Below are 144179 nucleotides of genomic sequence, written 5' to 3'. Positions count from 1 at the left end.
TGATCCATCTTGACGTTGGGAGGGTCTGGTTCTCCAGGCTGATCTCCACAGTGTGCCACTCTCCATCACTGATCGGACCCTCGCTTCGTAAAGTCACCTTGTTGGAGTCTTTTGCCCCAGCCTGGAGCTCCATGACCACATGAAAGTCCAGGAGGGAGATGGTGACCTGGTCTGAGTCCTTATGTGCATTCAGTAAGGTGGCAGCGGACTGTCTTGTGCGGAAGCTGATGGAGAAACTGTCGAGGTTGCGCTTAATCTTCCCATTGCTCCGGTATTGCAAAACACTGCTTTCAACCCGGAATGTCACGTTAGACAAACCTGAGGGGGAGAAATGAAAGTAATTTAAATTAACTGATGTTTAGTTTACACTTTCTATGCCATATTGCATCATAAACACACTTATGATGCGTTATAATCTACTTAAAGCTCTGTATGATTATAGTTGTGAGCATTATATTCATAATGCTTTATAACAAAAGTCATACACATTGTATTTCATAATCATAATACTTCATAATTGCTGGTCACTCATTTGTTTCAGAAAGATCATAGTAAATGATATATAATATAGTATAATTCCAATTGTTGTAATACATTGTAATCACCGTTATGATGCATTAATGTGATTATATAAATGACCACATATAACTTCTAATCACATTTTAATGCATTGTTACAGTAATTAACAATGATGTAATAGTATGATACTTGACTCTTTATGTAATTAAAAAATACTTTACATTTGTATTTATTTATTATAAAGCATTATTACCAATCATATTGACATGTTTGAGTGCCCAAAAGATAACAAAGCTGGCTCAGTATACTCTTTATCTGTCCTGAAGAACATTATCAAAACTACAGTATAATTATTTATTTATTTGATTATTTATTTATTTAGTCATATTTTATACATTTATGCAGGAGTTATTTGAATTTATCTTACAAAATAAATATAAAAAAAGCCAAAATAAACCTATTGTCAGTTGTCTTTCAAAGTGCACAACAGACAAAACATTAAACAGCCACCTTATTGTGTCATCTAATGGCACATCAGGCAATCCTCTAACAAACAGAGGAAAAAGACTTCCAAAAGCTGAAAATTGGCCATTATTTGCAGAAAAGGGAGAAAACGTCAAATATGTGTGCAGTAAAAAACACTTAATGGATCGGCTTTGATGGGGTGGCTTTACAGCTGTATACCACCTCCTTTTCTCTTTGTGTTAACATGTGACACCTCCAGGAAGACTTATCATCATGAACCTCCGCAGGTATGTGGCGGCAGACATAATCTGACCGGGGATTACCGGGTTTTAGAGGAATCCTATGCAACATCCCTGTCTCAACTCTGTTCCCTTCTGAACTCAGCCACTGTGTAATTAATCAGCACCAGCGAGACCACACACTGCAGATGCCCAGTACCATTGAAATTGGCAAGAACATTTTTTTGAATGCTTTTTCTTGGCGATGTCCTTATACATTCAGTTGGCTGTATACACTTTACTATCCCTAGCATAGATCTCATTCCTTGGCAAAAGCGAAAGACTCTGAGACCTTATTATCCCATGTATTTTAAGGGCAACGGTATTTATAAGACAGGAATAGCAAGACTTTAGGATCTCAACTCAGGTCACTTACACTCAAAGCCCTGAGAGCGGGGTTGACAAACAGCAGGGAAGGGGCAGGGTAACAGCTCGCACCATTTGACCTCCTCACAGCCCCGCCCCGCAGTGTTAGGCGGACAGTTGCAGATGAAGTCGTCCCACATGGAGTAACACACTCCTCCGTTGAGACAGGGGTTGACCTAATGGAGAGAAAACAACCCAAATAAATCACGTTGTAAAAATCAGTAAAGAATGAGAATTGAGCCTTATCTCACTAAAGACGTAGCAGTATTGGTATCACTCACAGCACAGGCATTGTCACTGCTGCATCCTTGTGCAACGTTGACAAGTTGCTCCAGGATGTAAGATTCCACTGGAGTTTCAATGGGATAGAACTGAAGTCGCTTGTTGTTAATCCTTAGATCCTGGACGCATCCCTTAAAGTAGCCACCAAAGGAAGCTGAGACCCTTGGGTCTGGAAGCCCCCCAACGAAAACCAGATCCCCAGTATGAGCATCGATAGGCCTGATGAACATATGGCCCTGGATCTGGGCCGACTGGAACAACATGGCGGCCATTCCTTTCAGCATCACAGTCACCAGATGAAAATGTCCGTCACTGATCGCAGTCCGACCAACGAGGGTCTCAAAGTTGTTTACCTGAACTTTGATCCTTCCTTCTTCCAACCACAGGCGGAGGTACTGGCTGGTGCTGTTGGCCAGGATGAGGAGCAGGCCGCTGGACTGTCTGGTGCGAAGGAACAGGGATATGTTCACAGAGTCACCTGGCTCGTCATCCAATGAGAAAGAAGCATAATTCTCCACGTCTTGGTTGCCAAACCTTGCTGTGACATACTCTGCATGGGTACAAGGAAGAGAGATGGAAGATGGAAGAGAGAGAAAAGGGCGTGAAAGCCAAACTTAAACCATACCATTTTGGACAATATGCCTATTTGCTTTCTTTAGACAGATCACATAAGAGGATTGATGCCACAAAATGTTATTCCATGTTTTGACCATAGACTGTAAAGAAGTGGGCGTAGTCCCTTCGGCGTCAACTATTGGTTTTTATGGACTATCGTTTACAAGTTTGGCACATTAGCTGTCACCATCTTGTTTTTTTGAGGGAAGAAAACTTAAAACCATAAACTCATAAGTAAAATGTTTACTGAGGTAGGTAATACAACAAGAGAGAGGATATGGTCATTTTCTAAAACCAGTGGAGCTGGTGGTCAGAAATAATACAGATTTAAGGCTTCTAATTCGTTTCCACATCGGTTTTTACTTTTTAGAACTGGACACTTGGTTTTGAAAAATGGGTAACATTTGACTATTCCTAGTTTTGACAAGTGCCCTACGTTCATGGAAAAAGGAAACTGCTGAAGAAACTAACCAATGCAAATGCCTCAGCATGGTACGATTCAATAAGACTCACTGATTTGTCCAAGTTAAGTCCAGTCAGGTGAGCAACTGAAACCCACGTTTCTTTAATCCTCTGCCCAGGTGTGTGGCTGAGCACGGGGCTATTTCTACTGGCACTGTAAGCTCCTTTACAGTCTAATGACTAATTTTAACCTCCTGCTGGGTGGCTCCCCGCACAGTTAACCTTTGAGATGTATTGCACTGACGTTGAACTTGATTTGACCTGTAAAGGTTGTGGATTAAAAACCCTAATCAATAAATAGCAAAATGAACAATTCAAAGTATTTATTGTGCAGAAAAATGTTCCCTGTCAGTGTTTTACGTTTCTATATTATGGCTTTCATTGATTAATTTTACTGTTGTAAATTATGAATTAAAATGTTTATTTCAATATTTTAATTATATTTGATTTATCTTTTGTTGGACATTTAACTTTTACGTCTTCTTTTTAAATACTTTTATTTTATTATAATTTTATTGCACATTCTTACCTTTACCAATCAATTTATATTTCATACTAAAATGACCAACTGTCACAAACAAAGTCTCCCGAGGGATAAATAAAGTATTCTGATTCTGGCTAAGGCTGCGCTCATTGTAACTCCTCCTACAGTCGTGTAGTTGAATATACATCAGCAACATATAATATTCCATAACATCATTATGGTTGTTTCTTTGCATCTATCCTGTGAGAACAACGCATATATACAAAGTGAACATTTCCTACATTTCTCAGAAAACCAGCTACATTTGAGCTGATCCAAGAAGCTTTTAAAAGAGTTTATTTAGCTTAAGGCGTAGAGCTATTTTTCTCAAATGGAACACTACATCCTTCCAGTTATCACCAACATTAAAAATCCACAAACGACAGGAAGTGGGTTAAAAAATTGTAATCCAAAAAACGTAACTAAAGCTGTCAGATAAATGTAGTTTATCCTCTGAGAGAGTAGAAGTATGATACACAAATGGTATCGGATATTTGTATTAAAGGTCCCATGTCATGGCCATTTCTACTGATCAGAATTCCATTGTTGAGGTATACTAGAATAGATTTACATTGTTCAATGTTCCAAAATCACATTGGTTTTCTCATACAGCATCTCTGTATAGTATGTGTATTCACTCTCTGTCCTACACGCCTTGTTGGAGCTCCTGCCCCCCCCCCCCCCCCCCCCCCCCCCTCCCTGTGAGCCCACTGTGCTCTGATGTGTGTTTATGTGTTACAATGGCGTTTGTTAGCAACCAGAAAATGACACCAGTAATGACAAACAGATGAGAATGCTGCGTGGGGTCTGGGTGTCGTGTTGGCGGGACGTTGCGGGGCTCGCTGCTCCGCCCTTTGAGACTCGAGGAGCCGACAGTGTGAGCTGGATTACTGGTGTCGTTTCTTGTTGCTGCGTGGGGTCTGCGAGACAGCGAGACACGGCGAAACTCAGCCTGAACTCAGCCTGAGCACACACATGTGAGTGTGTGTCGAACTGTGAGTGGAGATCCACGCAGCTGCGGCTGAGAAAAGATAAGGCTGAGTGAGTGTGTGTGTGTGTGTGTGTGAGGAGCTCAACGGATTGGTCCATTTGGTCGTCGTTACATCACTTGGTACCAGGAAGAAAAAAGAAAATCTCCAACGAGGCGTTCTGGGGCAGCATAGACAGGTCTTTTCTGTGTTAGAGTTTTACTCGCTACAGGTTGTACTTTGAGGGTTTGTGACTTTGCAGACCGTTTAGATGCAAAAAAAGCTACATACAGTAACACACAAGGGGACGGGTAATAACCGGAAAAGCATGACATGGGACCTTTAAAGTGCAGTCCTTGAGGAAATGTACTCAGTTAGATTCCTCTGTGTGTCTTACCCTCTGCACAGTCGTCCCCCTCATAGGGCCTGAAGCACTCACAGGTGTAGCTCCTCCACCCCTGGCTCACGCAGCGCCCTCTGATCTGACACGGGCTGTCATCGCACCTGTCTTTGTCGCTGCACCCCTCACTGACGTTTACCTGGGCGTCTGAACCATCTGGCACTGCAGACGGCAACACCAGACGTGAGTCCACAAGCACATCTCTGAAGCATCCCAGAAAAGCAGGCGGGTGGTCTTCTTCATCGCCTCCTCCGCCTGAACTCCAGTTCCCTCTGACTGCTCCGATGAAGAGGCTGTGACGGACTGACCCTGGCTCGGGGAGAGCAGGCGCTGGCTCCAGCAGCTGGACCTCAGAGGCCCTGGTGCAGCTTTCTTCAGTGTAGAGCAGCTGGATCATGCTGACCGCACCACCCAATGATGCTTCAACCGTGTACCACTTGTTGTTGGACAAATACTCCGGTAGCTCCTGAACCAGAGTGCTGGAGCCTTGACCCTCGAGACTACGGAGGCCAAGATGTCCATCCGTTAGCTCAATGCTGAGGAGAAGGTCGTCCACTCTGCGCTGCAGCAGGGTGCCGTAGGGTCTCTCCGTCCTGAAGCTGAATGTCACATTTAGGGGAGCTTCTGGGTCAAGAAGCTGAGTCTCTACGTAAATGTAGCCTTTGGTCTCGAATGAGAAGACGCTGGGGGTCTGGCATTTAGGGCCCGTAAAGCCAGCAAGGCAGATGCACGTGTAGGTGTGCTCACCATGGACAAGTAAAGGCGAGCACATTCCTCTGTTCTCACACTGGTTGTCATCACAGCCTGAAAGTGCGGTTGTGCAGTTTTCTCCCCCGTACAGGCGCCCGTTCTGGCTCTGTTGGGAGCAAAGGCACCTGAAAGCGCCATCGTGGCTCTCACACAGACCACCGTTTTGGCATGGCTGATTTTCACAACTGCTGAGGTCGTCTTCGGAGAAAGTGCCTGGAGGGACAGATGAAAATGAGTTCTTAAAAATCATTCAAAGAATACATCTCCCTGAGATTACCATTTGTATCTACATTCCTCACCCAGTGTTTCCAAAAATTATTAAATCAAATACTGTTCCATGCCTCCATATTGAACCAAGGACAATAATGGATAATGGAGAAATGTCTTGATGATTTGAAGTTAATGGGATTTGTGTTTAACACTTTCACATAAACAGTTTAATACTAACGCAGGTACGCTACTTGTGCCAAAGTGATTAAATAGTGCAGTTTTATTGATAATCGATGTGATTGTGAAGTACTGAGCAATGAACTACTGGATAAATGACACTAGGATAACACTGCAAAAGCTGTGTGAGAGTTTGTAAACAACTGTTTTGATATAGTGTTGCTGCCCCCATTTACTTCCATTCATTAAGACCTTGCTCAGTTTTATATTTCTTGGTTCACTGTGGAGGCATGCGAGGGAAACCAAGTTTTCTTCAAGAATTCAAGGTAACAAATGGTGAGGTGATATACACATGGTCAGTTTGGGGCTGAAGTATTCCTTGAAAGAATTGGACTGCATGGTTGTTTTAAACATGAGAGTCAATAAGATTAGCACACATTGACAAATCTGTGTGTAGAAATAAAGCACCTTCAGAATGAAGATTAGAAACCACAAAAACAATGAAATACCCCAAATAACTGTTTAATTTGAAGTTGGAATACATTTAAAATGTAATTAATTGTGTGTGTAGTGTGTTTTCCAACAGACTTAATGGTATTTCCAAACATGATCATGATGAGGTAAGATAAGTGATGAATTTGGCTACATTTGCTTTAAATAAATATCATTATTATTTGTATTATTTGCTTTAATATTTTGTTTTCTTTTTGTTATTACTCTTCATGGTCTGTTTTCTTTTGTCATTTAAAATACCTTTTTTATTGTTTAATTGGATTGTCAATTTACAATAGTTTGAATGTGTTGCATTTGCATTTCAATTATTTTATACATTTTCATGAAGCACTCTGAGCTTTATCTCTTGCTCTGTAAATAAAGGTTGTAATTATAATGAATTTATGTTTTTTTGTTATCACTAACTTCCCTTGCGTAGATGAAAATCAAAAAATACAGGCTAATTACCCTTTTTCAACAACATCCCTTTAGTTTTATCAACCCAAATATATTCAAAACATTCTTCAAATAATTGTAATCTCATTTAGCAAAATACACTTTATCCAAATATTACCTGCAAAAAGCAACCATAATGTCCACACATGCACGCTGAATCTCCACATTGTCCTCAACAAGTGCTCCGATAGACTTGGTCAGGATCTTCCTCTCAGGTCAGAGGCAGTGAGCAGCTCCATCTTCAGCCTGCTCCTCTCGGTGTCTTCTGAAATGCCTCGAGCGTTGTAACACACAGCGGAGGGATTAGGCTAATGCACTTACAATGTCTTATACATTAAATTAGTTTGGAGGGATTCACTCAGGAAGCTAATTTGAGCAACCTCAACAATCCTCCCGAGAAAGAAGTCTGATGTTCACTTATATAAGTGTCTGTTGGTCACAACAATGGGATTAAAGAGGTGGTAAACCTGACCTGAGAAGTAGCTTGACCTTAAATCCAGTTTCCCTTTATTACAGCCTCAGTGATATGGAGGAGGAAATATTCCCACAATTCAGCTAAGAATACACACACTTAACCATGGAGATAATAAACATTAAAAGCAAATGCAAACACGTGTACTACACACTGTGTCCTCTGTTGAGTATTTGGCTGCAGCATGTGGTTGGAGCGAGGCAAAGTCTTTGAAAGAAGTCATGTTCTTATCTGTGATAGTTCTCCGTCATTAAAACGTCATTGAGGTCATTGTCATTTATCTAAATGGACCGAAGAGCGTTCAATTGGCTAATACTGTTCTTTGTAGTGTTACTTGTTTTGCAGTCACTCTTGATTTTACAGTATATTAGGACTTGGACATGGATCCAATATGTAAAATAAAAACTGTGAAATAAAGTGCAAATGTTTCATAATATTAGAACATACGTTTATTAGGAATTGTGTGTGTGTGCCTGAAAAATGTACAATGTATTTGCACACATATTAATAGACTCATATGATAAACCTTAGGTAAAGTAAGTGGTTGAATGATAAATTAAAATGTTTTTCTTAAAGGTAAGTCAAATATAAATACATAAAAAAAAAACACACAATTAATCCTGCAAGACTAAGTTTAGTTAAAGTGTAAAAGTAAAAGTAGCCTTCTCACTAAACAGCAACAATGGCTCTGTCAGTGTTAAAATATATTCCAATATCATTAGTGATGCCTTAACATATCATTCTATGAGTAATATCACAATAAAATACATTTAACATATTCAAATCCATGAGCCTGCAGCACTGAAAAGCGCATAGACTGTAAATTCCTGTCATAGCTAACATAGACTACATTACCCATGATCCCCTCGTCTCATGAACCCTCTCGTGAACCTTATCAACAACACGTCCTCGTCGTTTAATTGTTTGAGTTTTCATACGTTTATATGATAATGAACTTCCAAAAGTTTGTATTTATTTAAGTATTTATTTTAAACGTAACTTGTAAACATATAAACGAGAGCTTTATGGAGCATTTAAGGACAAAAGCCAAAGCAGCCAATGGGAAAACGGTTTGTTACGGAGTCGGACATTTCTAAAGGATGCAAAAGTGGGGCGTCGCAGACCTACATCCACGGTTCAGGAAATTATTATTACTCCGTTTATTTTCCCCATTACGTGTGTCGGCTTGGCTTTGCAGTGTTTTGTAAAGGCGGCTCGTTTCTCTAAGGTAGGACGTCAATCAAACATCCCGATATAGAAAGTGTATTTCCGGGGTAGCAGTAAGTGTCGTTTGTCAACACTCTCCTCGGAGGGGGCCCGTCCGCCAGTCTGATAACATGTTAGGGGTCCTTGAGGTGGAGGAGGTGTATGCAAATGTGTTTATTAGCTACATTTCACATCTCTGTCAGAGTTTTTGAGCTAAATGTTGATAACAAATAGCTTTCCTTTCTGCTTTGTTTGAATAAAATGGAGAAATATACCACACACGTATGTTTTAAATCGTTATTGTGCTTATTTTCATGCACAATTTCCCATTCTTGATAACTTTTCACCATAATGCACCCCTTTGTGTCAGTTACCTACTGTTAATATACCATTAATGTGTGGTCAATGTACATGCTAAGCCATTTTCTATTCTTGTACATCACAATCCTATCAATTTGAACCAACCCCCAGCAGTGGTGTAAAGTAACTCAAGTACTCTGCTTAGGTGCAAATGTGAGAGAATTGTACTTTACTTGAGTAATTGTTTGCTCCTTTGTAATTCGTTAAATCGTTTACTTTTACTTCACGACACTAATTGAATACCTTTAGTTACTTAACTGATTTGGATTTATAATATGAAATATAATCAAGTCTTAAATCAGACTTTAGTTCCACCTGGAGTAAATTCACAAGCTACCCTGCAGTATACAAAGTCATTCAAACTAGCTGCACCTCTACCAGCTTTGATAACACTTTAATGACCAATAATTATAAAACATATCATATATATTATTCTGAAATGGACCGATCTGCACAATGATTACTTTTTACTTTTGGTACTTTAAGTATATTATGATGCTAAAACCTTTGTACTTTTACTTGAGTAACATTTTGATTGCAGGACTTTTACTTGTAACACTCTGGTACTTCTACTTTTACTCAAGTACAGTACTTGAGTACTTCTTCCACCAGTCATTCAGAGCGTTTCATGTTTCATCTGAGCCCTGTTTGTATTTCGCTGTTTTCCAGAAGGGATTCATGGTCCCCCAACAGCCTCACCAATGAAGAAGAAGCCGTCTAATCCAATGCGTCCCAAGCGCAGAAGCCAGGTCAGCACCAGCAATGACTTCTCCTCTGAGCCCGGCCCTGTGCCGCGCTTCACCGCCCAAGAGAACTCTGAAACTGTCCCAGAATCCTCCTCACACATCAGGCACATGGCCATGTCCCAGCACAGCCACAACCTCCTCAAGTTCCTGAATGAAGACCGAACCCGCCAAAGGTTCTGCGACGTGTCTGTGTCTGTGGGTGGGAAGCTTTACAGCGCCCACAAGGTGGTGTTGGCTCACGGGAGCAGTTACTTCCACGCAGAGCTCTCGAAAAACCCTGCCACAGCGCACGTGACTCTGGACCATGTGGAGGACTCAGTTTTCCAACTCCTGCTTGGCTTTTTGTACACCTCTGAGTGCGTTGTTGCAGAGACAGACCTCCCAAATCTAACTGAAGCGGCACGATTCTTAGACATGATGGATATACTCAAGCTGCTGTGTGCGGAAGGGGACCCAGTCTGTGTGGTCCACGCTCAGGATGAGATAGGAGGGTCTCCTGAGGTGGAAATGACCTCCATCGACTCACCTCCGAGTGACACAGACATCCAGAGCCCATGTGATGTTTATTTCATGGAAAACCCCTCACAGGACAGCTTGTCTGAGAGTCACACTGATGCACAGCAGGACATCTCGACTGAAAAAGAGAAGACGGCGGCGACTACGCGCAGATCGGCTCGCAGGAGGAGAACACCCACCAAGTATCAGAGAGACAATGTCATCACCACTTCTGAGGAAAAACAAAGGACTGTAGTGCAGAGAGCTGAAGGAAGAATGAAAGAAGCAGGAAAGCTGGAGTTGGAAAAACAAGCGCCTAAACTGGACGTAGCAGAGATATCTCAACCAGGAGACATAGTGGACGAGGAAGTGGAGGAAGAGGAGAGAGACATGAATGAGGCCGTGGTCACCCAGAGCGAAGACAAGAGCGCAGGCCAGCAGGGTGCAGATGAAGAAAGGGTGGTGCAGCAGGCGGATGGAGAGGTGGAAGTGCATGCACCAGCACCAGCAGCAGCAGGAAGCTCCACCAAGAGTCGAGTTTATCCTGAAGGTCTGGCTCCGGTCATCATCAAAACCTCCACCAAGAAGATCCTCAAGTGCCCCAAATGTGACAAGACCTTCGACCGAGCAGGTGGGAACCATGAAGTAGTTCTACCTCTAGTTTTACACAGTCATATACCACACCAGGTGGAGATGTTGAACACAAGCATCGTCACTATCAGGTTTATTACTAAAATGCTTAATCTTTTCTTACATGGTTTAGGGATATACAGTAGCTGCAATTTTAAATAGGTTGATCCTTTTCAAACACATTTTTTTCTCCTGTTTATAGGGGATGTCACGTATTTTCGCGCCCCAAACACCAATAAGAATATTTTTATACAAAACCTTTTTTTTGTTTAAACATACCATGGCCATTTTATGATTTAAAAAAAAAAAAAGTGCAATCCCTAAAATATTGTGAATCTGATTGCACTCAAGACAATTGTATTTCGTCGTTTTTTTCAAATGGTGCAACCCATGTAAAAACCCATGATTGAATGTATTGGAGGATAAGATTGGCTCCTTCTAGAGTAGACGATACCAATCCGATTTAAACATATTTTCTTTTTGAAAAGGCCTTGATCAGCCCCGATAACGATCTCCCTGAGATCTTATCAAGACATCCCCCACAATGTAATAACTTGTGCACCTTTCCTGCATGTTTTAGGAAAGTATGAGAGTCACACCAGAGTGCACACAGGAGAGAAACCGTTCCAGTGTGACATCTGTCTGCAGCGCTACTCCACCAAGTCCAACCTGACCGTCCACAAGAAGAAGCACGCCAGCGATGCCCCCTTCCAGAAGAAGGAGCACAAATGCCCCTTCTGTAACAAACTCCATGCCAGCAAGAAGACCCTGGCCAAGCACGTGAGGAGGTGAGGCAGAGAGCGCACACACAATGAAATATATCATTTACATAATATGAGATTATTGCTCCACTGTAGAAATGCACTTCTGATTCGGTTAGTGCAACAACTAGAACAAATAATATAAAAAAGTCATAGTATACTGTAGTATGTCGAAAATAAATACAAAATCATAGCATAGTTTTTCAAAAATAAAATAAAAAGTCATAGTATAGCATGTCAAAAAGTTTTAAAAAATGTCATAGTATAGTACAGGGCTGTTCAATTGGCGGTCCGCGGGCTAAATCCGGCCCCGGGGTGATATTTACTGGCCCTTTGAGTATAATGTTAAAAAGTAATCTACTTTCTTTTTTTGGGCCAGTGCCTTTATTCCAGAGAGGGTGTTACATTTCATTTCAAACCTTTATTTAACCAGATTGGTCCCATTGAGATCATAGATCTCTTTTTCAAGGGAGACCTGCAGCATATAGGTTCCACATGAAACATAAAACAATAAAGGACATCATACATTATAAATTGAGAGATAGAGGGGAAGACATTGCCTGAAAACTTCTGTGGGCTCGGGTTTCGAACCCACCTACTAGCTACTGTAGTGACAACTCCTGTCATTTATTGCATCTCTGCGTGAATGATTAGATCATTTCACCTCAATGAAATCAAATGAAATGATGTTGATGGTTAAATCAGCTTCACATGTAGGCCTACTGAGTTCTGAGCCATTTAGATCTATAAAGGCCTTGGGGCTATGTTGTTTGATTTAATTAAACACAATATATGCACTCCACTATGCTGTTGTAGTATTTACTGTATCTGAAGCTCTTAATATGATTGCTCATATTTCAAGCCATCTTTTTCTCGGCCCCTTGCTTTGGATCATTTCATCAACCGGCCCCCATTCCAAACTAATTGAATAGCCCTAGTATAGTATGTCTAAAATTATAAAAATGAAAGTCATAGGATAGTATGTCAAAAATGTTCATACTGGTCAGTCAAATGATACCATGAAGATGATGATGATGTTTTTACTTCCTCCTGCAAGGTTTCATCCAGACCACATCCAAGAGTTTCTCACCAAGAGGAAGAGGAAGAGTGAAGTCTGGAAATGTGCTGTAAGAATGGATTTCTGTCATATTATGAACTTATTATGTAAGATACACTTAAAGGGACTGTTTGGAAAATGTAATTTAGCCTCATAAAAGCTTAAAAAGTCCATATCAGTCTTAAGTGTACACCATAATAATATTTTTACCAACCATTTTCCGACCAGGAATGGATCGATGATGATGAATCAATGCATTTGTGAAATCAATAAATGTATGAATGAGTAAATTATGATTGTATTGATCTTCTTTGTAACTAGATCTGTCTGAAGACCTTCACCCGCAAGCCTCATCTGCAGGAGCACATGATCCTCCACACGCAGGACCGGCCCTTTAAATGCTCCTTCTGCGACGAATACTTCAGGTCCAGGTTTGCCAGGCTGAAGCACCAAGAGAAGTTCCACTTAGGTGAGAAGAATAGTATCCCTACAGTTTCAAATGAAATGCATAATTGAATGTCAAAGATGTCTTCAAAACTTTAAAATGATGTCACAGAGAGTTTGTGTCTTTTCTCGTTTTCAGGTCCTTTTCCCTGTGAGATTTGTGGGCGCCAGTTTAATGACACCGGCAACAGAAAGAGGCACATAGAGTGCACGCATGGAGGAAAGAGGAAGTGGACCTGCTTTGTTTGTGGGAAATCTGTGCGGGAAAGGTGTGCATCTCTTTTTCTTAACTTTCCCTCACATTGTCCTTATTTGCAACTCTTATTTTGAAGAATAGAATCATTGTTAACTGTGTGCATTTATTGAGATGCTTTCTTATCTTCTTTCAGGACAACGTTGAGAGAGCACTTGAGGATCCACAGTGGCGAGAAGCCTCACCTCTGTAGTATCTGTGGCCAGAGTTTCCGTCATAGCAGCTCCTACAGGTGGGTCCGCTCACATTGAAAGATTGTGTGTTGATGACATTTTTAACAGACCAATAAGTGACCATCGCCAGGGCACCCTCGACAAAAAGTCAATGGGATTTCTCCATTGGATTTCGATAGCCAGAAGTAAAAAGCTAACAGTATGCTAAAACCATCCCAGTTGCTGCTGTGCATCACCAATGCTAAGCTAAAGGTGGCTAATGTTCGGTGAGATGACGTTTAGGCCCCATTTACACGGAGACGAAAAAATGAAAATGAACCAAATTCGATATCAAAAAAGTCTTCCGTTCACACGCAATCGGCTCAATAAACGTGTCCGTCCACACGAGACCGCTCGAGCCGCTGGAGACGCTGTAGTACATATGCCGGGCCTGTAAGTGGCGCTGTACTTCCGCCACAAAATACACCAAAAGCAGCGAAGAAGACCTCCCAAGCATGGTTGCCTGGTTGCCCTTCTGTTTTTTTCGCCGGTCAACATGTCCGTTAAAGTTTAAATCTTCCGGACAAAATTAGAAAAGTGCCGGTCGAAAGTCTTCTTTGTTATTTATTGAGCTTTAAAACAAATTGATAACGACTCTATATAACAATATAAAGATAATAAACGAAGTCTCTCTTTTCCTCCCCCTCTCCTGACAGCCCGTCAGTAGGCCTATCCGTGGTCTCATGCAGCTGGCTGATCCAGTAATGAGTGATCCGACAGTAAAAATAAACATATTTTTAACTAGTTTAGGTAGTTTGAGAGGTAATTAAAATAGCTAAGTGTGATGATCTAACTTGAAGTGTGTGTTTTGCTCCTCTCACCGCTCCATCACAGCGGGCGGAGCTGCAGGTGATCATGCAGAGCTGCGTATCTCCGTCAGCAGCAGCTGATCTCTGATCTCTCTCTCCTGTCCGATTAGACTTCACTCGCGTTTATGTCCATATCGATCAAATCTAGCTGGAGGCTCTTGCTGGGTGCACTGTCCTGCGAGATACCGGGACCTGGCTCGAAACACTCGGTTGTTGTTGTTGGCGAAACACATCAGCAATGACGCGGGTGACACGGGGGTGAGCAGGAGAGGTGGGGAGAGGCGGGGCTATGGCGTATAGGGCGTACACACGGAGCCGTTTGACCCCCCAGAGCGTTCCGTCCGCAGATCTACCCACCTTGGGACCCCTTATCGTTTGAGGGGGCCGTTTCCGCGGTTCCGTTACGGCCTCCTGTGAACGAACCGTCTATACGATAGAAAAAAGTAGCAGATACAACCCGAACCGTCTCCATGTAAACGGGGCCTTGGTAGTCTCATTTAGCCACATTTAGCAACCACCATTTTTATGACACATAGAATCTACGGACATTCAAAGTGGGGTATTTACTAATATTTTTTATTTCGTGGAGCAAAATGTGAAAATCTCCTCGGCTTGTGTTAACCACAGACTTTATTTTAGTCACTAACCAAAAACGCATTAAAACATTTTTTTGAATTCGAGATGAGGGAAACTGAAGTTGTAAAATGCTAACTCATTCCCAGGTTTTAGGACTCATTCCTCAATATGTGTACTGTTTCTTTGGCAGGCTCCATCTCAGAGTGCACCACGACGATAAGCGCTATGAGTGTGGCGAATGTGGGAAAACCTTCATACGCCACGATCACCTGACCAAACATCAGAAAATACACTCTGGTACAAAAATGTTTTTCTCTTTGCATTTCAGTACCATGGGATACACTTTTTACTCTTCCCCGTCTCCAGTCAGCAGTGACTTTAATTTGAGCAATGTTCATTACAGGTGAGAAGGCCCACCAATGTGAAGAATGTGGAAAGTGCTTCAGACGCCATGATCACCTGACGGTCCACTACAAAAGTATTCATTTGGGAGAGAAAGTCTGGCAGAAGTATGTCATCTTACAAATCACATTCACACTCGTTCTTTTTTTAGGTGTTGATGTAATATTTCTTATATTTTTCTTCTTGGTTTCTGTCACGCTTAATGTCATCTTTGTGCGCAGATATAAAACGGCTGTGCATCAGTGTGAGGTTTGCAAGAAAGAATTCAAAGGAAAGTCCAGTCTAGAAATGCACTTCAGGACACACTCAGGTAAGGAAACCAAGAGGGTCATGGATATATCAGCTTGAAAACCCAATATGAGAGCAGAACAATGGCATTTGGATGCATTAACCCAGAGGTGGGAGAAGTACTCAGATCTTGTACTTAAGTAAAAGTAGAAGTACCAGAATGTAGGAATACTCTGTTACAGTAAAAGTCCTGCAATCAAAATGTTACTCAAGTGAAAGTACAAAAGTTTTAGCATCAAAATATACTTAAAGTACTAAAAGTAAAAGTATTCATTGTGCAGATTGGTCCATTACAGAATAATATATATGATATGTTTTATAATGATTGATCATTAAAGTGTTCTCAAAGCTGGTAAAGGTGCAGCTAGTTTGAATGACTTTGTATACTGCAGGGTAGCTTGTGAATTCACTCCAGGTGGAACTAAAGTCTGATTTAACACTTGATTATATTTCACATCATTCATCCAGATCTGTGAAGTAACTAAAGGTATTAAATACATGTAGTGGAGTAAAAGTACACCATTTACCTCTGAGTTGTAGTGGGTAAGAAGTATGAAGTAGCATTAAATGGAAATACTCAAGTAAAGTACAAGTATCTCAAAATTGTACTTAAGTACAGTACTTAAGTAAATGTACATAGTTACTTCCCACCTCTGCATTTACCTGCCCCGAATGTGATCCCAAACCCCCCAAAAGAAAGAAACTTAATATTTTATTCACCTCATATATGTCCACTTATTCATTTTATCCCCATTGTGAGAGTCTTAACTGTATTTTGCTTTTATTTACTGTCACACCAGTTTTTTAACTCTCTACTCTCTATATAGACAGTTTTGTGTTCATACTGTATGTAGGCCCTAACAAGATGTGATTTTAAGAGTTTAAAGGTGGGGTAGGTAAGTTTGAGAAACCGGCTCGAGATACACTTTTTGTTATATTCCATGGAATGTTCTTAACATCCCGATAGCAATGAATATCTTAAGTGCTTTGACAAAAAATCCATAACAAAATGTCATCTGTGGAAGCCGTAATACTGTAAAAAGCATGACCAATCATTTTAGCCGGCCCGGCTAAAATAACTGGATGGCCTACCTGCCTGTCAGCCTTCCATCTGTGCACAAACTCATCTCGTGCCCTCATTGGTCATGTGCGCGTTTGTGTGTGTTGGAGGAGGGGCTCTGTAAGGAAGTGGCAGATTTTTTCCGGCTGTGTATTTTCAAATTCTAGCGATCTCGAGCCGGTTTCTCCAAAGTTACCTACCCCACCTTTAAGATAATAAAATTGAGTTTTAAAATATGCTGTTTTAGTGGTGTAATATTAATGCTGGAGCATTAATTGTTGGGGATATCGTTCTTTCAAAAATGTTTACTGACAACACGCTAACGTATTGCTATCGCTAACAATATTAGATGCTCTGTTTCAACAATGTTAGGCTGAAAAAGAAGCATTCCCGCTGAAATTGATTGTGGTGATCTTTGAGGGGATGCAGTGATTCTTACCAAGTTAAACTATAAAAGCTATAAATGTTTGCTAACTGCTAGCTTGATACCTGATGACATTTAAGGCAAAAAGTGTTCTGGTGCAGCACAGCATTAGCCTGATCTCAGGTCATTTACCCCTCATTTTCACCAACACATTCTTTTTGGTTCCTAATGTACACTGATGAAAAATCTATATAGGTATTGTGAGATTACAAAAAAAATGTGCTAGCTGGTAGGCTAACTTATGAAGTGTCAAATGCTATAAGCTAGAAGCGGGGACTACCCCACACTGAGATGCTTAGGAAGACAAATGTGTTTTCTCATTGCACATTCACTAAGCCCTGCACCACTTAGTTACTGTGGCTACACTCTAGTCAAAACATTAACAGTTATCATATTGGTAGAGATACTGATTAAAGTTCATTGCAATTTGAAAAAAAGAAATTGTCTTTGATTTAATACAGGAAAAAAAGAGTGTTTTCATTACTAGCTACATACATGATATTGTGCTAATATACTGAAGCTTAAGGTTGCTTAAAAGTTGTGTTACTAGTTGATTATTTAATTAGTAGTTATGGAAATAAGGAAGAGACATTTTTATGAATTGCAGGATAGAAATGGCTATGAAAATACATTTGTTCAATGTTCTCTTGTGTTCATGTGACAGGAGAGAAACCCCACAGATGTCCCGAGTGCAACCAGACATTTCGTATAAAGAAGACCCTGACGAAGCACATGGTGATCCACTCTGACGCTCGTCCCTTTAACTGCCCCCAATGCAGCGCCACCTTTAAAAGAAAAGACAAGCTCAAGTACCACGTCGACCACGTGCACAGCGTTCGCTTCTCTGAGCAGCCCCTCGGCACGGACAAAATGATCTCCCTTCCTTTTGAAGAGCCCTCTAAGGGATACCACGCCGAACCCAAGCCAGTCCTCCAGAGCCTGTCTCCTCCTGCTAACGTCTGCGTACCCGTCACTTTGGTTCCTGTGCGGATGGCGGGAGGAGCACAGGATCCCACCACTCTCTCCTCCCAAACTCACAGTGTTGTGAGCATGCCGGGGCAGCAGCAGAACTCCAGCTACCAGGCTGCTACAGATCTGGCTTTCTTGGAAAAGTACACCCTCACTCCGCAGCCGGCCAACGTCGTGAGGGCCGATCAGATGCTGGACCCCCGGGAGCAGTCCTACCTCGGCACCCTGCTGGGACTGGACTCTGCTTCCTCTGTGCAGAACATCTCCAACTCTGATCACTCACACTGACAGACTAAAACTGGACCTTTTAACGCACAAACTTTAATTTAATAAGAACTGAAGCTACAGTATTCACCACTGAAATACAGACGGCATTAATTCTTCGTCCATTTAAATTAATTACACTTATAACACAAAGTATGCTGGTGAAGCACAGGATAGCCTGATCTCAGGTCATTTCTGCATCGCAAAATAAATGTATTTGTGTGTGCTGTACAAAAATAATAGAAATTCATAAATTAAAATGGTCTTCGTTGTTGTTTCTATTAAGTGAAATTATGACAAATCTCACCGTAACTCTATAAAACTGAAGAACAGTTGTAGTAAATGTTTTTGTACCAGTTATTATGAGATGACAACACACTTTAAATGTTACAAATACCAAGGCTTGCCCCTTTCTTCAGGGTGTAAAATTACATTTCTGTTTTTAAAGCTGGTTGATTTCTTTGGTCTCACAGAATAACCTGCCTTTTAAGGATTTACCATTTTTTATGGTATTCATGTTTTTTTTAAAGGAATCTGTTGATTGGCGGACCAGTAATTGATGACAATTTCTGATTAACTAATGTGTAGTAAAGTAAAGGTTTCACTCATACAACGTTCATATGATTAGAGGTTGATGAATTTGCGAGATAAAAACTTTAAAGTGAAATCAGTAATGACATCACGAGTGGTCAATCGTGTATTTGAGTGCTTTGACAGTTACATTAATTGTTGGTTAAGTTTCAAACCGTTCAAACTCACATTCTAAAACAGTGGTGGTGCTCCCCTCAAACTTTGTCATGATCAATAAAATCTATTTGAAAATATGAATGTTTGTTTTATGTTATCGGTGCTTTAAACAGGGGTTTAACTGTGCCGGGCACACTTTTAAATCATCAGCCTCGTGCATCATTAGTAATATACATAAATAGCTATCTATATATTTGATCTTATATATGCTGTATTTATAATATCTTTACAAAAATGCATTTAAAAAGCTTGCTCTGCTCATAGAAAGTGTGCTGCTTACAAAATCAAACGCAGCATAAAGCCTATGCTTTGCTATTGTTGGTTGGCTTGGTGAAGGTTGCTCTCAGTATGTTAAAAAATAACGGAAAAAGTCATACTACTATGTCCAATAAATCAAGAAAAAAAGTGAGTATAGTATGTCAGAAGTCATAGTATACTTGGAAGTATACTAGGAAGCAGAGAACCATCCAAGCTGTGTACAGTAAGGATGGGACGTTGTTGACCTCAACTGATGGAGTGTTACGGCGTTGGAAGGAACACTTTGAGGAACTCCTGAACCCGAACTCCGCCCTCTATGGTAGAGGCAGAGCTGGAGTATGACGGGGGATCAACACCAATCTCCCGGGGGAAGGTCACTGAGGTCGTCAAACAACTCCACAGTGGCAAAACCCCGGGGGTGGATGAGATCCGCCCAGAAATGCTGAAGGCTCTGGGTGTTGAGGGACTGTCATGGTTGACACGTCTCATCAACGTTGCGTGGAAGTTGGAAACAGTACCGAAGGAGTGGCAGACCGGGGTGGTGGTTCCCCTTTTCAAAAAGGTGGATCAGAGGGTGTGTGCCAATTACAGAGGCATCACACTACTCAGCCTCCCCGGGAAAGTTTACTCTAAGGTGGGTCAGGCCGATTGTCGAACCTCAGATTGAGGAGGAACAATGCGGATTCTGTCCTGGTCGTGGAACGATGGATCAGCTTTTTACTCTCGCAAGGATCCTGGAGGGGGCCTGGGACTAGCTTATCCGGTCTACATGTGTTTTGTAGACTTAGAGAAGGCGTATGACCGGGTTCCCAGGGAGTTACTGTGGGAGGTACTGCAGGAGTATGGGGTGAGGGGGTCTCTACTCAGGGCCATCCAATCTTTGTACTCCCAAAGCGAGAGCTGTGTCCGGGTCCTCGGCAGTAAGTCAGACCCATTTCCGGTGAGTGTTGGCCTCCGCCAGGGCTGCGCTTTGTCACCAATCCTGTTTGTAATAGGGAGGCGTGTGGCGCAGTGGGTAGAGCCTTGGTATGGGGATCAGATGGTCACAGGTTCGGTGGACTAAGGATTGCACCACTGCTTTTTGCAGATGATGTGGTTCTAAGTGCTTCATCGGTCTGCGACCTTCAGCACTCACTGGATCGGTTCGCAACCGAGTGTGAAGCGGCTGGGATGAGGATCAGCACCTCCAAATCTGAGGCCATGGTTCTCAGCAGGAAACCGATGGACTGTCCACTCCAAGTAGGGAATGAGTTCTTACCCCAAGTGAAGGAGTTCAAGCATCTCGGGGTCTTGTTCTTGAGTGAGGGAACAATGGAGCGTGAGATGGGCCGGAGAATCGGAGCAGCGGGAGCGGTACTGCAGTCGCTTTACCGCACCGTTGTGACGAAAAGAGAGCTGAGCCAGAAGGCAAAGCTCTCTGTCTACCGGGCCATTTTCGTTCCTACCCTCACCTATGGTTATGACTGAAAGAACGAGATCGCGGATACAAGCGGCCGTGGTTTTCTCCACATGGTGGCTGGCGTCTCCCTTCATTTCATTTCAAACCTTAGGGATAAGGTGAGAAGTTCAGTCATCCGGGAGGGATTCGGAGTTGAACCGCTCCTCCTTCGCGTCGAAAGGAGCCAGTTGAGGTGGTTCGGGCACCTAATAAGGATGCCACCTGGGCGCCTCCCCAGGGAGGTGTTCCAGGCACGTTCAGCTGGGAAGAGACCAAGGGGTAGACCTAGGACCAGGTGGAGGGATTATATCTCTTCGCTGGCCTGGGAGCGCCTTGGGATCCCCCAGTCAGAGCTGGTTGATGTGGCCAGGGAAAGGACAGTTTGGGGCTCTCTGCTGGAACTGCTACCTCCGCGACCAACACACTCTCACTCCCTAAACGTCCACGCTTGGTCAGGGTCCCGTGGCGTGCAGTTGGGACGCGCCGAGGCTCCTTCAGCTTCATAAACGGACGCAAAGAGCTTTCAACTGATTGCAATGTATTCCCATCGGCGGCGGTATTTGACGCTCAGGGAAGCACCGCATCAGTTCATGTCGGCGGCCCTTAAAGGCAATGTGAGCGTCCATTCCCATTGGATAACGGAGAATTGTACACCCGGAAGTAAGTATTCTCCTTACTGTTGATTGATTTTACAGTGATATCTGCACTACTCATCAACTCAAAAACACCAGATTATCCTTGTTAATTACACAACATTGATTGGTTTAAATTGTGTGCAATGCTTTTGTATTTTTCCCCTTCGATTCGGAGAAACAAATATTTTTTCGGAGTTTAGGATGGCAGAAGACACTACAATACCCAGAATCCTCAGCTATTGTTTAGGACTACACCATGTGCTCTGTTTGACAAACCCCGTGATTAGTTCTCAAGCTCTGTGATTGGTTGACCTCCAACTGCATTCCATATGAAAAAAAAACGTTTCATAAAAGATCAAATCATACTCTATTCAGCAGTGCTTGCTTTACTCTTTGAAAGTCATCACATGAATGCATTGTAATGAATGGTTTGGCTGCATTAAACATTACACATCTGTCGTAGTTCTTTATTTATCTACAGAGATCGGGCTCAGAATAGACCGGAAACTATTCTTTTACCGTTCTGTTTTAATTTCACAATAAAGTTAGTAATATTTTGTTTTGATATTATTGTTTTTTATTAACTACTAGACCGCTGGGTCATGTTAAGACCATCTTTTCTGTGTTGCTGTGGGTTTTTTACATCGCTTTTGTGTTACAAATATCAAAACAAAAACTAAATATATCCGTCGTAAACTAAACCAGAAACAGCAGTATATTTTATTTTGTTAACACTGTAAACTTGACAGCTTTTTAACCCAAACCACCTACTGGTTAAAGCACGTTATTACACATTTAGAGTAATTGCAATGCAGGTAGATTGTGTTGCTTTTTAATGACTGTTTAAAATGCCTTTTTCTTAATGTCTTTCATTTTTGTAAAGCACTTTTGAATGTGTTATATTTTATGAAAACATTTAAATATTAAGAGTATATACAAAATAGGAGGAAAGTAGAAGGTCAATGATAGAAATATAGAATAGAAAATATCAAGAAGATACTGTAAATGGTATCTAGAATAGTGCCGGATGTACAAATATATTAATAGGAGGATGTGCAAAACAGACAAACTAATTAGGCTTTATTTAATTTTATTTAACTAATTAGGCTTTATTTAAACATTAAATAATACTTTAGGTTAAGGTCTTCTTTTAAATACATGTAAGCAAAAAGCTTTGGGGGTATCTATATTAAGCCTGACAAAGTACTTACAGTAACGTTTAATATGACAATCAACTTTCCTGCAATGTTAACTATGTTGAAGCACTTATTTTAACCGATATTATACATATTTATTATACTCTTATAAGATGTATGTAGATAGAATAAGTAATGTGCAGAATATGACAGTTTAATGGTGGAGGTACACACATATTGATAGATCTCTTGTTGAGGAACCTATGACCCAAGTTTGTCATCATTGCAGTTGTGTATATGATATTTCAATAAATCTTGAAATCTTGAAAGGGATGTGCAAAACAGCCATTATATACAGTTTTTGATGAACAATTAGAGAATAACGAGTAATGAATATGCTTTATAGGGATCTGCAGATACATTTTTTGTCTTCTCAAGCACCAACTATCAAATATCTCGCCTGATTGTTTGCACTTGACAATCACCTTCACTGAATTTTACTCAGGTGTAACTAAAGTCTGATTTAAGGGTTGTTTATATTTCACATCATTAATCCAAATCTGTAAAGTAACTAAAATAAATGTAGTAAAAATACCAGGTTAACCTTAAAGAAAGCCCTCAGGATTATAAAAGACCCCCATCACCCCAGCCACAAACTGTTCTGTCTGCTGCCGTCTGGCAGGCGGTACTGCAGCATCCGGACTAAAACCACCAGACTCAGGGACAGCTTCATCCCACAGGCCAGAAGACTATTAAACACCTGAACTTTGAAACAACATCCATAACATTCATCTGGCTGCTACTTAGAAATGATTTGTCTAATATATCATATTCCAATCACTTGTATATAGACTCTTATTGCACTATTTAACTTTTTACTATTTTACAATTTTTCTTTTTGTATTTACTTGCACTATTTCTTCTGTGTATCTGTTTTATTGTGTTGCACTGTTGGAGGAGCCTGTGACCTAAGGGGGGGGGGGGGTCTTGATTTGGATAGTGTGCCGTCGATGGGTTCTATTTCGTACATGGCTTTGCCCTCTAAGGCTATCGCTATTGGGTAATCCCCCTGCGCACCCGCGCAGCACTGAAACACTTGTAGTCCACGCCCGCCCGCAAGATGGGCCCCACCCTCGGGCTCCCTTCCGGTATAAATAGGAAGGAGGCCCGACAATCTGCTCCCTCTTTTTCTTCAGCACCCCGTTACTGAAGCACAAGAGACACTTTCATTAACAGAGCAATCATGAGCAGCAATTGTGTGAGAGATTGTCCCTCATGTGGCTCTGGATACATTATGAGTTACGACCAGCACACGATGTGCGAATCCTGCCTGGGGCCAGAGCACGCATACGCGGCTCTCAGCCAGCAGGTCGCATGCACACACTGTGCCCGTCTCCCCTCGGACGACAGGAAGCGAAGAGCGGACGCTCTCGCTGCTGCGGCCGAGGAGGACGATTGGCCCGTCCAGGCTTTCGAGCCCGTGGACGGCGGCCTCATGTCCCTGGAGCCGAGTGCCGGGCAGGTGTCGGACGACTCCTACCCCGCCTCCCTCCACGGTTCACCGTACGGTTCTCCCCTCCCTCCTCTCCCCCGGACGGGGGAGACAGAGTCGGAGCAGGGTGCCGGCTTGGCGGACGAGCACGCGGTCCCCTTCTCCGTCACCACGGCGCTGCCGGTGATAGGTGGCATCCTGGGGGAACTACCGAGATCATATGCAAGGCGGCCGCCTGCAGAGGTCTCCCCGTTCCCCCAGCTCAGGAGAGGTGTGCTCCGGACGATATGGCCGGAGTTTTTTCGCGGGTGCAGACGGTCAGGAGTGACCCGGTCTGGCCACGCTTCCCCCGCCATCAGGAGGTACCAGGAGGGGGCGGCGGCGAATCCGAGGACCCCTTTGAGGACAGTTTGTTCCCCTCACCAAGGTGGAGGGGTTCACAGATGCTGGTTTCCCAGCCACCCCTTCTTTGGAGCCGAGCCTGACGGCGTTTTTTGGGGTGAGACAGGCCAACGTGATCGCCGGACGGCGCCCAGGTTGGCCTCCCCCAGGGACCAGTATGTCGCCCGCCAGGCCGACCGGGTGCACCAGTGTGCCTTTCAGCATCGCGCTGCTCTCAAACTCGGTGGTGACGCTGGTGGAGCGGTCCACCACCTTGGCCGCTGATGAAGCGGAGGAGATCGGCAAGGCGGCCAGCACGGCGCTCACACTGTGCGCGTCCGTCACTGTCTCCCAGGCGAGGATCGCCGCGTGGGTGACGCAGATTCAGGGCCACCTCTGGCTGCAGCAGGCGTCACTTACGGAGACGGCCAGGAAGGTGCTTCTGGACGCTCCAATCAGCCCGGACGGGCTGTTCGGACCCCAGTTCCACGCCATGGTGGAGTCCATGAAGTCTGCTGCAGAACAGGCGGACGACATCCGCCAGCACGTCAGCTGGCTCCAGCCTGCTGGGCGGCCACAGCGGCATCAACGCCCGCAGCAGCCGCAGCGTCCGACCCAGCCACAGCGGCAGACGGAGAGACGCCCACAGCCGCGGCGTCAGGGTCCTTCAGCGGCTGCAGGGGCTCCGTCCCACGTCTCCGCTCCCCCGCCACCCCAGAGACAAAGGGGTCTTCCAGCGGTGGGTCAACGGGGAGTGAGGCACTCCCGCTCTTGGTCTGCTCCACCAGAGCCTCCGAGGAAGCAGAGACGTTTTTGACGTGTTGGGGTTGTGTGGAAAATAAAAGGAGAGTTCATTTTCCAAACTTTTTGTCTGAGTCATCAGTATCAAGTGTTTTCTCACCCCCCACTCTGTGTAAGAGCCTGCAGTTTTTAATCTATCGGTTAATAAACTGCAGAGTTCGCTAATTAAGCCAGCTGCCACCAATCTGTTGATTAGTAGACAGCAGGGCTCGCTGCAGAAGCCTGCTGGTTTTAACCTATCGGTTAATGAACCGCAGAGCTTGCGGCATTCCTCTGTCTGAGATACGTCTCCTCCACACATAATAAGCCCATGAGCGCAGTTATGACGCCTCATGTGGACGTCACGGCACACACCTCCACTCATCCCCTGAGCGTGTACACGCCTCATGATGAGAGCCTGAGTGAAACGCAGCGTGTGGAGGCTCCCTCACAGCCCTTTTGCTCCAGGCCCACCTTGGGTTGCCTCACGGGCTGCGGCGGCGAGGGCTCTGACGTGGCTCGTCGCCATGATGACCACAACACATCTCGAGCATGTGCGCCCGATCCCCATGGGTCTCCCCCACAGGAAGAAACTCCAGAGGTGGGTCATTCACTGCAGAAGCCTGCTGTTTTAACCTATTGGTTTATAAACTGCATAGCTCGCGGCATTGGGTTTCATAATGAATTTGGAGAAGAGCTGCCCTCTCCCCTCTCAGACATTCATTTATCTGGGAGTGGAATTAAACTCAGCCAGCAGAGCGCGGCTCTTACGGCAGCGAGTGGAGGAACTGCAGCGAGATCTCCTCCGGCGTGTCTAAACCCGCACAGCCCTCTCCGTGACGCAGCTGCTCGGCATTGGCGTCAGCTGGTCACGCGGTGATCCCCATGGGTCTCCCCCACAGGAGGAGACTCCAGAGGTGGGTCATTCGCTGCAGAAGCCTGCTGTTTTAACCTATTGGTTTATAAACTGCATAGCTCGCGGCATTCCTCTGTCCCAGATATGACTCCTACAGAGCACGGTCATGACGACCATTACAGCATATCACAGAGAAGCCTCTCCAACGGGGGAGTGAGACCCATCCTTGATCTGTCAGTATTCCCATGCTGACGATCAAACAGGTGCTGGAATGTGTTCACCAGGACGACTGGTTCACTTCCACCTGAAGGAGGATGCATACTTCCATACCCATCATCCCGAAACACAGGAAATTCCTGCGTTTCTCTTTTCAGGGAATATCAGACCAGACAATCGTCTGCTGTTTGGATGTTCCCTGGCTCCTCGCATTTGTGTAGAGAAGGCTGGAGCCACTACACAGAGGAGGGATGAGAATGAGGTTTTTTCTCTGGACGACCTGCTATTTGCTGGCCCGATCCAGCATGAGGAAGTCGCTTTACAGACGTTACATCTCGTATCGCATCTGTCAAAGCCTGGGTTTCATAATGAATTTGGAGAAGAACTGCCCTCTCCCCTCTCAGACATTCATTTATCTGGGAGTGGAATTAAACTCAGCCAGCAGAGCGCGGCTCTTGCGGCAGCGAGTGGAGGAACTGCAGCGAGATCTCCTCCGGCGTGTCTAAACCTGCACAGCCCTCTCCGTGACGCAGCTGCTCGGCATTGGCGTCAGCTGGTCACGCGGTGATCCCCATGGGTCTCCCCCACAGGAGGAGACTCCAGAGGTGGGTCATTCGCTGCAGAAGCCTGCTGTTTTGACCTATTGGTTTATAAACTGCATAGCTCGCTCGAGCTGTCCTCTTCCCCCCCAGACATTCATTTATCTGCGAGTGGAATAAAACTCAGCCAGCAGAGTGCGGCTCTTGCTGCAGCGAGTGGAGGAACTGACAGCTCCCTATCCAGCGTGTCACATCCCACAGCGTGGTGACAGCCCTCTCCGTGATACAGCTGCTCAGCATGACGTCAGCTGATCACGTGGGGATTCCCCGGGGTCTCCCCCACAGGAGGGGTCTCCAGAGGTGGTTCATTCGCCCACGCACCGACCCCGTGCGTCAGAGGTAAATGTGCTGGAGCTGTTCTCCGGGTTGGGAAGTATTCCAGCACTTCGCCCCGTTGCTGTACAATCAAACATGTGTTGATTCGCCCAGCCAACAGGCCACGGCAGCCTACCTCAATCGCCAGGGAGGACAGCCGTTTATGCTAACCCGGCTTCATGCCTAAGGCTAAGGTCATCACAAACTTTTTTAGGTCAAGAGTGATCACCCTGGCTGGCTTCTTTCCCCCTCCTCACAGGTCGGAGGAAGAAGCCACGTCTCATCTCAGCTGTCCTGCTATGTGGCGCGCACGGCTGCCTTGCGCCGTTCTCAGCGCCTGTTTGTGCATTATAGAGAGCGCTCGATAGGGCAGTCTCTATCTGCACAACGGCTGTCACACTGGCTGTGTGAAGCTGTGTCACATACTGTATGTCTCCGCTGGGGTGGATCCCCCGGAGAACATCAATGCGCACTCCACCAGAGGAATGTTTCCTCCTCCACGGCTTTGCACGGAGGAATGTCAGTGGAAGACATTTGCACTGCTGCTTCTTGGTCTTCTCCCTGTTCATTTATTCAATTTTATTTGAGGGATGTCTCCCATTCCTCTCTGACACACCCTGTGCTGAGTGTCCTGTCAGAGTGAGTGACGTCAGGGATCCAGCTGTGCGCCTCTCTCCTGCCTCGGCACACGGAGAGTGGCCTGTATTTCCCTTTTATGAGAGGGACGTCCCCCTTTTTCCCCTGACACATTTCGTACGGAATGTCTAGTCAGAGTGAGTGATGTTGGGGACCCAGCTGTGCGCTCTCCTGCCTGTCTGCACGCAGAGAGCTGCTATTCCCCCTCCTTTCTGTCACTGGGCAAAGTGTGACCTTCGTCTCTACTTTCTCACAGCGGCAGGTATGTATTATTCCCAGCCTTCGTCCCCTCATGGTAAATATTCATGTTATGCTATATTCCAGGGACTGTGATGCGCCATTCGCATGGCGCAATAGGCATGGGTTGTTATCTGAGCAGGTGTGTCTGTGCTTCTAGTACCGGGCGGACCCAGTGGGGCGCAGACTACATCTTGCTTCGCCATTAACCCAATAGCGATAGCCTTAGAGGGCGAAGCCATATACGAAATAGAACTGAAGTTACCTACTGTAACTCCAGCTTCTATGAGTATTGGCGTAGCCCTCTAAGTTCTGGGCCCCACTGGCTCCATCAATAGCTGAAGAAAAGTTGTTTTGTGTGGGAGCAGATTGTCGGGCCTCCTTCCTATTTATACCGGAAGGGAGCCCGAGGGTGGGGCCCACCTTGCGGGCGGGCGTGGACTACAAGTGTTTCAGTGCTGCGCGGGTGCGCAGGGGGATTACCCAATAGCGATAGCCTTATGGCGCATTTCCACTACACGGCCTCGCTCGGCCCCGCTCGGTATGGCTGGTCCTCGTTAGGACTGGCTCACTTTATGGCGCATTCCCATTACAGTTTAGGAACTGGGGTAGTATCTATAGTAACGCAGTGTAGGCGGAGCCGTGACGTGATCTTCAGAGAACCCCAGAAAAACAACACAGCCGTTAGCTGTTAGCACTCAGAGCTCACAGCTCCTCATATATGTTCAGAAACTAGACAAAAGTTAAACAAGTACAAACCACAGACTGCCTGTGTCATGGTGAATACAGTCGCTGCTTTATTTATGTCTGTATAGGCCGTTGTTGTGAGTGTGGACGGTCGGAGCATATACTGCGTTAGCTTAGCCAATCTCCATTTAGAACACACGCATTTTAAAAGGTTTTTCGCCTGCCGTCTGTCTGCAGACTTGACAAAGCATTAATTCATGGTTTTTACTAACCGGTATCAGTATGTTGTTACTTCGGCATCATTTTGAAACGTGTATTACAATTAAATCACGGTCAAATATGTCCATCTTGTTGTAGTTGTAGCCCCCTTGCCAGCGATGCTCTCTCTAGTTTAGCATACTCAGCCCGACTCAGCCTCGTTGTCTCTGGCCCTAGACCCACGATTTTATGAGGCCAGAAAAACTGTGAATTAGGACCCGCCGGCCGGTACTAGGCCAAGTGGAAACGCAACCAAAGACGGGCCGCTGACGTCACAGCCCTCTTAAACCGTGCTCCGCGCTGTAGTGGAAACGCGCCATTAGAGGGCTACGCCAATACTCATAGAAGCTGGAGTTACAGTAGGTAACTTCAGTTTCATTCCATGTCAAAGTGCTGTTTGGCGCGGTGTAAACTTTGCGCACTGCCACTCCAACATCCAATCACAGAGCTTGAGAACTAATCACGGGGTTTGTCAAACAAAGCACATGGTGTAGTCCTAAACAATAGCTGAGGATTCTGGGTAGTGTAGTGTCTTCTGCCATCCTAAACTCCGAAAAAATATTTGTTTCTCCGTATCGAAGGGGAAAAATACAAAAGCATTGCACACAATTTAAACCAATCAATGTTGTGTAATTAACAAGGATAATCTGGTGTTTTTGAGTTGATGAGTAGTGCAGATATCACTGTAAAATCAATCGACAGTAAGGAGAATACTTACTTCCGGGTGTACAATTCTCCGTTATCCAATGGGAATGGACGCTCACATTGCCTTTAAGGGCCGCCGACATGGACCGATGCGGTGCTTCCATGAGCGTCAAATACCGCCGCCGATGGGAATTGTGATGCCCCTGTGGGTTCATCAGTAGAGAGGGTGTGGCTGTTCTGTCTGTGCTACATTGGCTGCAGTGATTGCATTGATTGCAGTAACTCAGGGCACCTGGGTCTGGTGTCCTGCAGCTATTTAAAGCCTCTCTGCTCCTCTCTGTGCTCGCTCTGCTTTCCCCTGCAGACACCTGGGTTTTGGTTGAGTATGGTACCGGTTTTCTCAGTTGCTCCACTTTGTTGCACTCTATGAATTTTGCTAATTTGAATTACTTTCTTTAATAAACATATTTTTCTACCCGTTGACATGTTGTGTCTCCACTTTGTTGTGGCCTTTTGAGCCAGGTCGCAACAAATGGGGGCTCGTCCTACGGGTTATTTCTAGAAAGTTTGTGTAGTGCTCAGAGCACATGGTATCATTGAGCAGCTGAGTACTTGATGTGGTCCAGCTGTGTGGTGGCTTGGCGCTGCTATTTGGGGGACACATCATGTTTTTTGGGTTTCAGGAAGCTTTAGTATTTGACATGTCGTCAGGTTTTGTGTGCCAATCAGAAGGTAAGATGTTGCTGTTTGTTACTCTTTTGTAAAGAGATTTCCCCGCTAGGCTTAAGTGGCGTTTCCCCTTGGGTTGCGTCTGTTTGTTTTTTTCATAGTGTTGTGGCGACGTGGTTAGTGTCAGCTGTTTTCGGACAGCTGTCTCAGGGGCACATCCGCGTGATTTCTTGGTGTTACCTGCGTGCAGGTCGCTCCATAACTCCGCCGGGTTTCAGTGCGTGATTACCCGCCGCAAGCCACATGAAGACTAGGTGAGATTAGTAAGATTTTGGTTAGGCAGTTAGGGGGAAAATTCTCTGTTGGGTTTTGTCTTTTGCCTATGCGTGTTGGCAGTTTAATACTTTGCTTTCTGATTGGGTATAGGTCATATATTATGGTTTCTTTGTCGGCGTTTGTGGATGCGCCCTGAGTGTCTTTCTTAGATGATTGCCATAAGGCGCAGTTGGTCGAAATAGCAGAGCATTATAAGATTGCTGTTGTAGGGAGCAAGCGGAAACATGAGATTAAAGCTGTCAGTTGAAAGCTCTTTGCGTCCGTTTATGAAGCTGAAGGAGCCTCGGCGCGTCCCAACTGCACGCCACGGGACCCTGACCAAGCGTCGCTCCTGGACGTTTAGGGAGTGAGAGTGTGTTGCAACATCACTGCTGGTTTAAGTCCGTCATGACAGGGAGTGTGGCTTCATGATTATAAGCTGATTGTCCAGGAAAAAAAAAAAAACGCCATTCAGACTGAGAGCAGGACATGGCTGAGCTGCACTTTGTGCTGAAATATAACGATAAACAGTCAAATACGTTATATATATCCCTGATATATTCAGGCAAATTCAGAAGTTTCTAAGTAACAGAGTAGAATATGCAGCACTTGTGGATTCCAAACCAGGAGAAAAACTCCAAGATATCTCAGGCACATTTCGGCCAAAAAGCAAAGAAGTTAAGAAATAGTAAACATTCAGCTGAGTTACGGTCATCATGCTGTACGCACAAACAGCCTCCGTGGACTTCAGTCAGATCAGTCGCATTTTACAAAAGCACTTTGCTTTGTTGAGATCACCAGTGTGTACAGCTGTTTTTGTCATTATCCTGCTTTGGTTCACACATTCATTTTTTTATACCAAATAATTTTATGCTAAATATCATTGGAATCATACCCCTTACTCATTTTTTCTGAAAAATGATTTGAAGTGAGCACTAGTTCTCCGGTGATTTCATGTTCAAGGACACATTTTATGTTGAGAAACATTCTTTATTGAGCTTCTTCTGCCTGCCATATGCTCCCAACATTTCATTTTTATCTACATCTGAAAGTTAGTATTGCAAATTACGATTGTGTTGTCAAAACCAACTTTAAAATTGCATTCCACTACCGACTGTATCTGAGTGTTGCATGCAGCGCTTGTTAAGTCAATAAAAGCAATTTGGCTTTGTATTATGGTCCAAGAGTTTATCAACTATAACTTTATTATCCGAATATAACATAATAATATACATTTTCCATCATCGGCCGGAGCATTGTCTTTACAGGATAATCCCATTTTATAAACACTAAAGCTGAACATTGTATCATCTAATGTACAGTATGACTAAATTACCTCCATCTGCTCCTGGTGTGACTGGTTATGATTAAATAATAAGTAAAGTTATGATTCTGTCAATAAACCTTCAAGATGTGCGCTTTTATTTAAGTGTTGGTTAGGCAGCTGAAGGCCCATCAACACAAGAACACATAGTTCAGGTGCTAATTTGCCAGAAACACTGTAAATATTTCTTGGAAAGTTGTGTTTTCTGTTTTGAAAATGTGTTTTGTTGTGACACCACCATACTGTAAGTGAGTATTTCTGTCCAAGTATCAGCATACTTTGCAGTGTTGCTAAAGTATATTAAGTAAGGCATAATGTGCAGTGAGGCGGTCATTAATGATAAAAGAACACAGACAGGGTGATCAAGATCCCTATCACATTATCCCACGTATTACATTGCAACATACTAACTATACAAAGGGCTTGACTCACAATGTTGATTTAAAAATGACCGTATTGCTAAAAAATATATATATTCCGCTCCACTGCGTACCAAAGGCAGGAACTGCGGCGACAGCAAGTCTGTTAACATCTTATTTTTCATTAACCAGTCACGCTGCTAGAGTATATCACATTTTATATTATATTGATAATTTGGACTCTTCAATTTCTGATTTGGTAAATATAATTATTATTTTGGGTAAATACCGTTTACATTGTAGTAAATGGAGAGGAGGCAAGCCCTCCTTTCCCTGTTTCATAAATGAGTTCATGTCCTTTTTTCTGTCCCTTAGAAAAATACAATCTTGTAACCTGTCTATAAAGATTTACAATGACATTTCCAAATGGTTATTAAGTAAGCTTAATGCCTCTTAAATGTTTTTGTGACTTTATGCTTTTTCTTTCCCCCTGGCTCTTATTGGATGTATTATTTATGTTTTTCGTCTTATTGTGAATTAATAGGCGCTTTCACACCGGAGTACTTTTCCCGTACTTTTCCCAGAAATAGTTCCTGGGATGTTGAGTTCACACCAAAAATATCTTTTTTTTCGGGAACCTTTTCTCCCCTTTTCAGTCCCTGCTAGAGAGGTGGTACTTTCCTGGGGAGAAAAAGGTTCCCATTTCTGATTGGCTGGGCGAATTGCAAACCTAGCCCCGTAAAACTCTGAAAATGTTGTGAAGCCACCATTGTATTTGCTGGCATTAGCATGATTAGCATTAGCATTAGCCCCGCGCACCGACGGAGAAAGACTAACTTATGGCAGCACAAAAAAAAACATGGGAGCGGTGGAGTGATGAGGAGGGTTCGGCGTTCTGGCGATTTACTCGAAAAAGAAAACCGTGCTAGAGCCCATACTGTGTTCCCTTTAGTGTTTACGTCCTGTCTATCTTCTTCTGTTGATTTCTCTGATGTCTTTTAAAATCTTTCCTTCTCATGCGCTCTTTTTCTTTTTCTTTACTAGAGGCAGTTCAGCCATCATGAATCCAAAGTTTTGTGCTGTACATAAATATAAAAATGATGCATGGTGTATCTGATGGAGAAAAAAGATTGTTGTGCACATCTGGCGTTAAATTGACCGGACTTCTTTCTGTGGATTGATATGACTGCACATAGTCCCCTGATCCTCTTGTAGCTACGGTCTATTCTCACAGCGGTCTCTTAGCAAAACATTAACAACCTCTGGTTGACCAATGAAAATGTAGTATTCAACTAAGCTGTGTGTTAATACAAGTTTATACTTACTAATATAGAAATCAATTTGTAGTGGAAAGACTGTACGCAATTTGTAGAAGATATAAAACTAATATCTATGTCGATTGTTTAAGAACAATTAACATTTATTCAGCCTACTGTAGACCATTTCACTTGTATTTTTAATCAAAGTGTTGATAGACATTAGTGCATCAAGAGTTCCACGCATAAAAAGAAAAAGTTACTCTTAAAGAACAATTTGCTTCAACATTGTGTAAATATGTTCAATCAAAATGAAAGAACAAAAACAAAAACAGCTGATTTAAAAGAAAAATAATTTACAAATATGAAGTTTTTTTGGGTGTTTATCTTCTCTGGTGGAGATATTTCAAATGCTTCCAACTGTGCTTCTGGGTTAGGTTCCCTCCACTGGACATCTTTGCTGGAAAAGCACAGACAAAAGGTATTAATTCAATAATGTAAAACTGATCAAATGTAGTTAAAATAATGAGCTGTCTGAGAATAGCACTTACATTATAATGATGAATTCTCGAACAACCTAGAAATAATCCAATAACAACAGAGCAGCAGTGAATATTTCAGAACGTCATTTCTTTCACACAAACTGCTCTAATTGAATTCTCATCACTAAAATTTGCATGTCTACCCTAGTGTTAAAAAAGTCCAAGAAAATTTGTAAAAGCTGTATTTTTACTAGTTATTAAGGTCGGGCTACAGCTACATACACATTATTTGCCAACTTTAAGACCCAAAAAAAAAAAGTGAAGTGTAACAGTATTGACATTACAATACATATTCTTAAGTTTGAATTCTTGTTCTGTGTGAAAATGACTCCATATACTTACAGTTGGTATAGGCAATTCTTCCATTAATGCATTGAACACGGCGGCTGAAATCATCCCAAGTACACGGAATATACTTCTCCTGTCCTTCCTTTACGTATTCAACTGCAGATATTATAACATTGGCGATAGTCGTTTGAGCAGGATCTATGACACAGAAAGCCGCTGCACAGAAAGGAAAACGTATGTACAATTACTCGGGTAATATATTTGGGTGATATCTTTTTAGGAACAAAAACTTGTCGTTATGACTCGTTTATACCTTTGCAGGATGGTGGTTCTGTCCACTTGCCATTGCTTTGACACGTCACAATGTCTGGACCCTCTAGTGTGTAAAAGCCATTACATTGGTATTTCAAAAATGTTCCGCTCACTTGCACAACATCTCCGTTTGGAACACTGGGGTAGTCTCCACAGTTGGCGTCTAAAATCAAAAAGAGGCTATTTAATATTTCCATTTAACTTTAAAAACAGGCCGGTCAAAGTTAACGTGTTAACGCTTGAGATTTATCTGGAAACCTAAACGTTTTCAAATTATCTACGCAGACTATTCACATACCAATTGACAACTTCCTCCTATGATTACAGCTCATATGTTTACCATGAACTGTATGGCAGTAAAAAGGCAAAGAAAGCAGAGGAACTGGCACAAGCTGCATGTATTTCACTGACTGGAGACCACTGAACATCAGGAAGCAGTAACAGCACCATTTAATAAAAGAAGGAAGGAAAGGCATTTTGCTTTGTAATGTAGGAGCCCGTTTCTTGAAGTTTCTCAGGAGTGGAAGACAAGGTTTTTACTGTAGAAATAGTTACTGCTTGCATTATGATAGCGGCAGAAAACAGGAGCATCTGTGTAGCGCACATTATACAGAGCGTGATCACAAAGGCTTGACAGCGTCTTTTGATGCTTTAGCTAAGTGTCAGAAAGTTGACGGACTTCATGCCAATCATTTTGAAATCATCAAAACTGAGCTGAGATGTTTAACAATAAAATAACAAACCTATGATTTGTCTTACCAGTTTGTCATGCATTTCTTTATTACAACATAGCATGTGTATTTCTTTAATCTCCCAAAGATACACTAAGCAAGGTTAATAATAGTATTTTAAACTTGTGATTAATCATGATTAATGATTTTCATCTATTGGTGGGGCTCTTCTCTAGAACTTTCTTTCAAATCAATAACATTTTGAAAGACCTTGTTGACCTTATCTTCACACAGTTCTGCAACTGGTTCTTCAGGTTTCTTTTGCAGATGGTGACTGCTTAATCCACTCCCCCAAGAACTTAACGTTACATGTTTTCCATGTTGTACTTCTTTCTTTACAGTCTGGTTCAGGTTAGCAGAAGTAATCACCATACTTGTCATTAATGAACCATAAAATCAAACAAGTTGGTTGGTCGTAAAGAATATTCTCAGACAGGCAGACTAAAGATGATCTATAACACAAATTGATGCATTATTTTCTATACAAAATGGGTAGTGGGTGCTGTCTAAAGCCCTATTTAGATTTATTTGAGATAACATCAGATATAAACAACAAATATATTTAGCAACAGGAACATTTGTTAACAATGATGTTTGTGAACGCAAGTTGATGTTAGCTCGAAATGTAAAAACTAACGTCAGCCATACAGTGTAATGTTGTTAACACTCTCTGTAGTCAGATCTAGAGTGTCATTTTCCCCACGGGGATTAATAAAGGTCCATCTTATCTTATCTTAATGTATAAGTTGATTTACTTCGATCTACTGTACTGTGTAAAAACACCACAATAATATTACAAAAAATATACTGCATATTAAAGCAAACTATTGTAAAGGTAAAGTATGAGCATACAAAATAAAGAAGTGTAAACATTTACATTATTATTATGATTATTTAATATATAAAGACTAAATATTATTGAATTACAATTAAGATAATAAGATTAGATATACTTTATTTGAAAACCATAACAAATAAGTGATTAAATGCTCTTCAGCAAACACAACTGCAGAGCTGCAAACATTGTAAACAGACTAAGTTCTACTGTACTGTATTTGAGAATGAAGCGCCATCTCATGGTTAAATCCTGTAATTGAGCAAATGGGGGAAATTTGGCAACGCCCTCTAGCAATTTGGCAACGCCCCCAGCCACTGGGATCCGCTGGGTTTTTGGTTGGAATCCGCTGGGTGGAGTCCTATCTGGAGTGCTACATCTGTTAAGTGTAATGTTGTTAACACTCTCTGTAGTCAGATCTAGTAGAGTGTAATTGTTTCTCTTAATTAGCTGTTGTTTGCTCGCATTCACTTTTCCAATTGGAGTTAACTGACTGACCGCTTTTGAGTGTCATGAGAGCCAATGGCAAAATCAGAATGCTTAATTTGAGCTACCCATTTTTTTAAACTACCTTCTTCTAGCTGAAGTCATCCCACTGCCGTCTAATGTAAGAAATCGGCCTTCAGATAAGTTTATGGAGAGATCAGATCAATGCATTTACCCACTCATATTTAATACTGATCAATAAACTACTGCCAATAGATGTAATGTGTCCTCCACCATGTCCAGTACTGCTGCCTGGGTGGGAATAAGACAACACATTAAATATAATCCTACAAATGTATCTATGGAGAGATTGGAACAAAGGATTTTAATCATTCATACTTTATAAAGGTAAATAAACTACCTCCACCTGCAGGTTGCCCACTGCCAGCAGATGTAGTGTGTCCTCCACCTGTTCCTCCCACTGTGGATCCGCCATGTCCAGTATCAGGTCTTCTGTCTGAGTGGACATATCAAATACATTTCAAGGCCTATATATATGGAGTGGTTAGATAATTGGATTAACTCATATTTCATAGTCGTATTGATTATGAATCAGTAAACTACCTCCACCTGCAGGTTGTATCCCACTGCCAGCAGATGTAGTGTGTCCTCCACCTGTTCCTCCCACTGTGGATCCACCATGTCCAGTATCAGGTCTTCTGTCTGAGTGGACATATAAAATACATTTTAAGGCCTATACATATGGAGTGGTTAGATAATTGGATTAACTCATATTTCATAGTTGTATTGATTATGAATCAGTAAACTACCTCCACCTGCAGGTTGTATCCCACTGCCAGCAGATGTAGTGTGTCCTCCACCTGATCCCACCTCTGCAGCACAAATTATTACATTTAAAGGACGAGAGAACCAAGTCCTTTTAAGCAGTTTTAAATACACACAGAGCTTTATCTTTTACTAGTTTATTTTTTTATTTATATTTGGTAAGATGTCTCCCTGTTTGTAGAACTTGTTGGGGAAATGAACTTTGCCCCATAATCTGTTCATCCAATGGTAGTAGTAAAAAGGTTTTCCACTGATTTTTGGGGACTGTATTTCTGATAAAAGGTAAATAACTTCAGTTGAATGGACACTACACATACTTATCATTAAAGTGTATTCTTCACCAACGTAATTCATGGAACATTATGTGGTCAATTTCTCTGAGAAAAAGATAAGTAGATTCCTCATTCCTAGTTTAAGTGTGAATTTTGACGCTAGCAGACTTTATAAAGTTTAGCTAGCTAGCATGACCTAATGCTAAAAGCCAAGGTGGTTTGAAAACTCTAAATAGCCTTTAAAAAGGTCTTAAATATTGACCTAATGGATAATGATATAACGCTTAAAGATGGAGGCTACAGCTGCATGTTCCTAACAAAAAAACAGAAGCCGTTTCCTCCTCACTCCTAGCTAAAGACTATGTGAATAAAGACAGATTTTATCAGCTGTACAGCTAGCTAGCTAGCTAGCTAGGGCTACTGCTGGGATTCAAAGTTGTTTAAAAACATAACAGTCTTTTAAAATATCTTTTAAAAAGGTACTTAAGAAATACAAACATGATATAATACTAAAAAACGAGTTCAAAGGCAAATGTTCAGGGGTGTAGTGCTATCTTTACAAGTACTGGAGCGCACCCATGACTCGCTCATGCATGCACATGCACAGTTGTGGCATGACCACCAAAAGCGAAAGATATGGACACAAGAAGTGCGCAATTGTATCTAGTATCCTATCCATCTGAACATGATTTAAGTGGGGGAACATCCTCTAGGGGGGTCAACACCCATATGAAACAGAACTGTAAACAGATTTTATTTTTTCTTCATAGATATTTTACAAATCATTCCCCTTTTAAACTGTACTCTTGTTTTATCGTCATATAGTATTTCATACCTGTTTTTCATTTATTCTCTTATTTTTGTATAACTATAATGATCATATAAAGGTGTGCCTTTACATCACTGAGCTGAGCCGGCGTTCCGGTGCGCTCCGGCAGCACTACACCCAGTTCCTACAGCCTGTATCCAACCCAACCTGGTCTCACCAGAATGCGTGACTCCACCACGACTCCTTAACACCGCATTGCGTTGTGGAGTCACGAACTTTGCTACATTTACGTGTCTGCACCACGCAAACAACCCCAATGTAAAGTGAATGAGGCTCCTTTGTCGTGGTGCACACACGCATTTCTACAACGTCGATTGTTCCCTTTAGTTAACGTTATTTAAAAGATAATTATATTCCTATTTGATCAAGTCCCCTTTATTATATTACGGACCCAAAGAGCTGAGCGTCCATTCCCATTGGATAACGGAGGATTTTACACCCGGAAGTAAGTATTCTCCTTACTGTCGATTGATTTTATTTACAGTAATATCTGCACTACTCATCAACTCAAAAACACCCGATTATCCTTGTTAATTACACAACATTGATTGGTTTAAATTGTGTATAATGCTTTTGTAATTTTCCCCTTCGATTCGGAGAAACAAATATTTGTTCAGAGTTTAGGATGGCCGAAGACACTACACTACCCAGAATCCTCAGCTATTGTTCCGCTTTGCCTCAAGCTCTGTGATTGGTTGACCTCCAACTGCTTTCCATATGAAAAAAACGTTTCGTAAAAGATCAAATCATACTTTATTCAGCAGTGCTTGCTTTACTCTTTGAAAGTCATCACATGAATGCATTGTAATGAATGGTTTGGCTGTATTAAACATTACACATCTGTCGTAGTTCTTTATTTATCTACAGAGATCGGGCCTCAGAATAGACCGGAAACTATTCTTTTACCGTTCTGTTTTAATTTCACAATAAAGTTAGTAGTAATAATTTGTTTTGATATTATTGTTTTTTATTAACTACTAGACCGCTGGGTCATGTTAAGACCATCTTTTCTGTGTTGCTGTGGGTTTTTAACATCTTTTTTGTGTTACAAATATCAAAACAATAACAGAATATATCCGTCGTAAACTAAACCAGAAACAGCAGTATATTTTATTTTGTTAACACTGTAAACTTGACAGCTTTTTAACCCGCACCTCCTACTGGTTAAAGCACGTTATTACACGTTTAGAGTAATTGCAATGCAGGTAGATTGTGTTGCTTTTTAATGACTGTTTTAAAATGCCTTTTTCTTAATGTCTTTCATTTTTGTAAAGCACTTTTGAATGTGTTATATTTGATGAAAACATTTAAATATTAAGAGTACATACTCTTAATATAGTGGGAAAGTGGAAGGTCAATGATATAAATAATATAGAATAGAAAATATCAAGAAGATACTGTAAGTGATCTCTACAATAAAACAGTTTAGTGCCTGATACTGTAGGAGGATGTGGAAAAACAGACAAACTAATAAGGCTTTATTTAAACATTAAAGAATACTTTAGGTTAAGGTCTTCTTTTAAATTAGAAAAAAGCTTTGGGGGTATCTACAGATATTAAGCCTGACAAAGTACTTAACGTCTAATATATTGCATGGTTTGTTTTGGAACTTGACAATCAACTTTCCTGCAATGTTAACTATGTTGAAGCACTTATTTTAACTGATATTATACATATTAATTATACTCTTATAAGATGTATGTAGATAGTATGAGAAATGTGCAGAATATGTTTAATGGTGGAGGTACACAGATATCGATAGATGTCTTGTAATGCACTGTTGATGAACCTGTGACCCAAGTTTTTCATTAATTGCATAACCGTAGTTGTGTATATGATATGTCAATAAACCTTAGAAAATCTTGAAATCTCGAAAGGGATGTGCAAAATAGCCATTAGAGATGGGCGAGTCCTGATTCATCCGGATCATTAACCCGGATCCTAGAAATGAGCTGGTCGTGACGAGTCTCCCCTCTCCATTAACCCGAGTCCTTGAGTCCCACACTTGGTGTGACGTACAAATTAAAACTATAAATTGCGTCACTCGCTACTCTCTTTATAACATGTAGAATCACATTACAACGTACCCCAGTCCATCTACCTACCCTTTAGCAAGTATACAGGATAGCTGCCTGCCAGTAGTTATCGTTTGGCTCAGGGCAGGGGACGCGGATCAGTGAAACTTCCTGCAGACTCGTGGGGACTCAGAGGAGCCGACGGCTCCTAACCGTAATAGCATAGCAGATCCAGCGATCCATACTCGTCATGTGCACGAGCATAGCCCCTCCTCCAGCACCCGGCTCCTGCGCCGGAGTCAACAGCAGACTCGCAGATTCGCAGATTCGCAGATTCGCAAATCCTGACTCGCTGCAACACACAGCGGATCAGACTCGTGCGGACTCGGAGCCGTAACCATATAGCAGCAGATCCAGAGATCTAGCAGACTCGTCGTCATGCACGAGTCAACAGCAGACTCAGATTCGCAAATCCTGACTCGCTGCAACACACAGCGGATCAGACTCGTGCGGACTCGGAGCCGTAACCATATAGCAGCAGATCCAGAGATCCAGCAGACTCGTCGTCATGCACGAGTCAACAGCAGACTCAGATTTGCCAAATCGCAAAATAACCCTTTTTTTTGTGATCAACATTTTTTATTAAAGCAAAATACACTGTGTAGCGGAGGTTAATATAACGTCAGTTTAATAGATAGATAGATAGATAGATAGATAGTACTTTATTGATCCCAAATTGGGAAATTGTTGTTACAGCAGCATAAAAGGCATTTTACAATAAAACAAAACTACAAAATATACAAGAATAGAAAGAAAAATAAATAAAATATAAAATATACATGTCGAAATAGAAAATATACATGCAGATATTATATATATATATATACAAATATATATATATATATATTCAAAATATATGGAATAATAATATGCTCGTGAAATGCATCAACTTTTCGGTTTCACCGATAGGATTTCTACGGTCTTGGTGATGCTGACTCATATGACTCAAATGACTCGTATGATCCGGATCTCTTCAATGACTGACTCAGAAGACCCTGAGTCCGTAAAAGGATCCGGATTTGCCATCTCTAATAGCCATTATATACAGTTTTTAATTAACTATTAGTAGAGAATAACGAGTAATGAATATGCTTTATAGGGATCTGCAGATAAATATTTAGTCTTCTCAAGCACCCACTACCAAATATCTCGACTGATTGTTGGCTGAATTCACTGAATTTTACTCAGGTGTAACTAAAGTCTGATTTAAGGGTTGTTTATATTTCACATCATTAATCCAAATCTGTAACTAAAATAAATGTAGTGGAGTAAAAATACCAGGTTAACCTTAAAGAAAGCCCTCAGGATTATAAAAGACCCCATCACCCCAGCCACAAACTGTTCTGTCTGCTGCCGTCTGGCAGGCGGTACCGCAGCATCCGGACTAAAACCACCAGGCTCAGGGACAGCTTCATCCCACAGGCCATAAGACTATTAAACACCTGAACTTAGAAACAACATCCATAACATTCATCTGGCTGCTACTTAGAAATTATGTATCTAATATATCATATTCCAATCACTTGTATATAGACTCTTATTGCACTATTTAACTTTTTACTATTTCACTATTTTTCTTTTTGTATTCACTTGCACTATTTGTTCTGTGTATCTGTTTTATTTATTGTATTGCACTGTTGGAGGAGCCTGTGACCTAGGGGGGGGGGGGGGGGGGTGGTAGGACACGTTCTAAGCAACTATGGTGTAGTCCCATAGCTGAGGATTCTGGGTAGTGTAGTGTCTTCTGCTATCCACACACTCCGAAAAAATATTTGTTTCTCCGAATCGAAAGGGGAAAATACAAAAGCATTGTACACAATTTAAACCAATCAATGTTGTGTAATTAACAAGGATAATCTGGTGTTTTTGAGTAGTGCAGATATCACTGTAAATAAAATCAATCGACAGTAAGGAGAATACTTACTTCCGGGTGTAAAATCCTCCGTTATCCAATGGGAATGGACGCTCAGCTCTTTGGGTCCGTAATACAATAAAGGGGACTTGATCAAATAGGAATATAATTATCTTTTAAATAACGTTAACTAAAGGGAACAATCTATTTGACACAGCTGAAGCTCTGGCCTTCCTTAAAAACTAACTCATTTAATAAAAATCACAGTTGTATTACACACCATGCACTGTTTTTTGAGAACAAAAATTGGTGAATAATGCACCATAATACATTCTGACGAAAAATAAAAATTATTATGAATACAAATAAAATAAAAGAAGCCTCCCGTGAGTTACTACAAGCTATACTGTAAAGTAGATTTTAAAAACGTTTTATAGAATAAAAGCTGAATGCTGGACGTTGTAGAAATGCGTGTGTGCACCACGACAATGGAGCTTCATTCACTTTACATTGGGGTTGTTTGCGTGGTGCAGACACGTAAATGTAGCAAAGTTCGTGACTCCACCACGCACTGCGGTGTTAAGGAGTCGTGGTGGAGTCACGCATTCTGGTGAGACCAGGTTGATCCAACCCATATGGAAATAAAAGAGCAGTATTTTTTCTGTACTGTACTAGTTTGCCCTAGTAAAGCACATTATCCTAACAACAATTGTAAAATAGTTTTTTAGTCATTTGAATATTTCTTAATCTTACCACTCATACTATTCAACGTTTTTTCGCAAGACTTTTGAAGTATGGGCCTAAAAGTATTATATTTTATCTTCAGTATTAGTCTCGTCCTTTTATGCATTTTTTATTTGAATCTGTCTGGTTTTAATAACCATTCTGTTGTCTTACATTTGATATCTATGTCAAATGTTAGCTTAGTTACAGGGTAGCTTTTGTCTATATGGTACATTTGAGGGCAATTGTAATGCTGTGTTACACGGACCCTGACTTGCTTAATACGATTTTTCTTTTCTTCTAACAATTTAAGTGTTTTGAGTTAAATAACATTTCTACATAAAGTGTATTTTTAATCTATTTATATAGTAGTTTCATAGTCTAATAGAGCCATTTTCTAATGCTTTTCGCTATTTGAAATGGCCATGCATCAAGTTTATTTTATTATTATTTCTAATTATTGTTGAATCAGTAGTTGACTTCACCTTAAAGTCTGCCATATTTGCATAATTTAGACCATGGGAGCCATTTAATCTTGGACAAGGGTCATTTGTAACATCTTATAATTCACCAATTCATAATGACACAGAACTAATAAAAAGTATTCTTATTGGCGCATTTCTCAGTAAATTGCCAACTTACTGCACATTGGGCCTTCAGTCCAGTTTCCTGAGATGCAAAAGATTTCTTTGGTCTCTGCTCCCTCTGCACTATATCCATCTTTACAATTATACTGCAGTTTTGAGCTTGCAGCAAACACCTCCTGGTATCCCTTACCAATGATGACTGCATGGGGGATTTTAGGGGGATCACCACATGATTCGGTACTCCCTGAAAATGAGGTTATTTTGTAAAGTGGATTTAAGATTTAGACACTGATTTGATTCTGGTAACTGACATTTAAAAAAAAAAATAAGACAGACTTACTTTCACAGATTGGCACAGAGGACCATGCTCCGTTTATACACTGCGCTGTGGTGTCATAGTCTTTGTGTTTATATCCTTCGTCACATCTTACCCAGATTTTGTCTCTCTCCCCATACCAACCATTTGTGCTTGCATCATAATTTCCATTTGGGATAGTCAGTGGCACACAGGCTTTTTCATCTGAGTTGGAAAATGAATTAATACAATTTGAAATAAAGTGCAGCACACTACAGCTCCTATGCATTGTCCTTTATTCATTGGACGTTAGGGCCCCCAAAGACTTTTTCAAGATCAACAATGAAGAAGAAAACATTATACCATCTTGACAGTCTTTTCATTTTTAAAATGCCATTATTTGAGTGAACAATATCTCTACGGTTTTATTAAACCAAACATTATTGTACAATGTAGCCGGCACAAAATGAACCAGCATCATTCAGAAATGAAATAAAAAGGAATCTTTGACAACTCTTGAAATCTTATGCTAAAATATGTGTGTGCCGCCGGGTTGTGTTGGTGTTTGTATAATTCATATCTGTTTGTTGGTGACATTGGTGAAGATGGATGGAAACATTTTACAAAAAGCTGACTAATGTACAACAAATGTATCATTAAAAACAAGTAAGTGTCATACAGGTACAAAAGCAGGACATTATCCTTTAAATCCCAATCAGAATGAAATGAAAATAAATCTTTGGGCAGTACTGAAAGGTTTTTCCAAAAGGGATAAAAGAAAAAGAAAGGTATAACACTGTACACTGAGAAACACAACGTAGAGTGGCTCATTTAAACAAACCACCAGAAAGATTATAGAAAACGTACCTATACATTGGGGTTTAGGAGACCAATTGCCATTTTGACACCTGCTGGTCCCCCACCAGCCCTTCACTGCTGGTTTAAGTCCGTCATGACAGGCATAACTGAGTGTGGCTTCATGATTATAAGCTGATTGTCCAGGGGAAAATAAACCGCCATTCAGACTGGGAGCAGGACAAGGCTGAGCTGCACTTTGTGCTGAAATATAACGATAAACAGTCAAATACTTTATATATATCCCTGATATATTCAGGCAAATTCAGAAGTTTCTAAGTAACAGAGTAGAATATGCAGCACTTGTGGATTCCAAACCAGGAGAAAAACTCCAAGATATCTCAGGCGCATTTTGGCAGGAATGAAATAATAATGCCAAATAGGTTTCAGTTAAGATCAGGACCAGTTAATAATTGTTGAGAGCAATCAGCCAAAAAGCAAAGAAGTTAAGAAATAGTAAACATTCAGCTGAGTTACGGTCATCATGCTGTACACACAAACAGCCTCCGTGGACTTCAGTCAGATCAGTCGCATTTTACAAAAGGACTTTGCTTTGTTGAGATAAACAGTGTGTACAGCTGTTTTTGTCATTATCCTGCTTTGGTTCATACATTCATTTTTTTATACCAAATGAATCCTAGTCCTCCAATATTTATGCTAAATATCATTGGAATCATACCCCTTACTTATTTTCTGAAAAATGATTTGAAGTGAGCACTAGTTCTCCGGTGATTTCATGTTCAAGGACACATTTTATGCTGAGAAACATTCTTTATTGAGCTTCTTCTGCCTGCCATATGCTCCCAACATTTCATTTTTATCTACATCTGAAAGTTAGTATTGCAAATTACGATTGTGTTGTCAAAACCAACTTTAAAATTGCATTCCACTACCGACTGTATCTGAGTGTTGCATGCAGCGCTTGTAAGTCAATAAAAGCAATTTGGCTTTGTATTATGGTCCAAGAGTTTATCAACTATAACTTCATTATCCGAATATAACATAATAATATACATTTTCCATCATCGGCCGGAGCATTGTCTTTACAGGATAATCCCATTTTATAAACACTAAAGCTGAACATTGTATCATCTAATGTACAGTATGACTAAATTACCTCCATCTGCTCCTGGTGTGACTGGTTATGATTAAATAATAAGTAAAGTTATGATTCTGTCAATAAACCTTCAAGATGTGCGCTTTTATTTAAGTGTTGGTTAGGCAGCTGAAGGCCCATCAACACAAGAACACATAGTTCAGGTGCTAATTTGCCAGAAACACTGTAAATATTTCTTGGAAAGTTGTGTTTTCTGTTTTGAAAATGTGTTTTGTTGTGACACCACCATACTGTAAGTGAGTATTTCTGTCCAAGTATCAGCATACTTTGAAGTGTTGCTAAAGTATATTAAGTAAGGCATAATGTGCAGTGAGGCGGTCATTAATGATAAAAGAACACAGACAGGGTGATCAAGATCCCTATCACATTATTCCACGTATTACATTGCAACATACTAACTATATAAAGGGCTTGACTCACAATGTTGATTTAAAAATGACCGTATTGCTACAGCTAAAAAAAATATATATTCCGCTCCACTGCGTACCAAAGGCAGGAACTGCGGCGACAGCAAGTCTGTTAACATCTTCTTTTTCATTAACCAGTCTTAAACGCTGCTAGAGTATATCACATTTTATATTATATTGATAATTTGGACTCTTCAATTTCTTATTTGGTAAATATAATTATTATTTTGGGTAAATACCGTTTACATTGTAGTAAATGGAGAGGAGGCAAGCCCTCCTTTCCCTGTTTCATAATTGAGGTCAAGTCCTTTTTTCTGTCCCTTAGAAAAATACAATCTTGTAACATGTCTATAAAGATTTACAATGACATTTCCAAATGGTTATTAAGTAAGCTTAATGCCTCTTAAATGTTTTTGTGACTTTATGCTTTCCCCCCCCCCCCTGGCTCTTATTGGATGTATTATTTATGTTTTTCGTCTTATTGTGAATTAATAGGCGCTTTCACACCGGAGTACTTTTCCCGTACTTTTCCCAGAAATAGTTCCGATAGTTCCTGGGATGTTGAGTTCACACCAAAAATATCTTTTTTTTCGGGAACCTTTTCTCCCCTTTTCAGTCCCTGCTAGAGAGGTGGTACTTTCCTGGGGAGAAAAAGGTTCCCATTTCTGATTGGCTGGGCGAATTGCAAACCACGCCCCGTAAAACTCGGAAAAATGTGTGAAGCCACCATTGTATTTGCTGGCATTAGCATTACTAGCATTAGAATTAGCCCCGCGCACCGACGGAGAGAGACTAACTTATGGCAACACAAAAAAAAACATGGGAGTGGTGGAGTGATGAGGAGGGTTCGGCGTTCTGGCGATTCACTCGGAAAAAAAACACTGCTAGAGCCCATACTGTGTTCCCTTTAGTTTTTGCTTCCTGTCCGTCTTCTTCATCTGTTCTCTTTAGTGTTTACTTCCTGTCTATCTTCTTCTGTTGATTTCTCTGATGTCTTTTAAAATCTTTCCTTCTCATGCGCTCTTTTTATTTTCTTTACTAGAGGCAGTTCAGCCATCATGAATCCAAAGTTTTGTGCTGTACACAAATATAAAAATGATGCATGGTGTACAGTGGCGACTGGTCATTAGGGGCAGGTGGGGCACAGCCCCACCTAGTGTCAGCAGAAAGTATTACAGATAATGATTACAAAAAATGCAAAAAAAATATATATATATATATAAAATATATTTTAAGATCATGTTTAATCATCTGATTCGTCTGTACATTGCTGTTTTAGTCTGTGTTCTTCTAATTAGTGTGTCTACAGTCACAGTGTGTGCCTATTGAGCTGCTTAGAGCCATGTGGGACAAAACCTGATCATGCCCCTTCCTCTCGCTGTGAAGTGAACGGTGACTGTAAAAACTACACTGCGCATGCTCAGAGTATTTTCCTATTTAATGTGTGTGGCAAAAAAATAATGACCATAGGGGCACTGAGCTGCCATCCCCACCATACGTCATCTCACATCATTCAGAGCTGATTGGCTGTAAGTACGTGTGCCGCGAAAAGTGTGGTGTGTGAAGAGGAGACGAGAGAGCTGCAGTGATGCGTCCTAAAACCAGGAAGTAAGCTGCTTATGGCTTCCCTCGACAAAAAAGCAATGAGGTTTCTCCATAGAATTTTAGAAAATAGCTCGAAATAAGATCTGTGGGAAACGTACCTGTTAGATAAATGCACGTTTTGTTCAGCCGGATAACATCCACATGTCTACCCTACTTTTATAATTTTTTTTATATAGATTTATGATAGACTTTTTAAACTACGAGAAGATAAGGAGGACTTTTACAAAAAAGTTATAGAATTTTTTGTCCAGAAGGAGAGGCAAATGGACTTCATCTTCATCCAATGGTAGTAGTAAAAAGGTTTTCCACTGATTTTTGGGGACTGTATTTCTGATAAAAGGTAAATAACTTCAGTTGAATGGACACTACACATACTTATCATTAAAGTGTATTCTTCACCAACGTAATTCATGGAACATTATGTGGTCAATTTCTCTGAGAAAAAGATAAGTAGATTCCTCATTCCTAGTTTAAGTGTGAATTTTGACGCTAGCAGACTTTATAAAGTTTAGCTAGCTAGCATGACCTAATGCTAAAAGCCAAGGTGGTTTGAAAACTCTAAATAGCCTTTAAAAAGGTCTTAAATATTGACCTAATGGATAATGATATAACGCTTAAAGATGGAGGCTACAGCTGCATGTTCCTAACAAAAAAACAGAAGCCGTTTCCTCCTCACTCCTAGCTAAAGACTGTGTGAATAAAGACAGATTTGATCCAACCTGGTCTCACCAGAATGCGTGACTCCACCACGACTCCTTAACACCGCAGTGCGTGGTGGTGTCACGAACTTTGCTACATGTACATGTCTGCACCACGCAAACAACTCCAATGTAAAGTGAATGAGGCTCCTTTGTCGTGGTGCACACACGCATTTCTACAACGTCCTGCTGTTATGTCAAGTCTTGGACCTTCTCAATATAACTATAATTTAATTACAGTTTCTAGATATTGGAAGAGGCCCATGAGTCTCTTTGCTAATTATCAATGGTCTTTGCAATTAACAGCAGATGTACCCATGTTAAGTAAATTGGCAAAGGTCAGAGGAACTCCAAGAGAGGTCTTCCTCAGATATAATACAGTTAAAGTCTTGTTAGTTAGTGGTTCATATCCAGCATGCATTAGCTAAGAAACGATAAGGATGTTGGTGTGTGACATCTGGAACTTACATGTTGCTCTGATGTTGGTGCGTCCAAGTTTAGGAGACCTGACAATGTGTGTGCGTTAAACATGATTAGGGAACATGTTCGTGTGTCATTTAGGAAACGTATATTTGGCCTGTGTTTTCTTGTGTTCGTGGGACCATTTCTGCGATTGGTTGCTGTTGAAGCAAGGTAATGTTTCCCCATTGTTGTTTGGTGGTGCACAACTAAATAATAATGATTAATCTCAACTATTTCTGTGTTTGTGTTTCATTGATTCCTCTCTGTTTCATTCTTTCCTGTTGTGTGAGTGCTGGATCGCCACAACATTTTGGAGGTCCCACCGAGATTGCCGATGCTGGAGGTTGCTGTGTTCCTTCTCTGGGGGTCTCAACTCCCTTGGCCAGGCAGCCCTGAGACGGCTGTGGTAAAATCTCGAGGAATTGAGAAACCAGACTTGAGACTTCCACAGAAGAAATACCGACTCACAGTAAGCAAAACGTATTTGGAATTAAATGACTTTTGAAGTTGTATTGGTTAAAAAGAAAAAGCAGAGGAGAGTGGATTTGGGATTTAAGGCATAGTTATGGTTGAGATCTGTTGATTGTCGTTTGTTTGTTGTTTGTTCTGGCTGTTGATTGTTTGTTTTGTTTGTTTGTTTGTTTTATGTTGATACTGGAGAGATCACTGTATTCTGCTCGTAGTCTGCCTGAGAAGCTAAAGGTTTGACTGAGGGAATATGATCTTTGCTAGCCGTAAGGACATGTTATGCTGGAGGAATCACTGTATTTGCTCGTAGTCTTGAATTCTGCCTGAGAAGATCCTGATGATTTGTCTTAAGGTCCAGAGATTTATTGGCTGAGGAATACAAATTTGCTTTGCGAGCCAAGTGCACAAAAACAGGGTGGAGGGTCATGCCTGTTCCGGTCCGTTCGGTAATTAAGAGATTAATAAGCCCGATCTGAGTCGAGGGGGTTAAAAATATAAAAAGCTCTGCTCGCGACTCTGTGAATTCACTGAATACAAAAGTGGAGGAAACCATGTTTTGTCAGGCCGTAATGAGTTAGAGACTCAGTATAAAGCGCTAAATGTTTTGGTATACCATAGTTTGTTGTTTTAATTTCTTATTGGTCAAAGAAGCTGCAGTTTGAAGTATCTCCCCCCCCTTCTCCTGATTCTGCTCTAATTGTCGAGCAGCAGCTCGGAGTGTGTCTGCTTGTTTTTTCTCTAATGCCTGAAAGAAGGCTGCATTGTGTTTCTCTGTTTAAAACAAGGAGTGAAAGATCAACGAGTGATCTGAAGTTGGAGTGAATACATTGAAAATTAATAGATCAACGTGTGATTTGAAGTAGTAGATATATTGAAATAAATAAGAAACAATGATTTGTTGCTATTTAAACATAGTCTTTGAGAACTGATTGTTACCATTGCATTGCATTGTGAATGTCATGGTATTTGTCATTTGACTAAGAATTGTACTTAATTATATGTCAAAGGAACTTAATTACATACAGTAACGTTAAGGCAAAGTAAAAAGAGATTTACTGAGTATATGAAGTACATTAAGGTAAAGGTTTTATTCAAATTAAATATAATAGTAGATTTGTCCACCTAGTACAAGACATAGAAAGAGGAGAATTGTTAAACATGAAATAACAAACACACTGTAAGAAATATATATTGTAATATTATTCAGGAGTTGTATTTATCATACAATAGTGACTCTCATTTGATGGTTGTTTAAAGTAGATAGGAAACTGAAAACGCAAACGATTCACCACAATTGTATTTTTAAAGTTTATGAAGAAAGAGTAGTAAGTAGTAAACAGGAAGTTTTTATAAGTTTGTCAGTCAGAAGGAAGCTGTTAATGTTTAAGTATGACAGAGGTGCTGTACGATGCTTGCTCAAGCCATCTCACACTGTTGGATAACAAAAGAGGTCAAGTGTGATTGATGAGAGAAGCTTGTGGACAGGAGCAGCTGCAGGGCACAGTGAGGAAAGAGAGAGACAGGAGAATTAAGATGTTTTGAAGAGTCTAGAGAGAGTAAATGTTATATAAAGTTAACTACTATTCTGGAAAATGTTCCTATGGTTTACTGTTTTATGAGTAACATAAAATATAAATATATATATTTACTAGATATAAGAAAAACATGCTTATCTAGGTTAACAGAAAATTGCTAGTAACCAGTTTCAGCTGCAACTATCCTATCTTTGTTCTAAAAAGAACATACGTTGAATTTACAATTAATGTTAAGAAAGTTCACAATTTATATCACTAAAGACCGTTTTGGATTAATGGATTGTTCTTTAGGCCCAGAGATATTTATTCTTGGAATATATGGCGTGTCTGTCATAAACATTCGTGCTTAGATGGAATAAAGTGTTGAGATGTTCTCAGAGTGGGAGTTTTCACAATGCTTTTTTGTTTTTATTTAAACAATTAAGTGATAAGGAAAGAAAACTGTTCCGTGATGATTTCTTTAGGTTTTAGCTTTAGTAATGAAGATTACATTTTGTGAGGAAACCACCAATAATTCCTTTAAGTGTTCCAAAAATATATTCATTAACTGTAATCAGATTACTTGGGTTTTTCAAATATAGCGCGGATTGAATACAGTTACTTGATGTTTTGTATTATTACAACCTAACCATGCTTGTAACACAACTTAGATAAATAATTAGAAAATGAATAGAATAAGCAAGTAGATAAAAGATGAATCTATAGTGGTTAAAGGAGGGTTTCCTTGTTTTGCTCATTTGACTTAGAACTGAAGTAAAGGAGAAAGGAGTTTTATGAAAACTGTCATTCCTCATGTTTTTAAAGATAAATCATCAGTTTGTATGAACTTTGATGTAGAAATGGATCATAGTGGAGAAGGAATACCTTTTTGGTTTCGAATTTAAGAAGATTTTAAAGATGATGTTTATGTTCTTTTCCTGACTAGAATTTAAAAGCAGGATGTCAACTAGAAAAGAGATTTTACAATGTAGGTTTACTACTTTTGATGAAGTAAAGAATCTGGGTAAACTACCACCATCAGTTTGTTTTAACATTCACATCTTTCAGCATTCCTGACCATATGGACACCCAGCCATTTTATTTTATAACCCATTGGGGGAGAGATTTAAATTGAGTTTTTCTCTAGTAGCTGATTGGCTGTGATTACAGCAACACTGGATAGTTATGCGCCACCTTTGGGTTGTACTCTGAATCAGTGTGTTGGTGAAATGTTGCTCACTACAGAAACAGAAGAAGTGTGCAAAGAACGCATCTCTGAGGAGGTTTTGACATTTTGCTTGTGATGGACATGAACCCTTGTTGTCAAGGCAACAATGGTGTGAAGAGGAACTGCAGTTTTGGGGGATTTCTACTGTCCAGAGGACAACGTGTGTCTGCTGATTGTAACACATTGATCCAAGAGTTTCCTTGAGCCCACTGACCAGGGCCGTCTCTAGCTTTTTGGGGGCCCTGCCACTGACTACAGCTGCAGAGGACAACGAATCACTGACTGTTCTCATTTTGACAAGATCTTGAGACAGGCTTGTCTCAGACTGTTCAGACTCTGAAGAAATTATGCAATGATTTTACGGCATAACTGTGCAAGAGTTTTCCAGAGGGTGGTGTAGAACATTATGCTTAGTGTTTAAGAAGAGAGGCTGCTTGTTTAACGATGGTCTAGAATACTGAAAAGATTAATACTATTAATATCCTTTATTTTAGCATACTAGACATCTGATTTTTATATCACACAGAATAATCTTGAAATATAAACTAGCTATGGGTAAAACGTGTGGTTGTTATACCATTGTTATAATGAACTAAAAATAAATAGGGAAATAGTGTCTGGTTAAAGATGAACTGATTTGATATCCTAGAAAGGGTTAGTTATATTGTGAATACTTCACAAAGTATTTACTAATGTATTTTGAAAAATAATTAAAAAAAAACACGAGTCCAGTTTTGTTTTTTAGTTTAAATTGTCTATTACAAAAAACTGTTCACCTTAGGTCTAGCTTTAGACTTTGATAGTAAAGGAGTATTTAGGTAATTTTTTAAATATCTGACATTTTTTTTTAAATATGTTGGCTATTCACTAGATAGAGATTTATTGAGAACATTTCTGAAGATTGAATATTTGTTCCATTTCTAATATTCCTATTTAAAACGTAATTTTAGAGTAAAGAAAGCTGATGCTGAACTTGGAAAAATGTGTTAGTGGTTTGCATGTCGTAAACAAAGAGGCTTTGTTTGTTCAATCACCAGTTAAATGTGATACAGTAATACTGATCTACCTGGTACTGTAATATGGTATTATTGGTTGATTTGGTTAAAACTTTGTTTAACATCCTGATGTAACATTATGAGATATGTTCACTTCTAAGGGTAAACAAATTAATAAAAAGGACTATTATTATTATTGTTATTAATTAATTTGAAATATTAATTAAAAAGGCTGATGACTGCAGGTTCACTTAGGAATGCCTTGCAAGAACATTTGTCAGGCTTTGTGTTTCCCAGGGGCAGTACATTAATAAAGTGTATTGATAATTTGTTTGTTTAACATCTGAAACAAATTGTGCTGCGAACACGGGAAAAACTTTGTTGCATTGTTTGACATCAACACAATGATGTCACTGATTAAAAACTCCAGCTGGTAGAATATCAAAGTGCACTACTATAGGACATGAGATCTCGAGACTGACTTAGACTTTGCAAAGACTGAATGAATGTGAATTGATTAGTCAATTCCTGACTGTTACAGTAACACTGACCCACCTGGACAGTGGATTTCTGACTATGCGATATTAGTTGAACCATTGTGAGACATGACGCATGAACTTTGTCTGACTATGCATGATCCCTGCATGACTTGATGACTATGTAACTTGATATTTAACATTGTTGATTCTTTTTGACAGGAGAAAGTTTTCCTGATGATGAGTCATAGGACTTTGAAATAACATTGTATGAGCAGATGGGTACTCTGAGGTATCTTACTTGGGGAAACATGGTCTCTATGGTTTTGAGGACAATGTTTCCAGGAGGGGTATAATGGGTTTATTGTTCTTGTTCAAGTGAATTTGTTAACCCTCACATGATCCAGAGGGCAAATGAAACAACTTTTTGCCTAAACAACTTTTTTCCTACATGGTTAAGCTCCTGATTGGGTTCTGCTAAAGACAGGTATGATTAAATATATTGTTCGAAGTTGAGATCTGATTGGTTTCAGCACCGTGGCTGAACAATTTTGCAGAAGATGTTTGTTGTGTGCTTAGGAAATTGTGGGTAAGTAAAAACACAACACAAACAACATTTCATGGTTTCAAGAAGTTTACAAATGATAGGTAAGACTCTAAGGCCTAGTGGTTGACTGTAGGCTGTTAACCCAGAATGCAAGTGCTATTTTCTACCCAGGTCAAAGCTGTCTTTCCCTTGCAATCTGAAGGAGGGAAGATGGATCATTCTGAGGCAGATGTTTAAGGAGCTGCTCTGGAGGCAAACTGGAGTGTCAATGAAGGCAGCTGGATGACTCCCTTCAGTTCCAGCTATTCTTCCACTGCTATTGTCTTATAGGTTTGGGTCAACACGAAGAACAAAACCCAAGATGTCTGAGATGATTTACAGCCAAGTATATTAGTAATCTCAAACTCCAGAGAAGAAGATCTACCGTAAACTGTTCTTTTAAAGAAGTCTCAGTTTTCTGACTACAGTTCCGTCCAATTCAAATGGTAATGATGTTGCTTCAGATGTCATCAAGGGATTTTGCTATGAGATGGGACATCACAGCATGAAGGCTAAGATAGATATTCCATCTAAAGGCTACGCATGAAGATCGGAACGTGCACACCCTGAAGAAGTGTTCACTGGACAATATAACAGAAGAAGAAAGAGTGTACGCCAGTTACATCTTGCTAAAGTGTTTTGGACCATTTTTTATTATGTATAATCAAGTATTAAATTGAATGTTACTTTGTTATTAGGTTATGTATGTAAGTTTGTTAAACTTGAATGGGACAAATTGATTTTTTCCTCTTAAGCATACTGAGGTTTTTAAATGATTTTCCATTTAAGTAAGAGTAAATTAGCGCAAATTGTCTTTTCTTCCACTTTTTGTGTTATAATCAAAGAGGTGGTTTTTTGGCTATTTGTGAGTAGTACAGGTAACCCTGTGACTTCTGCCTTGAGTAAAATGATTATTCATTGATAAATATTTTTCAGAAAGTAATTTTGGACTTTCAAGGGCGGAACTCAGTAGGTTATCTGTAAGAGTTTTTTTTGTATGATCTGGAAACTTAAATTAATAAAAGGAGGGAATGTTATGTCAAGTCTTGGACCTTCTCAATATAACTATAATTTAATTACAGTTTCCAGATATTGGAAGAGGCCCATGAGTCTCTTTGCTAATTATCAATGGTCTTTGCAATTAACAGCAGATGTACCCATGTTAAGTAAATTGGCAAAGGTCAGAGGAACTCCAAGAGAGGTCTTCCTCAGATATAATACAGTTAAAGTCTTGTTAGTTAGTGGTTCATATCCAGCATGCATTAGCTAAGAAACGATAAGGATGTTGGTGTGTGACATCTGGAACTTACATGTTGCTCTGATGTTGGTGCGTCCAAGTTTAGGAGACCTGACAATGTGTGTGCGTTAAACATGATTAGGGAACATGTTCGTGTGTCATTTAGGAAACGTATATTTGGCCTGTGTTTTCTTGTGTTCGTGGGACCATTTCTGCGATTGGTTGCTGTTGAAGCAAGGTAATGTTTCCCCATTGTTGTTTGGTGGTGCACAACTAAATAATAATGATTAATCTCAACTATTTCTGTGTTTGTGTTTCATTGATTCCTCTCTGTTTCATTCTTTCCTGTTGTGTGAGTGCTGGATCGCCACAATACTGCAGTGAGCTTTTATTCTATAAAACGTTTTTAAAATCTACTTTATAGCTTGTAGTAACTCACGGGAGGCTTCTTTTATTTTATTTGTATTCATAATCATTTTTATTTTTCGTCAGAATGTATTATGGTGCATTAGTTACGAATTTTTGTTCTCAAAAAACAGTGCATTGTGTGTAATACAACTGTGATTTTTATTAAATGAGTTAGTTTTTAAGGAAGGCCAAAGCTTCAGCTGTGTCAAATAGATTGTTCCCTTTAGTTAACGTTATTTAAAAGATAATTATATTCCTATTTGATCATGTCCCCTTTATTGTATTACGGACCCAGAGAGCAATGTGAGTGTCCATTCCCATTCATTTTACACCCGGAAGTAAGTATTCTCCTTACTGTCGATTGATTTTACAGTGATATCTGCACGACTCATCGACTCAAAAACACCAGATTATCCTTGTTAATTACACAACATTGACCTGCACCTCCTACTGGTTAAAGCACGTTATTACACGTTTAGAGTAATTGCAATGCAGGTAGATTGTGTTGCTTTTTAATGACTGTTTTAAAATGCCTTTTTCTTAATGTCTTTCATTTTGGTAAAGCACTTTTGAATGTGTTATATTTGATGAAAACATTTAAATATTAAGAGTACATACTCTTAATATAGTGGGAAAGTGGAAGGTCAATGATATAAATAATATAGAATAGAAAATATCAAGAAGATACTGTAAGTGATCTCTACAATAAAACAGTTTAGTGCCTGATAGGAGGATGTGCAAAACAGACAAAGTAATAATGCTTTATTTAAACATTAAAGAATACTTTAGGTTAAGGTCTTCTTTTAAATAAGAAAAAAGCTTTGGGGGTATCTACAGATATTAAGCCTGACAAAGTACTTAACGTCTAATATATTGCATGGTTTGTTTTGGAACTTGACAATCAACTTTCCTGCAATGATAACTATGTTGAAGCACTTATTTTAACTGATAATATACATATTAATTATACTCTAGGACACGTTCTAAGCACATGGTGTAGTCCCATAGCTGAGGATTCTGGGTAGTGTAGTGTCTTCTGCCATCCACACACTCCAAAAAAATATTTGTTTCTCCGAATCGAAAGGGGAAAATACAAAAGCATTGTACACAATTTAAACCAATCAATGTTGTGTAATTAACAAGGATAATCTGGTGTTTTTGAGTAGTGCAGATATCACTGTAAATAAAATCAATCGACAGTAAGGAGAATACTTACTTCCGGGTGTAAAATCCTCCGTTATCCAATGGGAATGGACGCTCAGCTCTTTGGGTCCGTAATACAATAAAGGGGACATGATCAAATAGGAATATAATTATCTTTTAAATAACGTTAACTAAAGGGAACAATCTATTTGACACAGCTGAAGCTCTGGCCTTCCTTAAAACTAATTTAATAAAAATCACAGTTGTATTACACACCATGCACTGTTTTTTGAGAACAAAAATTGGTGAATAATGCACCATAATACATTCTGACGAAAAATAAAAATTATTATGAATACAAATAAATAAAAGAAGCCTCCCGTGAGTTACTACAAGCTATAAAGTAGATTTTAAAAACGTTTTATAGAATAAAAGCTCAATGCTGGACGTTGTAGAAATGCGTGTGTGCACCACGACAAAGGAGCTTCATTCACTTTACATTGGGGTTGTTTGCGTGGTGCCGACACGTAAATGTAGCAAAGTTCGTGACTCCACCACGCACTGCGGTGTTAAGGAGTCGTGGTGGAGTCACGCATTCTGGTGAGACCAGGTTGATCCAACCCATATGGAAATAAAAGAGCAGTATTTTTTCTGTACTGTACTAGTTTGCCCTAGTAAAGCACATTATCCTAACAACAATTGTAAAATAGTTTTTTAGTCATTTGAATATTTCTTAATCTTACCACTCATACTATTCAACGTTTTTTCGCAAGACTTTTGAAGTATGGGCCTAAAAGTATTATATTTTATCTTCAGTATTAGTCTCGTCCTTTTATGTATTTTTTATTTGAATCTGTCTGGTTTTAATAACCATTCTGTTGTCTTACATTTGATATCTATGTCAAATGTTAGCTTAGTTACAGGGTAGCTTTTGTCATATATGGTACATTTGAGGGCAATTGTAATGCTGTGTTACACGGACCCTGACTTGCTTAATACGATTTTTCTTTTCTTCTAACAATTTAAGTGTTTTGAGTTAAATAACATTTCTACATAAAGTGTATTTTTAATCTATTTATATAGTAGTTTCATAGTCTAATAGAGCCATTTTCTAATGCTTTTCGCTATTTGAAATGGCCATGCATCAAGTTTATTTTATTATTATTTCTAATTATTGTTGAATCTGTAGTTGATTTCACCTTAAAGTCTGCCATATTTGCTTAATTTAGACCATGGGAGCCATTTAATCTTGGACAAGGGTTATTTGTAACATCTTATAATTCACCAATCCATAATGACACAGAACTAATAAAAAGTATTCTTATTGGCGCATTTCTCAGTAAATTGCCAACTTACTGCACGTTGGGCCTTCAGTCCAGTTTCCTGAGATGCAAAAGATTTCTTTGGTCTCTGCTCCCTCTGCACTATATCCATCTTTACAATTATACTGCAGTTTTGAGCTTGCAGAAAACACCTCCTGGTATCCCTTACCAATGATGACTGCATGGGGGATTTTAGGGGGATCACCACATGATTCGGTACTCCCTGAAAATGAGGTTATTTTGTAAAGTGGATTTAAGATTTAGACACTGATTTGATTCTGGTAACTGACATTTAAAAAAAAAATAAGACAGACTTACTTTCACAGATTGGCACAGAGGACCATGCTCCGTTTATACACTGCGCTGTGGTGTCATAGTCTTTGTGTTTATATCCTTCGTCACATCTTACCCAGATTTTGTCTCTCTCCCCATACCAACCATTTGTGCTTACATCGTAGTTTCCATTTGGGATAGTCAGTGGCACACAGGCTTTTTCATCTGAGTTGGAAAATAAATTAATACAATTTGAAATAAAGTGCAGCACACGACAGCTCCTATTCATTGTCCTTTATTCAGTGGACGTTAGGGCCCCCAAAGACTTTTTCAAGATCAACAATGAAGAAGAAAACATTATACCATCTTGACAGTCTTTTCATTTTTAAAATGCCATTATTTGAGTGAACAATATCTCTACGGTTTTATTAAACCAAACATTATTGTAAAATGTAACCAGAACTCATATATTTATTTTATTGTTTTATATTAAAGAAGGTCGGCACAAAATGAACCAGCATCATTCAGAAATGAAATAAAAAGGAATCTTTGACAACTCTTGAAATCTTATGCTAAAATATGTGTGTGCCGCCGGATTGTGTTGATGTTTGTATAATTCATCTCTGTTTGTTGGTGACATTGGTGAAGATGGATGGAAACATTTTACAAAAAGCTGACTAATGTACAACAAATGTATCATTAAAAAGTAAGTGTCATACAGGTACAAAAGCAGGACATTATCCTTTAAATCCCAATCAGAATGAAATGAAAATAAATCTTTGGGCAGTACTGAAAGGTTTTTCCAAAAGGGATAAAAGAAAAAGAAAGGTATAACACTGTACACTGAGAAACACAACGTAGAGTGGCTCATTTAAACAAACCACCAGAAAGATTATAGAAAACGTACCTATACATTGGGGTTTAGGAGACCAATTGCCATTTTGACACCTGCTGGTCCCCCACCAGCCCTTCACTGCTGGTTTAAGTCCGTCATGACAGGCATAACTGAGTGTGGCTTCATGATTATAAGCTGATTGTCCAGGGGAAAAAAACCCGCCATTCAGACTGGGAGCAGGACATGGCTGAGCTGCACTTTGTGCTGAAATATAACGATAAACAGTCAAATACTTTATATATATCCCTGATATATTCAGGCAAATTCAGAAGTTTCTAAGTAACAGAGTAGAATATGCAGCACTTGTGGATTCCAAACCAGGAGAAAAACTCCAAGATATCTCAGGCACATTTTGGCAGGAATGAAATAATAAAGCCAAATAGGTTTCAGTTAAGATCAGGACCAGTTAATAATTGTTGAGAGCAATCAGCCAAAAAGCAAAGAAGTTAAGAAATAGTAAACATTCAGCTGAGTTACGGTCATCATGCTGTACACACAAACAGCCTCCGTAGACTTCAGTCAGATCAGTCGCATTTTACAAAAGGACTTTGCTTCGTTGAGATCAACAGTGTGTACAGCTGTTTTTGTCATTATCCTGCTTTGGTTCATACATTCATTTTTTTATACCAAATGAATCCTAGTCCTCCAATATTTATGCTAAATATCATTGGAATCATACCCCTTACTTATTTTGTGAAAAATGATTTGAAGTGAGCACTAGTTCTCCGGTGATTTCATGTTCAAGGACACATTTTATGCTGAGAAACATTCTGTATTGAGCTTCTTCTGCCTGCCATATGCTCCCAACATTTCATTTTTATCTACATCTGAAAGTTAGTATTGCAAATTACGATTGTGTTGTCAAAACCAACTTTAAAATTGCATTCCACTTCCGACTGTATCTGAGTGTTGCATGCAGCGCTTGTTAAGTCAATAAAAGCAATTTGGCTTTGTATTATGGTCCAAGAGTTTATCAACTATAACTTCATTATCCGAATATAACATAATAATATACATTTTCCATCATCGGCCGGAGCATTGTCTTTACAGGATAATCCCATTTTATAAACACTAAAGCTGAACATTGTATCATCTAATGTACAGTATGACTAAATTACCTCCATCTGCTCCTGGTGTGACTGGTTATGATTAAATAATAAGTAAAGTCATGATTCTGTCAATAAACCTTCAAGATGTGCGCTTTTATTTAAGTGTTGGTTAGGCAGCTGAAGGCCCATCAACACAAGAACACATAGTTCAGGTGCTAATTTGCCAGAAACACTGTAAATATTTCTTGGAAAGTTGTGTTTTCTGTTTTGAAAATGTGTTTTGTTGTGACACCACCATACTGTAAGTGAGTATTTCTGTCCAAGTATCAGCATACTTTGCAGTGTTGCTAAAGTATATTAAGTAAGGCATAATGTGCAGTGAGGCGGTCATTAATGATAAAAGAACACAGACAGGGTGATCAAGATCCCTATCACATTATCCCACGTATTACATTGCAACATACTAACTATACAAAGGGCTTGACTCACAACGTTGATTTAAAATGACCGTATTGCTACAGCTAAAAAATATATATATTCCGCTCCACTGCGTACCAAAGGCAGGAACTGCGGCGACAGCAAGTCTGTTAACATCTTATTTTTCATTAACCAGTCACGCTGCTAGAGTATATCACATTTGATATTATATTGAAAATTTGGACTCTTCAATTTCTGATTTGGTAAATATAATTATTATTTTGGGTAAATACCGTTTACATTGTAGTAAATGGAGAGGAGGCAAGCCCTCCTTTCCCTGTTTCATAAATGAGTTCATGTCCTTTTTTCTGTCCCTTAGAAAAATACAATCTTGTAACATGTCTATAAAGATTTACAATGACATTTCCAAATGGTTATTAAGTAAGCTTAATGCCTCTTAAATGTTTTTGTGACTTTATGCTTTTTCTTTCCCCCTGGCTCTTATTGGATGTATTATTTATGTTTTTCGTCTTATTGTGAATTAATAGGCGATTTCACACCGGAGAACTTTTCCCAGAAATAGTTCCGATAGTTCCTGGGATGTTGAGTTCACACCAAAAATATCTTTTTTTTCGGGAACCTTTTCTCCCCTTTTCAGTCCCTGCTAGAGAGGTGGTACTTTCCTGGGGAGAAAAAGGTTCCCATTTCTGATTGGCTGGGCGAATTGCAAACCACGCCCCGTAAAACTCGGAAAAATGTTGTGAAGCCGCCATTGTGTTTGCTGGCATTAGCATTATTAGCATTAGCATTAGCCCCGCGCACCGACGGAGAGAGACTAAGTTATGGCAGCACAAAAAAAACATGGGAGCGGTGGAGTGATGAGGAGGGTTCGGCGTTCTGGCAATTCACTCGAAGAAAAAACCATGCTAGAGCCCATACTGTGTTCCCTTTAGTGTTTGCTTCCTGTCCGTCTTCTTCATCTGTTCTCTTTAGTGTTTACTTCCTGTCTATCTTCTTCTGTTGATTTCTCTGATGTCTTTTAAAATCTTTCCTTCTCATGCGCTCTTTTTATTTTCTTTACTAGAGGCAGTTCAGCCATCATGAATCCAAAGTTTTGTGCTTTACACAAATATAAAAATGATGCATGATGTATCTGATGGAGAAAAAAGATTGTTGTGCACATCTGGCGTTAAATTGACCGGACTTCTTTCTGTGGATTGATATGACTGCACATAGTCCCCTGATCCTCTTGTAGCTACGGTCTATTCTCATTAGCAGCGGTCTCTTAGCAAAACATTAACAACCTCTGGTTGACCAATGACAATGTAGTATTCAACTAAGCTGTGTGTTAATACAAGTTTATACTTACTAATATAGAAATCAATTTGTAGTGGAAAGACTGTACGCAATTTGTAGAAGATATAAAACTAATATCTGTGTCGATTGTTTAAGAACAATTACCGTTTATTCAGTCTACTGTAGACCATTTCACTTTTATTTGTAATCAAAGTGTTGATAGACATTAGTGCATCAAGAGTTCCAAGCAGAAAAAGAAAAAGTTACTCTTAAAGAACAATTTGCTTCAACATTGTGTAAATATGTTCAATCAAAATGAAAGAACAAAAACAGCTGATTTAAAAGAAAATCCTTTACAAATATGAAGTTTTTTTGGGTGTTTATCTTCTCTGGTGGAGATATTTCAAATGCTTCCAACTGTGCTTCTGTTTTCAATCCAGCCCTCCACTTGGCATCTTTGCTGGAAAAGCACAGACAAAAGGTATTAATTCAATAATGTAAAACTGATCAAATGTAGTTAAAATAATGAGCCGTCTGAGAATAGCACTTACATAATAATGATCAATTCTCGAACAACCTAGAAATAATCCAATAACAACAGAACAGCAGTGAATATTTCAGAACGTCATCTCTTTCACACAAACTGCTCTAATTGAATTCTCATTCACTAAAGTTTGCATGTCTACCCTAGTGTTAAAAAAGTCCAAGAAAATGTGTAAAAGCTGTATTTTTACTAGTTATTAAGGTCGGGCTACAGCTACAGCTACATACACATTATTCGCCAACCTTAAGACCCAAAAAATGTAGATAATTTAAAAATATCTTTTTACCAACTCTGTTTCCTGCTTTCTGGTGAATTTCATTTAACACAAATATCAAAATAAGTGAAGTGTAACAGTATTGACATTACAATACATATTCTTAAGTTTGAATTCTTGTTCTGTGTGAAAATGACTCCATATACTTACAGTAGGTATAGGCAATTCTTCCATTAATGCATTGAACACGGCTGCTCCAATCATCCCAAATACACGGAATATACGTATCCACTCCTTCCTTTACGTATATATCTTGAGATATTATAACATTGGCAATAGTCGTTTGAGCAGGATCTATGACACAGAAAGCCGCTGCACAGAAAGGAAAACGTATGTACAATTACTCGGGTAATATATTTGGGTGATATCTTTTTAGGAACAAAAACTTGTCGTTATGACTCGTTTATACCTTTGCAGGATGGTGGTTCTGTCCACTTGCCATTGCTTTGACACGTCACAATGTCTGGACCCTCTAGTGTGTAAAAGCCATTACATTGGTATTTCAAAAATGTTCCGCTCACTTGCACAACATCTCCGTTTGGAACACTTGGGTAGTCTCTACAGTTGGCGTCTAAAATCAAAAAGAGGCTATTTAATATTTCCATTTAACTTTAAAAACAGGCCGGTCAAAGTTAACGTGTTAACGCTTGAGATTTATCTGGAAACCTAAACGTTTTTAAAATATCTACGCAGACTATTCACATACCAATTGACAACTTCCTCCTATAATTACAGCTCATATGTTTACCATGAATTGTATGGCAGTAAAAAGGCAAAGAAAGCAGAGGAACTGGCACAAGCTGCATGTATTTCCCTGACTGGAGACCACTGGACATCAGGAAGCAGTAACAGCACCATTTAATAAAAGAAGGAAGGAAAGGCATTTTGCTTTGTAATGTAGGAGCCCGTTTCCTGAAGTTTCTCAGGAGTGGAAGACAAGGTTTTTACTGTAGAAATAGTTACTGCTTGCATTATGATAGCGGCAGAAAACAGGAGCATCTGTGTAGCGCACATTATACAGAGCGTGATCACAAAGGCTTGACAGCGTCTTTTGATGCTTTAGCTAAGTGTCGGAAAGTTGACGGACTTCATGCCAATAATTTTGAAATCATCAAAACTGAGCTGAGATGTTTAACAATAAAATAACAAACCTATGATTTGTCTTACCAGTTTGTCATGCATTTCTTTATTACAACATAGCATGTGTATTTCTTTAATCTCCCAAAAATACACTAAGCAAGGTTAATAATAGTATTTTAAACTTGTGATTAATCATGATTAATGATTTTCATCTATTGGTGGGGCTCTTCTCTAGAACTTTCTTTCAAATCAATAACATTTTGAAAGACCTTGTTGACCTTATCTTCACACAGTTCTGCAACTGGTTCTTCAGGTTTCTTTTGCAGATGGTGACTGCTTAATCCACTCCCCCAAGAACTTAACGTTAAATGTTTTCCATGTTGTACTTCTTTCTTTACAGTCTGGTTCATGTTAGCAGAAGTAATCACCATACTGTACTTACATACCATAAAATCAAACAAGTTGGTTGGTCGCAAAGAATATTCTCAGACAGGCAGACTAAAGATGATCTATAACTCAAATTGATGCATTATTTTCTATTCAAAATGGGTAGTGTGTGCTGTCTAATGCCCTATTTAGATTTATTTTAGATAACATCAGATATAAACAACAAATATATTTAGCAACAGGAACATTTGTTAACAATGATGTTTGTGAACGCAAGTTGATGTTAGCTCGAAATGTAAAAACTAACGTCAGCCATACAGTGTAATGTTGTTAACACTCTCTGTAGTCAGATCTAGGAGTGTCATTTTCCCCACGGGGATTAATAAAGGTCCATCTTATCTTATCTTAATGTATAAGTTGATTTACTTCGATCTACTGTACTGTGTAAAAACACCACAATAATATTACAAAAAATATACTGCATATTAAAGCAAACTATTGTAAAGGTAAAGTATGAGCATACAAAATAAAGAAGTGTAAACATTTACATTATTATTTTGATTATTTAATATATAAAGACTAAATATTATTGAATTACAATTAAGATAATAAGATTAGATATACTTTATTTGAAAACCATAACAAATAAGTGATTAAATGCTCTTCAGCAAACACAACTGCAGAGCTGCAAACATTGTAAACAGACTAAGTTCTACTGTACTGTATTTGTGAATGAAGCGCCATCTCATGGTTAAATCCTTTAATTGAACAAATGGGGGAAATTTGGCAACGCCCCCAGCCACTGGGATCCGCTGGGTTTTTGGTTGGAATCCGCTGGGTGGAGTCCTATCTGGAGTGCTACATCTGTACAGTGTAATGTTGTTAACACTCTCTGTAGTCAGATCTAGTAGAGTGTAATTGTTTCTCTTAATTAGCTGTTGTTTGCTCACATTCACTTTTCCAATTGGAGTTAACTGACTGACCGCTTTTGAGTGTCATGAGAGCCAATGGCAAAATCAGAATGCTTAATTTGAGCTACCTGTTTTTTTAAACTACCTTCTTCTAGCTGAAGTCATCCCACTGCCATCTAATGTAAGAAATCGGCCTTCAGATAAGTTTATGGAGAGATCAGATCAATGCATTTACCCACTCATATTTCATACTGATCAATAAACTACTGCCAATAGATGTAATGTGTCCTCCACCATGTCCAGTACTGCTGCCTGGGTGGGAATAAGACAACACATTAAATATAATCCTACAAATGTATCTATGGAGAGATTGGAACAAAGGATTTTAATCATTCATACTTTATAAAGGTAAATAAACTACCTCCACCTGCAGGTTGCCCACTGCCAGGAGATGTAGTGTGTCCTCCACCTGTTCCTCCCACTGTGGATCCACCATGTCCAGTATCAGGTCTTCTGTCTGAGTGGACATATCAAATACATTTCAAGGCCTATATATATGGAGTGGTTAGATAATTGGATTAACTCATATTTCATAGTCGTATTGATTATGAATCAGTAAACTACCTCCACCTGCAGGTTGTATCCCACTGCCAGCAGATGTAGTGTGTCCTCCACCTGATCCTCCCACTGTGGGTCCACCATGTCCAGTATCAGGTCTTCTGTCTGAGTGGACATATAAAATAAATGTCAAGGCCTATACATATGGAGTGGTTAGATAATTGGATTAACTCATATTTCATAGTTGTATTGATTATGAATCAGTAAACTACCTCCACCTGCAGGTTGTATCCCACTGCCAGCAGATGTAGTGTGTCCTCCACCTGATCCCACCTCTGCAGCACAAATTATTACATTTAAAGGACGAGAGAACCAAGTCCTTTAAAGCAGTTTTAAATACACACAGAGCTTTATCTTTTACTAGTTTATTTTTTTATTTATATTTGGTAAGATGTCTCCCTGTTTGTAGAACTTGTTGGGGAAATGAACTTTGCCCCATAATCTGTTCATCCAATGGTAGTAGTAAAAAGGTTTTCCACTGATTTTTGGGGACTGTATTTCTGATAAAAGGTAAATAACTTCAGTTGAATGGACACTACACATACTTATCATTAAAGTGTATTCTTCACCAATGTAATTCATGGAACATTATGTGGTCAATTTCTCTCAGAAAAAGATAAGTAGATTCCTCATTCCTAGTTTAAGTGTGAATTTTGACGCTAGCAGACTTTATAAAGTTTAGCTAGCTAGCATGACCTAATGCTAAAAGCCAAGGTGGTTTGAAAACTCTAAATAGCCTTTAAAAAGGTCTTAAATATTGACCTAATGGATAATGATATAACGCTTAAAGATGGAGGGTACAGCTGCATGTTCCTAACAAAAAAACAGAAGCCGTTTCCTCCTCACTCCTAGCTAAAGACTGTGTGAATAAAGACAGATTTGATCAGCTGTACAGCTAGCTAGCTAGCTAGCTAGGGCTACTGCTGGGATTCAAAGTTGTTTAAAAACATAACAGTCTTTTAAAATATCTTTTAAAAAGGTACTTAAGAAATACAAACATGATATAATACTAAAAAACGAGTTCAAAGGCAAATGTTCAGGGGTGTAGTGCTATCTTTACAAGTACCGGAGCGCACCCATGACTCGCTCATGCATGCACATGCACAGTTGTGGCATGACCACCAAAAGCGAAAGATATGGACACAAGAAGTGTGCAATTGTATCTAGTATCCTATCCATCTGACCATGATTTAAGTGGGGGAACATCCTCTAGGGGGGTCAACACCCATATGAAACAGAACTGTAAACAGATTTTATTTTTCTTCATGGATATTTTACAAATCATTCCCCTTTTAAACTGTACTCTTGTTTTATCGTCATATAGTATTTCATACCTGTTTTTCATTTATTCTCTTATTTTTGTATAACTATAATGATCATATAAAGGTGTGCCTTTACATCACTGAGCTGAGCTGGCGTTCCGGTGCGCTCCGGCAGCACTACACCCAGTTCCTACAGCCTGTATCCAACCCATATGGAAATAAAAGAGCAGTATTTTTTCTGTACTGTACTAGTTTGCCCTAGTAAAGCACATTATCCTAACAACAATTGTAAAATAGTTTTTCAGTCATTTGAATATTTCTTAGTCTTACCATTCATACTATTCAACGTTTTTTCTCAAAACCTTTGAAGTATAGGCCTAAAAGTATTATATTTTATTTTCAGTATTAGTCTCGTCCTTTAATGCATTTTTTATTTGAATCTGTCTGGTTTTAATAACCATTCTGTTGTCTTACATTTGATATCTATGTTAAATGTTAGCTTAGTTACAGGGTAGCTTTTGTCATATATGGTACATTTGAGGGCAATTGTAATGCTGTGTTACACGGACCCTGACTTGCTTAATACGATTTTTCTTTTCTTCTAACAATTTAAATGTTTTGTGTTAAATAACCTTTCTACATAAAGTGTATTTTTAATCTATTTATATAGTAGTTTCATAGTCTAATAGAGCCATTTTCTAATGCTTTTCACTATTTGAAATGGCCATGCATGTCACGATCTGTCTGTGTTGTGTTTTGTCTTGTCTTTTTCTGTCTCTGGTTTCCTGTTTTGTTTTGAAATGTTTTCCTCCTTGTGTCTTCTCTGTTCCTTCTTCCTGTGTTTGCCTTCCTGTCATTAGTTTCCCTGGTGTGTCTGATTGTTTGATTGTGTTCACCTGTTGCCCTTGTGTTTCTGCCTCCCTTACCCCAGCTGTTTCTCGTCTTGTGATTACCCCTCTCTGTATTTAGTCTTGTCTTCCCCTGTGTGCCTTGTCGGTTCATTGTTTGTTTCTCCTGTCTCCCACCATGTTGGTCACGGTCAGTTTTCTGTAGAACCTATGTGTTTCATGCCATGCTATTGTTAAGCTTTAAGAATAAAGCTCGTTTTTGTTTCGAGACCGTTTACCTTTTCTGATAGTCTGCATTTGGGTCCTACCCTTCCACGCATTCCTTACAGAATGAACCGACCAAATATGGACCCAGCGGATTTTGAAGATTTTAAGGTAGATCTGTTCGATCTAGACTTTACCCTTCAATGTTACTATGTCGAGTGGAGTGGAACCTCGTCAAGAAAGGACAAAGAGGCTATCCTCAAGAAGGCACAGATGGCGGTGTCTAACATGCCATGGCTGAGGAGCTCGTTGCCTGAATGGCTCAGAGTTTTTGCACGTAGCCCCGAGTGCCAGTCTCCATTCTCTGACCCTTTTTTGGGATCCCGTCTGGCGTTTGGAGGTCCACGGAGCCTCCAAAGGACCTCAAAGAAACGCAAGGTCAGGAAGCCAGCTCATAATCCAGTACCGGCCCACACAGCCATGGATCCGTGCACCAGTACCGGCCCACACAGCCATGCTTCCGTGTTCGATTACCTGGCTCACACAGTCAGGTTCCAGGCTTCTGTTCCATGCCCAGCAGCCAGGGTGCCTGCTCCAGTACCGGCCCACACAGTCATGGTTCCGTGCACCAGTACAGCCCCACACAGTCATGGTACCGTGCTCCAGTACCATCCCACACAGCCATGGTTCCGTGTTCCGGTTCCGTGCCCAGCAGCCAGGGTGCCTGCTCCAGTACCGGCCCACACAGCCATGGTTCCGGCCCCAGTTCCGGCCCCAGCAGCCATGGTTCCGGCCCCAGTTCCGGCCCCAGCAGCCATGGTTCCGGCCCCAGTTCCGGCCCCAGCAGCCATGGTTCCGGCCCCAGTTCCGGCCCCAGCAGCCATGGTTCCGGCTTCAGTTTCGGCTCCAGTACTGGCTCACCGGCCGCCGCCAGCCCCCCGTGTCCTGTCGGTGGTCCGGCCGACTCCAGCACCTCGTGTCCTGTCGGTGGTCCGGCCGACTCCGGCACCTCGTGTCCTGTCGGTGGTCCGGCCGACTCCGGCCCCCCGTGTTTTGTCAGTGGTTCGGCCCACTCCAGCCCCTCGTGTTCTGTCGGGGGTCCGGCCGACTCCAGCACCCCGTGTCCTGTTGGCTCTATGGCCGACGCCTACCCCATGTCCTGTGATGTTGGAGGTCCCGCCGACTACTCTTCTGCCGGGGGTCCTGCCAACCCTATGTCCTGTGATGTTGGAGGTCCCGCCGACTACTCTCCTGCCGGGGGTCCTGCCAACCCTATGTCCTGTGATGTTGGAGGTCCCGCCGACTACTCTCCTGCCGGGGGTCCTGCCAACCCTATGTCCTGTGATGTTGGAGGTCCCGCCGACTACTCTCCTGCCGGGGGTCCTGCCAACCCTATGTCCTGTGATGTTGGAGGTCCCGCCGACTACTCTCCTGCCGGGGGTCCTGCCAACCCTATGTCCTGTGATGTTGGAGGTCCCGCCGACTACTCTCCTGCCGGGGGTCCTGCCAACCCTATGTCCTGTGATGTTGGGGGTCCTGCCAACCCTATGTCCTGTGATGTTGGAGGTCCCGCCGACTACTCTCCTGCCGGGGGTCTTGCCAACTCCATGTCCTGTCCTGTTGGGGGTCCCGCCGACACCTGTCCTGCCAGGGGTCCTGCCAAATCCATGTCCTGTCCTGTTGGGGGTCCCGCCGACACCTGTCCTGCCAGGGGTCCTGCCAACTCTGTGTCCTGTCCTGTTGGAGGTCCCGCCAACTCTGTGTCCTGTTCCAACGGGGGTCCTGCCAACTCTGTGTCCTGTTCCGTTGGGGGTCCAGTCGACACCAGCCCATGTCATGTTCAGGACCCCGTCTACGCCTGTCCCGTCGGTTCCGGTTCCTGTCCGGCCGATACTGGTTCCTGCTCGTCCTCCGGAGCTGTCCCGTCGGCGCCTTCCTGCCCGGCCTCCGGAGCTGTCCCGTCGGCGCCTTCCTGCCCGGCCTCCGGAGCTGTCCCGTCGGCGCCTTCCTGCCCGGCCTCCGGAGCTGTCCCGTCGGCGCCTTCCTGCCCGTCCTCCGGAGCTGTCCCGTCGGCGCCTTCCTGCCCGTCCTCCGGAGTTGTCCCGTCGGCGCCTTCCTGCCCGTCCTCCGGAGCTGTCTCGTCGCCGCCTTCTTGTTCGCCCTCGAGCCCGGCCTCCTGAGTTCTCCAGCCGCGGTCTTCGCCCTCGGGCTCGGCCTCCTGATTCTTCCGGCCGCTGCCTTCGCCCTCGAGCCCGGTCCCCTGAGAGCCGCTGCCTTTGCTCTCATGCCCGGCCCCCTGAGTTCGCCCGCTGTGGCCGTCGCCCCTTTTTGGACTCTGCCTTGCCCCCGGGCCGTCCGCCCGGGACCCCTTTCGGGCCCGTCCTCCGGACTCCCTCCACCCACCCTTTTGGAAGTGTTAGACTATGTTTTTTGGGACGTCTGGGATCCGTCCCTTGAGGGGGGGGTTATGTCACGATCTGTCTGTGTTGTGTTTTGTCTTGTCTTTTTCTGTCTCTGGTTTCCTGTTTTGTTTTGAAATGTTTTCCTCCTTGTGTCTTCTCTGTTCCTTCTTCCTGTGTTTGCCTTCCTGTCATTAGTTTCCCTGGTGTGTCTGATTGTTTGATTGTGTTCACCTGTTGCCCTTGTGTTTCTGCCTCCCTTACCCCAGCTGTTTCTCGTCTTGTGATTACCCCTCTCTGTATTTAGTCTTGTCTTCCCCTGTGTGCCTTGTCGGTTCATTGTTTGTTTCTCCTGTCTCCCACCATGTTGGTCACGGTCAGTTTTCTGTAGAACCTATGTGTTTCATGCCATGCTATTGTTAAGCTTTAAGAATAAAGCTCGTTTTTGTTTCGAGACCGTTTACCTTTTCTGATAGTCTGCATTTGGGTCCTACCCTTCCACGCATTCCTTACAATGCATCAAGTTTATTTTATTATTATTTCTAATTATTGTTGAATCAGTAGTTGACTTCACCTTAAATTCTGGCATATTTGCTTAATTTAGACCATGGGAGACTTTTAATCTTGGACAAGGGTCATTTGTAACATCTTATAATTCACCAATCCATAATGACACAGAACTAATAAAAAGTATTCTTATTGGCGCATTTCTCAGTAAATTGCCAACTTACTGCACGTTGGGCCTTCAGTCCAGTTTCCTGAGACGCAAAAGATTTCTTTGGTGTCTGCTCCCTCTTTTAGAAAGCCTAAAAATTGTTGCTTTCTCAAATGTAAGGTAATTTGTTGTCTTCACAAGCAGATATATAACTCCGTTTGAAATGTAAAGATATAACAGTCCTATTAAACTTCTCTTCTAAAAATGTTAACAATGCAGTTTTAAACTTTTCACTACGCACGTTCACAGATTCTCATACCTATAAAGTATTGGGGGAATGAGTCCGAAAACATGGAAATGAGCTAGCATTTTACCACTTCACTGGTCTTAAAGTCAACGGTCTTTTGAACATGTTTTTGAGATGGTTAGCACAACCTTAGGAGATTTTCATGTTTTGTTCTACTCCAAACAACGTCATAGCGCCGAACATTAGCCGCCTTTAGCTTAGCAGTGGTGACACGCACCTAGGCAACTATGATGTAGCCTGTAGTTCTAGATGTAGTTTGTTTTTCACCTAGCGTTAGCTTTTTACTTCTGGTGATTGCATTTAGGCGGTTTAAGTGGTGTTAATATGTGGAGATTATCCTGCTGAACAAAACATGTGAAGTATTATCTTTATTTCTGCAAAATTCCTAAAACCAATGGAAAAATCCTATTGCTTTTTGTCGAGGGAGCCCTTGCATTACATTTATTTTATCATTTGTCCGACACATTTAGTCGGTGTCCCGCATTTGATTGACAGTCATCCAAAAAGTGTTATTTATCCAAAAGTGTTTAGAAAACTGTCGGTAAACTAGCTCCGCTCATTTCTCCAGACTCATAGATCGCAAAAGAATACAGGAATATTTACGGATGACAGTTTGTTGTCAGAAATTCAATTTAAAACAAATAATTGTAATTCCTTATATTTATATTTATAAGCAAATACTATCAATATAAATGTTTATCAGTGCTGCCCCTGTCTAAATTGGGACCCTATGCGAAATGTTGTCATGCTTACAACAATACGTCATAACTGCACCTCTCACAATTGATGCAATGTCAATTTAAAGCAACAAGTGAATGTATCAGTACTCCACCATGTCTCCTTTAATGAAAGCATATTGCACTGTTTTCACTTACTGCACGTTGGGCCTTCAGTCCAGTTTCCTGAGATGCAAATGATTGTTTTGGTGTCTGCTCCCTCTGCAGTATATCCATCTTCACACTTACACTGCAGTTGTGAGTTTACAGCAAACACCTCCTGGTATCTCTTACCAATGATGACTGCATGGCGGATTTTAGGGGGATCACCACATGATTCGGTACTCTCTAAAAAATTGAGAAAATAAATCAGGGATAGAAAGGAAAAAGTTTCTCGATGTATAGTTCTATGATTTTTTGAGTTGGTGACATTGATTTTAAGATTTAGACACAGATTTGATTCTGACAACTGTTGTTTATTTTTTTATTTGACTGACTTACTTTCACAGATTGGCACAGAGGACCATGCTCCGTTTATACACTGCGCTGTGGTGTCACGGTCTTTGTGTTCATATCCTTCGTCACATCTTACCCGGATTTTTTCTCTCTCCCCATACCAACCATCTGTGCTTGCATCGTAGTTTCCATTTGGGATAGTCAGTGGCACACAGGCTTTTTCATCTGAGTTGGAAAATAAATGAATACAATTTGAAATAAAGTGCAGCACACTACAGCTCCTATGCATTGTCCTTTATTCAGTGGACGTTAGGGCCCCCAAAGACTTTTTCAAGATCAACAATGAAGAAGAAAACATTATACCATCTTGACAGTCTTTTCATTTTTAAAATGCCATTATTTGAGTGAACAATATCTCTACGGTTTTATTAAACCAAACATTATTGTAAAATGTAACCAGAACTCATATATTTATTTAATTGTTTTATATTAAAGAAGGTCGGCACAAAATGAACCAGCATCATTCAGAAATGAAATAAAAAGGAATCTTTGCCAACTCTTGAAATCTTATGCTAAAATATGTGTGTGCCGCCGGGTTGTGTTGATGTTTGTATAATTCATATCTGTTTGTTGGTGACATTGGTGAAGATGGATGGAAACATTTTACAAAAAGCTGACTAATGTACAACAAATGTATCATTAAAAACAAGTAAGTGTCATACAGGTACAAAAGCAGAACATTATCCTTTAAATCCCAATCAGAATGAAATGAAGATAAATCTTTGGGCAGTACTGAAAGGTTTTTCCAAAAGGGATAAAAGAAAAAGAAAGGTATAACACAACGTAGAGTGGCTCATTTAAACAAACCACCAGAAAGATTATAGAAAACGTACCTATACATTGGGGTTTAGGAGACCAATTGCCATTTTGACACCTGCTGGTCCCCCACCAGCCCTTCACTGCTGGTTTAAGTCCGTCATGACAGGCATAACTGAGTGTGGCTTCATGATTATAAGCTGATTGTCCAGGGGAAAAAAACACGCCATTCAGACTGAGAGCAGGACATGGCTGAGCTGCACTTTGTGCTGAAATATAACGATAAACAGTCAAATACTTTATATATATATCCCTGATATATTCAGGCAAATTCAGAAGTTTCTAAGTAACAGAGTTGAATTCCCTTACCATGCAGCACTTGTGGATTCCAAACCAGGAGAAAAACTCCAAGATATCTCAGGCACATTTCGGCAGGAATGAAATAATAAAGCCAAATAGGTTTCAGTTAAGATCAGGACCAGTTAATAATTGTTGAGAGCAATCAGCCAAAAAGCAAAGAAGTTAAGAAATAGTAAACATTCAGCTGAGTTACGGTCATCATGCTGTACACACAAACAGCCTCCGTAGACTTCAGTCAGATCAGTCGCATTTTACAAAAGGACTTTGCTTCGTTGAGATCAACAGTGTGTACAGCTGTTTTTGTCATTATCCTGCTTTGGTTCATACATTCATTTTTTTATACCAAATGAATCCTAGTCCTCCAATATTTATGCTAAATATCATTGGAATCATACCCCTTACTTATTTTGTGAAAAATGATTTGAAGTGAGCACTAGTTCTCCGGTGATTTCATGTTCAAGGACACATTTTATGCTGAGAAACATTCTGTATTGAGCTTCTTCTGCCTGCCATATGCTCCCAACATTTCATTTTTATCTACATCTGAAAGTTAGTATTGCAAATTACGATTGTGTTGTCAAAACCAACTTTAAAATTGCATTCCACTTCCGACTGTATCTGAGTGTTGCATGCAGCGCTTGTTAAGTCAATAAAAGCAATTTGGCTTTGTATTATGGTCCAAGAGTTTATCAACTATAACTTCATTATCCGAATATAACATAATAATATACATTTTCCATCATCGGCCGGAGCATTGTCTTTACAGGATAATCCCATTTTATAAACACTAAAGCTGAACATTGTATCATCTAATGTACAGTATGACTAAATTACCTCCATCTGCTCCTGGTGTGACTGGTTATGATTAAATAATAAGTAAAGTCATGATTCTGTCAATAAACCTTCAAGATGTGCGCTTTTATTTAAGTGTTGGTTAGGCAGCTGAAGGCCCATCAACACAAGAACACATAGTTCAGGTGCTAATTTGCCAGAAACACTGTAAATATTTCTTGGAAAGTTGTGTTTTCTGTTTTGAAAATGTGTTTTGTTGTGACACCACCATACTGTAAGTGAGTATTTCTGTCCAAGTATCAGCATACTTTGCAGTGTTGCTAAAGTATATTAAGTAAGGCATAATGTGCAGTGAGGCGGTCATTAATGATAAAAGAACACAGACAGGGTGATCAAGATCCCTATCACATTATCCCACGTATTACATTGCAACATACTAACTATACAAAGGGCTTGACTCACAACGTTGATTTAAAAATGACCGTATTGCTACAGCTAAAAAATATATATATTCCGCTCCACTGCGTACCAAAGGCAGGAACTGCGGCGACAGCAAGTCTGTTAACATCTTATTTTTCATTAACCACTCACGCTGCTAGAGTATATCACATTTGATATTATATTGAAAATTTGGACTCTTCAATTTCTGATTTGGTAAATATAATTATTATTTTGGGTAAATACCGTTTACATTGTAGTAAATGGAGAGGAGGCAAGCCCTCCTTTCCCTGTTTCATAAATGAGTTCATGTCCTTTTTTCTGTCCCTTAGAAAAATACAATCTTGTAACATGTCTATAAAGATTTACAATGACATTTCCAAATGGTTATTAAGTAAGCTTAATGCCTCTTAAATGTTTTTGTGACTTTATGCTTTTTCTTTCCCCCTGGCTCTTATTGGATGTATTATTTATGTTTTTCGTCTTATTGTGAATTAATAGGCGATTTCACACCGGAGAACTTTTCCCGTACTTTTCCCAGAAATAGTTCCTGGGATGTTGAGTTCACACCAAAAATATCTTTTTTTTCGGGAACCTTTTCTCCCCTTTTCAGTCCCTGCTAGAGAGGTGGTACTTTCCTGGGGAGAAAAAGGTTCCCATTTCTGATTGGCTGGGCGAATTGCAAACCACGCCCCGTAAAACTCGGAAAAATGTTGTGAAGCCGCCATTGTGTTTGCTGGCATTAGCATTATTAGCATTAGCATTAGCCCCGCGCACCGACGGAGAGAGACTAAGTTATGGCAGCACAAAAAAAACATGGGAGTGGTGGAGTGATGAGGAGGGTTCGGCGTTCTGGCGATTCACTCGAAGAAAAAACACTGCTAGAGCCCATACTGTGTTCCCTTTAGTGTTTGCTTCCTGTCCGTCTTCTTCATCTGTTCTCTTTATTGTTTACTTCCTGTCTATCTTCTTCTGTTGATTTCTCTGATGTCTTTTAAAATCTTTCCTTCTCATGCGCTCTTTTTATTTTCTTTACTAGAGGCAGTTCAGCCATCATGAATCCAAAGTTTTGTGCTTTACACAAATATAAAAATGATGCATGATGTATCTGATGGAGAAAAAAGATTGTTTTGCACATCTGGCGTTAATTTGACCGGACTTCTTTCTGTGGATTGATATGACTGCACATAGTCCCCTGATCCTCTTGTAGCTACGGTCTATTCTCATTAGCAGCGGTCTCTTAGCAAAACATTAACAACCTCTGGTTGACCAATGAAAATGTAGTATTCAACTAAGCTGTGTGTTAATACAAGTATATACTTACTAATATAGAAATCAATTTGTAGTGGAAAGACTGTACGCAATTTGTAGAAGATATAAAACTAATATCTGTGTCGATTGTTTAAGAACAATTACCGTTTATTCAGTCTACTGTAGACCATTTCACTTTTATTTGTAATCAAAGTGTTGATAGACATTAGTGCATCAAGAGTTCCAAGCACAAAAAGAAAAAGTTACTCTTAAAGAACAATTTGCTTCAACATTGTGTAAATATGTTCAATCAAAATGAAAGAACAAAAACAGCTGATTTAAAAGAAAATCATTTACAAATATGAAGTTTTTTTGGGTGTTTATCTTCTCTGGTGGAGATATTTCAAATGCTTCCAACTGTGCTTCTGTTTTCAGGCCAGACCTCCACTTGGCATCTTTGCTGGAAAAGCACAGACAAAAGGTATTAATTCAATAATGTAAAACTGATCAAATGTAGTTAAAATAATGAGCCGTCTGAGAATAGCACTTACATAATAATGATCAATTCTCGAACAACCTAGAAATAATCCAATAACAACAGAACAGCAGTGAATATTTCAGAACGTCATCTCTTTCACACAAACTGCTCTAATTGAATTCTCATTCACTAAAGTTTGCATGTCTACCCTAGTGTTAAAAAAGTCCAAGAAAATGTGTAAAAATGTGTATTTTTACTAGTTATTAAGGTCGGGCTACAGCTACAGCTACATACACATTATTTGCCAACCTTAAGACCCAAAAAATTGAGATAATTTAAAAATATTTTTTTACCAACTCTGTTTCCTGCTTTCTGGTGAATTTCATTTAACACAAATATCAAAATAAGTGAAGTGTAACAGTATTGACATTACAATACATATTCTTAAGTTTGAATTCTTGTTCTGTGTGAAAATGACTCCATATACTTACAGTGGGTATAATACATTCTTCCATTAATGCATTGAACACGGCTGCTCCAATCATCCCAAATACACGGAATATACGTATCCACTCCTTCCTTTACGTATATATCTTGAGATATTATGACATTGGCGATAGTCGTTTGAGCAGGATCTATGACACAGAAAGCCGCTGCACAGAAAGAAAAACGTATGTATAATTACTCGGGTAATATATTTGGGTGATATCTTTTTAGGAACAAAAACTTGTCGTTATGACTTGTTTATACCTTTGCAGGATGGTAGTTGTGTCCACTTGCCATTGCTTTGACACATCACAATGTCTGGACCCTCTAGTGTGTAAAAGCCATTACATTGGTATTTCAAAAATGTTCCGCTCACTTGCACAACATCTCCGTTTGGAACACTTGGGTAGTCTCCACAGTTGGCGTCTAAAATCAAAAAGAGGCTATTTAATATTTCCATTTAACTTTAAAAACAGGCCGGTCAAAGTTAACGTGTTAACGCTTGAGATTTATCTGGAAACCTAAACGTTTTTAAAATATCTAGACTATTCACATACCAATTGACAACTTCCTCCTATAATTACAGCTCATATGTTTACCATGAATTGTATGGCAGTAAAAAGGCAAAGAAAGCAGAGGAACTGGCACAAGCTGCATGTATTTCCCTGACTGGAGACCACTGGACATCAGGAAGCAGTAACAGCACCATTTAATAAAAGAAGGAAGGAAAGGCATTTTGCTTTGTAATGTAGGAGCCCGTTTCCTGAAGTTTCTCAGGAGTGGAAGACAAGGTTTTTACTGTAGAAATAGTTACTGCTTGCATTATGATAGCGGCAGAAAACAGGAGCATCTGTGTAGCGCACATTATACAGAGCGTGATCACAAAGGCTTGACAGCGTCTTTTGATGCTTTAGCTAAGTGTCAGAAAGTTGACGGACTTCATGCCAATCATTTTGAAATCATCAAAACTGAGCTGAGATGTTTAACAATAAAATAACAAACCTATGATTTGTCTTACCAGTTTGTCATGCATTTCTTTATTACAACATAGCATGTGTATTTCTTTAATCTCCCAAAAATACACTAAGCAAGGTTAATAATAGTATTTTAAACTTGTGATTAATCATGATTAATGATTTTCATCTATTGGTGGGGCTCTTCTCTAGAACTTTCTTTCAAATCAATAACATTTTGAAAGACCTTGTTGACCTTATCTTCACACAGTTCTGCAACTGGTTCTTCAGGTTTCTTTTGCAGATGGTGACTGCTTAATCCACTCCCCCAAGAACTTAACGTTAAATGTTTTCCATGTTGTACTTCTTTCTTTACAGTCTGGTTCATGTTAGCAGAAGTAATCACCATACTTGTTGTTAATGAACCATAAAATCAAACAAGTTGGTTGGTCATAAAGAATATTCTCAGACAGGCAGACTAAAGATGATCTATAACTCAAATTGATGCATTATATTCTATTCAAAATGGGTAGTGGGTGCTGTCTAAAGCCCTATTTAGATTTATTTGAGATAACATCAGATATAAACAACAAATATATTTAGCAACAGGAACATTTGTTAATAATGATGTTTGTGAACGGAAGTTGATGTTAGCTCGAAATGTAAAAACTAACGTCAGCCATACAGTGTAATGTTGTTAACACTCTCTGTAGTCAGATCTAGTAGAGTGTAATTGTTTCTCTTAATTAGCTGTTGTTTGCTCACATTCACTTTTCCAATTGGAGTTAACTGACTGACTGCTTTTGAGTGTCATGAGAGGCAGTGCAAAATCAGAATGCTTAATTTGAGCTACCTGTTTTTTTAAGCTACCTTCTTCTACCTGAAGTCATCCCACTGCCGTCTAATGTAAGAAATCGGCCTTCAGATAAGTTTATGGAGAGATCAGATCAATGCATTTACCCACTCATATTTAATACTGATCAATAAACTACTGCCAATAGATGTAATGTGTCCTCCACCTGTTCCTCCCCCTGTGGCTCCACCATGTCCAGTACTGCTGCCTGGGTGGGAATAAGACAACACATTAAATATAATCCTACAAATGTATCTATGGAGAGATTTGAACAAAGGATTTTAATCATTCATACTTTATAAAGGTAAATAAACTACCTCCACCTGCAGGTTGCCCACTGCCAGGAGATGTAGTGTGTCCTCCACCTGTTCCTCCCACTGTGGATCCGCCATGTCCAGTATCAGGTCTTCTGTCTGAGTGGACATATCAAATACATTTCAAGGCCTATATATATGGAGTGGTTAGATAATTGGATTAACTCATATTTCATAGTCGTATTGATTATGAATCAGTAAACTACCTCCACCTGCAGGTTGTATCCCACTGCCAGCCGATGTAATGTGTCCTCCACCTGATCCCACCTCTGCAGCACAAATTATTACATTTAAAGGATGAGAGAACCAAGTCCTTTTAAGCAGTTTTAAATACACACAGAGCTTTATCTTTTACTAGTTTATTTTTTTTATATTTGGTAAGATGTCTCCCTGTTTGTAGAACTTGTTGGGGAAATGAACTTTGCCCCATAATTTGTTCATCCAATGGTAGTAGTAAAAAGGTTTTCCACTGATTTTTGGGGACTGTATTTCTGATAAAAGGTAAATAACTTCAGTTGAATGGACACTACACATACTTATCATTAAAGTGTATTCTTCACCAACGTAATTCATGGAACATTATGTGGTCAATTTCTCTGAGAAAAAGATAAGTAGATTCCTCATTCCTAGTTTAAGTGTGAATTGTGACGCTAGCAGACTTTATAAAGTTTAGCTAGCTAGCATGACCTAATGCTAAAAGCCAAAGTGGTTTGAAAACTCTAAATAGCCTTTAAAAAGGTCTTAAATATTGACCTAATGGATAATGATATAACGCTTAAAGATGGAGGCTACAGCTGCATGTTCCTAACAAAAAACAGAAGCCGTTTCCTCCTCACTCCTAGCTAAAGACTGTGTGAATAAAAACAGATTTTATCAGCTGTACAGCTTTTGAAATCAGCAAAACTGAGCTGAGATGTTTAACAATAAAATAACAAACCTATGATTTGTCTTACCAGTTTGTCATGCATTTCTTTATTACAACATAGCATGTGTATTTCTTTAATCTCCCAAAAATACACTAAGCAAGGTTAATAATAGTATTTTAAACTTGTGATTAATCATGATTAATGATTTTCATCTATTGGTGGGGCTCTTCTCTAGAACTTTCTTTCAAATCAATAACATTTTGAAAGACCTTGTTGACCTTATCTTCACACAGTTCTGCAACTGGTTCTTCAGGTTTCTTTTGCAGATGGTGACTGCTTAATCCACTCCCACAAGAACTTAACGTTAAATGTTTTCCATGTTGTACTTCTTTCTTTACAGTCTGGTTCATGTTAGCAGAAGTAATCACCATACTTGTCGTTAATGAACCATAAAATCAAACAAGTTGGTTGGTCGCAAAGAATATTCTCAGACAGGCAGACTAAAGATGATCTATAACTCAAATTGATGCATTATTTTCTATTCAAAATGGGTAGTGGGTGCTGTCGAATGCCCTATTTAGATTTATTTTAGATAACATCAGATATAAACAACCAATATATTTAGCAACAGGAACATTTGTTAACAATGATGTTTGTGAACGCAAGTTGATGTTAGCTCGAAATGTAAAAACTAACGTCAGCCATACAGTGTAATGTTGTTAACACTCTCTGTAGTCAGATCTAGTAGAGTGTAATTGTTTCTCTTAATTAGCTGTTGTTTGCTCACATTCACTTTTCCAATTGGAGTTAACTGACTGACCGCTTTTGAGTGTCATGAGAACCAGTGGCAAAATCAGAATGCTTAATTTGAGCTACCCATTTTTTTTTAAGCTACCTTCTTCTGAAGTCATCCCACTGCCGTCTGATGTAAGAAATCGGCCTTCAGATAAGTTTATGGAGAGATCAGATCAATGCATTTACCCACTCATATTTAATACTGATCAATAAACTACTGCCAATAGATGTAATGTGTCCTCCACCTGTTCCTCCCCCTGTGGCTCCACCATGTCCAGTACTGCTGCCTGGGTGGGAATAAGACAACACATTAAATATAATCCTACAAATGTATCTATGGAGAGATTTGAACAAAGGATTTTAATCATTCATACTTTATAAAGGTAAATAAACTACCTCCACCTGCAGGTTGTATCCCACTGCCAGCAGAAGTAGTGTGTCCTCCACCTGTTCCTCCCTCTGTGGATCCGCCAGTATCAGGTCTTCTGTCTGAGTGGACATATAAAATACATTTCAAGGCCTATACATATGGAGTGGTTAGATAATTGGATTAACTCATATTTCATAGTTGTATTGATTATGAATCAGTAAACTACCTCCACCTGCAGGTTGTCGCCCCCTGCCAGCAGATGGAATGACCACCAAAAGCGAAAGATATGGACACAAGAAGTGCGCAATTGTATCTAGTATCCTATCCATCTGAACATGATTTAAGTGGGGGAACATCCTCTGTACTGTACTAGTTTGCCCTAGTAAAGCACATTATCCTAACAACAATTGTAAAATAGTTTTTTAGTCATTTGAATATTTCTTAGTCTTACCACTCATACTATTCAACGTTTTTTCGCAAGACTTTTGAAGTATGGGCCTAAAAGTATTATATTTTATCTTCAGTATTAATCTCGTCCTTTAATGCATTTTTTATTTGAATCTGTCTGGTTTTAATAACCATTCTGTTGTCTTACATTTGATATCTATGTTAAATGTTAGCTTAGTTACAGGGTAGCTTTTGTCATATATGGTACATTTGAGGGCAATTGTAATGCTGTGTTACACGGACCCTGACTTGCTTAATACGATTTTTTTTTTCTTCTAACAATTTAAGTGTTTTGAGTTAAATAACATTTCTACATAAAGTGTATTTTTAATCTATTTATATAGTAGTTTCATAGTCTAATAGAGCCATTTTCTAATGCTTTTCGCTATTTGAAATGGCCATGCATCAAGTTTATTTTATTATTATTTCTAATTATTGTTGAATCAGTAGTTGACTTCACCTTAAATTCTGGCATATTTGCATAATTTAGACCATGGGAGACTTTTAATCTTGGACAAGGGTCATTTGTAACATCTTATAATTCACCAATCCATAATGACACAGAACTAATAAAAAGTATTCTTATTGGCGCATTTCTCAGTAAATTGCCAACTTACTGCACATTGGGCCTTCAGTCCAGTTTCCTGAGATACAACAGATTTCTTTGGTCTCTGCTCCCTCTGCACTATATCCATCTTTACAATTATACTGCAGTTTTGAGCTTGCAGCAAACACCTCCTGGTATCCCTGACCAATGATGACTGCATGGGGGATTTTAGGGGGATCACCACATGATTCGGTACTCCCTGAAAATGAGGTTATTTTGTAAAGTGGATTTAAGATTTAGACACTGATTTGATTCTGGTAACTGACATTTAAAAAAAAAAATAAGACAGACTTACTTTCACAGATTGGCACAGAGGACCATGCTCCGTTTATACACTGCGCTGTGGCGTCATTGTCTTTGTGTTCATATCCTTCGTCACATTTTACCCGGATTTTTTCTCTCTCCCCATACCAACCATCTGTGCTTACATCGTAGTTTCCATTTGGGATAGTCAGTGGCACACAGGCTTTTTCATCTGAGTTGGAAAATAAATTAATACAATTTGAAATAAAGTGCAGCACACTACAGCTCCTATTCATTGTCCTTTATTCAGTGGACGTTAGGGCCCCCAAAGACTTTTTCAAGATCAACAATGAAGAAAAAATGATACCTTCTCACCGTCTTTTCATTTTTAAAATGCCATTATTTGCATGAAAAATATCTCGACGGTTTTAATAAAGCAAACATTTTTGTAACATTTAACCAGAACTCATATATTTATTTCATTGTTGGATATTAAGTAAGTTAGGCAAAATCAACTAGCATCATTCAGAAATGTAACAAAAAGGAATCTTTGCCTACTCTTGAAATGTTATGCTAAACTATGTGTGTGCCGCCGGGTTGTGTTGATGTTTGTATAATTCATATCTGTTTGTTGGTGACATTGGTGAGAATGGATGGAAAAATGTATAAAAAAGCTGGTTACAAAACATGTAATAATAATTAAAAAATCTCTAGTGTCATATTCAAGCAGGACATTATCCTTTCAATCAAAATCAGAAATTAAATGAAAATAAAACTATAAAGCAAAGTATTACACATTTACCCTGAAAAACACAACGTAGAGTGGCTTATTTAAACAAACCACCAGAAAAATTATTAAAAACGTACCTATACATTGGGGTTTAGGAGACCATTTGCCATTTTGACATATGCTTGTCGCCCACCAGCCCTCCACTGCTGGTTTAAATCCGTTATCACAGCCGTAAGTGAGCGTTGTTTCATGAAGGTACGTTTCTTGTTCAGGGACAACATAACCTCCACTCGGACTGGAAGCATTACAGTTCTGGGTTTCATTGTGTGCTGAAACAAGTAAGAGAGCACTATAATAAAACACTTGAACTAAAAATGATAGGTGACAGAATGTAATGTTCTTACCATGCAGCACTCCTGGGAACCAAAGCAGAAGAACAAATCCTAGATATCCCACAGACATTTTTTCAGGAATTAAAATACTGCAGGACAAAGCAGAGCGAAGTACACTCCACATCAGATCAGGTTAATTATTGTCGGGGTCAACCCCAAAAAGTTAGGCAATGTGTATCTTTGACTCTGACGTCACGCTGTTGCTCTGAGGCCAACACACCGATGTGAACTGCAGCAAATATCACAAAAACATATTGCGTATTAATCAGACATACATATGGGGTAACTGTACTTCTAAAAAGACTAAATTGGTCCGATTTTATGTCTCATTTTATGACTTATTCAAAATGATGGGGATGTTTCTAAATGAGTGATAGTAAACTGGAGTTATGCAGAGGTAGAATAAGTATTCAGATCCTCTGCTTGAATAAAAGAACATGCTGTATAACACTCTGTTAACATTTTGAAATAAAAAATTCCTGCATTGAAAATGTAAATCAGGTAAATGTATAATCAGTAACATGCTGTTAAAGTGTTAAATGGAAAAGTACTTAATGCAGAAACATCTTTATACCCAAAAACTACAAATGATTCAAAAAAAAATATGTATAGATACAAATACATTTCCCCTCAATCGGCTAGTTGATTTATGGACTTCAATCTGTTCTTCTTGTACAAAGGTTTTGCTTCTTTAATTTATAACAAAATATCACATTTTATAAACTTAGAACAAATCTATTTAGTAAAGTAACTGCATCTAAAACAGTTAAAGAGGCCCTATTGTGCTTTTTGGGGGTTCCCCTCTCCTGTAGTGTGCTCTATCAGTTTTTGTGCATGTAAATGGTCTGCAAAGGCTAAAATCCCTGTGTTCCCTCCTGAGGGAGTTTCTCTCCAACACTCTGGAGCTATGATTCAAACAGAAAGTCATATCAGTGAGTAGGTTTTGTATTATGAGTTCTTCTTAATCGTAAGAATAAAGTGCTTTCTCATAATCAGATTTTCACTCCATGATCATAGCAGTATGTATATAAATTCAGTCAAATTCTTTTTTTCCCTTTGTTTATTGTGCTTCATTTCTTAAGAGTGACACTCAGCTGTTTGTATTGAATTCATGGAAGGGAGAATGGGAAATAAACTAAAATGATTGAATAGGCACAGTTATACTCAAACTATATTATCCAATGTGGGTTTTAAACAATACTTTAAATATCATGGTTATCCTCAACACCAGTAAGTTGAAACACCCCTAAAAGAACATTAACGTTATAATAGTCATAATGATTTCTGGTTAACTCTAATTTTGTGTATTTTGAGTTTGTGATGGTACCTCAAACTGACATCGCATATCCCCCCCCCCCCCCCCCCCCGCCCTTCATTTCTTTAGAGTCAACATTTCAAAATGATTTCCCGGACTGCTGTGATCGGAGGTCAGCATTATGAAACACCAAACACAGGGAGGTCAAAGCTCACACTGCAGAAAAAGAGGTGAAATTAGGAGGAAAAACAACATTTTATATAAAACAACACAAGGAAACTTCCTCCAAATTATATATTCAAATAACTACTACTAATGTTGATGATTTATGATGTGAACATTTAGGTAGTCTGTCGTTGCCCTCTGCTGGATCAAAGTTAGACGTACAAATGAAAACTGTGATGTTTATTCAATTTGGGATGTCGTTATATAACAAATAATTTTATGTCTGTTCAAATTGGTTGGTTTTTGTTTGTGGATTGGACAATTTTCCATGAATTACTAACCCAAATTTATAGACATTTTTAAATATTGTTTTGTTTTTCAGGACATTAAACATGCATTTTGTTTTTTACAATATTGAAAATAGATTTGTCTTCACAAGAAGGCTTCAGAAACCGAAAAATGCAGCTTATCCAAACTTATTAAAAATAAGTACAATTAAAGGTGGGGTAGGTAAGTTTGAGAAACCGGCTCGAGATACACTTTTTGTTATATTCCATGGAATGCTCTTAACATCCCGATAGCAATGAATATCTTAAGTGCTTTGACAAAAAATCCATAAAAAAATGTCATCTGTGGAAGCCGTAATACTGTAAAAAGCACGACCAATCATCTGAGCCGGCCCTGCTAAAATAACTGGATGGCCTACCTGCCTGTCAGCCTTCCATCTGTGCACAAATTTATCTCGTGCCCTCATTGGTCATGTGCGCGTTCGTGTGTGTTGGAGGAGGGGCTCTATAAGGAAGTGGCAGATTTTCTCCGGTTGTGTATTTTCAAATTCTAGCGCACTCGAGCCAGTTTCTCCAAAATTACCTACCCCACCTTTAAGTTGGACTGGAAAAAACAAAAAAAACATTAAAATAAAAGTGCTTCACATAGAAAATTGTAAATATCTTTATTTATGTGACAGCCTCCCCAAAGCCTACCTATTTTGTCTTTTAATTTAATTGTATTTATGTTAATTTTATGCCTTTAGATTCTGCTGTCTCTTCCTGCCTGAAACGCCTCCATTGTACCCCTTTGTTTACTTCAGTAACACAATGACTTCACTATGTAACACTCGCACTCCTAATGGCTAGCGCTCCGACACATTGTACGTTATAGGCTAAGGGGGCGGGACATCACCCAACCACAAGAGCAGACTGGGCTCTGGTTTCAGACAGAGGGTGAAAAGAGGTTCTGCAGCACAGGCAGTATGAGGAAAATAGAGACCTTTTCGAACATTGTATATGTCCTCTTTAATTAACTTATCCATAAGCGACATAAAAATGTAAGTGTTACCAACATCTCCTTAGACTGGGGCAGCCCTATTGCTTCAATATGAAGGCCACAAGGTCTTACTGGACGAAATCATCAACAAGCTGCGCTAAGCAATTACTCTGCTGAGGAAAGTGACTTTGTCCTGTGTGTGTCTGTGTGTGTGAAGCCTCCATAGATCTGTATTGATTTCTCTCTCCACTATCTGCCTGACACAACTCGCCCATTGATGAGAAAGGTTACTTTTTTTTTTCTTGTTATCATCCATCTTGCCACACTACTCCTTCCTTCCTTCCTTTAAGATTAAGATTAAGATTTTCTTCTAACACATACAATTCCAAGGCAGTAGAAGTGAGCTGAATGAGGATATGATAAAGATTACGTTTTGTGCCAGTGTGTGTAAAAAAAGGCCCTGTTAACATAATGGAATTCATTTCTGTGGTTCAGCTCAATAAAACATAAATCATGATATATTATGATATTCCATTAAATGTTTTCCTTTATAAAGTATATAGGACTTATTATGCAAATGTTCAGGTTCATAACAGTATTTTGTGCCTCCCCTGTGACATGTCTCCATCCTTTAATGTTCAAAAAGCTCTTTATTTTTCTCATACTGCCTGTGCTGCAGCACCTCTTTTCACCCTCTGTCTGAAACCAGAGCCCAGTCATTCAATCGGGTCAAAGTTACAAAGCACTTCACATCTTATTAATCGGCCTAGTTTTACCTTACCAGTGCAGTGGTAAGGTTATCTGTAGAAAAGCACCGTATTTAGGTTAGCCTTCACAGTAAGGCTAAATGTTATAATATTCATCGTGTCCTTTCTACTGGTTATGTATAGCCTATTCCTGTTTATTGCTTTTATTTGTATTTAATTGTATTATGTTAATACTTGTTTTCCACACATTTCCCAATTTGCCTACTGCCTGCCTGCCTGCCTGCCTGCCTGCCTGCCTGCCTGCCTGCCTGCCTGCCTGCCTGCCTGCCTGCCTGCCTGCCTGCCTGCCTGCCTGCCTGCCTACCTACCTACCTACCATTGGGAAATGTGTGGGAAAAGGTGGAAAACAAGTATAAATATAATACAAATAAAAGCAATACACAGGAAGTGTATACACAGTATACACAATGAATATTACAACATTTAATGTAGCCTTACTGTGAAGGCTGACCTAAATACGGTGCTTTTCTACAGATAACCTTACCACTGCACTGGTAAGGTAAAACTAGGCCGATTAATAAGATGTGAAGTGCTTTGTAACTTTGACCCGATTGAATGAATACACAAAAAATATGAAGAAAGAGTTATCTCTGGGGCTGCTTCGCTGCCAGCTGTAGCCCCCCGGGACCCGAAAGTGGCGTAGCCTAAGTACTTCAACATCGATATAGGCTGTATTGAACAAATAAACTAACACAAACTAACTGTATCACTATAACATGATGGTGATAAAGAATGCACCGTATTGCTGTTCACTATAGTAATACAAAAACGGCGCAATAACCCTCTTGAGTCTTTTTTAGATGTCTCCTGAAATCACCTTTTAAATGTAGCTTACTTGTTATACATGGCACCCCGTGTGTTACATATCAAAGCGTTCAGGACAGTCTCTGTTCTTGGTATAAAGTAATTCACCTTAGAGCACTGTGTGATGAGATAATTAGCTCTAAAGTCAACACACTCTCACTCCATAAACGTCCAGGAGCGACGCTTGGTCAGGGTCCCGAGGCGTGCAGTTGGGACGCTCCTAGGCTCCTTCAGCTTCATAAACAGACGCAACTAGCTTTCAACTGATTGCAATGTATTCCCATCTGCGGCGGGATTTGACGCTTAGGGAAGCACGGCATTCGTTTGTGTCGGCGTTTGTTAAAGGCAATGTGAGCGTCCATTCCCATTGGATAACGGAGAATTGTACACCCGGAAGTAAGTATTCCCCTTACTGTCGATTGATTTGACAGTGATATCTCCACTACTCATCAACTCAAAAACACCAGATTATCCTTGTTAATTAAACGACATTGATAGGTTTTAGTGTGTGTACAATGCTTTTGTCACATTTTCCCCTTCAATTCTGAGAAACAAGTAGTTTTCTATGAGTTTTGGATGGCCGAAGACATTACATTACCCACAATCCTCTGTAGCAACCATAGACTGTATATTGCAACAGGCAACAGCTTCGGTTCATGTTAATTTACAAACTCTTCAACTACAACCGTTAAAGGCATGTCAATCAAAGGGAAACATGACATGTCTAACCATAACTGTGAAATATGTACGCAGGGAAAATGTACTCAAAGCAGAAACAGGCAGGCAGTTGCAAAAGCTAAGACAGTACTAGAGCTAGTACATACAGACCTATGCGGTCCAATAGAACCAGCAGATAAAGACGGGTACAGATATGCAATAGCATTTACTGATGATTATAGTGGGATGATTTTTCCCTACTTCATCAAAGCCAAGAGTGATACAGAAAAAGCTACTGAAAAATTCATAGCGGATACTGCTCCATATGGACACATTAAGTGCATAAGATCTGACAACGGTACTGAATTCACCGGGCATGAGTTTCAAACTTTACTTAGGACGAAAGGGATAAGGCACGAGACAAGTGCCCCATACTCACCTCACCAGAACGGTACTGCTGAGAGAGGTTGGAGGACCTTATTTGAGATGTCACGATGCATGCTATTAGAGAGTAACCTCCCAAAGCAGTTATGGACATATGCTGTACAAACAGCAGCACAGATACGTAACAGGTGTTACTGTAAGCGTCTAGAGCAGACACCATACCGTGTTTTTACTGGCAAAACACCCAACTTGTCCAACATGAAAATATTTGGCTCTGAATGCTACGGGTATAAGCAGGATAAGAAGAAGCTAGATTCTAGATGTGCAAAGGGTATTTTTGCAGGATACGACAAATATAGCCCAGCATTCCAAGTATTTTATCCTGAGACAGGGAAAGTCCTGAAACATAGGCTGGTAAAATGTATCACCAAGAGTAGGGCAGATAGTCAGACTCAGACAAATCATAATATGGATGATGACACTTATGGAGAAATGATTCCCACAACACCAGCAGGGACAAACATGGTCAACCAGAATCAGAGAGAGCCTAATGTGGGTGTACAGTCCTATAGTGAGGAGAATATTGAGGCTAGTCAGATCCAGACAGATGGTACTCAAAGAGAACAGGGAGAGAGTGCACAACGCTATCCCACTAGACAAAGAAACGCTCCAGAATATTTATTGGAGTATCAGTGTAAGGCTCATTGTAATTATGAAGGTGAAAATGTAGATTATTTCTACAGGATTGCTTGTAACGTACCCAAAACATACATGCAGGCTGTAGGCTCTAAGAAATCAAAGATGTGGGCTGATGCAATGAAAGAGGAGATAAACTCTTTAACAGAGAATGAGACCTTCAGTCTGACCACACTGCCAAAGGGCAAGCAAGCACTTAGTGTGCAAACTCAACAAGTCATTGTATGGTTTAAAGCAATCCGGGCGAAACTGGAACAAGTTACTGCATGATCATCTTACAGAGAATGGGTTTGTGCAAAATGATGCTGATCATTGTGTCTACAGCAAAGAGTCTGAGAACGAAAGAGTTATTCTGTTGATATGGGTAGATGACCTACTTATAGCAGCCAATAACAACGGCTCACTCAGTGATGTCAAAGAGATGTTGAAGAGGAAGTTTAAAATGAAAGATTTGGGTGAACTTTAACACTTCCTAGGTATCGACTTTACACAGAGTGAGGGGGAGATCAAAATGAGCCAAAAGAGACACATAGCAAAGATGCTAGAGAGGTTTGGCATGTCAGAGTGCAAACCAAGGTCAACTCAATGCGAGAAAAAGTTACATTTTGACACTGAGGGTGAAGTTATCGATTCAACAGGATACAGAGAGATAGTAGGTAGCTTGATATACATTATGACATGTACTAGACCTGATCTGAGCTGGATTGTGAGTAAACTATCACAACACTTAGCAGAACCAAAACAACAACATTGGGCTGCAGCAAAACAACTGTTGAGGTATCTAAAGGGTACTATAGACCAAGAGCTACATTACAAGAAAAGTGAGGAAAGCCTAAAGCTTGAGGGATACAGTGATGCTGATTGGGCAGCCGATCAAAATGATAGGAGAAGCACAACTGGATATTGTTTCAGCTTAACTGAAAATGGTCCAGTTATATCCTGGAAAAGTAGGAAGCAGCCAACAGTGGCGCTATCGACCTGTGAGGCCGAGTACATGGCATAGCGGCTACTACTCAAGAGAGCATGTACCTTGTACAGTTATTAAAAGGGGTAGACCATAATAGCCCACATGTACCAGTGAAGATATATGAGGACAACCAGGGAGCAATAGCTCTATCCAAAAACCCTGCATCTAGACAGAGAAGCAAGCATGTAGACATCAAATACCATTTTGTACGATCTGCACATGCTGAGGGGAAGATATCTATTACATATTGTCCTACTGCAGATATGGTAGCTGATGTCCTAATCAAGCCATTGACAAAGGCAACATTTGACAAGTTCAAAGGGTATTTGTTTGGAGAGTAATGTGAATTGCAGGTGTAAAAATTGAACACTGCTAGAGAAGTTTTTTTTTGTTTATTTGGATTCTGTGTACCACTGTAGAGAGTTATCAACATGTCTTTGAGTGGGAGTGTTAAGCATATTTGTATAAAAACAAAGTCATGTTTCAGTTCATGTGTATGACATCATCAGAATGTGCCTGAGTGAAAGAAACGTGGTGATGCTAATGAGCATGCGCAGATGCAATAAACGGTCCGTACTCCAGGCCAAACTCTGAGCGATGTGGTCGTGTGTTTTTTCTGTCCGTTAGCATACTTACAAACTACTTTGGTTGACTGCAAACGTGGAGACTTCTGCTGAATATAATGTCTCACGCAACAGACTTACTCATGTCATCCATTTTTCTGGTGTTTAGATTTGGTTTACCAACGTCTTAGGTTCACAAAAGTAGTGTAATATATGACTAACACTGTATATACATTTGTAATTCATATCTAAAATGAAAATGTTTAAATTCAAATTTTGAGTAAAATAGTTGTTTATCAATCTACTTTCCCCACAGCAGGGACTGAGATACATTAGGACTGAATGACTTCATATGACATACCAAGGTTGTGTGATGTGTACAAATACAAATTCAGCATTAGAACTCTTTTTCAACCAACAATTTATTATAAATATGTTTTCTTCAACCAACTATTTATAAAAATATAAGAAACTTGAAAATCTTACTATTTACAAAATCAGAACTTTTTCAACCAACTACTCATTATAAATATAAAGACAGGGGGAGCAGTGGCAGGATCTTTGTCCATCTTCCAAGACAGTGGGGCTGGCTGCTTTGTAGGTGGGGGTGATGGTGCAGGGCTGCTGGTGGCTGTGTTGGAGGGAGGTACGTTTGATTGTCCCGGGTTGATGCTGTGATGGCAGTGGTGAAGGCCCTTGAGCCACAGTGTATCTTGACCTGGTGGCAGGCACAGCTGGAGGTTCTGGCTCCTGGATATACGCTGCCTGAGGGCCACTAGGCCCAGGCAGATGTGAAACCTCTCTGTAAAACAAATAAAAATGTAGGACAATAATTACTACTAAGTTAATTGAAATAAAGTTCAAGTGGCATGTTGCTTAAGCACAAATAACAATGCACAACTAAAAAGAAAGTTTGGGAGGTGGGGCAGGAGTATCTCTCTCGCACACACACACACACACACACACACACACACACACACACACACACACACACACACACACACACACACACACACACACACACACACACACACACACAAAACGTTTACACAGAGTAAAGGTTTACTATTTGAGAGTCTATTTTGTTCCAAGAAAAAGTTCAATAAACCTATTTTTGCGGTATTCCACACAAAGTGTTAGTACACTATTACTGTAATATTTACACTTACCCATGTCCAAATGGATCCTTGTTGTCCCTGCATTCTTTTTCTTCAGAAGAGTCAAAGCCTTCTGGTTCTGATGCTCCATTTTCACGAGTGCTAGCGAGAATAATCTCTCGCGCGTCCGTAACTGTTTTGTTTTTTTTAGCCATTTTCTCAGCCTCTCTCTTGTTTCCTCACATACGTTAACTGATGGGAGACACGTGGTTTATGTTTTTTTCTTGGTCGGTAGGTCCTCAGTGATTTCTTGAGTGTCCATTTGTCATTTCAGACCAACATAGCTGCAGCTGCCCCGGCCGAGATTTACTTGACCGACATATGATCCAACCAAATCCCACACAGTGTAACGCAAAGTCAAGCTGCTTTGAGCGGCCTTATTGGCTGCTGTGAGTCGTCGGGTAAAGTCTCACAATAGGTACCGCTGGAAAGCTACAGTTCCAGCGATTCGGTGGTTATCTGCATGATATTTGTACTCCTCCTTATAATCGAAAAGATCTGATTAAATACGTAGAATATGCGCACTTCGACATGGCGCTGCGAGCGTCGACTCCAGAGGGAAGCCATCATGCTCTTACTTCGAAACCTTGAAATGCGGAAATGTCGGCAGGCCATCACGTGGTTTCCAAAAATAACCGAGTGACACGAGCAGATTTCGGTCGAGACGTCGAGACCGGCGGAAAGTTTGTTTCAAAACTCTGTGTGTGTAAAAAGACGATCCACAAGCCGAGATTTGAGATCCACAAGCGCATTTTTGGTTGACAAAAAAAAATGGATTCACAAATGCCTGATCGAAAGTTGTCAATGTTAAAGAGATATTCACAAATTCCTTTTGTTTATTTGTAAATTCATTATAGTATTCACAGATCTTTTTTTTATTTGTGAAAATATTTAGCGTATTTGCAGATCCGTTTTACATTTGCAAATGCATTAAGTGAGTTTGCAAATCTTTTAAATGCATTTGTGGATGGTGTTTTACATTTACAAATCACATATTTACACACAAATTATTTTATGTTCACACAAATAATGAGACAAATCTAAGCCCATATCAGCCTCTCAGTCTGTCAGGAGAGAGCTCCCCTCCACCTTTGTTGCAGAAACATCTTCTTCTTATATCCGTTAGCGCAGCTAGCACCAGATGCTAATAACAACAGCGCCGGTACCTCGCTCCCACGCTCACTCGCACTTTGGCTGTGAGCTGCGGGCGCCAGATAAGCCAACATCCCCCACTTTCATCACTTACAGCGCCCATCGTACAGGGCAAATGAAAAGTGTAACCGGGGTGAAAAGGGTGTTACCTTTACTTAATTATGAATGTTGTTACATCAAGACCGAAAATTAGGATGAGCACCAACGGTCAAAAACGTTTTTCCCCCTCCCAGAGCTGCCAGCGCAGCGCCCCCCCCAGATCTGGCGCCCTAGACAACCGCCTATGCCAAAAACCGGCCCTGCATGAAAGGGAGCAAGGTCATTGGACAGACAAATAAATGTAGGTTGCTTGGTTACTTTGAAGACTGCGTGAACCGGTCAATGCCATTGGGGCCCCAAAACATTTAAATACAAAAACAAAAAATGTATTGACAATGTTTATAATGTTGAGCCCTGCATTGTAATTCACCATAGGCAATTGTTGACTGTAACGTCTATGCCAACCAACTGTAATTTGTAATGTATTTTACCATACTTTAACGGTCAAGTTCTGGCAACCACAGCAGCCCAAATGTTAACGTTAATGTCAAGTTTTCTTTTTACAGTGTACTTATATCTGTACATTTCTTTTCAGTTTGCTTCAAGAAGTGGCTTCAACAGACAGAAATGCAGGCCAGATTGGGAAAGGCTGGACGCTACACAACGGGAAACATTATGGACATGATGAACAAGGAAAAACAAAAAACACTTTCTTTGTTGCCTTTTTCTTATAATACATAGTGTTACTGTTTTTATTACCATTTAAATATGGAATTCTATTTATTACTTTTATTTTAAATCAAAATTGGTTGTTATTTGTATAATTATTGTATTATTACTGTGTATTTTATTATATTAACTAGCTATTTATTGCTATTTATTAAATTAAAATACTGTTATGAACACTATACAATGTCTTTATTTTGGTAGATACCAGAATACATGACACAATGAATCTTTGTAATTTAGTGGGAATGCTGATACAGCATTCCAACTATATGTTATTCTACGGATAAAATTATTATTATTATTACGCCGGAATTTTGCACCTCTTCTCCTCCTGCATTCAACATCGCAGAAACTCCGTTCAAACATCAAAACGTTCAGCTCGGTCGGGAATCGATGGCTATTACTTTTATCATTCATAACTTTCATAATTCCAGAGATACATCCCATAATTCATCACATTTTTAACCATTGAAGTCAATGGAGAAAATCTTCAGACTTGAACAATCTTCATGCGACTTCAACTGCTAACTGTTCATTCATACTTTCACTCAGAAACCTCATTCCAACTTTAAAATGTTACACATCTTTCTGACATTATTCGTGTAACACAACTTTTAAATCTGATTCTTACTTTTAGAGATATTAAACATTGTTCAGACCTTGGTAAAGAGGCTTTCTTCAGATTTTAACATTAACTAGAGTGCGTGATATCACAGCTAGAGGGTAAGAAATCTTGAAATTTGCTTCATATTTTCTTTTTAAACTGCCATAATTCCCAAACCCTACATTCCTGAGACATAATTTTTCATGACAAACATATCTCTCTCTCTCTCTCTCTCTCTCTCTCTCTTCTCTTTCTCTCTCTCTCTCTCTCTCTCTCTCTCTCTCTCTCTCTCTCTCTCTCTCTCCTCTCTCTCTCTCTCTCTCTCTCTCTCTCTCTCTCTCTCTCTCTCTCTCTCTCTCTCTCACTTCACAGGTTTGGTAACGATGCAGCCATCAACGCATCTAAGCGTATTATGGGGTGTCATCAAATGCGGTTGCCATGGCGACAGACCACTCGCCATTGTGACGACCCCTGCTTTAAGGTCTCCTGTGGTGTGTGTGTGTAGGGCCCTTTAATGTTCCTCCTTTGCTTGTGTCCGTCTGATTGAGGACACCTGACGCCCTGATTGAGGACACCTGACGGCTGGCGGAGGATTAAGAGGCCTGGGCCAGACTCTCGATCTCTCTCTCCCGCAGAGGACCTGACCGCGGAGCAGCCACGCCGCTTAGCCTTTTTGTTTTCCCTTTGTGCTAGTTTTTTGTGGTTTACGTTAAACTTTTGTTAATAAATATATTTTTCATATATGTTCTTGTCCTTCCCACGCTTTTTGTTATGGCCAAGAGCCAGGCCATGACACCATGAAGCACGATGTCGCTGTAAGTCCAATGGAAACGGTCAGATCGCCCCCCAAACTTCGCTTGTATATCACCGGTCCAGCCCTCAACAGCTCTACGTCAATTAAGGGGTTTCTTCAAATGCCGTTGCCATGGCAACACAATGCTCGCCATGAAACACGGTTTTCTCATAACTTCAGTGAAAATGTTCCAAACGGCCCAAAACTTCACAGGTTTGGTAACGATGCAGCCATCAACGCATCTAAGCGTATTATGGGGTGTCATCAAATGCCGTTGCCATGGCGACAGATCATTCACCATCAAGTTAGTTCAAAAGTTTGCAGTTCAAATATTCTGCTGCTTTTCCAAGCCTTTTTACTTTCTTTTCTTCACTCATCACACATTCAAGCCCCAAGTTAATGTATCATTTCAATCTAAATTCTTCACTTTCTTCTTACACATTACATTTCAGCATAGCAGTTTAGCGTCAGCTTTTCAGCATAAAGCATTCCCACTAGCAATTTCTTCAGGAATTTCATTCTCTAGTTGTAGAATGTAACCAGAACTCATATATTTATTTCATTGTTTTATATTAAAGTGGACCTATCATGCTATATTTTAATAATATAGTGTAGGACCATACCTATATGCAAGGGCTGATTCTGTGAGAACAGCACCACCTACAGGCCTGGCATATGTACTACAGCGTCTCCAGCGCTTTCGAACGGCAATGGCCGTGGTTGTCTCCTCCTGATTGGTGGAGTTGGCCCAATAGCCGTAGCGCCACCGTCCTGACGTCAGGACAGTGTTCAAATCTGGATCAGTTTTTATCAGATCCGTTGCAGCCCCTTTTTTAGAGATTTGGGTATGGAGGAAAATAGAGAGGGTTGTGTTTTCTGACACTTGGTGAGTTCCCTGGAACACCGGGGACACATATTCATGTATAAAAGACGTACAAAAGTGCATTTTGCATGATAGGTCCCCTTTAAATAAGTTTGGCACAAAATGAACCAGCATCATTCAGAAATGAAATAAAAAGGAATCTTTGCCAACTCTTGAAATGTTATAAAATATGTGTGTGCCGCCGGGTTGTGTTGGTGTTTGTATAATTCATATCTGTTTGTTGGTGACATTGGTGAAGATGGATGGAAACATTTTACAAAAAGCTGACTAATGTACAACAAATGTATCATTAAAAAAAAGTAAGTGTCATACAGGTACAAAAGCAGGACATTATCCTTTAAATCCCAATCAGAATGAAATGAAAATAAATCTTTGGGCAGTACTGAAATGTTTTTCCAAAAGGGATAATAATTTAAAAAAAAAAGTATAACACTGTACACGGAAAAACACAACGTAGAGTGGCTCATTTAAACAAACCACCTGAAAGATTATAGAAAACGTACCTATACATTGGGGTTTAGGAGACCAATTGCCATTTTGACACCTGCTGGTCCCCCACCAGCCCTTCACTGCTGGTATAAGTCCGTCATGACAGGCATAACTGAGTGTGGCTTCATGATTATAAGCTGATTGTCCAGGGGGAAAAAACCCGCCATTCAGACTGAGAGCAGGACATGGCTGAGCTGCACTTTGTGCTGAAATATAACGATAAACAGTCAAATACTTTATATACAGTATATCCCTGATATATTCAGGCAAATTCAGAAGTTTCTAAGTAACAGAGTAGAATATGCAGCACTTGTGGATTCCAAACCAGGAGAAAAACTCCAAGATATCTCAGGCACATTTCGTCAGGAATGAAATAATAAAGCCAAATAGGTTTCAGTTAAGATCAGGACCAGTTAATAATTGTTGAGGGCAATCAGCCAAAAAGCAAAGAAGTTAAGAAATAGTAAACATTCAGCTGATTTACGGTCATCATGCTGTACACACAAACAGCCTCCGTGGACTTCAGTCAGATCAGTCGCATTTTACAAAAGCACTTTGCTTCGTTGAGATCAACAGTGTGTCCAGCTGTTTTTGTCATTATCCTGCTTTGGTTCACACATTCATTTTTTTATACCAAATGAATCCTAGTCCTCCAATATTTATGCTAAATATCATTGGAATCATACCCCTTACTTATTTTGTGAAAAATGATTTGAAGTGAGCACTAGTTCTCCGGTGATTTCATACACATTTTATGCTGAGAAACATTCTTTATTGAGCTTCTTCTGCCTGCCATATGCTCCCAACATTTCATTTGTATCTACATCTGAAAGTTAGTATTGCAAATTACAATTGTGTTGTCAAACCAACTTTAAAATTGCATTCCACTACCGACTGTATCTGAGTGTTGCATGCAGCGCTTGTAAGTCAATAAAAGCAATTTGGCTTTGTATTATGGTCCAAGAGTTTATCAACTATAACTTCATTATCCGAATATAACATAATAATATACATTTTCCATCATCGGCCGGAGCGTTGTCTTTACAGGATAATCCCATTTTATAAACACTAAAGCTGAACATTGTATCATCTAATGTACAGTATGACTAAATTACCTCCATCTGCTCCTGGTGTGACTGGTTATGATTAAATAATAAGTAAAGTTATGATTCTGTCAATAAACCTTCAAGATGTGCGCTTTTATTTAAGTGTTGGTTAGGCAGCTGAAGGCCCATCAACACAAGAACACATGGTTCAGGTGCTAATTTGCCAGAAACACTGTAAATATTTCTTGGAAAGTTGTGTTTTCTGTTTTGAAAATGTGTTTTGTTGTGACACCACTATACTGTAAGTGAGTATTTCTGTCCAAGTATCAGCATACTTTGCAGTGTTGCTCAAGTATATTAAGTAAGGCATAATGTGCAGTGAGGCGGTCATTAACCCTTAGATGCATAAGTGGGTCTTTTTTGACCCGGTGAGGTGGTTTTCTTAGAGTATCTATTACATTTTTTTTATCATTTCATATTCCAGCTATTCCTCAAAAACATGTTTTGGATATCATGCCATTCAAATTTAAATTGTATGCATTTTAAGAAATTGTAGTTTTTGTATTACTACCCCAAGCTTCCATAAGTGGGTATTTTTTGACCTGGTGAGGTGGTATTCTTGAAGTATCTTTGAAAATACATTTTTGTATCATTTCATATTCCAGCTATTCCTCAAAAAACATGTTTTGGATATCATGCCATTTAAATTACAAATTTAAATTTGAAGAAATTGTAGTTTTTGTATTATTACCCCAAGCTTCCATAAGTGGGTCAAAAAGGACCCGCATGCATTTTCTATCGAATTTCGTTTTTTTTTTCCAAATGTCAAAAAAATGTCTTAAATTATAAATAGTGAAAGATTAAATATAAAATATTTCTAGTGTGAACCAAAATATAATACTAAATATTATACAAGTGAATTTTCTTAACCAAAATGACATAAATTACATAAAAACACATATTATTCTAATACGGGTCCTTTTTGACCACTTATGGAAGAGTATAGGGTCCAGTCACTCGTGCATCTAAGGGTTAATGATAAAAGAACACAGATAGTGTGATCCCTATCACATTATCCCACGTATTACATTGCAACATACAGTGTTGATTTAAAAATGATCGTATTGCTACCGCTACAAGATATACATATTCTGCTCCACTGCGTACCAATGGCAGGAACTGCGGCGACAGCAAGTCTGTTAACATCTTATTTTCCATTAACCAGTCTTAAACACTGCTAGAGTATATCACATTTGATATTATATTGATAATTTGGACTCTTCAATTTCTGATTTGGTAAATATAATTATTATTTTGGGTAAATACCATTTACATTGTAGTAAATGGAGAGGAGGCAAGCCCTCCTTTCCCTGTTTCATAAATGAGGTCAAGTCCTTTTTTCTGTCCCTTAGAAAAATACAATCTTGTAACCTGTCTATAAAGATTTACAATGACATTTCCAAATGGTTATTAAGTAAGCTTAATGCCTCTTAAATGTTTTTGTGACTTTATGCTTTTTCTTTCCCCCTGGCTCTTATTGGATGTATTATTTATGTTTTTCGTCTTGTTGTGAATTAATAGGCGCTTTCACACCGGAGTACTTTTCCCGTACTTTTCCCAGAAATAGTTCCGATAGTTCCTGGGATGTTGAGTTCACACCAAAAGTATCTTTTTTTTCGGGAACCTTTTCTCCCCTTTTCAGTCCCTGCTAGAGAGATGGTACTTTCCTGGGGAGAAAAAGGTTCCCATTTCTGATTGGCTGGGCGAATTGCAAACCACGCCCCGTAAAACTTGGACAAATGTTGTGAAGCTGCCATTGTATTTGCTGGCATTAGCATTATTAGCATTAGCATTAGCCCCGCGCACCGACGGAGAGAGACTAACTTATGGCAACACAAAAAAAAACATGGGAGCGGTGGAGTGATGAGGAGGTGTCGGCGTTCTGGCGATTTACTCGGAAGGCTTCAGTAGAAGCTGCTGGGACTCCGGGGACTTCCGGCCGGGGACTTCAGGTGGCGGTATACGCCGTGAAGTTGTTTGCGGCCTGCCAGTAAACCCAAAGCAGAAGAAGAAGAAGTGACGTCAGCGGCTTCATTTGCGTAATCCTCCCTCAGGGACTTAGTCCGGTGTGAACGCGATTTACTAGATAGTTCCGGAACTAAAAAAAACGGGAACTATTCCTGGGAAAAGTAATCCCACAGGATTGTTGTTGACATCTTCGTGGATTCATCTTCTTATTATAGACACATGCATCTCCAAACATTTGGTCTACCTATGCTGTAAATGTATTATCTCTTCGATTTACACACGGCATCTATTGCACGTCTGTCTGTCCTGGGAGAGGGATCCCTCCTCTGTTGCTCTCCCTGAGGTTTTCCCATTTTCCCCTTTAAACTGTGGGTTTTTTCTCCGGAAGTTTTTCCTTGTACGATGTGAGGGTCTAAGGACAGAGGGTGTCGTATTGTCATACTGATATTCTGCACAAACTGTGCTGTTGTATTTGCTGTAAAGTGTCTTTACTGTAGGGTATTTTTATTGTATGTACAGCACTTTGGCTCGACCAAAAATCGTTTAAAAATGTGCTATATAAATAAAACTTGATTTGATTTGATATGATGATATCCTCACCGAGCTTTTGTATGTTAAAAATATGTTCAATAAAAAAAAAAAACATATAAAAAAAAACACTGCTAGAGCCCATACTATGGTTGCGGTCGAATAATCCAAAAATCAGCTCCTAAATTCTAACCCTATCCACTATTCCTTGACCTCTGAGTGAAACGTCACGGGGTTAAGGGATAGTGGATAGGAGAATTCAAAAGGACTTAGGAGAAGAGACTGCGGTACTTTAGAGAATCCGACTGCACTTTCACTATCTGACGTGTTTATGATGCGCCAGCGGAGGTCATAAATGTGCGTCTGCTGCTGTGGGGAAACTATGGAAACTACAGTTTTCTATACAGCGGACTACAACATGGATGTTTAATAAGAACGACGGACTACTGTAAACTCATCTAGAGACTCTGCACCGTGCTCTGATGCTGTTGTTTTATGCTTTGTGAACGTGGACAACAGAGAAACATATTCTTCATGACCAAAGTTGGAATTGAAATAAAAAAGGAAAGTGAAACTTATGCTCGTCACCCTCACCTCCGGTCCACATTAATACAAATGATCCCAATACATATGATTGTATGAAAAGATCTTAAAATCAATACAAATGTATTTATTATAAACGTTAGTCCTTAACATCTATCACTGTGTATATCACCATTCAAACATCTTTTAAAAGTTGAACAAACCCCACACAGCTCAGTAAACACTGTGAAATGTTGACTTTATTTGATCATTTCAGTAAAAACTAACGTTCATATTTCTCTTTTTGATTATAATACTGATGAACGTTCAAAACAAAGCACTTTGGCAAGTTACCGTTTTAAAAAGCTTAATAAGCACCGTAACTTTCATGATATCATTTCTCGTTCATAATCGGTTGTTTCCGTGAACGGCCGACTGTTGTGTGACGGTAAATGCTGCGGCCGCAAGGCATTGTGGGGCAGCATTTTCTCCTCTCCTTTAGGTTAGGGAGGTCCAGTGGTTCCTAAGCTAAAGGAGGTTATAAAGGAAGTTTGAAACCGCCTTTCCTTTCATTTAGAGAATTCGAACGGCACTTATCGTGGCTGCCACTGAGGGACTTCCGGGTCATTTCACTCCGTTAGGAAGGTTCCTAAGCAAAATGGACTATTCGACCGCAACCCTTGTTCCCTTTAGTGTTTACTTCCTGTCCGTCTTCTTCATCTGTTCTCTTTAGTGTTTACTTCCTGTCTATCTTCTTCTGTTGATTTCTCTGATGTCTTTTAAAATCTTTCCTTCTCATGCGCTCTTTTTATTTTCTTTACTAGAGGCAGTTCAGCCATCATGAATCCAAAGTTTTGTGCTTTACACAAATATAAAAATGATGCATGGTGTATCTGATGGAGAAAAAAGATTGTTGTGCACATCTGGCGTTAAATTGACCGGACTTCTTTCTGTGGATTGATATGACTGCACATAGTCCCCTGATCCTCTTATCGCTACGGTCTATTCTCATTAGCAGCGGTCTCTTAGCAAAACATTAACAACCTCTGGTTGACCAATGACAATGTAGTATTCAACTAAGCTGTGTGTTAATACAAGTATATACTTACTAATATAGAAATCAATTTGTAGTGGAAAGACTGTACGCAATTTGTAGAAGATATAAAACTAATATCCGAGTCGATTGTTTAAGAACAATTAACATTTATTCAGTCTACTGTAGACCATTTCCCTTTTATTTGTAATCAAAGTGTTGATAGACATTAGTGCATCAAGAGTTCCAAGCATAAAAAGACAAAATGACTCTTAAAGAACAATTTGCTTCAACATTGTGTAAATATGTTCAATCAAAATGAAAGAACAAAAACAGCTGATTTAAAAGAAAATAATTTACAAATATGAAGGTTTTTTGGGTGTTTATCTTCTCTGGTGGAGATATTTCAAATGCTTCCAACTGTGCTTCTGTTTTCAGGCCAGACCTCCACTTGGCATCTTTGCTGGAAAAGCACAGACAAAAGGTATTAATTCAATAATGTAAAACTGATCAAATGTAGTTAAAATAATGAGCCGTCTGAGAATAGCACTTACATAAAAAAGATCATCTCTGGAACAACCTAGAATTAATCCAATAACAACAGAGCAGCAGTGAATATTTCAGAACGTCATCTCTTTCACACAAACTGCTCTAATTGAATTCTCATTCACTAAAGTTTGCATGTCTACCCTAGTGTTAAAAAAGTCCAAGAAAATGTGTAAAAGCTGTATTTTTACTAGTTATTAAGGTCGGGCTACAGCTACAGCTACATACACATTATTTGCCAACTTTAAGACTCAAAAAATTTAGATAATTTAAAAATATTTGTTTACCAACTCTGTTTCCTGCTTTCTGGTGAATTTCATTTAACACAAATATCAAAATAAGTGAAGTGTAACAGTATTGACATTACAATACATATTCTTAAGTTTGAATTCTTGTTCTGTGTGAAAATGACTCCATATACTTACAGTAGGTATAGGCAATTCTTCCATTAATGCATTGAACACGGCGGCTCCAATCATCCCAAGTACACGGAATATACTTCTCCTGTCCTTCCTTTACGTATTCAACTGCAGATATTTTAACATCGGCCATAGTCGTTTGAGCAGGATCTATGACACAGAAAGCCGCTGCACAGAAAGGAAAACTTATGTATAATTACTCGGGTAATATATTTGGGTGATATCTTTTTAGGAAGAGAGTCGTTATGACTCGTTTATACCTTTGCAGGATGGTGGTTCTGTCCACTTGCCATTGCTTTGACACGTCACAATGTCTGGACCCTCTAGTGTGTAAAAGCCATTACATTGGTATTTCAAAGATGTTCCGCTCACTTGCACAACATCTCCGTTTGGAACACTTGGGTAGTCTCCACAGTTGGCGTCTAAAATCAAAAAGAGGCTATTTAATATTTCCATTTAACTTTAAAAACAGGCCGGTCAAAGTTAACGTGTTAACGCTTGAGATTTATCTGGAAACCTAAACGTTTTCAAAATATCTACGCAGACTATTCACATACCAATTGACAACTTCCTCCTATAATTACAGCTCATATGTTTACCATGAATTGTATGGCAGTAAAAAGGCAAAGAAAGCAGAGGAACTGGCACAAGCTGCATGTATTTCCCTGACTGGAGACCACTGGACATCAGGAAGCAGTAACAGCACCATTTAATAAAAGAAGGAAGGAAAGGCATTTTGCTTTGTAATGTAGGAGCCCGTTTCTTGAAGTTTCTCAGGAGTGGAAGACGAGGTTTTTACTGTAGAAATAGTTACTGCTTGCATTATGATAGCGGCAGAAAACAGGAGCATCTGTGTAGGGCACATTATACAGAGCGTGATCACAAAGGCTTGACAGCGTCTTTTGATGCTTTAGCTAAGTGTCGGAAAGTTGACGGACTTCATGCCAATAATTTTGAAATCATCAAAACTGAGCTGAGATGTTTAACAATAAAATAACAAACCTATGATTTGTCTTAACAGTTTGTCATGCATTTCTTTATTACAACATAGCATGTGTACTTCTTTAATCTCCCAAAAATACACTAAGCAAGGTTAATAATAGTATTTTAAACTTGTGATTAATCATGATTAATGATTTTCATCTATGTAGTGGGTGCTGTCTAATGCCCTATTTAGATTTATTTTAGATAACATCAGATATAAACAACAAATATATTTAGCAACAGGAACATTTGTTAACAATGATGTTTGTGAACGCAAGTTGATGTTAGCTTGAAATGTAAAAACTAACGTCAGCCATACAGTGTAATGTTGTTAACACTCTCTGTAGTCAGATCTAGTAGAGTGTAATTGTTTCTCTTAATTAGCTGTTGTTTGCTCACATTCACTTTTCCAATTGGAGTTAACTGACTCACCGCTTTTGAGTGTCATGAGAGACTGTGGCAAAATCAGAATGCTTAATTTGAGCTACCTGTTTTTTTAAGCTACCTTCTTCTACCTGAAGTCATCCCACTGCCGTCTGATGTAAGAAATCGGCCTTCAGATAAGTTTATGGAGAGATCAGATCAATGCATTTACCCACTCATATTTAATACTGATCAATAAACTACTGCCAATAGATGTAATGTGTCCTCCACCTGTTCCTCCCCCTGTGGCTCCACCATGTCCAGTACTGCTGCCTGGGTGGGAATAAGACAAAACATTAAATATAATCCTACAAATGTATCTATGGAGAGATTTGAACAAAGGATTTTAATCATTCATACTTTATAAAGGTAAATAAACTACCTCCACCTGCAGGTTGTATCCCACTGCCAGCAGAAGTAGTGTGTCCTCCACCTGTTCCTCCCACTGTGGATCCACCATGTCCAGTATCAGGTCTTCTGTCTGAGTGGACATATCAAATACATTTCAAGGCCTATATATATGGAGTGGTTAGATAATTGGATTAACTCATATTTCATAGTTGTATTGATTATGAATCAGTAAACTACCTCCACCTGCAGGTTGTCGCCCCCTGCCAGCAGAAGTAGTGTGTCCTCCACCTGATCCCACCTCTGCAGCACAAATTATTCAATTTAAAGGACGAGAGAACCAAGTCCTTTTAAGCAGTTTTAAATACACACAGAGCTTTATCTTTTAGTTGTTTATTTTTTTTTATATTTGTTAAGATGTCTCCCTGTTTGTAGAACTTGTTGGGGAAATGAACTTTGCCCCATAATCTGTTCATCCAATGGTAGTAGTAAAAAGGTTTTCCACTGATTTTTGGGGACTGTATTTCTGATCAAAGGTAAATAACTTCAGTTGAATGGACACTACACATACTTATCATTAGTGCGAATGCTGTTTACAGCATTCCACTATAGTTCTTCAAATCTTTATTCTTCCCCATATTATTTCAGCCAATACTTTGGCTCTCCATAACTTCAGCCTACTTTCAGCTACAGAAACCATTCAAATATTAAACTATTCAGCCTTTTCAGGAATCGATGGGAAACCTTCAACTTTTTAAAAATATTTTATACTTTTTGAAATATTCAGCTTTTTAAACTCTTTTTTTTAACATGGAAGTCAATGGGACGCCAAATGCTTCTCCTTCCACATACTTTCAGCTAGACACTTCATTCCAACTTTAAAATGATCACAAGACCTTCAGCTATTCAATTCTTATTCAGATCTTTGATATCTTCTACACCTTTTGAGATATTTAACTTAGTTTGGAGCTTGGTAGAGAGGCCTTTTTCAGATTTTAACATTAGTGTGTATTGCTCGTTAAGGCGCCGTTTACACGAGGAGAAAACTGCTTGTATCTGCATAGTTTCGCGTGCGTATAGCCCTATTATTTACACGAGGCCGATAGAAACTGACCCCACAAACGATAACGGGTCCCAAGATGGATAGATTTGCAAACGAAACGCTCTGGGGGGTCAACCGAGTCCGTGTAATCACCTCTATACGAATATTTCCTGAAAAAATAACGATAGCCCCACCTTTCCCCACCTCTCCTGCTCACTGCTGTGGCATGGCTGTGTTAATTAAACGCACAAAGGGTTCTTGAATGAAATAATATTATAAAAGGCAAACCAGAATTGTTAACGCCCAATATACTCCTTAAACAAAATAAACAGAGTCAGATTTCATGCATTGATCCATTATATTGACAAAGGAGGATCTCACCCGGTGTTTGTAGAGAATATCTCTCTGAGCGAGTCCTCTCCACGGAGACATGCTCCTCCTCCTGTCAGTAGCTACTGCTACTGCTACTGCTACTGACCATGCTACAGATATTAGTGCAAAAATATACAGCTCCTCTACCACAACCATCAGCAACAAGTGGACATGGAGAATTACATGAACTACATGTTGCTAAATCCACGGCGGGGCGTAAACAGAAGGGTAGCCATGGCAACATTGCTGCGGGGCTGCTGCGGAGTCTTCTTCACTGCTTTTGGTGTATTTTGTGGCGGAAGTTACAGCGCCACTTACAGTCCCGGCATATGTACTACAGCGTTTCCAGCGGTCTCGTTTGAACAGACACGTTAAATGAAACGAATGCATGTGAACGGAAGACTTTTTTGAATACGCATACTGTGCATAAACGCAAACGTTCCCGTGTGAGCGGGGCCTTAGTCTAGACTGCTTTGATCTCAAAACAGAGTGGAGGAGTGCTTGAAATTCTCCCGAAAATTTTTTTTAAACCTGCCATAATTCCCAAACCCTACACTCCTCAGACATCATTTTTCGTGAAAAACGTAGGAAAACCTCTCCTAGGTTGAAAAAATAATAATTAAGAACAAATATTAAACAAAATGCCTCTTGAGGGCATGAAGTGACAAAAAGTCCAGCTAACTCCCATTAGACTCCTATGTAAAAAAAATCTGGATCTTTCTTCAGAACAGAGAGAAGTACACTTTAGACAAACTGCTCTCATCTTCACATTTACCACACAAAACCCCCCAAAAAAACATATCAGTTCATTGGGGTTCCTTGATGCTCACGGTCTGTACATTTTTTGATAGGAGCCATAGTTTTTGAACAGGTGGCAAAATTGTCAGATATGATCCTCAATGCATTCTTAATGGCACTCAGTGCTGCAGCTGGTAACCATGGTGTTGCTGGGCAGATTGAAACCTTTGATCTCTGGGCTCACACAGGTGTTATGATTATTTGTTATGATTAGGTGCTCAGCACAGAAACAAACACTGACAAACACACTGGACTTTAACAGACTGTCTCAGCCTATTATTTTCTGTCTGATGGAGACTTTCTACTGACTTCAACAGGTTCCACATATTTTATACATTATTGGTGACATATGGTTTTAGTCGAAAGGTTTGCAGTCAAAATATTCTGCTGCTTTCCCAAGCCTTTTTACTTTATTTTCTCTTCTTAATACACATTCATTCACTACTACTTACATCTGATATTTAACTCCTTCAGCCTACTTTCAGCTGCAGAAACCATTCAACTATTACATTATTCAGCTATTTCAGGACATTAAGGCTATACGTGTTGTTTATACCTTTTTTTAAACCTTTTCTTTTAAATATTAAGCTTTTTCTGCATTTTTGTAGCTAAAAGCAGCTACCATTCAGCTAATAACATATTCAGCTTTTTCTGCATTTTCCGCTAAATTCAGCCACAAATGTTCACAGTTTACAACATTCACACGCATTTTCTGCAGGAAATGCATTTTCTAGTTAAAGTGTATTCTTCACCAACGTAATTCATGGAACATTATGTGGTCAATTTCTCTCAGAAAAAGAGAAGTAGATTCCTCATTCCTCAAGTAAGTTAGGCCAAAATCAACTATAGCATCATTCAGAAATGTAACAAAAAGGAATCTTTGCCTACTCTTGAAATGTTATGCTAAACTATGTGTGTGCCGCCGGGTTGTGTTGGTGTTTGTAGAATTCATATCTGTTTGTTGGTGACATTGGTGAAGATGGATGGAAAAATGTATTAAAAAGCTGGTTACAAAACATGTAATAATAATAAAAAAAATCTCTAGTGTCATATTCAAGCAGGACATTATCCTTTCAATCAAAATCAGAAATTAAATGAAAATAAAACTATAAAGCAAAGTATTACACATTTACCCTGAAAAACACAACGTAGAGTGGCTTATTTAAACAAACCACCAGAAAAATTATTAAAAACGTACCTATACATTGGGGTTCAGGAGACCATTTGCCATTTTGACATATGCTTGTGGCACTCCAGCCCTCCACTGCTGGTTTAAATCCGTTATCACAGGCGTAAGTGAGCGTTGTTTCATGAAGGTACGTTTCTTGTTCAGGGACAACATAACCTCCACTCGGACTGGAAGCAGTACAGTTCTGGGTTTCATTGTGTGCTGAAACAAGTAAGAGAGCACTATAATAAAACACTTGAACTAAAAATGATAGGTGACAGAATGTAATGTTCTTACCATGCAGCACTCCTGGGAACCAAAGCAGAAGAACAAATCCTAGATATCCCACAGACATTTTTTCAGGAATTAAAATACTGCAGGACAAAGCAGAGCGAAGTACACTCCACATCAGATCAGGTTAATTATTGTCGGGGTCAACCCCAAAAAGTTAGGCAATGTGTGTCTTTGACTCTGAGGCCAACACACCGATGTGAACTGCAGCAAATATCACAAAATCATATTGCGTATTAATCAGAGATACATATGGGGTAACTGTACTTCTAAAAAGACTAAATTGGTCCTATTTTATGTCTCATTTTATGACTTAATCAAAAGGATGGGGATGTTTCTAAATGAGTGATAGGAGCTCCAACAAGCCGTTAAGGACAGAGTGAATACACATGCTATACAGAGATGCTGTATGAGAAACCTATGTGATTTTGGAAAATTGAACAATGTAAATCTATTCTAGTAGACTTCAACAATGGAATTATGATCAGTAGAAATGGCCAAAACATGGGACCTTTAACAAACACAAATCGTCTACAAAAAGCAGCACGCAGACTTAGTTTTTCTGAGGCTTTATTGTCTATTTTCATGTGACGACTTAAAGCAATACTTTCCATCATATTTCTCTTCTAGCACAACACCAACAAAGAAGAAAAAGAAGACTTTAACAAGGCCATTACATGACCCAGAGAAATGCTGATCAGTCAAAAACTGAGCTAGGAACAGACTGACGTGATAATAGTCGTATTAACAAATCACTGGCATCCTTCTCTCCGCTCAGAGCTGTGATCTGACAGCTATCATCATATCATATCATATATGTACATTCAGACCAAAGAAACCCAAAAGAAAAAAGTGTAAAGGAAGTCACTTTCCTCAAACTCAGTGGCTGCTTTGTTTGTACCAAGAGTCATTTTGACCTTAACAGTCCTCTTTACTGTTGACAAAATGAAACCTCCTCTCCCTCCGACCCCATTATGTTGCTAGGTATCGCATCTTAATCATTTCCACAGTATTTTTTTCATATAAAACATATTTTGGTATTTCTCTACATGAAAGCATTAGGAAATAATTACAACCAAAAACAGAAAATTCCCTAAATCTCCCCGCAGGTGTCCAGAGAAAAGTAGTCCTCGAGGAAGTAAAGGAGGAAGTCCACGAGATGAGAATCAAAATGGATAATGGGATGGCAAAGTTGGACCGAGGAGGGTTGGAGGAGGTCATAGTATTTTTTCCGGGGATGGACGCAGTGATCTGGGCTCAGAACCGGAGGTGAGCTTTGTGTTTGACCAGGTATCTGGGGAAAAAGTAGAAAATAAAAAAGGTCAGTTTGTGCAATGTCATTGTTTTCATGACTTTAAATACATCACGATGAGGCCCAAATCATTATAGCATTGCACACCTGTCGACGGTTTCCCAGAAGTGCAGGAACACGGGTCGGTCCAGATGGCGCCGGTGGCGGCTCAGCTCCAGGACGGACACATCCCACTTCTGCACGTTGGGGTCGATCTTCGCCTCGTCGTACTTCAGATGAAAGGCTCGAACTGGAGGGGAAACGTAAAGCATTCGTTTATATAGAGGATTCCGGGTCAAGGGCAGGATAAAACGAGCCACCCTCAGTATATAAACTATATAACCTTCACCTTAATATTTGCATTTTGTATGGTGTGCCAAATACTTTAGGTTACTAGTGTAACCTTGTTTCTCAGAAATTGAGAACCAGAGTGACTTAAGCTCTAAAGATCTGTGTCTGCTGCAGGCGGCCGCTAATATCCTGCTAGCTTGGGTGGACACACACTGCATATATTTCCTGTTTTATGCATTGAAGATTTGTTTAGAGAAAGGACCAGTGTGTAGTATAAAGAGGGAACTATTAGCAGAAATTGAATATTTTATTGTGTTATCACATGACCGTATGAATCGTTGCATTCTCGATAGCTTCAAACTGGCCCTTTTATAGCAGCCACAGTAACCCAGAGTGGACAAACAAAACGCTCACCTAGAGGGCCGTGTCTTTATGTTAGCTGAAGGCCACTGTTTCCACCAATACCCAACTTTAGAACAATTTCTCCTAATTAATATAAGAGTTGTTTGATCTACAAACATTTCACCGTTCTTTTGCGGTACAGGTTTGCTCATCATGCTCCAAGAAGATTTGAGAAAACGTTGCAACTTTTACATAATTTTGGACCGTTGATATTACTTCTGATAACCAAAAAAGCTTACAGACTGAACTTACTAATGTTACTTATTTTAAAATGTTCACATATCACAGCCTTTTGCCTGAACATTTGGACCATTGCTCACCAGAAGAGCAACAACAGAACATTAATCAATAATTAGATAGTCACAAAATATTATTATAAATAGAGAAATATATGCTTTACAGAAATGCGCTGGCTGATGAAAAATAAATCATACTTATATTGATAATAAATATAGCCTACAGTTTAGAAACTGGTTTCCTAACTACAATGTGCACCACAATACATGCATCATAGAAAGCCGCTCATCTGTAATAATGAAGGTAATGAACATCACACTGTCTAGATTTTTTTTATGTACTGGTGCTTCGTAAAATCATCATACTGCTCAAGCCTACCGCCAGTAAAGTGTGGCAACAATGTCTCAAGGACCTTACTCACTTTTGGCAAAAATGTCAACAGGAGATCCATCAGGCAGCAGCCACGGCCAGCCTTTGAACTGCCAGGCAGGACCCTGCACAAACACGGCCACCACTCGATCCCTGCCACACAAACACACACACGCACGTTAATGTTGTAGAGACATAACGTGTTAAAGTTTGCCAAAATATACAGAAGCCGATCTTAATGGTGCTGTAATACTGCTTAATATTATACCACTTTATCATCATCAATGGGACATAATGTATTCATTTGTATTACACAGCGTAGATGAATACTCGATTCTGATTGGTCAATTTGGACATTCAGCGGTCTGCTCTTTCTTGATAGCAGTCCGTTGCTTAGGACACTCTGATCCAGGGACTATCAATCCGTAGAGAGAGGTTTGGTGAATTTAACGTCAGAGATGGATAAAAAAAACACACATTTGTTTTCCCTCATCAGAAAAACACCATGGAATATTTCTTGAATGTTTATATATATATATATATATTTGTTGAGAGCATGACACTTGATTCATGGTGGCTCAACTGTCCCCAGTAAATGAAAAAAAGAGAAGAATAATAATTAAAAAAGTACAAGGGAAGGAAACCGATGAAAAGAGAGATGACATGAATCAGCGAAAGCTACAGGGACAGGAAGTTATCACTAACAGGACTTAAACAGTACAGTGGCAGAAAACCTAAAACAGTGTTGCCGCCATTTAAAGTGACTTTGCTGTAACTGCAGTTCAGCAATTGCCTCGCAGAAGGGCGACTATTTTCAGTCAATAAAATAATGTTAAAATCAGTTTGTTGTGTCCAATTGTTGATTTATTTAGTTTCCGTGTAATAAGCAAGATGGTACACTGCATAATACCTCTTACTTGAACAATGCTGTTAGATTTAATGAATGTTTTGCGGTTTGGTTTGTGTACCAGAAACCGGTGTGAAACCGCCCAGTGAACCCCCCACACCAACTGCCTCCATGATGACAGGATGTGAGGCGTTCCTTTCTTATAAAGAACTTGTGAACCAAATACAAAAATTAAATGAGAACCAAATAAAAACCCAGGACCCTGTGCTCTCTAAAAGGTAAAACATGAGAATAAAAAGAAGTGAGCATTTTGTACCAGATAGATGATACAAATTCTGAAATGATTTGAGAGACTCAATCTCACCCTGATAAATGACAGGTGGCTGTTTCATGCGTAGACTAAAGCTGGGTGTTCATTTTTATAAATATTTTAGCTTTTTGTTGCACAATTTTACAATGAACTTGATGATTATATAACTATTTTAGATATAAATATAAATAACATGCTGTTCCAACTTTAACCTGCCATTCATATTACAAATATAGAAAAACATTTGACATCACTATTAATTATAATCCTTACCAGTCCTGTGGAGCCAATTTGAGCGGCTGGTCGATGATTCGGTACGGCACGGTGACGCTCACAGTCGCCCCCCCCCGGCTGGATCTGGTCTTTGCGTCTCTGCAGGAGAACCTCATTATCACGCTGGATGCCCTGCTTCTTCTTCTCTTCCGGCGTGACAAACCTGAATTGGCACAAACAAAATGAATAGTGTTACTTTATCTCATTTATAATACTTTATAGACGCTAAACACACTTGCTTACAAGGCTCTCAAATACTATATTCCTAAAAATGCTTTGGCATCAACGTAGGCTTTCTTTTCCCACAACTTGAGATGTGACTGTTGGTTATTAAGTAATATATAATTAATGCTAAATAAAAACAAACAAAGATATGAAACCAAATGTTCAGGAGCTTTTATCCGCTTTGTTTGTGTAATATAATGCTCTAGTCTTCCTCTTTTCTGATTGAATGAGAATAATGGATGGGATTGGGATACTGCATTAGCAAGTTAGATAAAACGGACATGTAGTTGCACTGTGGAAATTGACAGTTTCCTGTTTGGTTTTATGACGCTATGTTCAGTGCTGTGGTAAAAATGTGCCCAAAGGCCAAGTTCTGCCAAGTAACATTTCCCCGGGCCTGATCTTGTGGTCCTCAGCAAGGTAAAGTGATTTTGGCAGACTGGAGGAGAAGGAAGTTGTAAATAAAGATCAGGTAGAAAATCAGGAAGTACTCTGTTAAAATGACTAATAGATATTAAGTGGTTAGAAACAAGTTATCACTATTATCCACATGTTATCCCATTAGTCATTCACGAGAGATTGTCATGACTAACGTATGACTTATGGGCAAAAAAATGTTTAAGGTTGAAGAAACCTTTGTCCATGAAAATATAGGGGATGTCTGTGCCCAATTAGAAGACATTTCCTCCAGGTGTTTCTGATAAAATGGGATTGACCAAAAATCCCTTAAACATATTAATCCAGTCGAGGCCATTGACGGCACGGAGCCATAAAAAAATAGGATGGGCGGATAAATTCTGGGCCCAAATATGTTCACCATTTTATTTTTATTTTTTTAAATGTGCATTTTACTCTTCAGTGCAGCAACCTCATAACTTATAAAAACAGCTTTTGGTACCCATTTTCGTAAAAAAAACATCTAGGGCTGCCTTTGACTAAAGATTTTTCTAGTCTAACAATAGTCGTCAATTCAGGCGATTAGTCCACTAATCGTTGGATGTTTATGATAAATTATGATTATTAATATTTAAGGATGGGTATCGAGAACCGGTACTAAGTCAATACCGGTACCTGATTGGACGGTATCGGTATACCGTTAAGCCGCTGGACAAACGGTGCTGCTATCGGTATATGCGTTACATCTACTTCCTTAGTTTAACTTTAAACCATTCTGGTTGGTTGGGAACCCTCATCCCGTGTGATGTATTCGGTTTGAGACCCCTCTGATTGGCCACTGTAAATGCCACTCGTCATCTCTCTCAACAGCGCTCTTATTATTGTTGTGAGACTCCCGCAGGCATGGCGGACAGAGCGAAGCGATCGAAGGTCTGGGTGCACTTTAAAAAATGTAGTGGCGATAGTGCAAGGTGCAATCTATGTACTCAATGAGTTGCTTGTAAAGGGGGTAACACAAGCAACTTAATGAAGCATTTGCAAACGAGACACTCATTGAATCTAAAACGGCGCAGCGTATTTGACAGCCTAAACAATGTGGCTGCTAGCGATACTGCTAGTGCTAATAGTGCTAGCAGTAGCACGCTAACAACGTCCTCCTCAGTGCAACCTGATACGATTTGCGGGACAAATGTAACTGTATTTTAAAAATACTAAACTGTCGGCAACTATAGATGCTGTTTTCGCGGGCTTCAGCCGCGCCGTGTGTAAATGTGACCTGAGCGAAGGCTCGCAGGCAGGTTAGCTGCTGCGCACGGGTAATATGTTTTGTTTACCTGAGTGAAGTCTTGCAGGCACATCGCCTTGTCTTTTTTTAGTTTATTAACACTGACAGTGTATTAATGTGAGCTCCTACCCCTATAATAATTTGGCCTTTCATTGAATGCTTTATAAACCAGTTAAACTTACAGATGTCATTGTGGAAAACTGCATTTAAATGTTGTTAAAGGTCAATGTTTCAATGTATGGTTCAGCAATTGTTGGTCGTTTACTAGGAATTGACATATTTTAAGCTCAAATACTTTGTTCTATGTTTAAACCTTCAGACACATTTTGACGTGTTTCAGTTCAGCACATCATTTATTTTGTGATGATTTAAAAGTACAATCCAGAATAATATACGTACTCGCCTTTATCTTTTTGCCATCTTAGCCTTTTTACCAATTTCTTCATATGACAGTTTTGCATGATGTCACTGTAGGACAATGTTTTAAGGATCTCTTGTCGAGCTAGGTTGTCAGTTTGAAATGTCTGGATGAAGATATAACTGATTTACAATGTTAAAAAATATTTTAAAAAATGCCTCTTTTCATCCTCTGTCTGAGGGAAAACCCCAAAAAGCATGATAGGGAGGGCGAGCCAGGCCCCTTTAAGTTATTTTATTTATTTTTGTCTGCTTCTGAGAAGCTAATGTATAAGTTATACAGTTATTTCTGCAAGAAATTTACAATAAAATGACTGTTTAATCTTCACATCTTGTATTCATGTCTATCATTTTGAGCACCAAATTATTGAAAAGTATCGATAAGAGTATCGAAAAATACCGATACCGATAATCAGTACCGGTATCGGTATCGATAAAATCCTAACGATACCCATCCCTATTAATATTATTTATGTATTTATTTCCCCAAATTATTTTCCGTTCCAAAGGCTCATGAAGAACGTTATAACAGCATGGCACGTTGTGCTTCATATAAAATATACTTTTTTAGCCGACTAATGTTTAGTTGACTGATTGGGGGCAGCAAAAAAGGTCAACAGGTAAATACACTTACTTCAGATCCTGCAGGAGCTCCTTAGCATTGAGCATTGTGATGAGTGAGGTGGTGGCGGCAGGGATGATGACAATGGGGGTCCGGGACCCTGTTGAGAAAATGATGATAAAAAGGTCTTTAAAAATATTGGTAGTGTCAAATATACAGTCAAATAAAATGCAGTTTTATGCAAATAAAGAAAAAAATGGCTGTTATGTTACCTCATATTCAGTATATTGCTTTTTATATGAATACCAAAAACATAGTCCAATTAAGTGAAATGCGTACCTTTCTTTTGATTCGGTGGAGGTCTGGCTTGTGAAACTAGAAGGAAAAAAAAACAATTTTAGATAAACAACTTTTTTTCAACAAACTAAAATAACAAGTACAACAATTCCACTAAGAATATTCATTTTTTAGAAATATAACTAAATGATTCTGTGAAATAATTGACTGGCAATAGCTCACATAAAAAACTAAAATAAATAAAAGATCCTGTGTCAGCAAATACACTATTAAATCTGCAAGAGGTGACTCCTGCATTCCTTCCTTTAACCCTGCATGCATGAAGTTCAATTAAACATTTTGCAAATGTGTCACTTCAGTCCAGTCATCATACAACAAGATGCAGACTGATGTTGCTTTGTTGTGTTCTCACATATCTTCACCTCCAATCTTTGGGCACATATTTGCTGAGGAGTCAAACACACATTTGATTCTTCTCCTCAAACAAAGGTCCCTTTCATGGAGGCAGTTTCACCCAGAATTTTTTTTCCACGGTATGGTTATGTCGAGCAGAAGTAGATATCACAGAAATTTGGACCAAGCAGTTTTTATGCTCAAGGCCGAGAGAAGTTCCGTATCATTTTATTTTATGTGGTAAGCAGGGGAAGGTCAAATGCTAAAATATCAAAGAGTAGGGATGTTCATTTTGATGCCAACATTTCGAAATTGTGATGGAACAGTACAGCATGTACCAGGAGGCTCAAGAATGATGGGACCCTGTCGTCCCAGGGACAACAGAAATATGTGTTTCGGACAAACATAGATCTTCTCCAGGCCTCTAGAGAATGAGGCATATTCTTTTGCCCTTTGTATGGTACGTAGTGAATAACGATTCGTTTTGAAATTGACAAGAGGATAGCTAGTTATGTTAGCTGTTAGCAGCCTACAGCATACATTCAGAAATAATAATGTTATTGGGCAAAGGTAAATTATAAAGTTATGATGATGTGTTGAATATTTTGTTAAAAAGGGAATGTATTCACAGACATTTATTTTTACCGATGCATCAAATTGGTTAATGACAATCCTAGAATTTCACTGGTATTGAATAATTTATTTCTGATAGTGTGACCTTAAAATGAAACCTGGTCACAGACAAAAAAAAAAATATTTTTTACAATTTCAGGTACCATATATGCTCATGAAAGAAAATCTCTGGAGCTACAACAACTCAAACGCAGCAGCTGCTAGTGTTGAGTGTGATTGATTGGTTGGTCGGATAATATGGTGTATTCGCCTCGCAGTGTCCCTGAGGAAACTTTGGTTTAAACTGACTGACACATGAGGACAGCTTCCTGACATTTACTGACAGGCAAGACAGACAGGAAATGTTGGAAATCACAATCAGCCACATGTCATTCAGGTCAAGGCTACAGAGGATAAGGACAGAAAGGGAGACTAAACAGCTGGATATTTGACCTTTTAGAAAAAAAGGAACTTACTGCATAATGGAAGGAAAGCGGTTTTATTTTTTACCGAGTCTTTTCTTAATCTAGTAGAGTTTTTTTCCTGCTCCTCCGGATCGAGAATGACAGCAAGAATAGATAAGATGCTGGAAGTGGACATTTTATTCAATTTTACTTATTATTATCTATCTAAATATATGTAGATTTGATTTGTTACAGTTTATTTTATTTCAACTTAAAACATATTTTATAGATTTCTTTTCTTTATTTATTAATTTAGCAACTATTACTAACCCCAAGGATAAAAAAATATATATTATTCTGAATATAAAAAGTATGCATTTAACAAAGACAGATTTCTGGTCCAAATCTAGTATGTGTCATGGACATCAAGTCTTAAAATATTGGATGTTCCATTAATGTTTAAGTATTTCTGCAGTAATTCAGAGAGAAACACCGACCTGGACGCGGGACCGGCTGAAGCGCTGGAGTCTGGGCCTTCCGGGCAGATGCTCCTTCCTGCAAAACACAACAACACCATAGGGTCACATTATTAAATATACCTTGCCTCAAACCAAGTAAATGTTCATTTGTGTTGCTCTGCACAGAAATAGAGTGGTCTAGGAATCAGTCCTAAACCAGGAAATTAGTTAGCATATTACTGCTTCTTTACTTCTTCGACACAAAGAAATGGTTTTCAGTTAAATTCCAGAAATATGGTCTATGGTTGACACAAGCTTAATAGATTTTCACATTTTGTTCCACGACAAAAATGTCAGTAAATACCCCACTGGAGAACGTCTGAAGCTTTTATGTGGCCTACAAGTGTCGGTTGCTAACAAGTGACTCAAATAGATTACGAAACATCAACTTGCCTAGCATTAGCCGCCTTTAGCTTAGCATATTGACGTGAAGTCATGTGAGTGTAAAGTAGTTTGTTTATTAGTCTCTAATTAGTCTCTCCAGCTACCAGTCCACACTCCCTATTTATTTGGTATGATTGGGACTGAGACAGACTGAGCTACTGTTTAAAACCTTAGCTCAAACGTGAGCAATTTAATCTGGCGATTGCATTTGCAATTCAACTGTTGTAGTGTTTTGATGAAATGTCGAGATTTTCCAGTTGAACAAAACATGTAGGTAGGCATCATAAACATGTGTTGGCCACCGATCTTATTTTCAGCGATATTCCCAAACCCTATGAAAAAAACCCATTGCTTTCTGCCAAGAGAGCCCCGAGTGATGCTATCTTTTGGGTCGGCTTACAGAAATACGTCATCACTGCTCCACTCTATTCAAAGGCCTAACCCCATGAATGTTAATGATTTCTTAAGACTGCTCAACAACACTCATTTAGACTTCCAGACAGGCACTACAAGTAAGAATGTGTTAAATACCGTCATGGACAGTCTCAGCAGAACATTTTGATTAAGAAAAAAAGTTGTGTGAGGGGAAAATAAAGAAGCTCCATTAAGAAACGTTGAGCTTTTTTCCATGTTAATAGAATTATCCTCCGAAAACATGGTTCTTTGCGCATTGCTGGTCTCCTTCCATGTCACTATTGATTCACCATAGAGAAGTAGTTGTGTGTGCGAGTTTGTATGCATGTGCGTGATTGGTTGAATGGGAGGCCAGGGCTCTAAAAGGGGGGGGGGGGGGGGGGGGGGCACACTATAAGGGTCACAGACGAGCAGTAATCCATCATCCAGTGACATTCCTGCAGACCGAAGCTCACACTGACAGAGGAGCCTGAAGAACATGCAGACCTTGTTAAGATGGCGAATACTACCCATCAAAATGTCCCAGGGCTTTGTGAGGCCTCCACATTATTGTTGTTGTCTGATGCACAAGTCTAAAAAGAAGATCAAACATTTAAAAAGCTAGAATACATTTTAGTTTCCTAAATTAGTCACATACGTAATCAACTACAAAATTGGTTGGGGATTCATTTTCAGGCTATTGACAAATTGTTTCGGGACACATTAGCTTTATTCAATCTTTCTCCATGACAGAAGAGACAAAAAAAGCTGGCTATTATGGCGCTTTTCCACTGCAGGACCTAGCACGGCTTAGTACGGTATGGTTAGGCCTTGGTAGGCCAGGCTCACTTTATGCTGCGTTTCCATTACAGTTTAGTAGCTGGGGCAGTAACTATAGTAACGCAGTGTAGGCGGAGCGACGCTGCGTAAAACTGCTGTGACGTCATTTTCAATGCGAACCACAAAACCAACATCAGCCGTTAGCTGTTAGCACTCAAACACACAGCTCCTCATATCTGTTCAGAAACTAGACACAAGTGAAACAAGTACAAACCACAGACTGCCTGTGTCATGGCGAGTACAGTCGCTGGTTTATTTATGTCTGTAGGCCGTTGTGAGTGTGGGCGGTCGGAGCATATACAAAGTTAGCTTAGCCTGATCGATCCGATCTCCATTCAGAAAACACGCATTTTAAAAGGTTTTTCGCCTGCCGACTTGTAAAAGCATTAATTCATGGTTTTTACTAACCGGTATCAGTATGTTGTTACTTAGGCATCATTTTGAAACGTGTATAACAATTAAATCACGGTAAAATATGTTCATTTTGTTCAGAGCTCGAGAGGAGCATTTCAGCTGAAGGGCCACATATTCAAAAGAAGCAAAGTCCCCATAAGATGTCTTCCTGCATTGAAGGGAATCATTGAACAAAATAGCAACTGCACCCCCTTTCTTATGCATTCTTTCCTGGCTCATAAAACTGAAGTTGGGAGGTGTTGATTTGATAAGAACAGCTGCACTGTTATTTTGTTCAATCCAAGTTTCCGTTAAAAACATCAAATCGAGATTGTGCTCAGTGATAAAATCATTGATTAAAAACGTTTTTCCTGCCAATGACCTGACATTTAATAAAGCTAGTTTAAGTTTGTTAAATACAGACTTTTTGTGACAAGCTGTGGCTGACATGGAGTCACTGCTAGATTTGATAAACTCACACAAACGTTTGAGCACTTCCTGTTTCTAAGCCGATTCAACGATCTCAATCTATTACCTATCAACACAGATATCGGCAAAGCTACTGGCAGGCAGGGCCCCGGCTTGTCCTGGAAAGAGTTGAGAGTGCCATATGCCCCTTGAGCCTGGACCCAGCACATATCAGTAAGAGTTTGCTGCGTTTTGTACACACATTCTTATCAGGCTTCGGTGACCGCAGATGGTGTCTTGAAGGGGGGGAGGTGTTTGACATAGGCACGGTGATGGTGCGCGTCTCTGTGGGCGTCGTTGAGGGGCGGGGATAAAGGACATGCTGCCAACCCTGCGTATCGCCTTAATGCGGTCATTGAACTCCAGGAAGGAATTGGTGCCATCCTGTATCTCCTTCATGTGTTCAGCGATCTCCAGGAGGGTGGGCGAGGGTGAGTAGAGAGAGCTGTGGGGTGAAGGAAGAGTATCCTAAAAGGTGATAAGGGGGGGGGTGAAGGGCAGTGGAGACTCCTCCATTTGTATCAGGTTTCCCATAATCAAGACATTCCTCAGGCGGGTGCAGTGATACATCTTCAAGGTTTTCTGAGCGATGTGTTGTGTCTTTCTTTGTGTTTTGAATCCTCTTGTTGCTTGTCCTTGGCAAAGGGAACAGATTGATGACGCAGGCAGTTGAATATGTGTTGCTACAATGCCCCATCCCCATCCTGTCAACTGACACTTCCTGCCTGCCAATCAAAGCAGCTCTGACGTTAAAGTGAGCATTAGGATAACATTTGCGCATTGTCAGCAATACTTTAATAATATCAACAAATTAAAAAAAAAAACTATGAGTAGGCTCCGAGGTCTGTTTGAAATTCAATGCATCTCCCCCTATCAGCATCCCCATAGCTGCAGGGTGAAACCCACTGCAGGATCACTGTCAATTACACCTAAAATGCTCTTCTGAAGCACAGCAGCTTGGGTGCTTGTACTTCCTCTCCATCAGTGATAGTCCAAGAGATGCTCTGCTCTAAATCACAGCTTTATAATACAGTATTAACATTATTAGTACTTTTCCCAGGAATAGTTCCGATAGTTCCTGGGATTTTGCGTTCACACCAAAAAGATCTGGAACTAGAACTTTTTTTTGCGAACCTTTTCACCCCTTTTTAGTCCCTGCTAGAGAGCAGGGACTTTCCTGGGGAGAAAAAGGTTCCAATTTCTGATTGGCTGGGCGAATAACAAACCAAGCCCCGTAAAACTCTGAAAAGGTTTTGTGAAGCCGCCATTTTATTTGCTTTATTAGCATTAGCATTAGCCCAGTGAACCAACGGAGAGAGACTAACTTATGGCAACACAAAATAAAAAGTGGGATCGGTGGAGTGATGAGGAGGTGTCGGCGCTTCCGGCGATTTAAACGGGGCTTCGGGTGGCGATTTACTGCCACCCAAAGTCCCGGACTCCGAGGGACTCCGGGACTTCGGGTGGCAGTATACGCCGTGAAGTTGTTTGCGGCCTGCCAGTAAACCTAAAGCAGAAGAAGTGACATCAGCAGCTTCATTTGCCTAATCCTCCCTCAGGGACTTATTCCGGTGTGAGAGCGATTTACTAGGACAGTTACGGGACTAAAGAGTTCGGCGGGACTAAGTACTGGGAACTAAGTACGGCAAAGTACTTGGTGTGAAAGCGGCTATAGATATGTACCAGGAATGGTCACTTGGTCATTTGATTGACAGCTTGCTGGATAACGCTTCATTGTCCTGTGTCTCTAGCCATTTTCCAATGTATGAGCCATATTGCATTTATTTATTGGCCTCATAAAGATTGTAGCTGCCAGCAAATACCCACAAATATGTCTGCCGAGAGAGATACTTTGAATCTTGTGTGAATTGAAGAAACACTTTATCTCTCAAAAAAGATACAATTTAAGCCTGGTTTGAAAAGGTAGATAGAAACACCTATCAGCACACATGCAAAAAAAAAAAAAACACCCAATTTTTCCTAAGCTTCCTCAGGACAAAAAATTGTGCTGCAAGTCTGGTCAAATTTAAATGACAATGCATTGATATGAACATTCTGGCATTGTGGACCCCCACGGCTGACTGAGCGAAGCGGAAACATTGTTCCAATTCACATCCGATACAATAGACTGGCATTGGAAGCATTTAAGACTGCGAGTAAATGGGCTTTTGAGTTGTGCTTGTCCGTCATTGCTCATGTAAGCAGTAACGTCTTTCAATCAGTTCAGGAAATCCACAAGATATGTGTAAGTCCGGACAGGAAGGGCTCTTTCCTCTGGTCTTACTTCACATCATGCCAAATTGAGATGTGCTTTATTCCTCTTACTGGAGAATGGGCGTGAATACAAATAGGTCAGCAGCCCAACCCCCCCCCCCCTCTTTTACAGAGCAGGCAGCAACAGCAGCAGAGACGGCGTGACGTGGTGGGAGAGCGTACCGCCACCGAGCCTCGAACTGCCTTTCAGAGCACAGCAAAGCACTACCGCCTGCTCGTCTTCCTCCTCCCCCTCCCCCGCTGCTGCTGCTGCTTTCACCCGTCTCGCAGACAACACAGCAGAGAGCGCAGTGAATGAGGTGGGTGAAAAAGAGGAACATGGAAACGGAGAAAATGGAGCAAGAGGTGAACAGGGGGAAGGATGTCAACACCAGAGCATGTGAATCAAAGAAAGAGCGAAAGGAAACGAGCATCAGCACAAAAATAGAAGAAAAGCATAACCAACGGAGAGATATAAGACATGTTAATCATGCAGAGATTATCTAACCACTGCTGGTTTGATATACAAAACAGGACAAGCAGGGGCAGTTAAAGCACCCAGCTAGCTGTCCAACCACTGGCTCTCTACTCGCTGGCCAAAGGCGGCAGCGTGAAGCCTCGGGGGACAATGCGCCAAGGAAGATGGAGAGACTGCAACACTGGAGCTCAGGCACATGTCCTTCTCACGCACGCACACCTAGACACATGCCTGTGGTAGACATCTACGAGTGTCTGTAAGAGGACCACATTCTCCCTTCATTTTGGGCAGCCACATGTGGGTTGGGTTAAAGAAGATTTGACGCACATCGAGGGGAAATAAATGGAGGAGGCACACGCTGCTTATGATTGTGATGTGGCTATAGGCACAGCAGGGAGCAGTGACCAAAAGGGCAATGCATCACATTCAAGAACGATTGCTGCCAGAAAGAGATGAGTTTCTAGATTCTAACGGGTGAGTTTATGCTGTTGAGATGCAAATTACCTCAATGCTAAGCTGACAAATGTTTCAGTTATGTGCCGTAGAGGATGTGATGGGTGTGTCTTTATGAAAAGGAAACACTAGTTCTATTTTGGTTGATTAATGCAAGAGAGCCGACAGAAGTCTTTTCAGGGCTTCTGTGCGATCTCACAAACCACTCTTTGTCTCGTTGGGGTCCTTTAAGAGGGTAGTGTGTAACTAAGTAAAAAACTGTGAGACCACACTCGACTTCTGGGTGCTCACAGCATGCAAACACAGGCTATTCATTCTGTAACCATTACTCATCCCGATGCTGTTCAAGAGCCAAAGTATGTTGTTTAACTATTAACAAACGTTACTTCGCCTGGAAGAAAGTCCAGTTCAATATTAAGAAAGCAAAAAGTGAGTGTGACTTTGTGTGAAAGTTTACAGTGAACGGCATGTTGTTGATTTTTGTTCTAGCCTGCTGGGGAACTAACCCTACAGAATACAGAATTATGTTTATCTTTATAAATGTGCATGGGAAAAGTTCCTAGAAGAGTATTTAGCATTTGGATGTTCCTCATCTGTGGGGCCACGAGAGACTGAGGCAGGAAGGCAAGAAGGGAAATAGATTTTGTCGATTGACTTTATGATATTTGCATGAAAAAGAATACATGTTTTTCAGACAAACGGAAAAATAGACAACATTTTTTTATAATACAAGCACTTGATTTTGTAAAAGATTAATCTTGACAACAGAGGAGGTAACCGACTTCGATTCAAAACTAAAGACTAGGATTATAAAACGATCATGGAAACCTCAACCTACAATAAATGTATTGCATACTACCTTGGGGCAGAGGAAGATATCATGTCTTGGGTTTATACGTCAAATTTGTTAGCATACAGTTCCTCTTTTGAGAAGTAACAGAGCATACAGTTCCTCTTTTGAGAAGTAACAGAGCAACATAATACATAATTTAGAGTGCATTTGGTTGCTTGATAAATGTAAGTCCAAAAATTGGCTCTCCTTTTAGCTTTAGTATCAGTGTCCAACTCCTGAGGGAAATAATCTGGCTGCTAAATGCTCCAATATTTTCACCAGCTGGTCACTAACATTGTTCATCTGTCGTTTGGTGCAGGGCAGCAATACAGTTATAAGAGCTTTTTATCATCCAATAGCAGCTGCCTGATTAGAGCGGTGGGTGTTCGCCGAAAGAGTGAAAGGGACCAATTCTGGCTTTTGCTAAATCAACTTCATGAACACGGAGGTTGATTAACTGAAGTCTACACATTGATGACAATTAACTGACCTTAGAAATGTACCCTGAATATTTATGTCATGGCTTTGTTGTCCATACCTTATTTGTTGTCCATATAATTAAAGTCTAGCTATTTAAATGTGACATGCTGTATCTTGTTGCTCATATATGTCTTCTTCTGTCTCCTAGGCAATCACATGACATGCAACAGTAGAGCAGAATAGCAGCTTACTGCGGGTTTGTCAGACAACATCATTGTATGGGATTGTCATGTGATGAACATACATGGGAAATGAGACCAACTTTTGCCCTTTAAGCAATCCTGCGAATAAATCAGCCTCCAGGGGATGAGGACTTGTCAGAAGACAATCGGCCTTACAAACGTGACCACTGAGTGGGTGAATCGGTCCTGTTGAAACCATGCAGTGGAGACGGCGGCACTGCTATACGCACGTCGCTAACTTCCTCTATCTCCTCTCACTGTTGGGTCTACTGGTGTTTCTGGTCCACCTGCCTAAGCTCACGGGTATGCAGTGGTGGAAGGGTCACCCTGTGGTGTTTGGGGGTGGTGAACTTCATACCACTAAAGCCAAATGGAACATGAGCGCCCCGCATTCAGCGTGGAGGTTCGTCATTGTCCCTCAGCCGACTTTCAAACCCAATGCCAACATGAGCTCCCCTGAGAAGGATGCCGTCTACTCTCCTCAAGGGGACCCAAGTGTTCACAACACTCTGGCAGCCAACACTAGCCAAAGTGTAGAAGAAGATCTTAGTGCCACTATAACCCAAGGACCGTTCACTTATATCATCAACGAGCCAGACAAATGCGCAGACAGCAGACCCGCGCCATTTCTGGTTTTGCTGATAGCCACAGAGGCTCGGCAGGTGGAGGCAAGAAATGCCATACGACAGACATGGGGGAACGAGAGCGTGGCCCCGGATGTGGGATTCATCCGGCTCTTTCTGCTGGGGAAAAACGACGGAGAGCTGGGACTTTTACAGCAAAAGATGCTGGAGGCAGAAAGCCGGAGGTATCATGATATCATTCAGCAGGACTTTCTGGATTCCTACAAAAACCTGACCTATAAGACATTGATGGGAATGAACTGGGTTGCTATTCACTGCCCAGAAGCCGGATACGTCATGAAGACGGACAGCGACATGTTCGTCAACACGGAGAACCTCGTTTACAAGCTGCTCAGGCCAGAACAGCAGCTACGGAATAACTACTTCACGGGAAATAACATGAGAAACTTTGCACCCAACCGGAACAAAGACAGCAAGTGGTACATGCCCCCTGAGTTGTACCCGGGCGACAAGTATCCCACCTTCTGCTCTGGTACTGGTTATGTCTTTTCCGGAGACTTGGCCATGAAAATCTATCGCGCTTCGCTAAGAATTCGCCACCTGCAACTGGAGGATGTGTATGTCGGAGTATGTCTGGCCAAGCTCCGGATCGAGCCCACTCCTCCGCCCAATGAGTTCCTGTTCAACCACTGGCGTGTTTCTTACTCAAGCTGCAAGTACAGCCATCTTATAACGTCACATGGGTTCCATCCCAATGAACTGCTGAAATACTGGCATCACTTGCAGATCAACAAACACAACGCTTGCATCAACATATCGAGAGCAGGGAGGACACGCTCCAACAGACTGAACAGAGAGAGACCAGCTCAATAACTTGAGAAAATATCATTAAACACTCTTTTGTTTGGATACAATGTCATCTCAGCTTATGCTTTTCTTACCTTGAGATCAAGGGATGAATCCACACATGAACCATATGGTGACTCCAAATTCTGCATTCATGTTGTGTAAGAACTCAAATTCTCAAAAATAAATCGCCTATTTTGTACTAAAGGTGGAAAATGTTTATATGTCAAACCACTGGAGGGTTAATGTACAGCGGTGTATTTTACAATGGGATAAGATGTGTCACTGTGGTGCAAAGGCTACTGTTTTTCAATAATGTGTGTGTGTGTGTTTTATAGATGCTGCCTTACAGATAGAGACTGTTCGAAAACTAAGAGTGGACATGGCCAGTGCAAATAAACGATTCCACATGTGTATCACATTCTCAATGAAGTTATTTCAGTAGAGGGAAAAGATGACGCAAGCTACTAGATATTGAGATTGTTGCACACTGACAACAACTGGGACAGTTGTTTTTATAAATCCATCGACGTAATGCAATAATATGTATTCCTGGAAATAACATTTGAGAAAGTAAATTCATATGTAGCACAAAAGTTCCGCAGACTACTACTCATGTCACAGTTACAGTCACCAACTTTATTTTTTTTACTCATTACTTTTTTACCTTTTACATTTTAAAACATGTTTGTTTAAGTTCATTTAGCTACAAAAGACAGATTAAGTGGGTGGGAAGTCGGATGCTGTAAGTCATTACATGGCAGTAATCGAAAAATGACTTATCAAATATGACACATAGAGGGCTAACGCTAGCAGATGCTCTAGCAGATAGCCTTAATTATAAATGGAGTGGCATTAACATGCAGTGTATCTATGGGATGAGTCACTTTACAACACCATCAGCACTTACCGTCACTGACTTCAGGGTCATGCCGTGGTAGGTGCCCATGGTATCAATTTTGAAACCCTCCGTTTCTATAAAAACAACACAGAATATGTAGATTACAGACAGAATAACATGGGACATTTAAAAAAAAGAAGCATAACATACAATGATGACACTCTGAGGAACCATACATGAGGAACATTTGACAAATATCAGATTCAAATGCAATATAAAACATGAGGGAAAAAGGGAATTTGCAGAAGCTCTATGTTTGATCTTTAAATTATTTTCAATATGATAATATTTTATTGTCAAATCAAATATCACATGTAAAAAGCGCCCTCATTTATGTGAAGGACATGAAACGAGGGGAAGTCGACTTCTGTGAACAGGATTGCTGTTACACCTGGTAATCTTTGTTCAATCTTTTTGTTTTCATTCCATTTGCGTTGTCATCTATGTGTAAATGAAGATAGGCAAAGCATGTAGCGAGTACTGCACACACACACACACACACATTTGTAGAAGATTAAAATGAGCTACAGAAGCAGAAATCAAACTCACCCTCTTTTCCTTTGAATCGCTCCTGATCGTATCTGTTGTAGGCGGCAGGGACAGGCTGCTTGTTCCTTAGGGACGGGTCCTGAATGTATCAAACACAAATAATGTGTTACTGTATGTGCCTGTCAGTAGGACACGACAGGGTCAAAACCGAAGCAATAATTCATAGACTTGCCACTGCTTTAATAAGTTAAATAACAACCTTTCAGTTCATTTTGAGCTTTGTTAGGAAATAAATTACACCATCTTTTTCTAAAATAAATAAAGGAATACTTGCCATTGAAATGTATGCCTTATGAGAGAAACGCATCAGAGTACTTTACGTCTACCCCTTTTGGGTCCGAATATCTGCTGTCAATTGACTGGCAGTAAATACAATTTCTGAGGTCGTCCAAGCATTCTTTCCCGCTTAGCGCCAATTCTTTGTTTTTGACTGAAAAGGGGGCGTGGCTATAATATATTTAAGGAGTGGCTTAGTGATGCTTTCAGCTATATGTGGACACATGTCTGGCCAGATTTATATTCTCTTAAAAAGCTGAAGAAACAGGAATATGTAACCAAGCTCCTAGAGTGTAAGTGACAGAGTTGATTGGAGGCGGGGTTTAGGTAAAAGCAATGAGCATGCTTTATGGGCCCAGAGCCCAGGATAATACAATATTTTTGTACTTGGCAGTCTGGCCATTTAGGCTTTAAACGCCACTGAGCAACTTTCATAGGAATGAATGGTACCCGCCTCCAACACTGTATTCAGTTATGTTTTACATCCTTGTATATAGCACATATTTACTGCACACGGTATGTCCTTCTTACCACTTGAGTAGTGTTCTGTGCGGGCCTCTGCTCGGGGGCGCGCCCTTCTTCTCTGGCTTTCACCGACTGAAGGATGGCGAAGATGTTCTTGGAGAAGTTCTGCAGAGGAACAGGAGAGAGAAGGATGTGCCGAATTCAACCACCTTGCACAAAATAAATGATTTTTTCATAATTTGGTGAACAACAGTAAGTGAATTACATCAAGGCTTTTGGGACCAGACATAAGGCTTACACATGAAACTGTCCTTCATTAGAACCATTTGCAACACATCTGGATAGAATGATGTGCTTTCAAGTTGTCTATTTATTACAAAAAAGGAAAAGACTGTGAATACACGGTTTTAATTATTCAGTCATTAAAAGACCCCTAAATGAATAACCCCAAAACTCTACCAATAAAAGAACCTAATGCAACAAAGATACAATTGTGTAAAATAAATATGAAATTGTATTAAAAGCAATCAAACTGCAAAATGCTCTTCTTAAAATGATGTGGCGCAAGGGATATGTTTTAGATTTGGCCATCTGTGTACAGATTAGATATGGAAAGTGGTTTAAAGGCTGCCGGAATAATTACTGTAAACATATGGCCACTCGACAATATAATGGATTTGAGATGAGCATGCCAAAGTCCTTCAGTGATAAAAACTCATCATTTCCCAGCTCACACTCGGGGTGAAAAACATTCTGCTGCTGCCATCTAGTGGTTGGGCTTTTTATTTAGCTACACACTCAGGGTGTAGTAACCAGTTGGGCTGTCTTATTCGGACACAAATGTCCCAGAGAGTTCAGCACATTTGATAAATAGGGTAGGGGCATTTTTAGATCAGGTATGCACATTTAAGTGTTACAAAGTCTCTCATACATGCACCGTTTGAAGGCACTGCTAAATGGTCACAATAATGACAAATTGAATATCTGGTAATGCTTAAAAATATTATATATTTTACTAGATATGCACAGATTGGAAATCTCCAGCCAAGATTCTCTGTTTCTTGTTTTGTTACTTATTACTCATTTCGCCTAGGAAACTAATTGTTTTTATAAAAAAAGGTCAAACTTTCTCTCAGTTCTTTATTACAGTTACTTTGAATGAGCACACATTTCTACATTTGTTGTATACAGCAGCCCCTTTAGCCTGCTATAATTAGCACCTCAATGAGAAGATTTGAAGTAACAAGTGTTTGACTTTTTCGCTGTCCTCATAATCTGTAACCCGAAAAAAATGTAATAGCAAAACAATTATATTTAATCAAATGGTATGTAATAAAATAACAGAGCATGCATGTGTTAGGGAATAGTTTTAAGATATTTTCCAAACATTTTTTTACAGCCAATGTAACCTTTGATAACTGTACTTGGTCACATTGCCGAGTGGAACGGATAAACATTGGTTACTGCCATGAGAGCATGTTACCATATTTGCCAATTAAAATGTTACAGCTAACACAGGGTGATTCTGATGTTAGGCCAATGTATCGTTGGATCCCTAAAATGTACATAATTTGTTGATTTCTCTACTTATTATTCCTATCAATTGTTTTATGGAATATACTTTGTTAATTATTCCAGTGGTTGGATGAATAGTCACAGTGATTGGATACCAATAGCTGGACTCTGACCTTCCCGGAGCTCTGCAGGATGGTGGTCCTGGTCCTCCACACCCTCTCTCTGCTGACAATGTCTCTGGTCACATCCACTTCTGCGTCCACGAAGCTCCTCTGCTTCAGGGTGATGTCATCGTCCAGATCTGTTTTGATGGTGGAACGTTTCTTGGCCATAATCTTGGCTTTGATGGCGGCGATTTTCTCCACAGACATGGCCTCAGACAGTGATCTGGAGGAAGAGGATGATAGTGAAGATCATTTAAATTAGGGATGCTCCGATCGCCAATTTTGGGGCCGATCGCCGAAATCAGTATCGGCCGAAACCGATCGAGTGGGTGGGGCCTATGGGGATCTTCCATTTAAAGTGATGTTTAAAACTCAGTTAATGGGGCTCATTCACTGGCGCTTCCACAAACAACAACCAACATAATTATTACATTCAAATGAAGTACATTATTCAAGTTTACATTAACTTTGGATAATAACACGGGAGAAATGAGCGGAAGCGCTCTCTTTTCCTCTCTCCCCCTCTCTCTCTCCTGATAGCCCGTCAGTATCTCCTGCAGCTCACTGATCCAGTAATGAGTGACCCGACAGTGAAGAATAAATATATTTATAACTAGTTTAGCTTGTTCCAGAGGTAGATAAAATAGCTAAGTGTGTTAGGTCTAACTCTTAGTGAGTGTTCTGCTCCGCTCACCGGTCCGTCACAGCGGGCGGAGCTGCAGGATTTCTGCTTCACACACACGTTGCATACCGCTATTTTATTGTCATTTTCGGACACCTTAAAAGACCGGTGAAGCCATTTTGGCGAGCTTGTTTTGCCGCGCACAGAGAAAAGTGTCATGTATTTCAGGTCATGTGATCGGCTCTCACGATCGGCCTTTATAGAGAGCACCGATCGATCAGCAGAGTGAATATCGGCCGATATTGAACGGCGGCCGATCGGAGCATCCCTAATTTAAATAGATATGCATCTTTATTAGGATCCCAATAGGCACTATCATGAGCTTTAGCTAGTGTTTCTGGGGTCCACACACAGACCGTCAGACATATCCACACACCAGTCGCATTAACAAAACATCTCATGAAACTAACACTCAAGTATGGACGTGTGAACTAAAATGATAAGGCGCATTCACAACGCAGTACTTTTCCCACAAAGGTTCATCAGAACTTAGTTCATGAGAACTCTTTAGTTCTCATGAACTAAGTACAGATCGCGTTCACACTAGGGGTGCAACAACTAATCGACTTAATCGATTAAAATCGATGACCAAATTAGTTGCCAACTAATTCAGTCGTCGATTCGTTGGTGACGTCATCACGTGTGTTTTACGCGCCGTTAAGCTCCAACGTTATCGGTCTTTTTATCGGTACTGGAGACATTTAAAAAATATATGTGATATGTATTATTGCTACATAAACATTATATCGCAGTCTTGGTGTCGCCAACTCGTTTCTAATATGCAAAAAGACAAAAAAATGCGTCTATGATGTATTTTCAATCTTTCCAATCCAGACGAGATCTCTCTCTCCCCCGTCTGTGTGCGAGGGGGCGGGGCAGTTTACACACACGCGGCTGCTACATGCATGCAACACACACACGGCGGGGATGGCGGAGAGAAGCGCTCCGAGGTGTGGTTAAATGTTACCTGTCTCGATGTGGACAATGCTCGATGCCAATAGTGCAATAAGAGTTTAGCATGTAAGGGCGGTAACACGAGCAATTTGTCTAAACATTTAGCAAAACTCCCAGCAGCTTCTACTGAAGCCTTCCGAGTAAATCGCCAGAACGCCGACACCTCCTCATCTCCCATGTTTTCTTTTGTGTTGCCATAAGTTAGTCTCTGTGTTTCTGCGCTGGGCTAATGCTAATGCTAATGATGCTAATGCGAGGATAATAAAATGGCAGCTTCACAAAACTTTTTGGGAGTTTTACGGGGCGTGGTTTGCATTCCGCCCAGCCAATCAGACATAGGAACCTTTTTCTCCCACAAAAGTACCTGCTCTCTAGAAGGGACGGAAAAGGGGGTAAAAAGGTTTTGATGAACTCATTTTAGTTCCGGCTCTTTTTGGTGTGAACGCAACATTTCGGAACTAAAGTGGGGAAAGTACTGCGGTGGGAACGCGGCTATTGTCCTTCCAACCATCATTAAGCCAAAAATAACTAAATTAATTTCACAACCACACGTTTCAATAATAACTTGTGAAATGAAGATATTGTTTTAATAAAAGATCACTTTTTCGTGTCGTAACACATGACAATCAGTAGGACTGCACGATATGAGGAATATATAAACGATAACGCTGTTTAATATCCCTGCTGTAACGATAATAAACAGATATTAAACCGTACACAGGACTGCCATTCTACTGTATTTCGTTTTTTTTTTTAACATTACATTTAACTGAAGCCTTTACCCAAAGGGACTTACATACACTTCAATATATATATTAGACGTGCCTACGGGAACAATTTAGGGATAAGTATTTTAACCAGAGACATTTTACAGGGGCTGGGATTGAACAACTGACCCTGTGATTGGTAGACACCCATTAAGCCTCAGATGCCAAATGTCTTATTTCCAACATTATTTCACTGAACCAAACACGAAACAAAGAATCATACGTTTAAAAGTGTAGCTTTCTATAGGTTGACTTTGCAACCATGATTAAATAATAAATAAAACATTGTGCAGCCCAAAATCCACCAATTACATTCAAATTGAGCTGTTAGTACTGACAATGTGCCAAGTTGAACAAAAACACAACACATCTCCTTAAATCTGCAATGGAGAAATAAAAATGCATTTTTTTGTATCCATCACATTTCTGTTTTGTAAAGAGTAATTTGATCATCATTTAGTGTCGTTAATTGTAGTAGTTGAAGATGCTTTTGTTCTGAGGCCTAGGTAATTGGGTATTAATTGGTAGACAGGTGGAGGAGTAGTTTGCTCCTGGCAAAAGGCATTGTTGTTATTTCAACAGGGCAAGAGAAAACGTTAAAGCCAATGCTCCTGGTAGTGTTTTGGTTGAAACCTAAGAAAATAAACAGTACAAACTAAATGTGTGCCTGGCCAATGGACTTTATTCGGCATTTGGTTTGATTTGGATTTTGTTTTTGTTGTGAGGAGATATATCCGCTACAATACCTGATCTGGTCAGTCTGCACGATGCCCTCTTTGTGGCCCTCCAGACGGGCGGCCAGGCGCTCCTTATCCAGACGCACTCGCTCTTCATCCTGAAGAGAAAGCGTTGTACACACTGTTAGCAAACTAAAGAATAAAACAGGATGAATAATGTTATATCTATGGTTTACCAGGAACCAATTTCTTTTGTGACTTCAACAAGAATGCATTTTATTCACTACAAAACATACACACTGACCAATTTCTTTTGGCTTAATGTATAATGACTGAACTAAATATTTAATAAGCAAAATCATCTAATGCTAAATATTTGAAGTCATGTTCATTCATTCTCTTAAATCCTAAATGTAACCGACATTTTAGATAAAATAGTCATGTTCTTTTATATGGTTGCAAATATTTTGGTCTCATTTAAGGACAAAAGCTCCCTGACATTTATTTCGATTCAGGAACTTATAGATTTTTTCTGATACCAATAAACAATTACATTGTTACCCCCTTTAGAATTACATTATTTATGTACTGCAACCACTCGAGGAATAGCTCCATCATTTGAGTACTCAAAGCCAATGTTAGTGGAGGATATTTCATGTCAGCTTACCTCAATCCTTGGTTTTTTGGTTTCCGAAGATACCTCATCAGCTGCTCGTTTGACTGAAAAAAAAGTAGAACAGTTGTATTATTTCACTGCAGAGAGTCAATTCAGTTACCAACTTGTAACGGACTGAGACACTACTATGTGACTTGCTCTATCGAAATCAGTCGCATTGACCAGAAGACCCATTTTGAGTTGTATACACTGTTGGAAAGAGGAGATTCCTAGCGTTCTAATGATATCAGGATTGTTTTTGTACTCCAAATATTAAGCAAAATATGTCACATTATATAATGACTGTCACCGAGTCATCATTTTGAGAAAAAGGCCTTCAAAGTTTCCTCTTCTCTGGAATCCATCGATCTGATTGATTATTAGCGGCTAATAATAGATCAAAATAGTCCGGAGGGAAAATATTTTCGTTTGGATTACTGGTCTGGGGGAAGCTCGCGAGTGTGTGTGTGTGTATGCGTGTGTGTGTGTTTGTGTATTTTTGCATTTGTGTGTACTGTGTTTGTTTCCCGGGGAAAACACTCACAAGAAACACCGGCTGTTGTTATGCCTGCTGTAACGTCAAGTTACTCCGTTCTCCGCTTGTAATTATGCTGTTACAAGCTTCAAAGTTGTATTTATCATCTGAATTTGTCGAAACAAGTTTAATATTCTGAAAGCCAAGACTTTGTTTAATTGAAATCAGATGAAAACAAACTGTCACGGACCCTGCCGTGTTATTATGATTACTATACGCCTTACATTCATAATTTCAGCCGGAGGGAGGGGAAGCAGCGCTGCGGAAGAGCAGAGTGCGAGTGAGAGGTGCCTGTCATCTTCCCTTTAAAAGCTTAAAAAATGTATTTTTCGTGCGATTTTGGAAATAAAAGTTTCATATTCTGAAAGCCAAGACTTTGTTTAAAATCAAACAAAACACCCGAACCCCGAAAAACGTTTTTTCCCGCAAATCCACATTTATTTTTTAAATGAGCTGTTGCGACTTCCGACTGATTTCGATAGAGTTCACATAGGGTCACATATAAGGTATATGGACACTACCCCAATAGAAAATATCTCATATCCCAGTGCAGCAATACCACATTTGAGTACGTAGTGTGAACTCACCTTGCGTTGGCCTTTGCAAACCTATTTCTATAGGCGCACTTCTGTCAATACTTGTCGATGTAGCTGTGAAAACACAAAGTCAGAAACTGCGTTAATAGGTTGCCAATCGGACCAAGTATAGCTAAGCCCCTCTTCTTAGGGCTTTATCAATGAGAACTGTCATTTACTTATAATGCTTAATCCAATTTAAAGCAGGAAAGAGTTTATATATACACGAGACATTTTTTTACATCCTGTATGAATGAGAAAATCAATGTACAATCAACATGATTTCACAAATGTTACTTACAACTCTCTCCATTGAGATATGACAGCAAGCCTTTTCGATCAGGTCGTCTGACAACAGGGATGTTCTCTGTCTATAAACGACAAGCAATCACACAAAAATACTCTATGAATAATAATATGATGCATATGGGATAACAAATTAAACAGAATTAGAGGATCGACCTGACACTGACAGGTACTTTGACAGTTATTCTAGATCACTTACTGCAGCTCTTCGGACATAGGAGGGATGCGGGAGATGCACATTGTTGAGCAAAAACAAGATAGAGTCCAAAGTATAGTACTCTTTGGGCTGGCCCTCTTTACCAGTACTGCAGGTAGAAAAACAAGCAAAGAGGAACAGAAACATTACTGAGAGTTCATTGGAGAGTCATAGCATAATACTGAAATGTACAGTGCCGGTTTAAGCTAATATCTGACACTACATTTACGGAACTATCAACAGTTATCCGGTTAGCTAATCTACTTCAGCAAACTAATTATCCGCCTTAAATTTAGCTTTTCTACAAGATAAACAAATCTGCTTATGACTGTGGCTAATAAACACATGAAGTTTCCACTTCATCCACTGTACCCCTGACTCCATGGGAACACAACTTAACGCTAGCTAACGTCGCTAACTAGTTAGCATCACATCACAGATGCAAGTTTAGCTGTAGCAATGTCATAAAAACATTTAAAAATATAAATCAAAATGCATAAGGATTCGGATGATGGCTTCATAGTGTATGAACAGTATTTTAGTGTTAGGATAAAGTTAGAAAAGACTGCTTAAAGTTTTAAGTTACAGCGAGGAGAGGAGTTAGGTTAGCATATTAGCATGTAGCTAACGAGCCTCTCCGCCGTTAGTGGCAGCACAAGGCACCGATGAGCTCCAGCAGCGGGCCCACAGAAGCGATTTAAAGAGGTTTTAGCAGTGACATACCCCCAGATTATGTAGTTGGTCTTGACATTTTTCGGCCAGGAGAACTCCCCGAAAATAACTTCATCTCCTTTAGCGACGATTACTTTTTTCTGGATGTTATACTGACGGAGAACACTCAACACATCCGCCATCTTCACTTGTCTTGATGTAGTGTGTTTGCCAGGACCCCGGTTATCAACATCATGTGGCCTCGCAGGATGCCTGAACCAAACTTTTTAGACATAAACGTCCATTAAAAACATCTTCGTCACGTTTGCCAGGTTTAATTAAATATCCAATATAGATAAAGGTAATTCCTACTTTTAATGCGTTGTTTTTTCTGGCAGACACAATACGGTTTAGAGTCCAAGTACCTTGCTCAAGGACACTCCTTCCATAGTATGTAGGCTACACTTGGTAGGCTATATTTAGTCAAGTATTGTACAAGTACAATTTGGTGGTACTCATTTTATGCTACGTTTTACTTTTATTCCATTACATTTTGAAAGGCAATATAGTACTTTTAACAAAATGTATCTGAGAGCTTTAGTTACAGTTACTTTACAGATGAACATTATTAATACAATAATATAAAATAACTAATAAATGAACATTGGCAAATAATTAAAGGTTATTAAAGATAACTAGCAGCAGTATACAAAGTAATTAAATGTATCTTCATTATCACCAGCTGTGAAACAAATGAATGCATCAATGATCATTTCCCCAGAATTCTATATTATTTTGAAATTACGCTTAACAAGTACTTTTACTTTTGTTATTTTACTTAAGTAAGATGTCAAATGCAAGACTGTTACTTGTAAGATAGTACTTTTATAATTTAGTATGCTAAAGGTAGGGTAAGTTTGAGAAACCGGCTCGAGATACACTTTTTGTTATATTCCATGGAATGCTCTTAACATAGCAATGAATATCTTAAGTGAATATCTTAAGTGCTTTGACAAAAAATCCATAAAAACATTTCATCTGTGGAAGCCGTAATACTGTAAAAAGTACGACCAATCATTTTAGCCGGCCCGGCTAAAATAACTGGATGGCCTACCTGCCTGTCAGCCTTCCATCTGTGCACAAACTTATCTCGTGCCCTCATTGGTCATGTGCGCGTTCGTGTGTGTTGGAGGAGGGGCTCTATAAGGAAGTGGCAGATTTTCTCCGGTTGTGTATTTTCAAATTCTAGCGATCTCGAGCCGGTTTCTCAAACTTACCTACCCTACCTTTAAGTAAAACATCTGAGTACTTCTTGTACCACTGCAAGAAAGTAATGTTAATTTCCAGGATGTTAAGACAGTCATTGGTAACATAGAAGGCCAAACGAAATAATAATTGAGAAGCAGCAAAGTTTATTATGGGTTTACATAACAGTCAAGTTCTCACATGGATGCAACAGACATGATAGGAATGAAGTTAATCGTGGTGGTGTAACACTTGTGGACAAACTTTAAAAAAATACCTATCAGACTTTTAATTACAACACTCATATTATATACATTTTTTTAGCTTTGTAGCATTTTGACCTTTGGTCAGACACTACACTGTTTTCAAAATAACAGCATGTATGGAGAAATTCCTACACAGGAACATTGTCAGGAATTCCTTACTCTTCATAAAAAGTTATATTATAGAGGACAGAGGTTTAGTGAGCATCTGTGGCTTCGACCTCGGAGCTTTCAGCGTTATTCGTAACCTAGCCCAGGACCTGATCTAATAAAAGCAATGAAACAGTCATAAGAGCACTAAAAGAAGGCACTAGTTAGCTCACTTAGCATGTTGAGTGCCCTAAAACAGCACTAATCCAAAAATATATTGACCTGAACAATTCCAATGTATCTATTTGTATTATGCCGCTTACGAGTCATTTGACACATTTTCGAGTGGCAATTGTTTAGTTAATGCTGCCAGCCAAAAGAGGTTTGTTAGGTCAAACATAAAATAGGCGGTGCTTTGACCTAGATAAAGGACATTTAGCAGGTGCTGCAAGAATGATATAATACAGTTTCATCTGTTCTTGAGTAAAATGTTCAACAAAAGTACATTCAATTAATTTTACTCTGGGAAGGTAGCAGTTATCTGTTTGTTTTTGCATAGCAACAATTCTGACGTAAAATACAGAAATACTACTGGGGTAACAGGGTAAACATAAGTTAAATGACAATGATTTGTCTTTTCTGTATTCTGTAAAAACTTAGATTGTGATGCATTATTTCAGGCAAAAATAGGAGAAATTGTCTATTTGTCCAACTACAGTAAACTGATTTATAGTCCAAAACATTGGCGTTAGGAAAAATTCCCAAATAATCCTCCAAAAATGTGTCATCACATTGAAAAGCACCAAGGTTATTCTTTTATAGGATACATTCAACAAGAGCAGAATGGAAAAATCAAATAAGAAATAAAAATGTTAATACATCTAAAAATTGTACTTAATGCAAAGTAAAAAGTTGTGTCAATGTAGTTCTAGACATTGGTGTTTTAAAAAAAAAGATCTGACCGACTAATCAAAGAATTGGAGAAGTCAACGGAATTCATTGCAGTTCTTTGACTTCTGGTGCTTTGTAATTTTACAGAATATCTGTTAATTATTTATAATAATGCTACATGAGACGGAGGGACAGGCTCCAGATATGAAATGCTCTAACATAACATAAAACCTGATAAAAGAACACCATAGATACGTACTAGAAACATCAGTCTAGATACTAAACTAGTTTTACTAAGCTTCAAACATTCAGACTCTTACATTGTCCCTCTAATTCAATTTGCCAACATCTTGCAATAAATGATCAGAATTTCTTGGTTAGTGGGTTGGTGTCCCACCAATAACCATCAAAGCACTTGAAGGAGAAGAGTAACACTTTTGAAGTGGCTGTCCGATCAGTGATCATCATAAAAAAGTGAAGTCCATTGAATCTAGAATTCCTCAGTATGTACTATTTTAACTGGGAAAGCTGAGTTATATGCATTGCATTGCAATGCATCCTGGCTGGTACATATGGCACTGAAAACATATGCACATAATATTTGCTGAGTGTTGTCCAGCCCGCTGGACAATTTGTCAAATGACTCGTAAGCGGCATAATACAAATAGATACATTGGAATTGTTCAGGTCAATATATTTTGGATTAGTGCTGTAGGGCACTCAACATGCTAAGTGAGCTAACTAGTGCCTTCTTTTAGTGCTCTTATGACTGTTGCATTGCTTTTATTAGATCAGGTCCTGGGCTAGGTTACGAATAACGCTGAAAGCTCCGAGGTCGAAGCCACAGATGCTCACTAAACCTCTGTCCTCTGTGTCTGCGATGGCGTGTCTGATGGAGGTCAGCACATCACCAGCTTGGAATTGGCTCCTGATTGCTGTTGAGAAAATACATAAAAAATAAGATTTTTTTATTCATAATTTTTGCAACAAGCATGGCTATGTTTTCCCTTATTTTAAAGCCAATATAGGCTGAAAATGTAAAATCTATATGTTATAAAATCAATATCTATAAAGGGGGCTGCAGTATTTCAGTAGTTGTCATACAGTTAAAGGGGCCCCATCATGTTCATTTTCGCTTCAGAACCTCTTTTCACAGTCTGTCTCAAAAGAGCACCCAGTCTGCTCTGATTGGTTAGCTGGCAGGCTCTGTTGCGATTGCTCAACCGCTTAGAGATGTCCCGCCCCTTAGGCTATCACACAATGTGTGTTGGAGCGCTATCCAATAGAAGCGCAAGTGTTACATTATGAGATGTCACTATGTTACGGAAGTAAACAAAGGAGTCCAAAGGAGGTGTTTCAGGCAGGGGGGAGTGACATAAACTGTTCAATGTCAAGTTATTCTGGAAATTGATAGCAAAATAAACCTCATCCCATCAGCCTGATTGAGTCTGGGCCCCTCAATATGAAGTGAATATGAATATAAATTGTCCTGCTGTTATTGTAGTTTTCTAAAACAATCTTTATCAAAGAGGAATTTATTCAATTAAATGCTAGCTTGCCCCCTAGTAGACATAAATGAGTAAATGTACTTGTCTGTGCTTCTTCAGAGAATGCACTGGGCTGGCAGTGAACGTCCACACAGGGTTGTTGGTCAGGATGATGAACACGTCTACAGCTTTCCCGCTCTCTGTGGCCCAGGAGATGGGCAGGGTGCAGTCCGTGCTCCCCCCCGGGATCTGCAACACAGAGAGGCAGAAAGGTCAGAAACAGACCACAATAACAAGGAATGTTCAGTGTAGTCAATAATAAAACTATTCTTGTGTCCCATAGAGTGACTGAAAGATCATTTGTGACAGAATGCAGCCGGTAATTACAGATGGTTATAAAATGCCGTTATTCCTCAATTATACTGAACAGCGTTTCTGAAGAAATTGGTTCTGGTCAACGTGTTTCGGAATAATTCAATGTCCCACACAAATGGGAGAGATTCTGATTAACTATTATCTGTTTTTATTATTAAGTGTTAGGAAAATATCACTCGTCACCGGGTTGAGCTTCAATATCAGGATACATGTATTTATTATCCTTGCAAGAATGGAAGTAGTCATCACATACAGAGCATTTGGTACAACTAGTTCCTGAACAGTGTCCTTCACATGCTGATATACAAGAGAGGGTGTTACAGTCACAAGATGCAGAATACCGGTTCAAAGCAGTATACAATGTTTAGTTTTAGATTGGCTAAGACCAACGTCAGAAAGGATCATGCTTGTCATATGTCTATCTCCATAGAGGCTGAATCATCATGTTAATCACATAGCTATCATATGCCTAAAACAGTCCTGATGCTCTTCTAGGTAATCATACATCCTGTCATGTACACAGCTACAGTTGGGCCTTTGTTATCATGCACTCTGATATTGAAAGAGTTCATTCAGTATTTTCCCAACATTAAGCTTAAAAACTAATTTTAGGAAGGCTATATGAAGAATGACATCAAGAAGATGTATATTTAATTGAAAAGTAGGCTATTTCAAATGGTCCCCTCATCAGACTTGTGCATAGTGCAAATAAATTAAAAACAATTATGCAAAGATTTCACTGTAATCACTTATGAGACAGATAGTTGAGAAATCCAAACCTCCATAATCGCTTGTGTTACTAGGAAATTGTTTTTTAACAAACATAATGACTGGATAGATTTTAATTTGCCAGACTTCAGCAGATTTCCCCAGTCGGTAAATCCGGTAAATACCGCCTAAATGAAATACTGGTTTAGCCGGGCTCGAGGGCGAATTCCGCGGCTGTGGAACTCAGGGGGCCGGGCAACTCAGGGGGCCGGGCTCGAGGGCGAAGGCCGTGGCTGGGAAACTCAGGGGGCCGGGAACTCAGGGGGCCGGGCACAAGGACGGGCAAGAAGGCGGCGACGGGACAGCTCAGGAGGACGGGCAGGAAGGCAGCGCCGGGACAGCTCCGGAGGACGGGCAGGAAGACGGCGTAGGCCGGGATGGGACCCCTCCATTGTCAGATGGATCGCCAGAGCACTGGGATGGAGAGCAGGAGCTGGTGGAACCCCTGGCGGGTTAACTATGTTGAAGCACTTATTTTAACCGATATTATACATATTTATTATACTCTTATAAGATGTATGTAGATAGAATAAGAAATGTGCAGAATATGACAGTTTAATGGTGGAGGTATACACATATTGATAGATCTCTTGTTGAGGAACCTATGACCCAAGTTTGTCATCATTGCATAACTACACCGTAGTTGTGTATATGATATTTCAATAAACCTTTGAAAATCTTGAAATCTTGAAAGGGATGTGCAAAACAGCCATTATATACAGTCTTTGATGAACAATTAGAGAATAACGAGTAATGAATATGCTTTATAGGGATCTGCAGATACATTTTTTGTCTTCTCAAGCACCAACTATCAAATATCTCGCCTGATTGTTTGCACTTGACAATCACCTTCACTGAATTTTACTCAGGTGTAACTAAAGTCTGATTTAAGGGTTGTTTATATTTCACATCATTAATCCAAATCTGTAAAGTAACTAAAATAAATGTAGTAAAAATACCAGGTTAACCTTAAAGAAATCTCTTAAAATATTGACATTTTGAGTGTAAGTTTTCCGAGTCACCACTGGGTGGCAGTAGGACATCAACAAGACATCTTTAAGACACCAATGAAGACTCACATCCATATCTCAGTTTATACATTTGTTTTAATGAAATAACAAAAAAATAAAGTCTGTAATATTTCAATGTGTCATACAAATTGGCAAAACCATTCACATTTCCATAAACAGTGTCTAACCAGCACAATTTCAAAATACACAACAGTCCTGCAGTCATGTGCATTGTATTTGTTTAGCACCATATGGAGAGGTGCAGTTATGGTGTATTTGTGTAGGCTGTCCCTGAAGTTATCATTAAAAGGGCTCCCCTCTGCAAAAAAGTAAATGATATTTCTCCATTGGATTTTGGAATATCCATAAAATAAAATCTGTGGCAAACACATGTTATGATAGGCAATTTACACGGTTTGTTCAACAGGATTATCTCCACATATTAACACCACTTTGATGATTGTTGAAAGGTAACGTAATCGCCTCAAATGAAAAGCTAACATACAAACTACATCATGGTCGAATGGCTGCACTTCAAAACCGCTAAGCTAAAGCGAGCTAATATTAGTAGTGATGACCTTTAGTAGATTACTTTAGCCAGCACTTGTTGGCATCCACCGTTTTTTATGATACATGAAAGCTTTAGGCATTCACCTGTGTGGAATTAACAGACTGTATTTTATGTTGTAGAACAAAACGTAAAGATCTGTTTTTTTTAGATGAGGGACCTCGCAATCGTAAATTGTTAACTAATTTCCCGGTTTTCAGGACTAATTCCTGCACCTGTTAAGGTTTACCTTTAAGAAGCCCAACAAGCTTTACTTTAGCCTTTGGTTTTGTGCACCAGGTGGCACCTGCAATGCATTGTCCATTGCACAGACACAGCTTTCCAATTGTAAGGTGACATTATGAGGAAGGGAGAAGTGTCTGCACAGTATAAGTGAACACAGTTCCTGAGCTTGTGTCTGACTCTTTGAACAAGTCAGTCCTTTTGCAGGAGATA

At 39.8% G+C, this 144179-nt stretch overlaps 7 protein-coding genes across 29 annotated transcripts in view; 2 read left to right on the top strand and 5 right to left on the bottom strand.

The window, feature by feature from the left end:
* LOC117488627 (protein crumbs homolog 1-like) overlaps window positions 1-6414 on the bottom strand; it is an 8281-nt gene extending 1867 nt beyond the window's left edge. Inside the window, exons 1-5 of the mRNA XM_034137634.1 lie at window positions 6366-6414; window positions 4876-5841; window positions 1910-2460; window positions 1639-1804; window positions 1-318 (exon numbers count right to left, since the gene is read on the bottom strand). The exon at window positions 1-318 is cut by the window's left edge and continues 478 nt beyond it. Of these exons, the coding sequence (XP_033993525.1) occupies window positions 1-318; window positions 1639-1804; window positions 1910-2460; window positions 4876-5841; window positions 6366-6414 (2050 nt within the window). The remainder of the gene's footprint in view (window positions 319-1638; window positions 1805-1909; window positions 2461-4875; window positions 5842-6365) is intronic.
* Window positions 6415-8332: 1918 nt separating this feature from the next.
* zbtb41 (zinc finger and BTB domain containing 41) lies at window positions 8333-19215 on the top strand. 2 transcript variants are annotated; one of them, XM_034138112.1, is made up of 11 exons: window positions 8333-8570; window positions 9671-10873; window positions 11453-11660; window positions 12691-12760; window positions 13012-13159; window positions 13274-13403; window positions 13524-13619; window positions 15175-15281; window positions 15388-15493; window positions 15608-15696; window positions 17823-19215. In XM_034138112.1, exons 1-11 carry the CDS (start codon window positions 8495-8497, stop codon window positions 18413-18415), a joined length of 2826 nt encoding a protein of 941 aa, XP_033994003.1. In that variant the 5' UTR covers window positions 8333-8494; the 3' UTR covers window positions 18416-19215. The 2 variants fall into 2 exon arrangements, with proteins under 2 accessions (XP_033994003.1, XP_033994004.1); XM_034138113.1 differs by having other exon boundaries at window positions 8333-8663.
* Window positions 19216-33809: 14594 nt separating this feature from the next.
* LOC117488922 (loricrin-like) lies at window positions 33810-84667 on the bottom strand. Of its 21 annotated transcripts, none has more exons than XM_034138082.1 (26): window positions 84559-84667; window positions 84292-84483; window positions 83477-83656; window positions 83192-83380; window positions 82154-82246; window positions 82003-82044; window positions 81858-81902; window positions 80303-80365; window positions 80100-80195; window positions 79949-79990; window positions 66721-66783; window positions 66515-66613; window positions 66312-66407; window positions 59945-60136; window positions 59083-59262; window positions 58799-58987; window positions 45111-45302; window positions 44289-44468; window positions 44004-44192; window positions 37601-37657; window positions 37389-37487; window positions 37186-37281; window positions 34774-34935; window positions 34515-34676; window positions 34182-34207; window positions 33810-34090 (listed from the first exon to the last, which is right to left on the bottom strand). In XM_034138082.1, exons 1-26 carry the CDS (start codon window positions 84614-84616, stop codon window positions 34064-34066), a joined length of 3009 nt encoding a protein of 1002 aa, XP_033993973.1. In that variant the 5' UTR covers window positions 84617-84667; the 3' UTR covers window positions 33810-34063. The 21 variants fall into 21 exon arrangements, with proteins under 21 accessions (XP_033993973.1, XP_033993972.1, XP_033993975.1 ...); XM_034138081.1 differs by having other exon boundaries at window positions 37595-37657; window positions 66318-66407; XM_034138084.1 differs by having other exon boundaries at window positions 37595-37657; window positions 66521-66613.
* An 18587-nt stretch (window positions 84668-103254) lies between these two features.
* On the bottom strand, window positions 103255-109579 carry LOC117488925 (complement factor H-related protein 2-like). The gene is made up of 9 exons (XM_034138105.1): window positions 109471-109579; window positions 109204-109395; window positions 106034-106096; window positions 105828-105926; window positions 105677-105718; window positions 104299-104460; window positions 104045-104206; window positions 103628-103653; window positions 103255-103536 (listed from the first exon to the last, which is right to left on the bottom strand). The coding sequence occupies exons 1-9, from the start codon at window positions 109526-109528 to the stop codon at window positions 103480-103482; spliced, it is 861 nt and encodes a 286-aa protein (XP_033993996.1). The 5' UTR covers window positions 109529-109579; the 3' UTR covers window positions 103255-103479.
* Window positions 109580-110017: 438 nt separating this feature from the next.
* cdc73 (cell division cycle 73, Paf1/RNA polymerase II complex component, homolog (S. cerevisiae)) lies at window positions 110018-137277 on the bottom strand. Its single transcript, XM_034137725.1, is given in 18 exon segments — window positions 110018-110758; window positions 110864-111005; window positions 112107-112207; window positions 113485-113558; window positions 113560-113647; window positions 116442-116529; window positions 116709-116744; window positions 118573-118630; window positions 128090-128154; window positions 128630-128708; window positions 129437-129535; window positions 131059-131272; window positions 134199-134287; window positions 134797-134849; window positions 135907-135969; window positions 136196-136265; window positions 136400-136505; window positions 137120-137277. Coding segments are annotated over 18 exon segments (1593 nt in total). The 5' UTR covers window positions 137251-137277; the 3' UTR covers window positions 110018-110721.
* Window positions 121301-127595, top strand: LOC117488693 (beta-1,3-galactosyltransferase 2-like). 2 transcript variants are annotated; one of them, XM_034137727.1, is made up of 3 exons: window positions 121301-121502; window positions 123458-123644; window positions 125716-127595. In XM_034137727.1, the coding sequence occupies exon 3, from the start codon at window positions 125947-125949 to the stop codon at window positions 127204-127206; it is 1260 nt and encodes a 419-aa protein (XP_033993618.1). In that variant the 5' UTR covers window positions 121301-121502; window positions 123458-123644; window positions 125716-125946; the 3' UTR covers window positions 127207-127595. The 2 variants fall into 2 exon arrangements, with proteins under 2 accessions (XP_033993618.1, XP_033993617.1); XM_034137726.1 differs by having other exon boundaries at window positions 123458-124276.
* Window positions 137278-144158: 6881 nt separating the features above from the next.
* LOC117488626 (regulator of G-protein signaling 21-like) overlaps window positions 144159-144179 on the bottom strand; it is a 6556-nt gene continuing 6535 nt past the window's right edge. The window contains exon 5 of the mRNA XM_034137633.1: window positions 144159-144179. This exon is cut by the window's right edge and continues 270 nt beyond it. Within this exon, the coding sequence (XP_033993524.1) occupies window positions 144159-144179 (21 nt within the window).

Source organism: Trematomus bernacchii, unplaced genomic scaffold (genome assembly GCF_902827165.1).
Source record: "Trematomus bernacchii unplaced genomic scaffold, fTreBer1.1, whole genome shotgun sequence".
Taxonomy (NCBI): Eukaryota; Metazoa; Chordata; class Actinopteri; order Perciformes; family Nototheniidae; genus Trematomus; species Trematomus bernacchii.
This window is presented reverse-complemented; position numbering and strand designations above follow the sequence as displayed.

Bases quoted from the DNA above. Each gene is read 5' to 3' on its own strand.
- zbtb41 (XM_034138112.1), top strand. From the start codon at position 8,495: ATGGGAAAACGGTTTGTTACGGAGTCGGACATTTCTAAAGGATGCAAA. The intron at 10,874-11,452 runs GTGGGAACCATG...TGCATGTTTTAG, and splicing joins CAAGACCTTCGACCGAGCAG to GAAAGTATGAGAGTCACACC. The intron at 13,620-15,174 runs GTGGGTCCGCTC...TTTCTTTGGCAG, and splicing joins CGTCATAGCAGCTCCTACAG to GCTCCATCTCAGAGTGCACC.
- LOC117488922 (XM_034138082.1), bottom strand. From the start codon at position 84,616: ATGTCTGTGGGATATCTAGGATTTGTTCTTCTGCTTTGGTTCCCAGGA. The intron at 81,903-82,002 runs GTGGAGGACACA...ACTTATCTGAAG, and splicing joins AGCCACAGGGGGAGGAACAG to GCCGATTTCTTACATCAGAC. The intron at 37,488-37,600 runs GTGGAGGTAGTT...ATGTCCACTCAG, and splicing joins CAGTGGGATACAACCTGCAG to ACAGAAGACCTGATACTGGA.
- LOC117488925 (XM_034138105.1), bottom strand. From the start codon at position 109,528: ATGTCTGTGGGATATCTAGGATTTGTTCTTCTGCTTTGGTTCCCAGGA. The intron at 105,719-105,827 runs GTAGTTTATTTA...ATTCCCACCCAG, and splicing joins GATACAACCTGCAGGTGGAG to GCAGCAGTACTGGACATGGT. The intron at 103,537-103,627 runs GTAAGTGCTATT...GTGCTTTTCCAG, and splicing joins CCAGAGATGATCTTTTTTAT to CAAAGATGCCAAGTGGAGGT.
- LOC117488693 (XM_034137727.1), top strand. From the start codon at position 125,947: ATGCAGTGGAGACGGCGGCACTGCTATACGCACGTCGCTAACTTCCTC.